This window comes from Vigna unguiculata, chromosome 11 (genome assembly GCF_004118075.2).
Source record: "Vigna unguiculata cultivar IT97K-499-35 chromosome 11, ASM411807v1, whole genome shotgun sequence".
In the NCBI taxonomy this organism is placed as follows: domain Eukaryota; kingdom Viridiplantae; phylum Streptophyta; class Magnoliopsida; order Fabales; family Fabaceae; genus Vigna; species Vigna unguiculata.
Genome location: NC_040289.1, coordinates 39,226,228 through 39,366,270, shown reverse-complemented (window position 1 = coordinate 39,366,270; position 140,043 = coordinate 39,226,228). Strand labels below are relative to the sequence as shown.

The 140,043-nt window shown below is 33.2% G+C and overlaps 20 protein-coding genes and 1 long non-coding RNA gene across 33 annotated transcripts; 9 read left to right on the top strand and 12 right to left on the bottom strand.

The window, feature by feature from the left end:
* Window positions 1-1,195: 1,195 nt before the first annotated feature.
* On the bottom strand, window positions 1,196-1,731 carry LOC114168372. The gene is made up of 2 exons (XR_003600665.1): window positions 1,622-1,731; window positions 1,196-1,436 (listed from the first exon to the last, which is right to left on the bottom strand). It is a non-coding gene; the product is annotated as an uncharacterized LOC114168372 (long non-coding RNA).
* A 10,524-nt stretch (window positions 1,732-12,255) lies between these two features.
* On the bottom strand, window positions 12,256-13,592 carry LOC114170426. Its single transcript, XM_028055902.1, has 2 exons — window positions 12,593-13,592; window positions 12,256-12,545 (listed from the first exon to the last, which is right to left on the bottom strand). The coding sequence occupies exons 1-2, from the start codon at window positions 13,590-13,592 to the stop codon at window positions 12,256-12,258; spliced, it is 1,290 nt and encodes a 429-aa protein (XP_027911703.1).
* Window positions 13,593-41,228: 27,636 nt separating this feature from the next.
* Window positions 41,229-42,665, bottom strand: LOC114170583 (isoflavone 4'-O-methyltransferase-like). The gene is made up of 2 exons (XM_028056092.1): window positions 41,827-42,665; window positions 41,229-41,608 (listed from the first exon to the last, which is right to left on the bottom strand). Exons 1-2 carry the CDS (start codon window positions 42,607-42,609, stop codon window positions 41,306-41,308), a joined length of 1,086 nt encoding a protein of 361 aa, XP_027911893.1. The 5' UTR covers window positions 42,610-42,665; the 3' UTR covers window positions 41,229-41,305.
* A 6,747-nt stretch (window positions 42,666-49,412) lies between these two features.
* On the top strand, window positions 49,413-52,471 carry LOC114169443 (cytochrome P450 86B1-like). The gene is made up of 2 exons (XM_028054597.1): window positions 49,413-50,977; window positions 51,674-52,471. The coding sequence occupies exons 1-2, from the start codon at window positions 49,700-49,702 to the stop codon at window positions 52,079-52,081; spliced, it is 1,686 nt and encodes a 561-aa protein (XP_027910398.1). The 5' UTR covers window positions 49,413-49,699; the 3' UTR covers window positions 52,082-52,471.
* A 106-nt stretch (window positions 52,472-52,577) lies between these two features.
* Window positions 52,578-55,032, bottom strand: LOC114169444 (uncharacterized protein YpgQ). The gene is made up of 6 exons (XM_028054598.1): window positions 54,785-55,032; window positions 54,640-54,689; window positions 54,308-54,405; window positions 53,608-53,706; window positions 53,101-53,273; window positions 52,578-52,936 (listed from the first exon to the last, which is right to left on the bottom strand). The coding sequence occupies exons 1-6, from the start codon at window positions 54,941-54,943 to the stop codon at window positions 52,850-52,852; spliced, it is 666 nt and encodes a 221-aa protein (XP_027910399.1). The 5' UTR covers window positions 54,944-55,032; the 3' UTR covers window positions 52,578-52,849.
* A 990-nt stretch (window positions 55,033-56,022) lies between these two features.
* Window positions 56,023-57,031, top strand: LOC114170709. Its single transcript, XM_028056248.1, has 2 exons — window positions 56,023-56,438; window positions 56,596-57,031. The coding sequence occupies exons 1-2, from the start codon at window positions 56,064-56,066 to the stop codon at window positions 56,884-56,886; spliced, it is 666 nt and encodes a 221-aa protein (XP_027912049.1). The 5' UTR covers window positions 56,023-56,063; the 3' UTR covers window positions 56,887-57,031.
* A 2,275-nt stretch (window positions 57,032-59,306) lies between these two features.
* Window positions 59,307-61,107, top strand: LOC114168598 (ATP-dependent Clp protease proteolytic subunit 2, mitochondrial-like). Its single transcript, XM_028053481.1, has 2 exons — window positions 59,307-59,726; window positions 60,415-61,107. Exons 1-2 carry the CDS (start codon window positions 59,417-59,419, stop codon window positions 60,831-60,833), a joined length of 729 nt encoding a protein of 242 aa, XP_027909282.1. The 5' UTR covers window positions 59,307-59,416; the 3' UTR covers window positions 60,834-61,107.
* Window positions 61,108-65,168: 4,061 nt separating this feature from the next.
* Window positions 65,169-83,785, top strand: LOC114169828 (ENHANCER OF AG-4 protein 2-like). 8 transcript variants are annotated; one of them, XR_003601014.1, is made up of 17 exons: window positions 65,169-65,622; window positions 66,308-66,384; window positions 68,413-70,353; window positions 70,437-70,896; window positions 71,508-71,616; window positions 71,765-71,877; window positions 72,321-72,508; window positions 72,965-73,625; window positions 73,710-74,202; window positions 74,897-74,989; window positions 75,194-75,294; window positions 76,201-76,398; window positions 79,837-79,942; window positions 81,914-82,160; window positions 82,824-82,983; window positions 83,109-83,388; window positions 83,488-83,785. XR_003601014.1 is itself a non-coding variant. In XM_028055151.1 (12 exons), the coding sequence occupies exons 1-11, from the start codon at window positions 65,512-65,514 to the stop codon at window positions 75,262-75,264; spliced, it is 4,317 nt and encodes a 1,438-aa protein (XP_027910952.1). In that variant the 5' UTR covers window positions 65,169-65,511; the 3' UTR covers window positions 75,265-75,294; window positions 76,201-76,483. The 8 variants fall into 8 exon arrangements, 1 of the variants encoding a protein (XP_027910952.1); XR_003601011.1 differs by having other exon boundaries at window positions 83,101-83,388; XR_003601012.1 differs by having other exon boundaries at window positions 81,923-82,160; window positions 82,824-83,388.
* LOC114169830 (lysM and putative peptidoglycan-binding domain-containing protein 1-like) lies at window positions 83,056-84,718 on the bottom strand. The gene is made up of 3 exons (XM_028055152.1): window positions 84,243-84,718; window positions 83,889-83,998; window positions 83,056-83,630 (listed from the first exon to the last, which is right to left on the bottom strand). The coding sequence occupies exons 1-3, from the start codon at window positions 84,411-84,413 to the stop codon at window positions 83,078-83,080; spliced, it is 834 nt and encodes a 277-aa protein (XP_027910953.1). The 5' UTR covers window positions 84,414-84,718; the 3' UTR covers window positions 83,056-83,077.
* Window positions 84,719-85,534: 816 nt separating this feature from the next.
* On the bottom strand, window positions 85,535-88,548 carry LOC114168366 (peter Pan-like protein). The gene is made up of 7 exons (XM_028053150.1): window positions 88,448-88,548; window positions 88,144-88,347; window positions 87,544-87,774; window positions 87,060-87,152; window positions 86,790-86,977; window positions 86,420-86,613; window positions 85,535-85,901 (listed from the first exon to the last, which is right to left on the bottom strand). The coding sequence occupies exons 1-7, from the start codon at window positions 88,448-88,450 to the stop codon at window positions 85,783-85,785; spliced, it is 1,032 nt and encodes a 343-aa protein (XP_027908951.1). The 5' UTR covers window positions 88,451-88,548; the 3' UTR covers window positions 85,535-85,782.
* Window positions 88,549-94,176: 5,628 nt separating this feature from the next.
* On the bottom strand, window positions 94,177-98,472 carry LOC114168524 (photosystem II stability/assembly factor HCF136, chloroplastic-like). The gene is made up of 9 exons (XM_028053377.1): window positions 98,068-98,472; window positions 97,737-97,972; window positions 97,511-97,641; window positions 97,106-97,238; window positions 96,374-96,496; window positions 95,674-95,748; window positions 95,392-95,507; window positions 94,794-94,877; window positions 94,177-94,449 (listed from the first exon to the last, which is right to left on the bottom strand). Exons 1-8 carry the CDS (start codon window positions 98,366-98,368, stop codon window positions 94,811-94,813), a joined length of 1,182 nt encoding a protein of 393 aa, XP_027909178.1. The 5' UTR covers window positions 98,369-98,472; the 3' UTR covers window positions 94,177-94,449; window positions 94,794-94,810.
* A 1,516-nt stretch (window positions 98,473-99,988) lies between these two features.
* Window positions 99,989-102,949, top strand: LOC114169248. Its single transcript, XM_028054304.1, has 6 exons — window positions 99,989-100,675; window positions 100,805-100,957; window positions 101,119-101,241; window positions 101,320-101,364; window positions 101,558-102,141; window positions 102,251-102,949. Exons 1-6 carry the CDS (start codon window positions 100,093-100,095, stop codon window positions 102,923-102,925), a joined length of 2,163 nt encoding a protein of 720 aa, XP_027910105.1. The 5' UTR covers window positions 99,989-100,092; the 3' UTR covers window positions 102,926-102,949.
* Window positions 102,950-103,824: 875 nt separating this feature from the next.
* Window positions 103,825-105,314, bottom strand: LOC114169252 (lignin-forming anionic peroxidase-like). The gene is made up of 4 exons (XM_028054309.1): window positions 104,983-105,314; window positions 104,679-104,870; window positions 104,428-104,593; window positions 103,825-104,345 (listed from the first exon to the last, which is right to left on the bottom strand). Exons 1-4 carry the CDS (start codon window positions 105,199-105,201, stop codon window positions 103,948-103,950), a joined length of 975 nt encoding a protein of 324 aa, XP_027910110.1. The 5' UTR covers window positions 105,202-105,314; the 3' UTR covers window positions 103,825-103,947.
* Window positions 105,315-110,551: 5,237 nt separating this feature from the next.
* On the bottom strand, window positions 110,552-112,811 carry LOC114169255 (DNA ligase 4-like). Of its 5 annotated transcripts, none has more exons than XR_003600870.1 (4): window positions 112,420-112,811; window positions 112,251-112,331; window positions 110,726-110,849; window positions 110,552-110,575 (listed from the first exon to the last, which is right to left on the bottom strand). XR_003600870.1 is itself a non-coding variant. In XM_028054313.1 (4 exons), the coding sequence occupies exons 1-3, from the start codon at window positions 112,698-112,700 to the stop codon at window positions 110,842-110,844; spliced, it is 357 nt and encodes a 118-aa protein (XP_027910114.1). In that variant the 5' UTR covers window positions 112,701-112,811; the 3' UTR covers window positions 110,552-110,575; window positions 110,726-110,841. The 5 variants fall into 5 exon arrangements, 3 of the variants coding, with proteins under 3 accessions (XP_027910114.1, XP_027910115.1, XP_027910113.1); XM_028054313.1 differs by having other exon boundaries at window positions 112,251-112,318; XR_003600871.1 differs by lacking the exon at window positions 112,251-112,331.
* A 152-nt stretch (window positions 112,812-112,963) lies between these two features.
* On the bottom strand, window positions 112,964-114,979 carry LOC114169250. The gene is made up of 3 exons (XM_028054306.1): window positions 114,794-114,979; window positions 113,867-114,661; window positions 112,964-113,791 (listed from the first exon to the last, which is right to left on the bottom strand). The coding sequence occupies exons 2-3, from the start codon at window positions 114,638-114,640 to the stop codon at window positions 112,979-112,981; spliced, it is 1,587 nt and encodes a 528-aa protein (XP_027910107.1). The 5' UTR covers window positions 114,641-114,661; window positions 114,794-114,979; the 3' UTR covers window positions 112,964-112,978.
* Window positions 114,980-115,447: 468 nt separating this feature from the next.
* On the top strand, window positions 115,448-117,186 carry LOC114169254. The gene is made up of 2 exons (XM_028054311.1): window positions 115,448-116,185; window positions 116,399-117,186. The coding sequence occupies exon 2, from the start codon at window positions 116,411-116,413 to the stop codon at window positions 117,155-117,157; it is 747 nt and encodes a 248-aa protein (XP_027910112.1). The 5' UTR covers window positions 115,448-116,185; window positions 116,399-116,410; the 3' UTR covers window positions 117,158-117,186.
* Window positions 117,187-117,339: 153 nt separating this feature from the next.
* On the bottom strand, window positions 117,340-118,871 carry LOC114169253 (lignin-forming anionic peroxidase-like). Its single transcript, XM_028054310.1, has 4 exons — window positions 118,506-118,871; window positions 118,202-118,393; window positions 117,949-118,114; window positions 117,340-117,865 (listed from the first exon to the last, which is right to left on the bottom strand). Exons 1-4 carry the CDS (start codon window positions 118,719-118,721, stop codon window positions 117,468-117,470), a joined length of 972 nt encoding a protein of 323 aa, XP_027910111.1. The 5' UTR covers window positions 118,722-118,871; the 3' UTR covers window positions 117,340-117,467.
* Window positions 118,872-120,585: 1,714 nt separating this feature from the next.
* Window positions 120,586-122,115, top strand: LOC114169251 (lignin-forming anionic peroxidase-like). The gene is made up of 4 exons (XM_028054308.1): window positions 120,586-120,945; window positions 121,058-121,249; window positions 121,335-121,500; window positions 121,583-122,115. Exons 1-4 carry the CDS (start codon window positions 120,727-120,729, stop codon window positions 121,978-121,980), a joined length of 975 nt encoding a protein of 324 aa, XP_027910109.1. The 5' UTR covers window positions 120,586-120,726; the 3' UTR covers window positions 121,981-122,115.
* Window positions 122,116-123,788: 1,673 nt separating this feature from the next.
* Window positions 123,789-127,394, top strand: LOC114169249. Its single transcript, XM_028054305.1, has 6 exons — window positions 123,789-124,576; window positions 124,799-124,951; window positions 125,111-125,230; window positions 125,381-125,425; window positions 125,609-126,192; window positions 126,617-127,394. The coding sequence occupies exons 1-6, from the start codon at window positions 124,030-124,032 to the stop codon at window positions 127,295-127,297; spliced, it is 2,130 nt and encodes a 709-aa protein (XP_027910106.1). The 5' UTR covers window positions 123,789-124,029; the 3' UTR covers window positions 127,298-127,394.
* Window positions 127,395-129,803: 2,409 nt separating this feature from the next.
* Window positions 129,804-134,249, top strand: LOC114169730 (endoglucanase 5). The gene is made up of 12 exons (XM_028054999.1): window positions 129,804-130,082; window positions 130,273-130,485; window positions 130,736-130,936; window positions 131,556-131,642; window positions 131,731-131,895; window positions 132,058-132,181; window positions 132,299-132,462; window positions 132,723-133,062; window positions 133,156-133,200; window positions 133,329-133,373; window positions 133,619-133,660; window positions 133,729-134,249. Exons 1-12 carry the CDS (start codon window positions 129,873-129,875, stop codon window positions 134,028-134,030), a joined length of 1,938 nt encoding a protein of 645 aa, XP_027910800.1. The 5' UTR covers window positions 129,804-129,872; the 3' UTR covers window positions 134,031-134,249.
* A 75-nt stretch (window positions 134,250-134,324) lies between these two features.
* Window positions 134,325-139,748, bottom strand: LOC114169731 (enoyl-[acyl-carrier-protein] reductase [NADH], chloroplastic). Of its 2 annotated transcripts, none has more exons than XM_028055001.1 (13): window positions 139,459-139,748; window positions 138,149-138,462; window positions 137,731-137,840; window positions 137,505-137,560; window positions 137,341-137,425; window positions 137,202-137,249; window positions 136,280-136,354; window positions 136,086-136,197; window positions 135,944-135,995; window positions 135,801-135,852; window positions 135,627-135,684; window positions 134,891-134,989; window positions 134,325-134,794 (listed from the first exon to the last, which is right to left on the bottom strand). In XM_028055001.1, the coding sequence occupies exons 2-13, from the start codon at window positions 138,423-138,425 to the stop codon at window positions 134,640-134,642; spliced, it is 1,179 nt and encodes a 392-aa protein (XP_027910802.1). In that variant the 5' UTR covers window positions 138,426-138,462; window positions 139,459-139,748; the 3' UTR covers window positions 134,325-134,639. The 2 variants fall into 2 exon arrangements, with proteins under 2 accessions (XP_027910802.1, XP_027910801.1); XM_028055000.1 differs by having other exon boundaries at window positions 138,149-138,482; window positions 139,459-139,642.
* Window positions 139,749-140,043: the final 295 nt, after the last annotated feature.

Below are 140,043 nucleotides of genomic sequence, written 5' to 3'. Positions count from 1 at the left end.
AAAATGTGTGATTATATAAAAGTTTCTTTTAGATTTAAAAGAAAATGGTTAACTAATAAACAATTTTACATAGGGTAATTTATTAAGTTTTTATATTGTTTTAGTTTTCATAATGTACACTTCTATTCTATATGAAACATTTTTTGTCTCCTTGTGACAAATATGATTTATGTTGTATGTTAGTGAAAGAAGTGAAAGAAGTACAAGAAAGTGAGTGGTTGATGGTGTCACTCTTTTATTATGAGTTACAATTGTGAGGGTGCATTGGACCCTTTCTTATCAAGTGTATAAAACTAGTCTTCCTTTATCTATAATCTTATATCTTATTTTTGTGTTTATTTTATTTATAATACAATATTCGAATAAATCAATAATCAATATACCCTTTCTATATAATGTTTCAAAAAGTTGGTGGAGGAGATGAGGTGGAAATAATGAAAAAGAAAGAGGTGCAAACAGTAAAAAGAGTATGCTAACACATGATGAGTGTATGCTTGAAGCAGTCTAGAGATGGTGGCTTTGGTTATGATTGCTCTCAGATGCAGCGTTTAGAATATAGAGTAATGGAGATAAACCGTGTTTCTTGGGTGGTTCGGGTTTTCTGAAACATAATTAAAGTTTAATATTTTTCATAATTATTTATTGTTTAAATTCTTATATATTTTTGTTATTATAATAAAATTGCTATATAAAGAATGTATTTCATCACTGATGGAGAATTCAGAAGCTGTAATTTCTAAAAAATGCTAAGATATTCATTCGTTTAAAAAATGGGAAACAATCGATCATCTTACAAAATATTAGACTTTGGACATTTCATAATTTTATTGAATGTATTAATTCGATGAAACTTAAACACACACGTATGTCATAATTAAAATTCAATTTATTTCATAATTATTTACTTTTTCAAACTTCTATACGTTATTTATAATTACTAGTATACACGCGTTGCATTTCTTAAATATGGATGATAGTATGATAATAAGTAATAATAGTGTAATGTTATTAAGTTAATATATAAAATAAATTTATATTTATTAAAAAAGATAGACAATTTTATAGAAAATAGGTAAAAGATAACCATTAATTTTAAAAAATTTAATAAATAATTATATTGTGAAGGGTAGAATTGACTTATGAAATGTGGACACAAAAGAGCAAATCTCTTTATATATTGTTATAGATAATAAAATTAATATTTAAAACATGCATTTTATTTAGTTTTCTCATTAAAATTGATACAATATTGTAACTCTATTGACATTGACAAACAAAAAATGCTCCTTTTGGAACACATTTGCCCTCTTTAGATCCTTGTCCATTGCAGCAAGTTGTACAAAATTCGGTTCCTAAACTGCATTTCAATCCATTGCAATTTGGTCCACCATCCACTCCTACCGATTCTGTAGGGAATAGTTTTGCAACCACGAGTTCTGTAAAAAAGATAATCATAGTGTTATAATAATTTTCTTTCTTTATTATTTTACTTTTTAATATCAAACAAATACAAACTATGAAGGTCATCTTTTGATACATAAAGAAGAGAAGATTATAAAACACAATAATATTTTCTTTCAAGAAACATAAAGATAAAAAATAAAATTAATCTACATATTACCTGATGGTAGAGCCAAAACCATAATTAGAATTCCCAAGAAAAGATGTTGATTGAAATGAAAAGCCATTCTATTATTCTAAATACACTTTATCAAAACAATCAAGTATAAGAATATGTTTGTATTTGTCTTATGTTATAAGTCATATTTATACTTGTTTTTCATATGAAATAAGTTTTATAATAATGAAATTTTAGATGAGAGTTAAGATAATAATGAAATTTGATTTTTTAGTATTGTATCTTTTGTGATTGGTGAGATGAGATTTAAAATATATAAATTACATAATATTTGTACGATACATTATTAATGACAATTAATATTAAGTTATAACGATACGATTTTAATGACAATTAATATTAAGTTATAATGATAGAGTAAAAAACGGAAACATATAAAGTTTCTTTAATAATAATAATAATTATTATTATTACATTTATTATTAGTATAACAAAAAAAATAAAAAGATTAAAAATTATTTTGCTTACTACACCCATAGATTATATGTTCACACCCCTTTCCTAATGAATCAATTTATAATTTTATAGTTTTCAATTTTGTAATTTGATAATGTTATAATTTTATTGATTTATAATTTTATACATTTATAAGTTCATAATTTTAATTTTATAATTTTATAACTTTATAGTCTTCTAATTCTCTAATTTATAATTTTGTAATGTTAAATATTAATATAAGATCAATAATTTGTATTTATTTATTTTAAGATTTGTTTCGACGTTTTAACATAAATAATTAAATATTAATTTTAATTAATACAACTAATGTTATTGATTTATTATTTCATCAATAAATTAATTAATTAATACTTAATATTAATACATTAAAGAAATTGTAAATATGGAATCAATAATTTCTATTTATTTATTTCAACATTTTAAGTTAAATTATTAAATTTTAATTTTAATTTTAATTAATAAAACTAATGTTATTGATATATTATTTCAATAATTAATTAATTATTTAATAATTAATATTAATACATTATTGGAATTGTAAATATATATTCAATGCTTTCTATTTATTTATTTTAAGGTTTGTTTCATCCTATGATGCACCCCCAATATTTTTTTTATTTATATCATCCTATGATACAATAATATACGTAGGACCGAAGTCAATAATTGTCAAGTTCACTTTCAAAAATCTAAAATATTTCAAAATTATTTTCTAAATAGTTTTTTTATCTAGAACTACGTGATCCCTGATTTTTCATTGTGAATGAAAATACATACAATCGAGGTTAATTATTGTCAGGCCTAAAAGTTAATTTTTGTTGTTGTTTCTTTATATACACTTTTAATTTATTTTTGGAGAAAATAAACATTTATAAAAGTCACATGTATTTTGCATATTTGATTAAACTTACTCTTTTAGGACGAACGTTTTAGGGTGCCAATACCTTCCCTACATGTAACTGATTCCCAAACTCAAAATCTAATTCAAAATCTGATTTTTCGCAGACACACTTATTTTATGATTTTTTCATAGTTTACCAGAATAAAACTATGGTGACGACTCCAAACTATGTTTTTCGACTATTTATCCCTTAAACACCGTCCTGTTGCGATTTATGTTGCATAATTAATGGTAGCAAAACTTAGTATCATCAAATCATACATCAATAAATACTATATTTTATGTGGCTAAATAAAAAATTGATATCCTTCCAATGGATTTTGATGTCCTCCTTCAATCAAATTCACCAAAACATTGCATCATATCATTCACACCACACGTCTTCCTACCAAATATTAAAACAAACGGGATTCCATAATTTCAAATTCTAAACAAGCATTGTGGACAACAACAACTTAATTGGTATGGTATTATCACATAATAAAAGATGTCTAAAATTTGGTCGTATTGAATTTAGAATCTTGTTTTTATTTTGGTTACCGTCACATTCATTTGATCAATCAACTACATTAACGAACAACCTAAATGTCTCTGTGAACCTTTTACGATCAAAGTTCCACAAACACTCCCAAGTCAACACAAAATCCCAACCTCAGGCTGAGATGAAACTCAATGATACTTCATCAAGATAAAACCCAAATCTTGGTGTAATGTGATGTGATAGTTGGAAAAAGGTATCGAAGAAGATAACAGATGGAAGGAGAAGTTGAATGATCCAAAATATAGAGTGAAAGGAAGCGTTGTCAGTGATAAAATATGATGTATCAGAAAGGAATCAAGTAGCTTGATAGGGTGGGTGATTTGATGGAAGAAGAGGGTTTTGTGTCCGATCTTCTTTTTACTTTGTATTGTGTACTAAGTTGAAAAAGGAAAATTTGATGAGTTTGAGAGAGAAAAAAAAAGTGGGACATGTTTATACACACATTTTATTTAAATATAAATAAAACTTAAATGTTTAATCATAAATTTTATTCATATAATAATATTATTTTACTACACATCACTAATCGATTATTATGTCAATTTTATAATTTAACATAAATAAAAAAGAATACTCAAATGCATAATTTCTCAACAAACAAAATCATACATATGTAACAATAATTAATTATCATAATGTCAATGTCTACATTAATGATAACAATTGCATCTATTTTTGTAAAAATTTTAATTTCAAATTCAAGTATTCATGTCACTATACATGTCTACATTAATGATAACAATTACATCTATTTTTGTGAAAATTTTAATTTCAAATTTGAGTATTCATGTCAGTATACACATAAGAGACTAATTATTATATTAATTTTATAATTTAAAAAAAATAAATTCATATCCAAATATTATTTTTTAATCTAATTTTAATTATTTGTATTATTATTGATGTTATTAGTTATATTCTTTTAATAATATATTATTTTAACATAATAAAATCAATATTAAAATAATTTAATTTCTTATATAAAAAACTCATAATTATTTTTTTTCATATAAATATTTTTTTAAAACTTTTATATTAAAAACTATATATAAATATAAAACTTAATTATATCATTAAATAAATTATTTACATAAATATAAGAATAATTATTTTAATTTTGAATACAAGTAAAAAATTAAAATATTAAATTCCTTTTTCGAATATAATAAAAATTAATTATTTTTCTTAATATAAAATTTTAAAAAAAAATTAAAGCGAAAATCCGTGCATTTGCATGTATGAAATACTAGTGTTAATAGAATTACAATATTATATCAATTTTGAGAGAACTAAATAAAATATATACTTTAAATATCAATTTTATTATAATTACAAATAACATATAAAAATTTGAAAAATAAATAATCATAAAGTAAATTGAATTTTAATTATGATCTACTTTTTTTTTTTTTTGAGTTTCATCGAATGAATGGATCCAATAAAACTGAAAAATGTCCTAAGTCCGATATTTTGTAAAATAATCACTTATTTCCTGATTAAACGAATGAATATCCTTTTAGTATATTTTAGAAATTACAACTCCTGAATTCTCCATCAGTAATTAAATACATTCTTTAAATAACAATTTTATTACAATAACAAATAATATATAAGATTTTAAACAATAAATAAATATGAAATATATTAAATTTTAATTATGGTTTTAAGTTATATCAAATTAATCTGGATCCAAAAATCATTCAAAGTATACAAAATTTGGAAAGTGGTGGTTTGACACCACTCTTATTTTAAAGTTCATTTGACACTAAATTTTAATACAATGAAAAATTACATTAAGTTAATAAAAATAAATAAAATAAAATATTATAATAAAATAATAATTTTTTAAAGTGTAAATTGGGAATAAGAGAAAATTACAGCACCAACCTACCACTGTCCAAAATGTTCTATAACTTCAATTACCCAGTTCCGTACATTCCTTTTATTCATCCTGATACATCAATTCCGCGGTTATAAAGTAAAAGGCCATAAAAACAATGTTACTTGTTTATTTTAATTGTAATTCTTTTATCATTTATAACCATAAATATTAGTGTTTTTTGCATATATTTCAAAGAAAATCTACTGACTTATTCATTTAATATTTTTTACAATATATATTACTTATAATTATAACTTTTTTTTTGGAAAATTTAATCTATAATAGTATAACTATCTCATTTCACAAGATATGTATTACAAATTTATATATGTCCATTAAAGTTCATTTAAAAAATATTGTGTATATATTTTTTTTTTCATGTGATGATACAATAAAAGTTTTTGTTACTAGTTTCACGGTAAACCAAAATAAAGTTGCATTATTTTTCTTTTTCTATTTTTATCCAAAATTTCAGTGAAAGAAGAGTCTACGCAATAAAAAAGCAAAATAATAGTGAGTGGAATCAAGTTGACCACAATACAAGTGCATAAATAATATTTAAATAGCGTATAAAACACATCTTATGAAAGGTAAAAAGAGCTTATGACAGGTATTTTGGTGTCATATTTGCAAGATTCATAAAAAGTGCGTTGTTTCTATAACACTATTATTTCATATGTTAATTTTTGAAAAAATTGACAACCAAAGTTAAAAAACAATTTTATTTATTCCATCCCGTATCGTTGAGTTATAATATATACAACAACTTAATTAATTAGCTTACTTATTTATAATTATTGTTAACCAAGCACTTCGTAACTTTTTCAAGAGAATTTGTTAACCTTAAGACGTTGTTAGTTATCTACTAGAATGGAATGGACTAGTTTTCTTGTAACGCTACAAAAGGACCTTAAGAAAAAGTTTTGATACACATAAAAAATAAAATAAAATGAAATGATTAATTAACTTAACTTATTATTTTGAAAATTTCTAATAAATTATATAAATAACCATTTAACTTCAAATATTTTTTACGCAAGAAACAATAGTATTTTTTTCTCTATCTCAAACTAAAGTTACTGATTTGTTTATTTTTCTTGTTTATTTAATATTTTTTTACAATAGATATTACTTATGATCGTAATTTTTGTTTATTTTAGAAAGTTTCATCAATAATGGAATTGTCCTTGAATTTAAATTGTTTTTTTGTTGTGGCTCTTTGTATGCAGTTTGACTATCTTATTTCATAAGATATCTATTAGTAATTTATATAAGTTTATTGAAGTTGGTGCAAAAAATATTGTCTATAGTTTTGCATGCAGCATGTGGTAATACAATCAAAATTTTTTGTTACTAGTTTTGCAGTAAATCAAATATAAAGTTGTATTATTTCATTTTTCCATTTCTATCTAAAGTTTCAATCAAGAAAGAGTGCACACAATAATGGCGGGTGAATTTGTGTTGCACCTTCAAAAATCATACCTTCGATGTGAAAAGATTTATTTTCTTAAAACCTTTCTCTATTTCCAGCACAGTGCAAGTGCATGAATGAATACTTCTGTTCTTTTTGTTTTCCTAAATTTGTTACAGTTGTGATGGAGAAAAAAATAATAATTTTACTATTCCATTTTTCTATTTTCATTTAAGGGATTATTCTTACAATAAATGATATAAAGATAAAGCAAATGAAATTAATCTTTCTATGTTTGGTCGGATACGTACGGATTCACTCATTTTGTTCACCCCTCTCTCTATTTATTCATATTCTTCCTAAGGAATTCATGTTTTTCTATTTTCTTTTTATTGACATTGCTACTATGTCCTTTCTATGTAATGTTTCAAAATCCTTTCTATATAATGTTTCAAAAAGTTGGTGAAGGAGATGAGGTGCAAATAATGAAAAAGAAGGAGGTGCAAACAGTAAAAAGAGGGTGCTAACTCGTAAAACGTTGGGGTGTGGCTACTGCAAGTAAAACAAGTAAACATGGAGTTAGCATATCTTTCTTCTTCAAACTCTAAGAAACGTGTTTCAGGTGTAGGGACCAAGTATCTACTAAGAATCACTTCAATTTTACTCATTTCTTCTCTAAGTCTCCTTTCTTCAGAACCCGCGATAACTTCCTCACCAAGAAATCTTCCTCCTCGCTCGATCGGTTGAACAGACGATCGGGGTACCTGTCTAAAAGGCTCTGATGCTTAAGTCAGTTGATGAACCGATCTGTGTATAGGTATAACTGTCGTAATAAATGCGAATTAAAGATCCTCACCAACCTACCTTTGGGCCCTATTTATACTTTCCGGTGTGGGCCTATGATTAGGGTTCTTAATCACGGCCCAATGATCCTCTAATCAAAATTACTGACTTGTTTAATGTTAATTAATCCAGCTGACTGGCCTCGTTTGGCCGAACGACCGATGACGCTTAACTAGGATGGTTATCTTCTGAGTTTAACAACCTTAAGTGAATAACTAATCTATATGGCCGATCGACTGATGGTCATACGTAAGGCACTACGCGAATCACTTATGAGACTGATCGACTGATGGATCTCCATGGGTTGATGCGTGATCGACCTGGGGACCGATCCACCGATGGTCTTTTACGAGCTAACGCATGATTCGTTTGTGGGACCGATCGACCGATGGTCCCTTACAAGGTAACGCGTGGTTCGTCTATGGGACCGATCGACCGATGGACCGGAGGATTGTGCGTTGTCGATGGCCCGATGGGACATACTGTACACAAGCCCCCCAGCCTTGAGCGATGGCGAAGGTGAAGCGAGAAGGTTTACAAAGACTGCTGTGCCGATGGGTCGAAAGGGTTCCCTGACAGTTACTTGGCTTCGTAGATCGTGCCTATCAGTTGGGATGCGAAGCGTTGCAAAGTTTGGGCCGTTGATCGTTTGGCCTAGGTGTTGCCACGTGTCCCCAGACCTTTCTATAAATAAGTGTGTGTGGTTGTCGTTATTTTCACGCTTCCTTCTCTCTTTCTACCCGAGTCACCGATCGTCCTTCTCTTTCTACAGGTAATAATGCTTCCAGTGTATCGAGTTCAGACGAATCGTCGATCTCCGCCCTGTTCAGCTCGTCAGATGTGGGGACATCGCTCGGGAGGTATCATCTTCAGCGGATTCTCCTGTCCCAAGTAACGATAGACGTCCAGTCGAGGAGTCGATCGACGCAACGGTGGAGCAAGCCAACGCTCCTGCAGAGAGTGGAGATGTGATCAGCATTGATGTCGCTGACGAGGGGGAACAGGCCAACCTGCCGGTGGTGCAGGGGTATGAGTGGGCACCCTACGAGCCGCGCACGCATGCAATGAGGTTCCGATGAGGGAATGACCTCGGGGACCTGGTCGAGCGGACAAAGGTCTTTAGCGACGAAGTGGAGGACGGGTTCCTCTAGGTGAAGGTCTGTGCGAGCAACGAAAGGGTGTGCCACGACAAGGAAGCAGTGAAGCTAGACTTTTTCTATGTCTATGCTTACTTGTTCCATGATTTGGGCCTGACCGTGCCGTTCACCGACTGGCAAATGGCGGTGCTAAGGGAGATCAAGTGTGCTCCGACCCAGATACACCCGAACGCCTGGGCGTCCATGCAGGCCTTTGAAGTTCTCTACCGAGCGGCTGATTTGACCGCAACGATGCCTCTATTCCTGCACTTCTACAAGACCCGACCCACCACATCTAAAGGTTGGGTTTCTTTTCATGGGGCGAACAAGAGCTTGTTCAGCCTTTACCTCGCTTCGTACAAGGGTTTTAAGACCAGTTTTTTCAAGGTCTCAATTCCCGATCGGGGCAGGAAGTACATCTTTGATGAGGAGGATCAGTCGAAGTTCCCCCTCTATTGGACGGCGTTGCCCCCGCCAGTCGATCCTTGGGCGGAGGACCGTTTGACCCCTGCTGAGCAGGCTGACCTTGCCGTCCTCAAGACCCTTCCTGGCAAGATCCCACCGAGGCCGCTGATCCAATGCCTCCGCTCTCCGGACTTGCCGAGGGCGGTTTATGGTTAGTTGTTCTAATCTTCCTGATCGTTGTAGAGGTCGATATTAACTTACGCAATTGTCTTGTTTGCAGATATCATGGCCCGGACGACGATCTCCAACACTGAGTTCATGGCCTGGGCAAAGACTCGGCGAAGGGAGGATGATCTAGCGGAAGAGGTTGCGCCCCTTCAGAGCGTCCAAGGTGGTCCCTCGACGACACCCTCTCCTACAGCCAATGCACCGACCGGTGCGTCGGGTGTCGTCACCAGGCCTCGGTTTGTCGTCATCCCCCCGTCACTACCGTTCCAACCGCTGCAGCAGATAAGGGGAAGAAGACGAAGAAGGACGATTCCCTTGCGGGCCGTTCGTCCAAAAGAAGTAAGAAGGTCGAGGCTTCGGGGTCATTGGCCACCGCCTTCCTTGGTAGCGAGGTTCGGCTTGACGAGGAAGTATCCTTCCACCTGGGTCCTCGCGTCAAAGACATGTTGAAGGATGTGTCTAAAGAAGAGGCCTTGTGGACGGTTGGGGAGCTAAGTTTGAGGTTCTCCGCGATTTGCACTAAGTTTCCCAGGGCCGATCGGAGCAGAATCGATGGCCTAGAGAAGGAGCTCGCGGCGGCCAAGGTGGATCTTCAAGAGGTAAAGGCCTCCGCTTCAGATTTGAAGATGCAGTTTGATCAACTGAACGTCATGAAGGCCGAACATGCCAAGTGTGCCGGCGTACTTAAAGTTGTCGACGATCGGGCGAAGGAAGAGCAGCTGAAGGCCAAGGAGGCGGTCGACGAGCTGCGTAAACTTCAAAGACGCTTCGATGACTTGTCATTGGAGCACCTGGCCGTTGTTGCATCGGCTGCGGATTGGCAGAAGAAGGCCAAAGAATATCAAGTCGAGCTTCGCATCGCCGATGAGCAGGTCTTTACTCAGTATGAGACAGGTTTCCAGAACGCCGTCGATCAAGCCGTCTACTTCTATCGCTGCTCCCCCGATCGGTTTGACGTTCACTTGGAGGTTGTTGATGGGAAGCTAGAGAGGGTTTTCGACCGGCTCGATGAAGCGATTGTTCCTGCTTCAACCTCCGCTCCTCCCACGGCTGATTCTTAGCTTACTTTAACTTGTTTTTTTGTATATTTTGATATAATCGATCGAGTTCAATCGGCCTTGTGGTCGATCGCGCTCGTTCGGTTATTAGGCCATTTTTTGACAAACAATTACATGTATATGGCAGGCATGTTTTCCTTTTGCTCCATCAGGTTTGTTCTTGTTTATTGTTGTTGATGGCGATCGGCCTTATTTATCTTTGTCCTCCTTACGTTGAATATTCAGGGCGGTCGGCCTTTATTACTTTTGTACTTCTTACGTTGAATACTTAGGGCAGTCGGCCTATTTTATCTTGGTTACACTCGCGTTGATGTGCAGGGCTATCGGCCCTTTCCTTTTTAGCTAACCTGTTGGAGCGGTCAGCTTGTCTTTTAATAGTTTCGCGTTTATACAACAAGGTGATAGATCGCTATTTCACGTTTACCTAAGTCGGGCGGTCGACCCGTGGTTACACCTTTAATCTTAGCTGTCTTTAACTATCGTTGGTTCGGCGTTGTGGACCTGGTTTAATTACTGCGCTTATGGCCTAAACGATCCGACTTTATTACGCGTTTATTTTTAACCAGTTTAGATCGTTGGCGTTATGCCTTGATCGTAGCCGACAGCTCGTGTCACTTTCTTTACCCGTAGGGTTAGTTAGATCGCTTGGATCGGTGCTGATCGAGCGGGGCTTCCTCATGGAAGCCCGCACCTTGACCGGTCAGGCTTTTGTTCGGGTCTCGTAGGGAGCCCAGTCGGTTAGTTGGAGTTGCATGAAACGCTCGTTTTATTTATAGTGGTGTCAACTGTAATACATTTTTAAATGCGAAGCGTTCCATGTATTTGGTATTTCCTTGCCGCTCAGGTATTCTAGCCGATAGGCTCCGTTCTGTACGCTTTCGGTCACGCGAAACGGTCCTTCCCAGTTCGATGCCAGCTTCCCTTGTGCCGATTTTTTGCGCGCCTCATTGGTCTTCCTCCACAGCAGGTCTCCTCGGATGAAGCTCGTCGGTTTCACCTTTGCATTGTACCTTCTTGCCACCATTCTCTTGCACGCTTCAGCTCGCACGACCTCTCTTTCTCTCCGCTCGATCGTCCAGTCCAACTCTTCTCGCATGCGCCCGCAATTCACGTCGAGGTTTTGCATCTCCCGCTGGAGCGTCGGTTCTCCTACTTCAACTAGCAACATAGCATCCGTTCTGTACGTCAGATTAAAGGGGGATTCTCTGGTCGTCCCGTCCGGAGTGCACTGATAGACCCAAAGGATCTGCAGTAGTTAGTCCACCCATGCTCCCTTAGCCTCTCCCAATCTTTTCTTCAACTCTGCCACTATGACCTTGTTCATGGCTTCGGCTTGACCATTGGTTTGGGGATGTTCGACCGAGCTGGTTAGGTGGCGTATCCCTACTTGCTTATAGAAATCCCTTAACTTCTTGTCGATGAACTGCCGGCCGTTGTCGATGATGATGGTATGGGGCAGGCCAAAACGGCAGACAATGTTCCGCCAGACGAACGAGTGGACTTGCCGAACGGTGATGTTGGCCAGGGCCTCTACTTCGACCCACTTGGTGAAGTAATCTACGACGACTAGTATTAACTTCTTCTGTGCTCTGCCAATAGGAAATGGGCCGACGATGTCCATACCCCACTGTGCGAACGGCCGTGGGGCCATTAGGCTGTGCAGCTCGATCGGAGCTCTCTTGACATCGTTTCCGTGGGCCTGGCAACCTTCACATTTTGTATCATCGCCTCACAATCCTGTTCCATGGTCGGCTAGTAATACCCCGCCCGGAGTATTCGTGCCTTCATTGCTCTTCGGCCGATATGCATCCCGCAAACGCTATTGTGGACCTCGTTCATGACGTAGCCTACTTCTTCCTCCGAAAGGCATTTCAGGAGCGGTGCGGTGAACCCTCGTTTGTACAAGTCCTCTTCGATTATGATAAATCGGAGCGTCCGGCACCGCTCGATTGGTTTCATATCTTCCCCAGCGTCGCTTCTTCTCAGGAGTTTCCGAACCTCACTTCTCCAGTCCGCTGGCCGGTCGACGGCTGCACATTCTCCTGTCAAGGGCTTCATTAGGGTTTGCCTAATATGGTCTTCAGCTGACCTTTCTCTTTTCCTTCCGCCAGCTTGGATAGCCTATCGGCTCTGGCATTCTCCGCCCGGGGTATATGATGGACGGTCACCTCTTCAAATTCTTTCATGGCTTCGACCACTTTGTAATAATACTGCAGCAGCAGATCATCTTTGACTTGATATTCCCCCTGCACTTGCTCGACCACAAGTCGTGAATCGGTGTTACACTTAAGCTTTTGGGCTCCCAGGTTCTTTGCTAGCCTCAGGCCCGCGATCAGTGCTTCATATTCTGTCTGGTTATTCGTCGCCTTGAACTTGAATTGCAGTGAATGGTCGACCGTGAAGCCGCCCGGTCCTTCGATGATGATCCCTGCTCCTGTGTTGCGATTATCTGATGAGCCATCGACGAAAAACACCCACGTTTGTTCCGACTGGGAGGTCGGCCCGTGGAGTTCTACTGCGAAATCTGCCAAGTGTTGCCCCTTGACCGATCCTCTCGGCTCGTACTTGAGACCAAACTCTGACAACTCAACCGACCAAGAAATCATCCTTTCGGCCAGGTCGGGCTTCCTGAGTATCTTGGCTATGGGATGATCTGTGCGGACGATCACCTGGTGGCTTTGGAAGTATTGGCGCAATCGACGCGCGGCTGTCAATAGCGCTAGGGCTATTTTTTCTACCAGCTGGTATCTGGTTTCTGTGCTCTGCAATACCCGGCTGATAAAGTATATCGGTCGCTGCTCCGGATTTTCTTGCACCAGGGTCGTGCTGATCGTGTCGTCCGAGACCGATAGGTATAACTGCAGAGGCAGTTCCTCTACCGGTCGGCTCATTATCGGGGGTCTGTTGATCATCACCTTTATCTGCTGAAACGCCTCCTCGCATCGATCGTCCCATTTGTCTGCGCTCTGCTTCTTCATGATCTTGAGGATCGGCTTGATCTTCTCTGTTAACTTGGGTAGGAAGCGCACAAGAGACGTTAGACGCCCGACCAACCGTTGGATCTCCTTAAGGTTCTTTGCACTCCTCATCTCAGTGTTGGCGGTGCACTTGTCAAGGTTGCCTTCGATCCCTCAGGCGGTCAGCATGAACCCCAGGAATTTGCCGGTCGGCACTCCGAACACACACTTCTCCGGGTTAAAACACATGTTGTACTTGCAAACTTGGTGGAAGACCTCCTTGAGGTCACGAACGTGGTCCTCAACCGTCTGTGATTTTACAACCATGTCGTCTACATATACCACTATGGTTCGACCGATCTGCCCTCTGAAGACCCGATCCATTAGCCTTTGGTAGGTCGCCCCAGCATTCTTCAGGCCGAACGGCATGACTTCGTAGCAAAAGTTGGCTTGATCGGTGATGAACGTTGTCTTAGATCTGTCTGGACCATACATAGGGATCTGATTGTACCCTGAGTATGCGTCCAGAAAGCTCAGGAAATTGTGCCCCGAAGCTCCATCTACCAGCCGATCGATGCTGGACAAAAGGTATGCGTCCTTCGGGCATGTCTTGTTGAGATCTGTGAAGTCCATGCACATCCTCCACTTCCCGTTCGCTTTTTCCACCATTACCACGTTCGCCAGCCACGTGGTGTACTTGATCTCCTTTATGAAACAAGTCCCCTCCAGCTTCTTCACCTCCTCTTCGACCGCTCGTCTGCGTTCTTCCCCTATCTTCCTCTTCTTCTGGGCGACCGACCGTGCTTCTTTGAAAATTGCTAGCTTATGGGACATAACATCAGGATGGATTCCCGGCATGTCGGTTGATGACCATGCAAAGAGGTCTCGGTTCTCCAGGATGACCGCTCCCAAGAGTTCTTCTTCATCCGGTTTCAGAGCTCCCCCTATCTTAGTGACATGGCCTGGCTGGGCGCCGATCAAGATCTCCTTGGTAACTCCACCAGGTTGGATCTGATCCTCGGTGTTCGTTCGGGGGTCCAGATCAATCATGGCGACTTCTGATCGGTGCTGTTTTCTGGGACGATTGTATGGGGTGATCCTTAACCCAGCGGCATAGCACTGCCTCGCGATCTGTTGATCCGCGTGTATGGTGCATATCGTTCCTCTATCCAACGGGAACTTCATGGCCATGTGCAGGGTGGAGACGATCTCTTCGAAGGCATTCAGGCAAGGTCTTCCTAGCAAGACATTGTAGGAAGTGTTAGCTTCAACCAAAAGGAATCTAACCCTTACCTCCCGACCGTCCTTCCGCGAGCCGATCCTGGTGCAGAGATCCAGGTAGCCCCTCGTGTCTACTCGCTCGCCCAAGAAACTGACGACCTGTTCATTGTAGGGTACGATCAGGTCTGCGGACAAGTTCAACCTCTGGAATGTTTTCCAGTACAGAATGTTGACCGAGCTCCCCTGATCCGCCAGAACCTTCCCGATTCCATACTCTGCTATCTCGATGGAGATGACCATAGGATCATCATGATCGAGATTGGGAGCCTTGAAGTCCTCATCAGTGAAGGTGATAGGGGGCATCGATCGCACCTTCTTCTCCACTCGATGGACTGACTTGAGCGCCCGAACGTGCCTCTTCCAAGCAGATGAGCTCGATCCTCCTCCGACGAATCCTCCTAAAATGGTATTGATGTAACCCCTTAAGGGTTTATCCCTGCTCTGACTGCGACTCCTCCTCGGGCTTCGGTGGGCTCTGGACGACTCCCTCCTTCGCCTATCGGGCTCCCGCTCTCGCCGCTTCTCCCACCTGGCTGGGGCCTGTCTCTGTGTCGGGCTTCTGTTCCTGACCAGGCTTCGTTGGGGGTGGTCCTACTGAATGTACTTCTTCAGGTGCCGTTGGCGAATCAGCTCCTCAATCTTGTCGCGGAGCGTATGGCACTCCTCCGTGGTATGGTTGATCGTCCGATGGTACTGGCAATGCTTGCTGCCATCAGCGTCGGGAGGTGGAGGCTTCTTTCTAGACGCTGGAAGTGAGTTGACACTGAAGGCCTCCTGCAAGATCTTTGTCCGGGGAACGGGCAAGGGGGTATACGTGGTAAACTTGGGCGTTTTCTTCTGGTTGGGACGAGCAAGGGGTTTGCCCGGTCGGGGGGCGTTTTTCTGTGATGCTGCATCTTCCTTCTCCCTCTTCTTCACCCTAAACTCCTGCATGTCTTTCATCTGGATGAATTTAGCCGCTCGCTCCCTCATCTCCTCTATCATCTTTGGCTTATTGCGGCTTATCTTATCTGCGAACACGCCCGGCTGCAGTCCGTACGAAAAGTGATGCCGAGCGATTTCGTCGCTGAGGTCTTTTATCTTGACCGACATACAATTGTACTAATCGAGGTAACTCCTCAACGACTCCCCGTCCTCCTGGCAGATGTTGACCAAATTATCCACCGTTAGGATAGCCGGTCTTAGGGGGGAAAACTGCGTGCTGAACCTATCCTTCAGAGTGGCGAAGGAGTCGATACTATTGGCCAGCAGCTCGAAGAACCACTCCAACGCCTCTTCCGTCAGGGAGGTCGAGAAAACGGGACACCAGATCGGGTCGCTTACAGCATGGAACATCATCTGGTGGGTGAACACCCGCACGTGATTATCGAGGTTGGTAGTTCCGTCGTACTTGTCGAATGTCGGCATCTTCCATCTCTCGGGCAGGCGACTTTCCACCTGCTCGGAGCGGGTCAGGCATGGTGGGGGTAGAAGGGATGGCCTCCTCCTTCCGCCGAAGGGCTGCATTTTCTTCTCGCAGAACCTGTATCTGCACTTCATAGTTCCTCTGCATCTCATCCATCCTCTGTTGCATCGCCCAGATCATCTCTCTCGTGTCTGCCTGATCATCAGCCATCCTTCCTCCGTTAACGTTGCTTGTTCGATTTCATGTGGTCACCATAAGGGTTTAAGGTCTAAGTCTCCTCTCTTTAGAACCCGCGATAACTTCCTCACCAAGAAATCTTCCTCCTCGCTCGATCGGTTCAACAGACGATCGGGGTACCTGTCTAAAAGGCTCTGATGCTTAAGTCAATTGATGGACCGATCGGTGTATAAGTATAACTGCTGTAATAAATGCGAATTAAAGATTCTCACCAACCTACCTTTGGGCCCTATTTATAGTTTCCGGTGTGGGCCTATGATTAGGGTTCCTTAATCACGGTCCAATGATCCTCTAATCAAAATTACTGACTTGTTTAATGTTAATTAATCCAGCTGACTGGCCTCGTTTGGCCGATCGACCGATTGCCGCTTGACTAGGATGGTTATCTTCTGAGTTTAACAACCTTAAGTGAATAACTAATCTATATGGCCGATCGATTGATGGTCATACGTAAGGCACTACGCGAATCACTTATGAGACTGATCGACCGATGGATCTCCATGGGTTGATGCGTGATCGACCTGGGGATCGATCCACCGATGGTCTTTTACGAGCTAACGCATGATTCGTCTGTGGGACCGATCGACCAATGGTCCCTTACAAGGTAACACGTGGTTCGTCTGTGGGACCGATCGATTGATGGTCCTTTACGAGGTAACGAGTGATTTATCTGTGAGACCGATCGACCGATGGTCCTTTACGAGGTAACAAGTTATTCGTCTGTGGGACCGATCGACCGATGATCCCTTGTGAGGTACCATGCTATTCGTCTGTGGGACCGATCAACTGATGGTCTCTTTTGGGGTAGCGCGTGATTTATTTGTGGGGCTGATCGACCGATGGTACTTTATAGTTCATCTGTGGGGTCGTTCGACTGATGGTCCTGTTTTACAAGCAAGTCCTCCCAGCCTTGTTCGATGGACCGGAGGACTGTGCGTTGCTGATGGCCCGATGAGACATACAGTACATATATCATATTTAATATAATTTTTGAAATTGTGAAAATAAGTTTCTCTAAATGAGTTTTAACATCTCATTTCATCTTAGATTCTATCAATTATGACGTATTATCTCTATTTTCGTTTGGTAGAAACAAAACGGAAATTTTGTAAAGAGGTGATTATCCTACTAAGTTGCTTTACCTTTATCCAGCGACAAAACTTAAAAAAAATATTTAGGAGTGTAAGGTGCATGTACAATTTCTTTTTCAAATTTTTAGTGAGAGAAGATAGAAAAGAAAGTGATTGTTGAGATAAAAAACAAAAGTTTGATGGCAACACTAATAAAAGTGAAGGCAAAAGTAATTGCATAACTTTATTTCTATATACTTTATTGAATTGGAAGTCTTGTTGTTTATTTACCAAAAATGAGCCAAGAAATGAACAACCAGGTACCCGTAATCAAATAATAGAGATTAAAAAACTAATTTATCATGTATTACCAATTAAGGTTGCTCTTTTAATTATTATTATTATTATTATTAATTGTATTAACTTAAAAGTGAATTAATATAAATAAAGCAAAGTACATGGTGTGATTCACATACCTCCAATAAACCAAATTAGAAAAAGTTTACTTAATGAAATACGTTGAGATTCGAAGATCCAATAAAACAATGTTTTTCTTTTGTTCCATTATAATCGTAACCACAAGGTGTGATCCACATACCTCCAATAAACCAAATTAGAAAAAGTTTACTTAATGGAATACGTTGAAATTCAAAGATGCAATAAAACAAGGCTTTTTTTTTATTCCATTATAATTTTACGTAACCACATGGTGTGATTCACATACCTCCAATAAACCAAATTAGAAAAAGTTTACTTAATAGAATACGTTGAGATTCGAAGATCCAATAAAACAATGTTTTTTTTTTGTTTCATTACAATTTTACGTAACCACATGGTGTGATCCTCATACCTCCAATAAACCAAATTAGAAAAAGTTTACTTAATGAAATACGTTGAGATTCGAAGATCCAATAAAATAATGCTTTTTTTGTTCCATTATCATTTTATGTAACCACATGGTGTGATTCAACTACCTTCAATAAACCAAATTAGAAAAAGTTTACTTAATGGAATACGTTGGGATACGAAGATCCAATAAAACAATGCTTCTCTTTGGTTCCATTATAATTTTACGTAACCACATGGTGTGATCCATATACCTCAAATAAATCAAATTAGAAAAAGTTTACTTAATAGAATACGTTAAGATTCGAAGATCCAATAAAACAATGCTTTTTTTTGTTCCATTATAATTTTACGTAACCACATGGTGTGATCCACATACCTCCAATAAACCAAATTAGAAAAAGTTTACTTAATGGAATACGATGAGATTCCAAAGTCCAATAAAATATTGTTTTTTTTTTCGTTCCATTATAATTTTACGTAACCACATGGTGTGATCCACATACCTCCAATAAACCAAATTAGGAAAAGTTTACTTAATGGAATACGTTGAGATTCGAAGATCCAATAAAACAATTTTTTTTGTTCCATTATAATTTTACGTAACCACATGGTGTGATCCACATACCTCCAATAAACCAAATTAGAAAAAGTTTACTTAATGGAATACGTTGGGATACGAAGATCCAATAAAACAATGCTTCTCTGTGGTTCCATTATAATTTTACGTAACCACATGGTGTGATCCACATACCTCCAATAAACCAAATTAGAAAAAGTTTACTTAATGGAATACGTTGAGATTCGAAGATCCAATAAAACAATGTTTTTTTTTGTTCCATTATAATTTTACGTAACCACATGGTGTGATCCACATACCTCCAATAAACCAAATTAGAAAAAGTTTACTTAATGGAATACGTTGAGATTCGAAGATCCAATAAAATAATGTTTTTTTTTTGTTCCATTATAATTTTATGTAACCACATGGTGTGATCCACATACCTCCAATAAACCAAATTAGAAAAAGTTTACTTAATGGGATACGTTGAGATTCGAAGATCCAATAAAACAATACTTTTTTTTGTTCCATTATAATTTTATGTAACCACATGGTGTGATCCACATACCTCCAATAAACCAAATTAGAAAAAGTTTACTTAATGGAATACGTTGAGATTCGAAGATCCAATAAAACAATGTTTTTTTTTTTGTTCCATTATAATTTTACGTAACCACATGACGTGATCCACATACCTCCAATAAACCAAATTAGAAAAAGTTTACTTAATGGACTACGTTGAGATTCGAAGATCCAATAAAATAATGCTTCTTTTTTGTTCCATTATAATTTTACGTAACCACATGGTGTGATTCGCATACCTCCAATAAACCAAATTAGAAAAAGTTAACTTAAGTGAGTTAATCAAGTAACCCACCAACTTGTGGTGGACAGGTCGAATTACAAAATTTCTAGTTCACCAAAAAATAAGTCTGGTTAAACTGTCTCTTTTTTAACTCAATCCATGATGAGTCAACTCACATAAACTGCGTTGGCTCATTTTAACACCCCTCTCGTCACCACCAAAACATTATTCTCTAACATCAATGCTCACGTAGGAGAAAAAGAAAATGGTTCGAAAAGGTTATAAAACTAAGAGTTTTTCGAGTTTGGAAAAGTAGAAATTTACTGTAGAAGAAGAAGTTCCAAGTGTTTACTAATGTAATAACTCTCATCACATAAAATAAAAAATTGAGATCAAATGATTAGTTTTATATTTAATAAGTATTTAAAATGAACTTTCATGTATAAATATGTTTCAAATAACTATTCAAATTCATAATGAATTAAAAGAGGCTCATGTTCATGGAATAAGAAAAGACTGAATAATGTACCCTTGTAATGACAAATATGCACACATTTTTCTTTCGTTTTACTATGTCTGAAAATGGAAGAACAATTTTTCATATAGAGAAGAAAAAGCTTATATTTGACAAATTTGGTTGATAATTTGCTTTTAAAATAAAGTAAAAGTAGAAAATTCAGAATAGAATAAATGATATTTTTTTGGTTCTAGAAAGGAAGTAATTGCAGAGAACTTTCAATTGTATCTTGGTGTTCCCAATCCAAAGAAAAAGGTGAGGCCATTGCATGAATAAAGTTTGATTTTTGTGACATGTGTGTAAAATTATCACTTTTACTTTTGTTTGTCGGTATCACTTTTAATTTACATATTACTTAACATGTAACATGTGTATTTTAGTTGTGTCTCATTTAAGATGGTATTATCTCGTTGTCTTCCACCAATCTTTCCACTTCTTTTTAAAGAGTTGACATACATAATATGTTAATGAAGGAGTGCACCTGTTATAAGATATCTTAATACTAAAAGAATAATAAGGTAACATAATATCACATCATTATAAGCAGTGGCGGATCATGACTAAAAGTGTCGGAGGGGTCAAAATAATATAATTTTGCGATCATTAGATTCGATCATTAGTATAATGCTTCAAAAGATGACTTCTCTAACTGAACTTTTTTTATCATTAGTATAATATTTCAAAATATATGATGACGTAGAATCTATCTTGTTTTAGTCAATAATTTCTTTTTCATCACTCTTAAACGATTAATTTATTCTTCCATTCTTTATCAATATGCCTTTTTTTGGAAATAATACTAAAAATAATTGATCATAATCTAATAAAAAATTAAGACAAGTAATTATTAAAAGAAAAATATATTCATTATTATTAATACATAATACATTCTTTTTTTTCTACATTCATAAAAAAATGAATATACAAAAAGCTCTTGAGATAAAAAAACATATATTTTCACTATCAAGTAAGATAAGAGACAGAAAAAGAAGAGGATAAATGAGAAATATAATGAGTTTATGTCTAACTTTTTTTTCTTTAAAAACAAAAAGAAGACAGATGAGAGTGAGAAATTATTACAATTTGTGAAAAACTAAAAAGGCAATGAAAAGGAAAATAAAAATTATGTTAATAAATATTTGGTTTAATTACTTTTTTGATTCATGCTTTCCTTTAAAATTTTAAGTTGGTCCTTCATTTTTTTTAATCTCAATTTGGTCTCGATTTTTTTAAAAACTGATATAATTCGATCTTTTACGATAAATTTCGTTAAATTCTTTGAAACAGATCAATGATCTTTTTATTCAAATTGAGACTTTTAATATAAATGATTTGCTTTGTTGGTGTAATTAACCTAATTCTAGTGTCAATTTTAAATGAAAATAGGAACCAAAAGAAAAATTAAATTTGAATATTTTTTTTATATTTAATTTTATATTTTATTATGTATTTACATTAAATATTATGTTTAAATAAAATAAATAAAAAAATTAATTTTTATTCATTTCTAATATATATTACATACAATTTAAAAAATTTAATAAATTTTAAATAAATAAATAAATATATATATATATATATATAACAAAAAAAAAATCAATTTTGAGAACCAGGACCCCTCCCTGCCCCAAAGAAATCTGCCACTGATTACAAGAAAATCTTCAAAAACCATTTTAAAAATGGTTCTACTAGTCGAAAATCTGGACTTTTGCTTTCTTTAAAAAAAATGTATTTACATGCAAACATAATATTATTTAGATATAAAAGAAAAGTTGGTAACAATTTTCTTTAATGATTTGTAACCTTTATACCATTTTTATTTAAGATTACGGAACGTCTTTATTTAGGAGAACATGTGTGTGTGTAAAAAAAATGACATAAAAGGGTATTTATTGTTGTGTTTATGATAATATGATTTGTAAGAATAACCAATTAGTTTTTGTAAGTGTTAAGTAATTGTACTTCACTAATATTAATAAAAGTATAAATAGATGTGTTCAATATTAAGCATGTCATTTTGAATATTGATAATTAAATAATAATTTGTATTATATTAGAGGTTTTGATGAAAAAAAAATTATGAATTTTTTGTCATGAATTTTTTTTATGGCCCATGACATGGTCTATTTTTCTAAATAAAGGCTATGATTACTTATTTGTGTAATTTTCCTAAATAGGTTTACTTAGGTAAACAAAATTCAATTATTGTAATATACATCAAATTTAATACACTCACTCACATCACATCCGATAATCACACCTGTGTTCTTATTAGAAGGGGTAAACAAGTTGGTTGTTTTGAATTTTAATTTGGAGGCCATTTCTTCCTGTACCCCTATTTTGCTTCCTGCAACCCATTAAATATTTTAGTACCATTTCACCACTAAATAAAATATATTAAAAACCTTAAACTTCTTCCTACCTTCTTCAACGGACTTTCTTCTTGACTTCAAGCTCTCATCCCCATCATCTTTCTCGTCCATCACCAATGTCATCTTTATCATCTTCACACAACTTTTAAGATAGTGAATTTCGGATTAATCAATTTGAAATAAACTTAAAATTAAATAAGTGTATGTTTTGTTTCACTTCAGAAACACCTAAAATCAATTCCTAAAATCAATTTATATTTAATAAATTGTTTAGAAACACCTAAAATCAAATTATATGTTAATAAATTGTTTAGAGACACCTGAAATCAATTTCTAAAATCAATTATAGATAAAAAATTCACATCAAAGAGAAGCAACTCTTTCTAGCTTCTCCATCAACCAAAATTAATTCTCCTACATCAAATAGAATCAATTTTCTCATAGTGTTTCCAAACACATCCTAAGTATGCTAAAAAATCTATTTTTAAATAGATTAAAAAAAGAGTTTTAATTTACTTTTAATTAAAAAAGCTTAATTTCTTTTATAATAAAAATTAGTTAAAAAAGTAATTTTAACTTAATTACAAAAAATGCTTTGATTTAAAAAAAATAAAACAGAAAAGAAAACCAGACCTTTAAATTAACCGTTTGGAGTAAAAGGAAAAAAAACTTAATTTATATTGTGCAAACAAACAATATACAAATTTAAATATTCACATAATTATAAAAAAAAAACATTCTAGTTTGAATCTTAATGTGTCAATACAATTAATATATATATATATATATATATATATATATATATATATATATATGAATTAGTGTATAAGATATTTATTTAATAAAAAATTATAAATAAAATCCCATAAATATAATTAAATTAATTAAAAGAGATAAAGATGAAAGTTGGAAAGGATTATAATAAAATGTCTCATTAACAATCAATTTTGGTGATCAAAAGTTATAATAACAAATTTAGATACCAATTTACAAAATAAAAAATTATTGATTATTAAAATAATCACTATTATATAAAAAATTATAATTAGTCGCTAAATTAGTTAGTAATTGATCAAAAGACTAATTTAGTAATCAATCCCTTTAGTAGCAAAAACTTTAATAGTTAATATTTAGTGAACAATTTTCTTTGGTAGTGATAAGTGTTGAGAATAAATAAATTTTCCATTTGAAATTGACACTTATCATGTATCAAATGGTTCTATGTATGTACAAAACAAACCTCCTTAGCTTAAGATACAAAATGAGATATTGAGATATAAAGTTTTATGAATTATAATGATATTTTCCTGTTTTGCAGTGAAAATAAAAAAAAAAATATAAGTATGCAGCTGAGCCACAATACTGGAGCTGAGCCATGAAAATAGAAAAGACAGGACAACATATTTGGACTTTCTAACTGAGCACAAGAAATGCAGCTGAGCCTCATTAGAAAACCCTATTTGCTTGGAAACCTGGAGCCCAAATCTATGAGGCTCAACAGCCAAGAAAATCCTTCCAAGAAGGAAAGGTCACGTGCTAAGCACTAGGGCAAGGGGCTGAGCTGAGGAGGAAACCCACTTATAAAGTAACCCCTGTGGCTGAGCACCAAAAGTTGGGCTGAGCACCGTCCAAAAATTCCTATAAATAAAGACCTGGGGTCTTCATTCTAAGCATTGAGTGGAGGATCCACAATGTAGTACTAGGACAGAATAGGGTCTGTGAGGCACGAGGGAGGTACTCTTAGTGTAGATCTTATGTGTAGATGTTGTTGGAATTGTATTGTAATATTTTATGAGTAGTTGAACTCCGTCATGTCCAAGATATAATGAATTCTGATTTTGTTCACTTCTATTTCTTGAGTATTTATATCTTTACTTTCATTCAGTTGTTTGTGGTTTGATTTATGCTTAATGATTACTTGATTAGTCATCTATTTAACTGGTTTGGATTTTGAGTTGAGAAACCAGTCCAAACGTTGGTCCAATCAAATCATAAACATGTATTGGATGCTTCATGGCATACCAGAGTGGATGCTGGAGGAGAGAGTCTTGCACATTAATGCAAGGACTCATTCTACCAAGAGTAGAGAGCTCACACTGGGGTTTGGAGTCCTTAGGTTCTAGTGCATTCAGATATGAAACTAGATCTATATGAAAAGAGTATTCTCAAGACATTGAATGATTTGCAAAGTAAACAAGATGGTAATGGTATAGTAGAAGAAGATGATATGAAATCAACTCATAGTCCCTAATCCATTCAATTTATCTAATAACTACTATTTTTATTTACTTGCACTTTCTATAAACCAAAAACACAAAAATCAAACAACTAATATACTTGCTAAATCCATGTGGATACAACACTTGTTGATATTACTACGTACTAGCAGTACACTTGCTAGGAAATAGTTGTTGAAAAAATAGTAATCAGGTAGCTAAATTTTAGAAACCAATTTAAAGAGCAATTATAATTTTTTATTCAAAATAACGTCTATTTTTGTAATCAATAATTTTTTATTTTGTAAATTGGTATATGAATTATTAACTATAGTGGCTAACAACTTTTAGTCACTAACACTAAAATTAGTTGTTAATGAGATATTTTCTTATAGTGTACTTGATTTATCACAAAATAGGAATAAGAACTATGTCACTTCACTTCATTACAATATGGAGTTGACTGATCTTCCATTGTTATTGGTCAAAAAAAAAAAACTTTCTGCAATCGATGTCGTATAAAAAATGAAGTTCACAACTTTTATATTTCAATTATTTTAATTTCAACATAAAATATACGTGATATTATCAACTAGTTCATATTGATTTATTTTTCAACTAATGTATATACAAAAATTGTTGAGACTTTTTAGTGTTTTTGAAAATATGAAAGGTATGAAATATATGAGAGATAATATATATATATATATATATATATATATATATATATATATATATATATATTGTATAAAAGAACTTGTTCTTGTATTTTATTAATGTATCATGTGATGCATGAATACGATATGTGTATTGGATACGACACGTATCCAATACGTCAATACATTTATTTTGAAAATTAAGAAAATAATAGAATACGATACGTAATAGATACGTGATATATAAATATTAAAAAATATACAATGATTATTAAAAACATAATACTTAATAAATCTATGATTGTTAGTGTGTGAATCCAAATTAAAACTTTAGTATCTAATGTTAGTGACCAATTTATAAACCAAATTATAATATTAGTTACCAATTTATAGATCAATTATAATTTTTTTAACTATTTATGTTTTTTTGTTGCCAATAATGTTTAGTTTATAAATTGGTACCTAAATTGGTCACTATAGTGACTAATTATTGTTTGTCACAAAAATTGATTTTTTTTTTTTGTAGTTTACTACGACTTCATAAATTAGATACTTTATTCTTAAAGTATTAGTCTCCTAAAGTATCGGACATAGACGTGAATACATGCAATGACGGATCTTCAACCAATATTTTGGGGGTGCTAAAATTTTGGTTGAATTACTTTTGTGGTTCATTTTTTCGTCAAAAAATGTTATATTGGTTCTCTAGTTTTTTCAGTCTTAAATTGGTTCCGATCTTTTAAAAATTGATGCAATTTTATCCTTTTTGTTAAATTTCTTGAAGCGAAACAAGGATTTTTCATCAAAATTGACACTAGGATTATATCAATTACATTAATAAAGAAAATCATTATTCACAACTATAACTTTTATGGAAAACCATTGATTCAATCCAAGAAATTCAACAAAAAAAAAATCAAATTGCTTCATTCTTTCAGAAATCGGAACCAAAATGAAACTAAAAAAAAAGATAGAGGACTAACTTAATATTTCTGAATTAAAATAAAAATCAAAAGAGTAATCCCAAACATTTTATATAAACTAGTAAAAATATTATATTTATTTTTGTATGATATTAAAAAATAATAAAATTAAAATTATTTTTATTGTTATTGTTATTGTTATAATTATAATTATAATTATAAAATTAAATATAAATAATTTTTATAAATTTATTATAATTAATTTTCATTTAAAGTGATTAAATTTTAAAAAATAATTAAATAAAAAGATGGTTAAACTAAATAAATGATCATTTAAAAAGTAATATTAACAAAATAATTATTTTTATTTAAAAAATATTTAAAAGGTCAAATTGAAAAATAAACGTCGACAATCAAAAAATATTTTCTTATGTATTGATATATAAAAAATTTTAATATATAATAAATAGTATAAATAAATAAAAAATTGGCGGGGAGGGGGTTGTCATGGTCCTCTATGTCACAATGTAGATCTATCGTTGAATACATAACGATCCATATTAAAGTACCGGTGCATCATAGGATGAAATAAATCTTAAAATAAATAAATAGAAAGTATTGAATATATATTTACAATTTCAATAATGTATCAATATTAATTATTAATTAATTAATTTATTTATGAAATAATAGATCAATAACATTAGTTGTATTAATTAAAATTAAAATTTAATAATTTAACTTAAAACGTTGAAATAAATCTTAAAATAAATAAATAGAAATTATTGATTCCATATTTACAATTTCATTAATGTATTAATATTAAGTATTAATTAATTAATTGATGAAATAATAAATCAATAACATTAGTTGTATTAATTAAAATTAATATTTAATTATTTATCTTAAAACGTCAAAACAAATCTTAAAATAAATAAATACAAATTATTGGTATTATATTAATATTTAACATTAGAAAATTAGAATACTATAAAGTTATAAAATTATAATTATAAACTTATAAATGTATAAAATTATAAATTAATAAAATTATAACATTATCAAATTACAAATTGAAAACTAAAAAATTATAAATTGATTCATTAGGAAAGGAGTGTGAACATATAATCTATGAGTGTAGTATATAATCTATGAGTGTAGTAAGCAAAATAATTTTTTATATTTTTTTTTGTTTATACTAATAATAAATATAATAATTATTATTATTAAAGAAATTTTATATGTTTCCATTTTTTTAGTTTATTATTATAACTTAATATTAATTGTCATTAAAATCGTATCGTATAAATATTATGTAATTAATATATTTTAAATCTCATCTCACCAGTTACAAAAGATATAATAAGAAAAGATCAAATTTCATTGTTATCTTAAATGTATTTCATCTAAAATTTCATTATTATCTTAAGCTTAAAACAAGTATAAATATGACCTATAACCCACAACAAATACAAACATATTCTTATATCTGATTGTTTTGATTCAAAATATTAGAAAAGAATTTCATTCCTTATAATTTTCTTCTCGTGACTTTTCATTTCAATCAACCTCTTTTGTTGGAATTTCTAATTATAGTTTTGGTTCTACCATCAGGTAATTTATAAATTAATTTTATTTTTTATTTTATGTCCCTTGAAAGAAAATATTATTGTGTTTTACTATCTTCTTTCTTTGATGTATCAAAAGATGACACTCATAGTTTAATATTTGTTTAATATTAAAAAGTAAATAAATAAAGAAAGAAAATTATTGTAAGACTATGATTATCTTTTTGGAAGGACTAGTTGCTGCAGATCCACCACCAGATTACAATGGATTGAAATGTAGTTTAGAAACTCGATTTTGTACAATTTGTTACAATCGACAAAGGATCTAAACAGGACACATGTGTTCCAAAAGAACATTTTATGTTTGTAAATGTCAATAGAATTAGAATATTGTACCAAATCTCATGAGAGAAATAAATAAAATGTATGCTTTAAATATTAATTTTGTTATAATTATAAATAACATATTGAAGTTTGAAAAATAAATAATTATGAAATAAATTGAATTTTAATTATGATATACGTGTGTTTTTAAGTTTCATCGAATTAAAGCATTCAATAAAATTACCAAATGTCCAAAGTCTAATATTTTGTAAGATAATCAATTCTTTCCCATTTTATAAACGAATGAATATCTTAGCATTTTTTAGAAATTACAGCTTCTGAATTCTCCATCAGTGATGAAATACATTCTTTAAATAGCAATTTTATTACAATAACAAAAAATATATAATAATTTAAACAATAAATAATTATGAAATATATTAAACTTTAAATATGTTTTTAACTTCATCAAATTAATCTGGATCCAAAAACCTGCAACCATGTGGTTTTTTTATAAGATTAACCACCTTGTTTTTTTCTTGCACGCAATCTTATGTTTAATAGAATGGTTTTTGAAATGTTAAACTCACTAAAAACAATTGAGTTTAAAAGCGTTTCATTATTGATTGTGTATCAAAACCGATAGAAAATATTTTAACTTTTAAGGGTTTTATTAATGGTCATAAATTTATTAACGTTTTATTTTTATTTGTAGGTTACGATTTTTAAATTATTAAAATTTTAAACCACAATTTTTAAATGATTACACCTTCAAATTTAATAAACTAACCATTTTAAAATATTTTGACTTTTTTGATTGAAACTTTAGATAAAAATGGAAAAATGGAATAATACAACTTTATATTTGGTCTACTGCAAAATTGGTAACAAAAAACTTTGGTTATATTACCAAAATTCGGTTTCTTAGAGTTTGAAGAAGAAAGATATGCTAACTCCACGTATACCTGTTTTGCTTTTAGTAGCCACACCCCAACGTTTTACCAGTTGCACGATCATGTGTTAGCACACTCTTTTTACTGTTTGCACCTCCTTCTTTTTCATTATTCTCACCTCATCTCCTTCACCTTAAGTATCTCTCATATATTTACCAACTTTTTATTAATTTTTTTTATCAGCACCAACTTTTTATTAAATATAAAAATTAAATATGTTTTAAAGTAATTGTGAATGATTTTAAGACAACTAAATTACAAACATTGAAACGCGAGTGTATTTATTACTAAAAAACTTCTACCAGATCTTACTGTTATAAAACTAGTAATTCAAACATTTATATTTTATTTATATTTTATCATAATCATGGATACAACAAATCAAACCCTAATCTTACATTGACAGACATAAGAAGTGCTTGAGAGAACACACATACCATCTTTATATCCCCTGACCATTGCAGCAAATTATACAAAACTCAACTCCTAAACTACATTTTAACCCTTTACAATCGGGTGCTGGTGTTCCGGCGGTGATATTGATAAAGAAGCAGGAAACGAGTAGAACAAGAATAACTCCAAACATCATGTTTGCAGACCTTGGTGACATAGAAACAGACATATTCAGAAGTGACAGAGAAGAAAAAAAAATTGTGTAAGTTACAAAGAAGAGAATTGTGTAAGTTACAAAGAAGAGAAAATGAGCCCTTGATTGAGATTGGTGCTCTTCTAAGGCTAATCAATCCACCTTCTGTAGAGGTGAATTGAAGCTTTCAGGCTGAATAATAAATTTGGTAAAATTAAGCTTTAATGGTTTCTTTCATCCATCTCCCTGTACAATTATTCCAACCAAAGTTTTAGTGCCCGTGATGATACCCAAGATGAAAAGGGTTACCCAAAAGAAAATAAACACAAAATAGGATTATAGATAGGGATGTCAACGGGGCGGGTAGGGTACGGGTATTAGCTCCCCCGTACCCTACCCGCTGGATAAATATTTACCCCGTACCCGTACCCATATCCGTCAGGTTTCCGTTATGCGGGTACCCGTCTATTTTTTTCATATTCACGGGTATCCGCGGGTATTTACAAAAATATTTTAAAAAATAAATATTTAACCATAATTAGTGCTTAGATCAACAAGTCCCCTTTCTCCGATTGATTATTGAAAAACAAACAAATAAAAAATCACTACCAATTTATATTGTAGTTTATTTTTGAATAAAATATTAAAGAAATTACTAACCTCATCAATGTCCACCTCTTGCAACATTGTATAAAGTTTCATGTTGTCCAATTTTAATCTAGAAGAGCCTTAAAACATAAGAAGTTCAGTAAAAATTTCTAACAATCACTTAATTAAAATATCTAAGTCTTAGAGACACATCAATACCTCCACAGTATATGGAAGTAATTTACTCATTTGTGGGGTAAGAATCTGACCACCATTATTGGATGAAGACTCATAATGTTGTTTACTAATATATATATATATATATATATATATATATATATATATATATATATATATAAGGTAAAGTTTAGCGGGTACGGGTATCCACGGGTACGGATACTATGATACCTGTACCCACCCCGTTAATATGCGGGTATCAAAAATACCCATACTCGCGGGTAGCGGGTATCCATTTTTAATATTCATTTTCTACCTTTTATCCACGGATACCCGCAGGTACGAATTTATTTTTTTGACATCCCTAATTATAGATAAAGAAGGCTAGTTTTATAAGGAAAGGGTCCAATACACTCTCACAATTGCATTATTGACCAAACTCTCTAAAATAAAGAAAAATTACAATCATAAGTAATATATATTGTAATTTGTAACAAATATTAAATAAACAAGAGAAATAAATAAATCAGTATCTTTAGTTTGAGATATAAGAAAAAAAATACTATTGTTTCTTGCGTAAAATATACTTGTTAAATGGTTATTTATATAACTTATTAAAAAATTTCAAAATAATAAGTTAAGTTAATTAATCATTCCATTTTATTTTATTTTTATCTGTGTCAAAACTTTTTCTTTATCAATGTCTTTTTGTACGTCACAAGAAAACTGTTCCACTCACTATTATTTTGCATTTTTGTTGTGTGGACTCTTTTTTCACTGAAATTTTGGATAAAAATAGAAAAAGTAAAATGATGTAACTTTATTTTGGTTTATCGTGAAACTAGTAACAAGAACTTTTATTGTATCATCACACGAAGAAAAGAAAACTATAGACAATATTTTTTAAACCAACTTCGATGGACATATATAAATTTGTAATACATATGTTATGAAATGAGATAGTTATACTATTATAGATTAAATTTTCTAAACAAAGAAAAATTATAATTATAAGTAATATATATTGTAACAAATATTAAATAAATAAGTCAGTAGATTTTGTTGGAAATATATGCAAAGTACTAATATTTATGGTGATAAATGATAAAATAATTACGATTAAAATAAACAAGTAACATTTACCACATTTACTCAAAATATTTTCATTGTTATAAATTTATATATACTTGGTTTACCGTGTAAAATTGGTATAAAAACATCGAAACTTTTCTTCACTGGTTTTTTATTTCATCATGCATACTCGTTTTTTATTTCGATAGCATTTATAATGTGCAACTGATATGATTCAATTATTTCCTTCTACTTTTTTTAAAAGCTAAATATATTCTTTTAACTTATTAAAATATATATTTTTCCTTAATTTAAATTAATTGACAACCAATGTTAAATATCACTTTTATTTATTCCATCCTGTATTGATGAGTTATAATACAACAACTTGATTAATTAACTCACTTCTTTACAATTCTTGTAATAGATATCTTATGAAATGAGACAGTCATACTATTATAGATTAAATTTTTTAAATAAATAAAAATTATAATTATAAGTAATATATGTTGTAAAAAAATATTAAATAAATAAATCAGTAGCTTTTATTTGAAATATAAGCAAAAAGTACTAATATTTGTTGTTATAAATGATAAAAATAAATAAATTATAATAAACAATTAACATTTACCACACTTACTCAAACTATGTTCATTGTTATATTTATACTTGGTTTACCGTAAAACTAATATAGAAAGAAACTTTTTTTTACTGGTTTTATTTCATCGTGAGTGCTCGTTTCAAGGTGTGGCAGCTTTTTTTATTACTATAGTGGTTTTCCACTTTTTTTTCATGGTCTTTTACTGTATAACCGCGGAATTGATGTATCAGAATAATATTGACGCTGCAATTTTCTTTTATTCCCACTTTATACTTTAAAAAAAAAATTACTATAATAATTTTTTTTCATTAAGTTAATTTAATGTTTTATTATATTAAAATTTAGTGTCAAATGAACTTTAAAATAGGAGTGGTCTCAAACCACCACTTTAAATAAATAACAACACACAATAACAATGACAATAGTAATAATAATAATATTAAAAAAATATATATTAATATTGAAACTAACCCTCCAATGAGAAAATAATAAAGTGTAATAAATTAAAATTGAATTTACTTCATAAAACTTAAAAAAAAACGTAGATCATAATTAAAATTCAATTTACTTCATAATTCTTTTTCAAATTTTTATATGTTATTTGTAATTATAATAAAATTGATATTTAAAGCATGCATTTTATTTATTTCTCTCATGAGAATTGGTACAATATTCTAATTTTATTGGCATTGACAAACATAAAATGTTCCTTTTGGAACACATATGCCCTGCTTAGATCCTTGTCCATTGCAGCAAATTGTACAAAATCGAGTTCCTAAACTGCATTTCAATCCATTGCAATCTGGTGGTGGATCTTCAGCAACTAATCCTGCAAAAAAAGAAAATCATAATGTTGTAACAATTTTCTTTCATTTATTCTTTTGTTTTTCAACATTAAACCAAATTCAAAACTATGAGTGTCATTTGTTAAAACATAAAAGAAAGAAGATTATAAAACACGATAATCTTTACTTTCATGGGACATAAAGATAAAAAATAAATAAATTAATCTATGAATTACCTGAAGGTAGAACCAAAACTATAATTAGAATTCCCATTAAAAGATGTCGATTGAATTGAGAAGCCATAGGAAGGAGTTAGATGATATGAAAAGTTTAGTTTACCACAATAATCAAATAGAAGAAAATGTTCATGGTTGTCTTGAGTTAAGAAATCATATTTATACTTGTTTTCAAGATGAAATATCCTCAAGATAATAATGAAATTTTAATTTTTTTATTATGTCCTGAAATTATATCTTTGTAACGATGATATGAGATCTAAAATATTTTAATTATAGGATATTTGTATGATATGATTTTAATGATAATTAATATTAAGTTTTAACGGTAGACTAAAAAAGAAAACAGTTAATTCTTTAATTATTATTATTATTATTATTATTATTATTATTATTATATTGATTATCAATAAAACAAACAAACTAGAGAAGATAAAAAATTATTTTACTTACTACACCAATAGATTATATGTTCACACGCTTCTTCCTAATGGATCAACAGCCCAACATATTATCAACATATTTTCTCTCGACTTCCCCATTTGTCTATTTTCACCTCCCCATTATAATAATAAACAGTTAATATTTACACCCCTGTACATTTCTTTACACAGTCACTTGACTCCTCTTTGATACGTCATCTCTTTTATCACTAACAACACTTTTTCTCATTCCATATTTTGGATCATTCTGCTTCTTCTCCCATATGCTATCTTTTTCAACACCTTTTTCCAACTACCACGTCAAAAAGATTTAGATTTTATCTTGATGAAGTATCATTGACATGGAAAGGAGCAAACCGTCTAATGGGAAGTATTCTCGGATTATTGAAAGTCATTAATATTTTTAGAGATAATGATTTTTTTTTTACAATTTAAAGTGATATTTTTCAAGTGATTTTAGAATATAAAAAATAAAAAACAAAAAATTACTTAAAAAATGTTATATCAGATTAAAAAAATAATTTATCAAAATTTAATTGTTAAAAAATTATTTTTTTATTTTTAATGACAAGTTAACATGAGAGGTACCGAAAAGTATAATATTAGTAGTGACTTAAAGAATAATATTATGAGAAAAAAAAAACTTTTGAGTTGTTAAGAATAGTATTAATACACAAAAAGTATGAAGACGTGTTATAATGTTTTTGAAACTCTTGCTTTATTAGAAGATGTATAATATTAACTTTCCTTGATTTTTTCCGACTAATAGTTTACTAATTATTAATTACTAAATTATTTCATAATTTACTGCAATATTTATTCAAATTATTAATTACTAATTAACTATCAACATTAATACTATTATTGTTATTGTATTTTTGAACTTATTATTCAATTGTATTTAAAAGTGAAAGTTTTCTTCAAATTAATAATTTATGAACTGTTATTATCTATTTGAATATAACATGCACTCATACCTTTTTAATTACTATGCATGCATAAATTATAATATAAATTGTGCTACAAAATTTCTCATCAATTATATTTATTTGTACTCGTAGGATATCTGTTTAAAGAAAAGGTCAATTCAATTTAACCACACAGACATTATATAGAACCTTAAAAAAAAAAATTCAGATATGCTAACTTCACGTTGGGGGCTTCTCCCTGCATCTCCGATACTTCTTCTGTACCCCAAAAAAGACTCTTATACCCTTATTTATCAAAGTGGGTGAAAGTCTTTAGGGACGCAGTAAATTTCATTTACTGCGTCACCAACCTCCTACACCCCCAACTATTTTTTGTGCTCGCATTTCGTTTCTTCTTCAGTGCTTTCTTTTAAAATCTTGCCCTCATTCTCTTCTATGTGTTCCGTGGTCCCTCAGATTTTCTTTCCTTCATTCACTCTTTCATTGTCTCTAGTGGTGGTCCCTCTGGTTTGTATCACTTTTTTTTAAGGAATGTTGTTTATTCTGTCGTTGTCTTTACTTTGCATTTATGTTTATTGTGATTGAAGGTTATTTCATTGGTTCTTTGAAAGAAGGTCGTTGTGAGTAATTGTGTTTTCTTTTCCCATCCAGGTTAGCCTTCTTAGCAGCTTCTGACGAGTTAAAGTTTTTTTCTGTTTGCTTGTGAAGTGAAATTTTCCGTTTCATAAACTATATAAACGCGTTTCAAACTTTTACAAAAGCCGTTTCAGGAAAAAAATCAAAATTTATGGGAAACGGATTACAGAATCCGTTTCATACACTGTGAAACGGATTCTGTAATCCGTTTGATAAAAAAATTTGCAAATTTTTTTATGATGGGAAGATGGAGAAGTGACCATACGTTATCTAAAGTTATCGTCATCTCCCCAATGGGTAGATGAAAAGTATTAGTCTCGGGATGCCATCTCTCCACGAAACCCAATACTAACCCAAGATCGATATATTCATATAAAATATCGCACAGAGGCGATAATCCAGAAGCTAACACAAAAGGTGTAACAGAAGGGTGAGGACGTCCTAATTTCTTCACTTTTTTAATATGGGACACTACTTTAACAACTCGATCCTAACAAAAGAAACAAAAAATAAATAAAAGTACTTAACAACAACAAAATTAAACATAGATAATAACTTCTTACTGACCTGACCATCCCATATCATGCGTGCAACATGATCCTCGTACCGAGTCAATAAAGATGTATCATATGGACCACCAGGAAATCCTCCACCATCGTTATCAATCCCCTGCTCATCCTCCTGAGGAACGTCGGAGACCTCATTCTCAACAATATCATCCTCAACAACATTAGCCTCATGTTAACCCCTTCTACGAGCCGAGGTTGTCGGTCTCTTGCGTGCACCACCTTGTGTGGAACTCTCGGGTACATCATTTGAACCACGTATAGATAAATTTTCTCGTGTCCTAACCATAGCTATAATAAAATAAAATAAAAATTAATAAATAAGAAATACTCGCCCTCATCTTTCGTTTTTTTTGTACTCGTAAAAACAATAACAAAACAATAACTGTAAGTGTAGGTTGAATTTCACAAATTGAAGACTAATTTAAATAAAAATTAAAGAAGTAAATCAAATGATAAAACGGATTTCACATTTCACTCGAAAACCAAAAAACACAGCCAAAACGGATTCCAGGTTCCGTTTCAACAGTGTGGGAAACGGCTTGACCTAAAATAAAAAAAAGGAATTCGTTTCCTAAAAAAAAAACAAAACAAAACGGATTCCACAATTCGTTTTTGAAAAAAAAAGGAAACGGATTACATAATCCGTTTCCAAAAAAAAAAAAAAACCAAACGGATTTCACAATCCGTTTTTGAAAAAAAAAATAAAAAAAAAAGGAAACGGATTACACAATCCGTTTCCAAAAAAAAAAAACAAACGGATTTCACAATCCGTTTTTGAAAAAAAAAAAAGGAAACGGATTACACAATCCGAAAAAACCAAACGGATTTCACAATCCGTTTTTGAAAAAAATAAATAAAAAGGAAACGAATTCCACAATCTGTTTCCTAAAAAAAAAACCCAAACGGATTCCATAATCCGTTTTGTAAAAAAAAAAAAAGAGGGGAAACGGCTTCCACAATCCGTTTCCCAAAAACAAAGAAAAAAAAACCAAACGGATTTCACAATCCGTTTTTGAAAAAATAAATAAAAAGGAAACGGATTCCACAATCCGTTTCCTAAAAAAAAAAAACCCAAACGGATTCCACAATTCGTTTTGTAAAAAAAAAAAAAGAGGGGAAACGGCTTCCACAATCCGTTTCCTAAAACAAAGAAAAAAAAAACTCGAAAACCCTCTCTCAAATACACAGATATCAACACAACACACCTTCCAAACTATTTCCGAAGCAGGTTTAAGACAAAACAGCGAAGATGTACACATTCAAACCTACAACTAAAATCAATTAAAATCAAAATACACACGTAATGTGAAAAATGGAGAACGGATTCCACAATCCGTTTCCTAAAACAAAGAAAAAAAAACTCGAAAACCCTCTCTCAAATACACAAACATCAACACAACACACCTTCCAAACTATTTCCGAAGAAGGTTTAAGACAAAACAACGAAGATGTACACATTCAAACCTACAACTAAAATCAATTAAAATCAAAATACACATGTATTGTGAAAAATGGAGAAGCGACAGGAAGAGATGAAACGCGGTTGCCGACGCTAGGGAGAAGAATGGTGTGTGGAGAAGAGAAAAGGATGGCGTGGGTGCTGTTGTGTGGGAGAAGAGGGAGAAGGTGGGTGCTGTTGTGTGGGAGAAGAGGGAGAAGAGGGAGAAGGGGGATAGTGTGTGGAGGATGGAGGCCCTGCACCTTAAAAAAACTAAGGTAAAAAAAACTTAGGTCAAAGATTCCAAGTGCAGGGGGTGCAGAGCGTGCAGGGAATATGCTTTTGGGGGTGCAGTGCGGTGAGGCACGAGTATTTGGGGGTGCACTACGGTAAAAAAACAGTAATTCATTTTTTAACCATGGGCAAAGATGGAATTAAAGTAAGTTTTGGGGGTACAGGAGAAATCATTGGAGGTGCAGGGAGAAGCCCCGTTTCACGTTTACCTGTTTTGCTTGCAGTAGCCACACCCCAACGTTTTACGAGTTAGCACACTCTTTTTACTGTTTGCACCTCCTTCTTTTTCATTATTCCCACCTCATCTCCTTCACCTTAAGTATCTAATTTTCTTCACCAACTTTTAGAGACCATTGTTAAGATAACTCCTGTATATGTTATATCTTATAATAAAATGTCATTAAAAGAAATTTATGCTAAAGTAAAAATTATTATCGAATCACCCATTAATATTACTTCAATGTTAGAGGTGTTAGAAGTCTCACATCTACTAAAGATAACACCAATATGTAAACCTAACTTTACAATTTTGTGAAGTTAAGTCAGGTTTAAAGTTCACTCCATACAAAAACTAAAATATATTATAAAATTTTAATCAAACTAAATTATATATATATATATATATATATATATATATATTATTTTTTTACTCATTTTTTTCTTATTTTCCTAGTATTTTAGTATGTTGTTAATCCTTTTAAACTTTTTAGAAATTAGTTCTACCATATTTTTTCAGTATTTTTCAATTAACAGATACGTTGTTAGTAGACATGTCAAAGTGAGCCAACCCGGCTCACACGGGTTGGCTCACCACGAGCCGGGTTCAAAATGAGTGAACCCAACCCGGCTCACTTTCTGGTGAGCCAGAAATTTTGTAACTCGGCTCAACCCACCACGGGTTGGTGGGTTAAGTGGGTTGGCTCACCAACCCACCTAAAAAAATTATTTATTTATTTTTTTTATTATTCAAATATTTAAATAAATTTTTAAGTAACTCATGAGATGAGAATCATAGTAAAATCAAGAACCAATGTTTTGATCATGCTCACCACCAATATATGAAGAATTATTTCCAAGAAAGTATCCATTAGTCTAAGAAAGCATGACTAATATTACAAATTTTCTGTCATGCTATTCAACAAAATATAAATAGAAAAAACTATACATTTTTTTCATGCTAATTTAGAAAAAATTTTTATAAGACGGTTACTTGAGTAATTTACTATAAAGATTATAGTTAAAAATTAAAGTATCAACATATATATAACTTGACAATCAAATTAATTAAACATTCAAATAATTCAAATATAATTAAGCAACATTCTAGCATTTAAAAATATGAAATTGTGAACAAATATAATTGGAGTAATAAATAATTTAAAAAAAAATTTAAAAGAAAATTTAAAAATAAAAATTTAAAAATAAAAAAAAATTGTAAAAAAATGTTGGTGGGTTAAGTGGGCCAACCCACCTTCAACCCGGCTCGAACCCGTGGGTTAAGTGAGCCGGATTGAGTTCAACCCACTTTTGAAAAGGTTGAATTTTTTTCAACCCAACCCGGCTCGAACCCGTGGTGAGCCGAGTTGACTCACGGGTTGAAACCCATTTTGACATCTCTAGTTGTTAGCAATCTACTTTTAGTAAGAACATAAGTCTTCAGATTTATTACGATCGACTGTCGACTAATAAAGAGATCAATACCACAATTCTTTTATTATTGATTTTGCTATTACTCTAAATGTTAACATTGTTTTCCAGAATTCCACACCCTTTCCTGCTGTAAATAAATAAAAATGATTTTTAAGAAGAATAAGGGATGTCTCAATTAAAAGTAAATTAAAATATATTTTTGTAAATCTAATATTTTTATATTGCATATTAAAATTCACTCCATTTTGTCAATTAGAATTATTTTACACTATTATTTTTTATTTATTTGTCTTCAATAAAGATTTAGATATATTTTTTCTTTCAAGATGCAGCTCTTGCTCAGGACAAGCTATAGCAAGAAATCCCGATTCAACATCCTCAGTCTCGAGGAAAAAAAAAAAACCTTCTCATAATTCAGTGCAAAGTTAGTAAATTAAATTTAATTTGTTGTTAAAGATAAATAAAAAAAAATGATGTGTAAAATAATTTCGAATGATAACCGGTAAATGAAGACAATTAAGAAGGATTTTGAAACATTATATAGAAAGGACATAGTAGCAGTGTCAATAAAAAGAAAATAGAAAAACATGAATTCCTTAGGAAGAATATGAATAAATAGAGAAAGGGGTGAACAAAATGTGTGGATCCGTACGCATCCGACCAAACATAGGGAAAAAATAAATAATTAGTCCGTTTTGCATAAATATAGATAAAATTAGATAAATTAAAATGGATAAAACAGGTTTAAATAGTCAAATACAAATCCCAAAAAATAAATTCTTTAAACAAACAAACCCTAGTCACCTTTGTCCACTTTTTCATTATTTTTTCATATTTAATATTGATTTATTAACTTATTAGTAACCTAGTTATTATAATCTTTTTTATTATTGATTATTTATTTAGTTTCATTGATTATTGATTTATTAAAAATGATTTACTAACTTATTTAGAATGCGGGAATATTTTTTATTGATTATTGATTTATATTTATTGACTATTGATTTATTCGAATATTGTATGTTAACCATGTAATAACTTAACTTTTTGTGTATCTTTTATATTTTTAATTAGTAATTATAGTTGTAATTTTTTAATTATTAAGAAATTAATTTATTTCATGTGTTACATTCATCAATTTGTTAGTTTCATTAATGGAATGAGAATGTTAATACATGAAAAAATAGAGTTCAACTATATAGTACAGGTAATTTAATAAATAAAATAAAATTCAAAACAGAGTATACAAAATTCATAAATTTGTAAAATTAGTTTGTAATGCATATGTTAGTTAATAACAAAGGCATTAAATGATAAAAAATATATTTATTTAATATAACTTTTCTATTTTCCGGTATACTATTTACATCATTCTTTATAGTTTTATATAGTTTACTTTTTGCATTTTTTAATATTGTCTAACCTTTGTATTTTATGAAATTTATTCAACATTTTATGCATTGTCCATTTTTTCTATTATTTTTATAATTTTTTTATTATCTAACTAATATTTCAATTAAAATTAAATTTAAATTATTAATTTTAGGTAACTCAATCATAAAATACCATTTAAAATAACTATATAAAACGTATTTTATTAAAAAATATATATATAAATAACTCAAATACCTTCTTATTAAAATAATAAAAATATATTATTTAATTTTATAAAATAAAATATATATATTAATTTATAATTATATTTTTCTAAATTTAAATTGATAAAAAATATATATATTATAATTTTAAGATTTAATTAATAATTTGATTTCTCTATTTATAATATTAATTTGTTTTAATCTTTGTATTTCTTTTTGAATTTTTGGAAGATGGGAGATGGCAAAACCCTTTGGGAGGACCACACTCTCCAAGTGTTTGCAAAGAAAATTCCATAATCACGTCAATCCCATTTGTTTTCACTCTCACAAACAAATTAGTAAAAGATAAATAAAAATTGACGACTACTTCAAAAAAAAAAATGGAAACAAAATGGAAAATTTCCATGGAATGATTGTCATAAAGAAATTTATTCTTATTAATATGCCTGAAGCAGAAACTTATTATTGAAATGGTAGCCCACATTAATTAAAACAGTTTAAAACAAATATCAAGGATAAACTTCTATGATAGATTTGAAGCCAAACGCTGGACTAAACTTGCAGCTGGTGAAGCCAGCACGGTGTATAAGTTTCTCCCATTCTTTCTTTTCTCTTTCTTTTCCATTCAAGAGAGTCAACATCGCCAAGTCAAAGTTCAGTTTCAACTCAGTCACATCTCGATCATCACCTGCTTCATCAATCACCACGTCTATGATTATCACCTTTCCCTCCTTCCCTTTCCCAGAAATCGCTTCTTTGCACTTCTTCAATATCTTTATAGAATGCTCATCATCCCAATTATGCAGAACCCACTGCAAAATAATTCACACAAATTTCAGCTATATACGATCAACATCAGGAAAATTCGTTACATAGACTCTATATTGATTTTAATATCATGTTAAATGTGGAGTTTAAACTTAACTCAATTCTACAAAATCTGCTTGTGAGATAAGATTTGCACCTCACTTATATATATATGGTATGAAATTGTTTTATCTCTGATCGATAAGGAACTTTAAACATATACCTTGAGTAAAACTGCATCAGCGGAAGGAATTGATTGAAACATATCACCACCAACAAAACTGAGATTTTGGGTTGTTTCCAAATTAGCCACAACTTGTGGTTGGTCAAGGACTGTGCATTTCAAGTGAGGAAAGGCTTCGAGTATGACCCTGGAGACAGCACCAGTGCCACCTCCCACATCGATAAGAGAATCCAATCCTTCAAACACGTGCTTGCATTGTTGCAGACCCAGTTTGATCATTTCAGAATCAGCGGCCACAGCCTTCTGAAATACGTTCAGAAACTGAGAATCATTGTTGATGAAGTTAAAGTAAGTCTCTCCGGTCACGCTCTGGAACAACGGAACCTGAGTATCCTCTGTAAGCACTTCCTTGTTGGAGGAGTTCCACATGTTGAACAAACTGGGATGATACGCCACTTCCGCATTAGGTGCTAAGCAGAAGGAGTTGCTTCTGACCAGAAACTTTGATGCAAGAGTCAGAGAATATGTTTCTTCTTCTTCTTCAGAGTTCTGTGAAGGTGTTTTGGTGAAGAAGCCATTGTGTGACAGAAGGCGCATGAAGCGATGGAGAACACCAACTTTTGAAGGGGGAAGATTCAGCGCTGCGGCCAAGTCGGAGAGAGTGATAGGTTTTCCGTGGCGGTGGATTGCGTCGGCGATGCCTAGCTCCGTCGCATACTTCACCGCCATGCAGCTTTGGAAGCCGAGGAGATATTTGTTCACGTGCATTTGAGCTTTGTATATTTCACTTGTGTTTGCACTGTCATTGTCTGTGAAAACCATTTTTTTTTCTTCTTTTTTTTTGGAAGATCTTGGTTTGATGTGATGTGCTTTGTGTGTGTGATACATGCTTATTTATAGGTGCTTCCATGGATGTATACGTAAATTTGTAAAAAAATATATAAATTTTTATTTTAAGTTAATGTTACTTCATTTATTGTTTGTCTAAATTTAAATCAATCTTGAAACGTATCAGATTACTTTAATGAATTAATTAATATTAATTGAGACTTTAATGAATTAATTATTAACATTAATTGACATTTTAATAAATTAATTATTAATATTAATTGACAGATTAATGAATTAATCATTATTCATCCGGTAATTAGTCTAGAATGTTAACAGCTATGATGCACTGATACTTCAAATTTTGGGTCACGTAATTGTGTCCGACACGTGTTCGTGTTCCATACTTTATGATACTTTATCGATACTTAGTGAAGAAGTGAAATATCTAATATATAAAGTCATGGTACAATACGAGAAAATTTTAAAATAATGACACATTTTAGTGACAAAAAATAATTAATCATTATATAGTGACAAATTTAAGTACCAATTTAAAAACTAAAAATTATTTGCAACTAAAATAGTTCAAAAAAAATTATAATTGGTGTCTAAATTCATAATTAAAATAGTTTTTATTATGCATTGGTTTATAAATTGATCCCTAACATTAGTTACTAAGATTTTGACTTTGACTATTAAAATAATTAGTCTTAATAACAATCATATATTTATTATGTTTGTAAGAATTGTTATACATTTCAATATTCATATATCGTGCATCATAGGTCGACAATCATCTATGATTTAAACATGTTTTAAGAAGAAATTTCAGAAAATGATTATTTTTTTATTTGTCAATTATTTTTGTTGGGCTATATTTCATCATATGGTTATAGTTATATATACTCATTGAGAGATTGAGGTTTCTATATGGTTATATGACATTAGTCTTACACATATAAGACCTTTAACACCACTTTTACACAAAAATCTTAAGGTAATGATGTTATGGGTCATTAACTTTGTCTATTATATCCAATGTGAAACTTTGACTCACACTTTGACTATTCCCAACAATTTTTATTCCATACTAATTTCCTTGAGTCTTAGACATCATTGTTTGCATCTCTCTACGTATATACAATTTAGCTAATTTAACTCTCAATTATAAAAAACAATTAGGTGATTTAAATTTTTACCTTCATGAATTTATTTAAATATTTTTTCATAATAGGAATAGTTTGTTAATGTCTCATGACATGAATTTATTTAGAGTTAATTATTAATATTAATTAACTTAACATACATATTTAATTAAGATAAAATCAAACCAACATCACATATAATTAAGTTAGATGTAAAATGTTAAATCATCTAATAAAATAAATTAATAATTAATTTAATGAAAAAATATCTTTGTGCTTCTCATTCCCCTTATATATATATATATATATATAACACGATGCACATATGTATATATCCATCTCTATTCCTGCATTGATATGAATATGGAAGATAATCGACTTTATTAACTGAGTATGTAGATGTGAATAGAGATGGAGATATACATATGTGCATCGTGTTTTATATATATATATATATATACTACATATTTTTTATTTTTTATTTTTTGTAATTGTTTATCTTATCATGAAATTCATCCATATTTTTAATGTATTTTTATTCTTATCACAACTTTTATGCAATTTGAAATTATATTCAAATGATGTATGTCAATTAAATAATTTTATATCACAAATTTAGATATTTTTACTTTTTTTAATATTTTTATTAATGTATGTATTTTTTTTACATGTACATTTTTAACACCTTAATTTAAGTGTTCAATAAAATATATCTCAGCTCTAATATTGATTTGATGAGTAATAAAATCTCTTAATACTAAAAGAATAATAAGATAACATTTTTTTTCTTTTCGATAAAAAAAATAACATTAATATATTTAAACCAGTTAGGTGGTTTAATGAATTAATTATTAATCATGTGCTAATTGATTTAAGGGGAATGTGAATATTTAAATTTGTATATTTTTTATTTGTACAATATAAATTAAATATTTTGTTTTCTTTTACACCAAACGGTTAATTTAAAGGTAAGGTTTTCTTTTCTGTTTTAATTTGTTTAAAATTAAAAAAAAATCAAAGAATTTTTTATAATTACGTTAAAATTATTTTTTTTATTAAAAGTAAATTAAAATTCTTTTTCTAATCTATTTAAAAATATATTTGTTAGCATACTTGCTCAATATTAAGTGTATTTTAAATTGACCTAACTGTGTTGATAATTGTGTAAAGATGATGAAGATGAGATTAGTGATGTGTGAGGAAGTTGATAAATATGGAAGCTTAAAGTCAAGAAGAAAGTCCAAATTTGAAGAAGGAAGAAAAAAGTTTAAGGTTTTTAACATATTTTATTTAAGGATTAAATGGTGATGAAACATTTAATGGGTGCAGGAAGAAAATTAAGGGTGCGGGAAGAAATGGGCTCCAAACTAAAATAAAAACAGCTACCCATTCTAATAAAAAACAATAGTGTGATTATATGATGTGAGTGCATTAAATTTGATGTATATTACAATAACGTTTTACCTAAGTAAACCTATTTAGGAAAATACACAAATAAGTAATTATAACCTTTATTTAGATAAATAGACTTTGTCATGGCCATAAAAAATAATGCATGAGAAATTTATACTGATCACTGTTTACCTAAGTTTGATGTATATTACAATAACGTTTTACCTAAGTAAACCTATTTAGGAAAATACACAAATAAGTAATTATAACCTTCATTTAGATAAATAAACTTTGTCATGGCCATAAAAAATAATGCATGAGATATTTATACTGATCACTGTTTATAAGTTAAGATGCAAGTAAATAAGTTTATTTTTATAAAGTTTATACAAAGTATATTATAATAAATATCGAGAATGATAAAAGTATACTTTAATACCACATGTGATTCTTATTTATAATAATATATAATCTCTCTTTTATTTTCACATTTCAAAATATCAATTTTACTCTTTAAAATATAATTATTTATTAAGTTTTTAAAAATTGACCGTTAATTTTATAAACTTTTTTTATAAAATCGTCTATCTTTTTTTTTCTTTTTTATTATTTATCAACAATTATTTTTTCATATTTTCTTATATACTTCACTTTATTTTTAATAAATATAATTTTATTTTATATATTAACTTAATAACATTACATTATCATCACCTACCAATATAATATCATGTATATTAAAAATAATGTATATACATAGACACGACGTGTGAACGCTGGTATTTATAATAATTATTTAATTTTTTTAATTTAATATAGTTTTTTTTTTTAAATATGTAATGTAGTTACTGTTCGCATTGCCAACCTCTATGCTGAGACATCTAAAATATATGTATTCATATTTATTGTGACGTCTTGGATTTTTGTTGTAAAAAACAAAATTATTATATCATAAACTTAGTTTTTAATAACTCAACCGTTGGTGACATGCCCTTTCTTTTATCACCTAAGCAACAATATTAATGACTATTTTTTTTTTCCAAAAACTAATCATCCAATATTTTTCAAGTTATTTATAGAAAAAAAAATGTACTTTTTCGATGATTAACTTATGACAGAAGATAAAAGCTAAAGAAATAGGTGTATTAAATTGGAGAACGTAAAATATATTTAAATTTATAATAAGAGGCACTAGAATAAAAACAGAGTTTATTAAAGAAATTAAATTCAAACTAAATATACTTAGAGGAAGTAAAACATCTGAATTACACAATAAAAAAAACTGAGTCTTATTTCTATAAAAATTGCTTTTTATTTCTTAAATATTGCATTTTATTTTGGTCTTCGTTGTTATAATCATTTATCAAAGAATCAAATTGTGCGTAATGAATTAAAGACCATATGATACCAGCAAAAATGTCTATAACGAAATTACGTGGTTTAGTGGCATCATTGTGTCTGTTTGAATTTCTTAATGAATATGAAATTTAGTTAATTTAACTTTCATTTATAAAACAATTAAGTAATTTAATGTTTTATCTTGATAAATTTATTTAATTTTTTTATAATAAAAATAGTTTATCTATATTTCATAAAATATAAATTTTATCATAAATTTAATTTGGTTTTTCCATAATTTGTATTTTTTATTTACTTTTTAATTAATTTTTACAATGTCATAGTAATGTAACATGACTTTATTTAAAATTAATTATTAATATTAATTGACTTAATAATACATATTTAATTGACATAAAATCAAACATAAATCACCATAGATAAATAATTAAATGTAAAGTGTCAAATCATATAATAAAATTAATTGATAATTAATTTAATAGATTTTTTTTTATATTTTCCTTATATTTAATAATTATATGAATAACATTGAAGGTATTTAATACTTTTATTCTTCTGAATCAAAATATCTTTAAATTAATGAAATAAATATATTTTCCATTTTCAAATAAACTCATACCAGGTATATTGTCATTACATAATATATATTTATTTATTCATTTACTTTTTATTTAATATATATAAATACACTTATATATTTAAAAAGACAATAGTAATTAAATTTAAATTTCTAATAATATATCTCGGTGTTGATTTGATGAGTAATAAATCTCCTAAGGTAACATTTTTTTCTTTTTTATCACTAAAAAGTTAAATTAATAAAAAATATTTGGGATGTTTTAACACTTTTAGATAAAACACAAAAAAACAAAATTGGAATATAACTGTTTTGAGTTTTGCTTAGTCTAATTCCTAAATTTGACCATATTTTTTAGTTTATTTGTTTACCATCACATGTTTTCATAAAATTTAATACAATTAAATTTTATTTAGTTTAGTCTAACACAAAATAAAAACATAACATTCAGTTATATATCTATGGATAAGTAATTTTTTTTCTTTAAAATCGTATCTTGGCCTAAATATTTTATTTGAATCACGTCTGTTTTTATAGAAACTGATGAAAAATAAATTTTATTTAATACAAGGATATTTAACATTTTAAAAAAAATGGGTATAAATACCACTACTTACATCAATATTATACACTAACTTCTTACATTATTAACTTATATTTGCTTGTTAGAAATGAATTATCGTTCTAGTAACCTTTTTATTTTTGGAATGTTATTTATAACTTTGGTTCTACTTTAGCAGGTAACTAGCAGAATAATTTCACTTTTTTCATTTAGTTTATTTGTAACATACAAGTTCGATGAATAAAATATCTCTTTTGCATTATTATTATAATATAAATGAATATGAAATAAGTTGATAAATAGTATCATATTTTGTGTGGAAATTAAAATAATTGAAATATAAATGTTTTGAAGTTTGATTTTACACAGTAATGACAAAAATAGTATCTGCAGAAATAACAATAGTCGTGGAAGATGATCCAGGATCAGACCGTAATGGATTGAAGTGCAGATTAACCACTGCATTTTAAGATAGAATAATTAAAGCTTTTTAAATAAGACTTAAATACTCTTTTAGAATAAAAATGTGCGTAATGAATTAAAGACCAAATTATACCAGCAAAAATCTCTATAACCCAAAAAAAAATTGTTTACCGTAATTAGGTTTTTGTTTTGGGAACGGTTGCGTTATGCGTGTGCATTAGGTGTGTATTAGTTGAGCAACAGCATCATCTCCACTTCATCTATTTTTTCTCTTCTTCTCAATTTTGTCACATCTCACTTTCACAACTACAATTCGATTTCAAATTTTAGTCAAACCTTTTTTGACTAAACATCAACCACTGCTTCAATGCTAATAAAATAACAAATGCTACCTTGTTCTTTTTTTCACCTTCTTTTTTACTTGTCAATGGTTATTATGTACTTCTGCATTCTTAACTGCAAAGACAATAGTTTAAATTCTTACCTCATTTTCTTCTGTATTAAGCAACATTGTACCCACAATGCTGCCATGTAAACTTCTCTGATTAAACGTTCCAACCAAATTCAGAAACAGCCTTCAAATTCCTTCTCATCATCCTTCAACCACAGACATCTAAGCACAATAATCAATGCTCACAAATACAATTTATTATAATTTACGTAGTACTGATAGTTATATAATGTTCATGACAGTAAGATTATGCTGCAATTTTATCTACTGCTGTTGATTCTTGAGAGGAATCGTTTTTATTTTCAACCTACACAATAAAATATTAATTAAGTATTTGGTGTATTGTTAGTCACTAAATTTAATTATACTTATTCAAAATTTTGATACATTTTAATCTTAAAACTTAAAAAACGAATGAATATAATTTTTTAAATCAAACAAGATTAACTATTTTTAACGTATTAAATAATATTCTAGGCTGATAGAGTTAAAACATGTCAAATGGTGTAACTAACTAAAAAATAAACCTAAAACATCTTTTAACACGTCAACAAAAATCAAAATTGGGTTAAAAGAATTATATATGTTGATTTTCAAAATTTGACGACTAAACTGTATTACTAGAATCATATTTAATTCTATAAAATAATTACAGTTACGCCAAACCAATTTCCTTGCTGGTTGAATTGATTGAGTGTGTCAAAATGTGGAAGTTTGCCAAGTGTTGACACATAAAGCATTAAGAAGATGAAGTTGCCGAGTGCTACCAAAAAGGCAACCCCACAAGTTTTCGCACAAATAGTGGACCCACAAGAAAACTAGACTCATATTCAATGCAATACAATATAAGATAAAATCAAACAACTAGGTAGTTATTGATGAAGTTCGTAAACAGAAAGTAACGTGTGACATTAAACCTGTACAAACAGTTCTGACTTAGGTGATCAGCTACATCCACTTTCCATCCTCCTAGTCATACAACAAAACGAGGTATTTTGACACTCAAACTTTCAGTGTTCAAATTCCCATTCCTGGAACAATTTCAACCAAGAAAACACACCCAAAGCCAACACAATTGCAAACATTTCAGCTCACCAAATCAATCTGATTATGCAAAACTAAGCACGCCAAGAAAACACAAGGCATGCTGTGCACCACTTCATATAACATACATGACCAACACCACCCCGCAATATTACACTTCAAAACATACCAATACCATGCATTCCCACATTCCTTTTCATTACAACGCCATGACCAAACCAAGAACCCTCAACCTCACCTTCTTCATGCAAGACATCCAAATTTTGGAGATTTTCCTTGCGCTTCTTGTCTTCGTTCTCATTCATTCTCTTAGACAAAAGAGGTACCATGGCCTAGTCGTTTGGCCTGTCCTTGGAATGGTTCCATCTTTGGTCACAGCACTCAGAACCAACTTATATGAATGGATCACAGAAGTGCTCAAAAGGCAAAACGGGACCTTCAGATTCAAAGGGCCTTGGTTCAGCAACCTCAACTGCATTGTCACTGCTGATCCTCGCAACCTGGAGCACCTTCTCAAAACCAAGTTCCCTCTTTTCCCTAAGGGAGGATACTTCAGGAACACGGTTAGAGACCTTCTAGGAGATGGAATATTCAATGCAGACGATGATACCTGGCAGAAGCAAAGGAAAATAGCAAGCATTGAGTTTCATTCAACCAAGTTCAGACAATTAACAACGGAATCTTTGTTCGAGCTTGTCCACTACAGGCTCTTGCCTGTGTTAGAGGCATCGGTTAAGAAATCAGTTGCAATAGACCTGCAAGACATTCTCTTGAGGCTAACTTTTGACAATGTTTGCATGATAGCCTTTGGTGTTGATCCAGGTTGTTTGCGCTTGGGTTTACCTGAGATACCGTTTGCCAAAGCCTTTGAGGATGCAACAGAAGCCACAGTGTTTCGTTTTGTTACGCCAACGTGCGTTTGGAAGGCCATGAGGCTTCTCAACCTGGGGGTGGAAAGGAAGCTGAAGAAGTCCATAAAAGGGGTTGATGAGTTTGCTGAGAATGTCATTCGGACTAGAAAGAAGGAACTCTCTTTGCAATGTGAAGACACGAAGAATAGGTCAGATTTGTTAACTGTGTTCATGAGGCTGAAGGATGAGAATGGAAGACCCTACTCGGATAAGTTTTTGAGGGATATATGTGTGAACTTTATACTGGCAGGGAGGGACACCTCTTCGGTTGCTTTGAGTTGGTTTTTCTGGTTGCTTGAACAGAATCCTGAAGTGGAGGAGAATATTCTAGCAGAGATATGCAGGTTGGTGAGTCAAAGGATCGACATAAAAAGAGAAGAGTTTGATAATTCTTTGAGATTTAGGCCAGAGGAGATCAAGAAGATGGATTATCTGCATGCTGCTTTATCAGAAGCTCTCAGGTTATACCCTTCTGTGCCTGTGGATCACAAGGAGGTATTTATTCAATTTTCTTTCATACTCACTCATTTTCCATTCCAATTGCTATAAGCTTTTGAATAATTCCATTTTGGTTATTAATATCTGTTTTGAGATGTAAAATTCATCTTAGCACTACATGTTCCTTGTCTAGTAAAGCCAGGACAGTCTGTTTTCAGAGTTGTTGTTCAATTAGACCTGAAACTTTGTTTAGATAATTTAAATAATAATTTTTTTACATCAAAAGTCAACATAGATTATAAGACATAATTAATTCTCGGTAGGAAATAGGACCACACCACACACATAAAAAAATAGTACTGTACTCCTATGTTTTGTTCTGATATATGTTGAATCTGTTCCTTCAAAGCGGCCATGAGTTATTAAATTCTCCGAGCTGATCCAGTGCTACTGGGTATTACTAGGTCTATCTAACTAGCACAACTCTTTGGCAGCCCCCTAGACAAATTAGGCACGGGTCACAGAAATGATAACATATTCATAAAAAAGTGCGAAATCCTAGGAATAGTTTAATGTCTTGAGAGTCAAATTTGTTTTTAAGGTCTGTCAAATTTTACTGACAAAACATGAATCTGACAAGTCGATCAAAAACACACATGCGTAGTAAATACTGTAGTGAGAGAAAACACACAATTCAAAGTGATATTGAATGCAGCTAGAAGTGATGCTAGTGTGCAATTATGAAATTTTCAGGTTGTTAAAGATGACACATTCCCAGATGGAACGGTACTAAAGAAAGGCACAAAAGTGATCTATGCAATCTATGCAATGGGAAGAATGGAGAGCATATGGGGGAACGACTGGAAGGAGTTCAAGCCAGAAAGGTGGCTACGAGATGGGAGGTTCATGAGTGAGTCTGCTTACAAATTCACTGCATTCAATGGTGGTCCTCGTTTGTGCTTAGGCAAAGATTTTGCATACTACCAGATGAAATATGCTGCGGCCAGCATCATATTCCGATACCGTGTGAAGGTGGTGGAGAACCACCCTGTAGAACCAAAACTTGCCTTAACTATGTACATGAAGCATGGCTTAAAAGTTAACCTATACCGCAGGGATGTTGCACAAATTCACAGACACTTGGAAGAAGGGTTCAAATAAACTAATTCATGATCATGCAGTAGTAATATAGTTTTCAGTTTGTTTCTTATTTGGAAAGTTTGTAAGTACAAAAATGATAAAGAAACTGGATTGGATAGATATGGAGCTGGAAAACGCTAAATAATGGAGTTCATATTCTGTTGATGGGATATTGCAGAACTGTATTTCCTAATGAATATTTCTGATCCGTGTGGATTAGATAGACAGTACTTTTACAAACATTTGCTTTGTTATCTTTAATGAATAAATGCTTCACAACTCCCTGTCACTTCTTATTGCACGATTCATAGGAATTTCTCCAAAAAAATTAAACACGTCAATATAATCTGTCTAGTATTCAGCAATATATATCCTATAAACAGGAACAGCAATTTTTTTTTTCTTCAACGAATTGGTTTTCCACATCAAGATCAGTTGGTTTTTTGGATTACGTCCAAAGAGGATTTATAGTTTCATAAATTTTATTCTCTTATCTCTATTCTTAATCCTTACTTCTTACAAGAGACTTATTCATTTTCTAGGATCAAACACCTTATGCTGGGGCTATACAATAAACAAGTTCTATCTTTCTAAACATACTTGAAATCCACCACAAAGTTTGTAACCAACAAACAAGCTCACTATATAGTCTAACATGCTGAGAATGAAACGCATATGTCATGGACTGTTAATAACAATATTTGAACATTTCCCAGCATCTCGCTTGAGCTTCATTTTTAAGAAGCTCTGACCCTATACTTCAAGGAAAGAAAATATGAAAAATGTTTATCAGTTTAAGCCATTCCATTCATCATAGAACTCTTTCACAAACTCCTCCATGAACTTATGCCTTCTTTCAGCCCTCCTTTTCCCAGCCTGAAATAAGTAGTTGACATTCAATTTCCTCTACAGACTTTAATACATATGCATGTATTTCTACACAGACTTAATACATTAGCATTTTCTTGACAGACTTTACAAAATAACGTGGTGCTTTTGCAAAATTTGGTGTGTTCGGCAAAGTAGTTATATAGCCATACCTTGGTTTTCATCATATCTTTGAGCTTGAGAAGCTTCTCATGAAAATGATTGATAGTAGTCTGTTCCTCTTTGTTCATGTATTGCTCCTTGGACAAATCAGAACGTGGCAGAATGGCGGGATCATGCAGCAACCTCTTCTTACTCCCTCCAAAGGTGAAGCAACGTGCAATTCCTGATATTGAGGTAAAAGACTCAAACTAAGAGATTTTCCATTTATACTTTTCATAACTCATTTTTAACACCCACTTCAAATCCCTCTCTTTCTCCCACTACTTCTCTCATTACATCACTTATATTAGCTATTAATTTTTCCCTGTCTTCCTATGTCTCTCTATAAGGGTGTAGACAACCCAGTAAGGTGTCAAAAAATCATTTCGCTATGCTTTAATATCCCAATTACTGCTCCAGCTTTTGGATTTTTAGGCTTTGGACACTAATATCTAATTTAAGTACCTTTGGGGCACCCCCTACATGAAAGCTGAAACACAGCTAATTTAACAAAATACCTATAGCACCAATAGCATCAAGTCGATCAGCATCTTGCACAACTCCAAATTCTGGAAACCAATCATTACTTCCATTTCCAGTCACCTCTTCCTTGAAACCTAGATATTGGAAGCAGCATCTTATCTGAGTATTTTATAGCGATAGAAATGTAATTGAAAAGTAGTAGAAGCAAAATATTGTTAAGAGCACACATACAAAATGTAGAAATTTACCAACAGTTGTTAGAAAAAATACATAAGAGGTACTAAGAAGTGTAACAAGTACGTACACTCATCCCAGGGAAAATGCACAATTTCTTCCTAACATCTAGCACCCGTGAAAGATAGTTATAAAATGTCCAAAAGCCTCGAAGCAGAGTTTCTTACTTTTGGGGATATAGATAATCAACGGAAGCGATATATCTTTATGTGTTCTAAATATTTCCCCATCCCAGTACCCATCAGAAAGCACCAACTAAAAAATTTTTCCAAAGAAAGCTGTCATAAGCACATCATCATCAGAGCATAAAAATAAAAGAATATACAAAAAATTAAAAAATAACATCAAGAGTAAAGAATATATCCGATTGATCACTCATAAGCTAAAACATTTTACACATTACAGCTTGAAATAGAACATCAATTCCAATAAAAAAAAAAAAAAGGTAACAAATAACAATGTTGTGGAGACAACAAATTTATAATTTCCCTCAAAACTCACCCATTTCTCTGATGATCTTCAAAATTTTTAATTTCTTCTCCTCCTCAACTCCCTCTTGGTCAAGAAAATTCTCAACAATTTTTTCCTCAGATGGGTCCCTGGATGACAAAGCAGTTTCCCAAAAAAAAACAAAGGAACAGAATTGTGAACAGGAAGAAAAGGAGTAAAAATGAACAACAAGCAGACCCTTTTGCCACATGGTGGGATTTATAACAGGAATGAATGGAAACAACAGCACTTTGTTGTATTGTATGAAAGGAACAAGATAAAAGCATCATGCTTGAACTGAATAGGTCATACATCACAAACAGAAGATAGGTAAATTTTCTAACCTAAGGTATTTGTAGTCAGCTATGTCATGGAGCAGTGCAGCAAGTTCAACCTAGGAATAAGAATAAGATACAAAGCTGAAAAATAGAACAAGAGAAAGAAGAGAAGAAGGGTGTGAATGGGGAAAGCAGTGATGAGAAAAATCACGATTTGCATGGAGTGAGGATCGGAAGAGAGGCCTTCCTCTTCAGCAAGTGAGAGAGCAAGATCACGAACTCTCCAAACATGAGCTGCGTCATGAGAAGCATCGTTCCCTTTCATCATCTTCTCCACAAGAGCCTCTGCATTTCTTCTTACACTCTCCATCTCTGCATCTCCCTTCAACCCATCATGATTAGGGGGGTCTTATCCGAACCAGATTAGCCTAACTCAACACTTACTTTTTGACTTTTCTTTATCACATTTTGCAATGAAGGGATATTTAAAAAAAAACAACTTTTTAAATAATATTAAACTTTAAAAGTAAAAAACATTATTCTACTCATTCAAATAATGAATTTTATCATGTGCAATAATCAAACATAAATTGAAAAACATATAAAATAAGAATCACTACTAGTTATAGTTTTTAATATATATATATATATATATATATATATATATATATATATATATCCTCAATTAAAATTTAGAATAATGCTTTAATTAAAATAGCATAATTACCTTTTTAAGTCGTAAAAATTTGAATTATGAGACAGAACATACAGAAATATGACTCTTGTAAAATATCATCGTAGAATTTACGAAAAGAAAAACTAAAGGACTTAAAAATATTGTTAGCGTCGTAAGATTTGCTTAAACTAAAAGATTTACATGATAAAGTTTGATAATGTGTAAGAGATAGTTTTATTAAATTAACACATATATTTTTAACATTCAAAGTAATTCATGTAAAATATTTGTTCCATCTTACCATACAACTGTTAAGTCATGACATTACATGGTATGTTAACACATGGCCTATAAAGATATAAATATAATATATATAAAATTTCAAATGGAAATTATTTTATGAAGTGTCATTTTTTGAAATGTTTTGATTCTGATCCAAATTTATCCGGTAATAATCATCAGAAATAATCATTGTATTTCTAATATGTTGTTTGTTTTAGAATGTTTAAGTTTCATCACGATTTTGTCTTTAAAAATCATTTTGAAAGATGTTAAACTTCATTTGATCTCAATTTCTAAATTATTTGTGACTTATTGAATATACTAAACCAGGAAAAAAAATTCATTAATAGTTAATGAATATGAAATGAGCTTAGGTGACCTAAAAGTTGAAGGGATGAGCCAGAAAGACTAGGTCAAAGTCTTGGGTGTAAGATATAGAAACACTACATGGAGTGTGAGTACCTTAAATAGTAAGGGGCTCTCACCATTTTCATCATTCAAAAACCTCCATTACTCCTTCTTTTTCATAGCCATGGCCAAAACCAAAACTAAAGGCTTACGATATCCAAAACCCAAAGCCTCTCTTTATCTGTGTTGCTTTGGATCAGTTCAGAACAAAACGCCAAAAGATCACTCCACCATCATCACTCAACATAACCCACCAAAAAACATTGCCTGCACCTGCTTTCAATGCCAAGTTGCAGTGAAGAAATCAATGGCCAAAACGATGCCGCTTCATGAAGGGTTAGAGTTCGCTGACATGAAGAGTTATACTACCAAAATGCATTCATCAAGCTGGAAGTGGAGGTCAAAGTCAAAGTCAATGTCAATGTCAAAGTCAAAGTCTCTCAGTAACACTCAAATCAATTCCACCCTAAACCAACCACTCTCACAATCACACTCAATGGTATGGTTATTTGCATATTTCATCAAAATGATTTTTTTATAATTTTATTGCTAATTTTTTTCATATATTTTACCGTTAATAATTAAAAAAATTAGAAAATTTGCGAGATTAATGAAATTAATCTCTCTTCTACTGTTACTCGATTAATTAATTTCAGCCCAATCAACGAAACAAATCAGAGTACGACACGCGTCAACATGCGGTTTCTCTCGCGAGTTCAAAACGGCAGCATGTGGTGCATGAAACGGCGGGGAAAGACTGGAAGCAGAAGCGGAAGCAGAAGCAGAAGCAGAAGCATCAACAGGATCACGTGATTGGCGCGTGTATGGTTATACTAAGTTTGGTGTCGATGATAGTGTTGGGTCGTTTAGGTTCGATCGTTTGTACCACCTCTTTCGTCTATCTCATCCCTGCCTTCGTCAAAACGACACGACAATTCCGTCGTTGATGCTTCAAACGACAACAAAGTCATCCAAAGATGTCGCGGCTTCGCAGTAGATACTGATAATAACTCTCGAGAAAATTGTGTACAATATGCGTGTATTTCTATTTTGTATTTTGTATAATAAAAACTCCTCAAATCAATCACATTATTATCGCGTTTTACATGTTGTAGTAGTTTTCTAGTAATTATCGGTATTTTTTACATTGCATTATCTTTTTTCAATTTATAAAGTATTACACGTATACGTATTTCTTATATTTCTTAAGTCTTAAATATATTATATACATGATTAAATATATTTTTAGTGTCTTAATTTTTAATAAAAATTAAAATTAATTCATTTTTGAAATTTTAATTTAATTTAATTCATTAACTTTTGAAAATATATAAATTTAGTCATTCTAATCATAGCTTGTTAAGTATATTTGACATCTTATATATATTTCAGTATAATATTTAAGTTATTTATATCATTTAACATATTTCTGCTTTAATATTAAATAAAAAATACATTTAAAACATTAAATAAATTTAATAAAATTTAGTTCAAATAACTAAATTCATATATTTTTTAAAATTTAGATCGGATTAAAGTTAAAAAAAATACTAATTCTAATTTTAAATAAAAGTTAAAGGATAAAGTTATATATATATATATATATATATATATATATATATATATATTTACGATTTGAGGGTGATTAAATATTACAAAAGTAATTTTTGTTATGTCACTCTATTGCTCCCAAGAATCGTGGCATGATTGCCTAAAATGTGAGAAACACGTATAAACAAGTGTGAAAATATTTTAATATATAAGATAAGATCAATAACCCAATGTTGGAGTGGTTGGAATTTACACAATTGTTGCTTTTCTTATGTTATGGACTATTGAAAATTTAAATGGTTGCATCATCGAATGTTACGCTGGATATTTGCTACCATTAATCACAAGACATGTAAATTCTTGCATACCCAACCTTTACTTTTGCTCTTTTGTTTAGCAAGTCAATAAAATATGAAACTAACTAAAATTAGTAATTAATATAAACTAAACTTCTTGGAAAAAATCTCATTTCTAACTACTCCTGTTAAAACTTTTGCATTGATCACGTAAGCACAAACAAGAAAAATTAGGAAATTTGTTAGATTCTAATTACACTACGTGGCATGGAGTAGCATTAAATAAATTATTAATGTGGAGGATTCAAACAAACAAAGATCAAAGTTTGTACATATACATGTTTGGTTGTGAAGGAACTTTAATCAAATATGGATAAGAACCACAGAAAAGGTTAAGTGTTTTGGTTTTAAGCCATGAACAATTTTATAAGGTTGTAAGTTTAAGCAGAAAACGATATGTGTGAAAATGCAGATAAGAACTTAGGAAGAGGTTGAATGTTTGGTTGGGAACTTTTATCTTTTGACAATTTTTTTGGGTTTAGAAGAAAATATTTTTAGAGTAAAATATTATGATTACATTTATATGTTGTGTCATTGAATAATTATGTTTTTAAAAATAATTAATATGTTATTTAAAACATCAAAAAGTAACTAGTAGTTAAAAGTTTATTAATTGAAAATTAGATGCTATGGTATTCATGTATTGAATTGCAAATAATAAATTTACCCATGTAAAAGAAAAGAATAATCTTGCATTTTAAGATGTTCTCAATTATTTATTTTAAAATAGTTATTACACTTAACAAAATTATATGTCCTATAAATTAGTTTTAACATGTTCATTTTTTATTTAAATATATTCTAAATAATAAAATAAACCTTACTTTCATTAGAAGAAAACAAGAAGAAAAGTAAAAAAAATAAATTATTATGTGTAATGATGATTAGTTAATAGCAATTCCGTTGAAGAATGTAAAATTTCCTATTTTCCTCCACATCTTTTTAATTTTCGGGGCATTCAAAATTAAAGGAAGAAAATATTTTAATTCTTTCTTCACCTTCCAAACAAAGATAAATTCATGCTTAAAAATATGCATAAAATAACTTCCCTAGCAAGCATTAATATATATATATATATATATATATATATATATATATATATATATATATATATATATATATATATATACTTTCATTTTAAGCATTCAAAATGTTTTATTGTAATTTTTTCTAAATTTTGTATTCTTTAATTAAATTGAATAATTTTACGAAGTTAGTTCGCAATGCAAAACATTCTTTAAGATATAGGTATATATAATTATTTAAATTCAAAATAACATATTCAATCGAAAAGAAAATTAAGACATAGGATAGATAAATCTCAAATATATCCAATATTCAAAAACATCTGTTAATGTTTTTTTAAAAAGGAGTATAATTTACACACATGTAATTTTAATTACAATACATTTTATAAATTGAGATATTTATCATAAGTTGTCAAAATAAAATGACTTTTTTGAAGTTAAAAAGATGAACTGAAACGAGAGCATAAACAAAACCAAAACGGAGAAGCCCTAATCAAAGAAAGCAAATCGAAAAACCCCAATTTTGGATCGTGTTGGGAGCCATGAGAGGTTTTGCCAGAAGCTCGAACTCGTTGGCGAGGAAGTTGTTGTTCCATGGAAGGAACGCTCAATCCCAATGCAGTAGTCGTTCGTACAGTCTCATCCCAATGGTGATTGAGCACTCTTCCCGAGGGGAGAGAGCTTACGACATCTTCTCGCGCCTCCTCAAAGAGCGCATTATCTGCATCAATGGACCCATCTCCGACGACACTGCTCACGTCGTCGTTGCGCAGCTTCTCTTCCTCGAATCCGAAAACCCTTCCAAACCCATCCACATGTACGTCAACTCCCCCGGTGGTGCCGTCACTGCAGGTACCCTTTTCATTTCATCGTCCCTTGTCTCTCTCTAATTGCGTTTGCTTCTTCAAAATCGCATTTTTCGATGAACCCATCTTGCAACATCCCTAATTGTTAAAAAATAAAATGAAACGCACCTGTGATGTGTAAAACGTGTGGTTTTTTTGTTCTTTAATCTATAATCGATGGTAATTGCTCAATGGGTCAAGTAAATTATCTTCTAATAGGTAAACCGTTTAGTTGGTTCTTGTAATAGAATGTTCTGGTGTTTTACTTGGGATTCGATTTTGAGTTTCCTACATGAAAAAAAAAAAAAATGTAATCAGAGAAGAGAGATTTCAGTTGACTTGGTTACTAGATTCTTTTTATCCGTAAGAATTGAATAGATGTTAAAGAGCTTCCAGCAACTAACACACTCTGCTTAACCAACTGAGATAGACTTTCTTCATGTCAGTGGATTTCCTTGTAGAGATTAGTTATAAATTGCAACAAAGAATGGTACAGGGAACAAAGGGACTGCAACTTAAAATGGAGACAACTATAGAAATCATTAAATTTTTTTAACTTTGGATTGTTATAAATTAATTGCTCACATTCTCTATGAAGTGCTGACTATAGGCACATTGGTTTGTGTTTTTTTTTCTAGTGTGTATAATTTATGCTCTGTTCTGAGACCTGCCATTGTCGTCACTGTTATGTGTAGGGCTAGCTATCTATGATACGATGCAGTATATTAGGTCTCCGGTCAATACAGTGTGCATGGGCCAAGCTGCATCCATGGGTTCTCTCCTATTGGCTGCGGGTGCCAGGGGCGAGAGGCGAGCTCTTCCAAATGCAACAATCATGATTCACCAACCTTCTGGTGGTTTTAGTGGCCAGGCAAAGAATATTGCGGTTCATGCCAAGCAGATTGTTAGAGTTTGGGATTCTTTGAATGAGTTGTATGCCAGGCATACGGGCAAGTCGGTTGAGGTCATTCAGGCAAATATGGACGCAGATAACTTCATGACTCCACAAGAGGCCAAAGAGTTTGGGATCATTGACGAGGTCATTGATCAGAGACCTATCACTTTGGTTTCTGATGCTGTTGGTAATGAAGGGAAAGACAAAGGTTCCAATTAGATCCAGATGGAGGGTAAGATTTCTTTTGGGAATCCTTGCTGTATTTAAATGCTTTGCCTGTCACCTTAGGTATAAGTTGCAGCTGATATAGTTTTTTATCAACCGAACATAATCTGTCAGTTTTGAGTTAGATTTGATCATTAAACTTCAGTATTGTGCTCAATTCGGTTTCATAATTTCATTGGCATATTTTTTGTCACACAAATTTGGAACATTAAGCACCTTTATCTTAAATTGCTAATTATATCCACAATAATACCAGATGATTGTTTCAGTGGGGGTATCTAATTCTACTTTTAATTACTAACTTGTGTGTGAAAACGAAAATTTTGATATCTATTGAGTTTTACTACTTGAGGCTACCTTAGCTCTTAAATACTGATAAGAGGTTTGATAATCAAATATGTCCATCCTAAATTGCCATGCTCTTGGATTTATCTTGTTTATGTGTTTATTGCATATATATTCTACAAGGCAAAAGGAGATCCTTAAATGATAGTCATTGTATGTATTAAAATGTATTCCTGTCATGATAATTTGGTAGTGATATGTGTAACTTACTACTATGGTAATTTTTTGGTTATTTAATTAGATATTCATATAAAATATGTGGAGATTTTGATTAACTTTTTGCTGTTGGTAAATGCCATTTTGTGTATGTGTGTGGAGTATATGAAGTAGAAATGATTAATTGTTGAAGCGTAGTAATCAATTTCAAATAGCGTTATAACAAAACAGCCAATAGTATGATCACCAATATTTTGAACCCTAAACAAAAATTTACACTACAATTATCTGTGCTGGAAAACAATGGTATATTCACAGTTATTGACCAGAAGTTCTTATTTAAGAACTAAGCACGCATCTCTATAACAACAAAATGAAGGAATCGAACAAGTTTAAGTCTTCAAGGTTTTAGAGCTAAGTATTTAAATTCCAACATAGGTTTTTTTAATATATCTCATCATCATCATCTCCTTCTTCTAGGCCTGTCATCTCTTCCTCAGTTGTTCTTTCACTACTCTTGTAAAACTCTTTCTCTTCTTGAGTTTCTTCATACCTTCATTCATCTTCTTGTATTTCATTTCTTTTACCCTTAGAGCTTGAAGGCTTAGAGTTAGAACTAGAGTAAGTTATGATCTTCAATATTGTTGTTACCTAGTGAATTTTAAGGTACACTAGCCTCACATTGCATTAGCAAAAGTTCTACCATGTCAAGGTATTGTTATCAAACACCAATTGATCTTCATAATTTTCTTCACCATCTCCACCTATTTCTCCCATCAACCATTCATGATTATAAACTTTAGAAGCTGTTACATTCAATAAAAAAACAATTTTTGTAACTTTTGCTGCTTAACTATGCATTTCTTAACTATTCTATTTTTATAACTTAAAAAAATATTAATCTCACTATTATTACAAAACTCTTACATGAAGCTATTTGACAGTGACATTTATTTTCTACAATAAATATATTGATCTAGTTTGAATTATTTTTGTCTTTAAATTCTAGCTATGACATTTTTTTGGCATTTACAATAATATACCAAATTTAAATATGCTTTTAGGTTTTATAGAATAAGTTTTTTTTTAGTTATTATATATATATATATATATATATATATATACATCATTAAAAGTCTACACTAATTGTTTTCCCCCGTATTCTAATGTGTTTAATTGAAGTGAAATGGCTACATCGAGGTGGTAATTGTTCCTTATATTGTATATTGTATTAACATATAATATTTATATTTTAAATAGTGATATCAGATATTGGAGAACAGCTATTAAAGATGAATAATTACTTGATTTTTAAAGATAGAAAATAATTATTTTTCACTTTTAGAGGAATGAAAAGTAAGAAAATCAAAAATTGATTTATTTTGCAAGGGTTTAAAATATCGATGTCTAATTTGTAATGTTTTTAAGATGAGTTTTTCAAAAAGTATTCTAACCCCTAGTTAATTAAAAACCAAACATATATGATGCATCGACATATTTGTAATCTAGACCAATGAATATACTAAAGTAGTTTATTTACATGATTAAGTGAGTCCAGTATATATAAATTACTGTGACGAGTTTATGAATTGTTTACTTTATTTGTTACTAACTTATGTTCTCATGAATATAATAATGCAATTTTTTAAAGTGTATTTTCAACATCCATCTTAAACATTAAATATAATGTTTTCATGAATATTATTTTTTAAGGAAAATTAAAAACTATTTTAGACCTAAATGAAAATATTTAATGTTGTTTTCGGTTAATGGGTATTGTAAATAAGAAATATGAAAATACATGTATGAAGGTTGAGATTCTCTGTGGAGTTAAATATATGAAAACTAATGTAGTGCATCTGGGTATATTATAAATTACTAAAATATTAAGTAAACAAGATATAATACATTATAAAATCTAAATCATTATCTCTGTGATCATATGAATTTACAGAAATATGCACAAATGTGAATTTCCATTTTAAACACATATACATATATCAAAGTCTAACACATAACTACTTTACATTATTTCAACAATTATGTGGAAAGGTTATATAGACAAACTCCACATGTATAATATTTTAACAAAAATGTCTATTTACGTAACTAAAAACAATTATTCAATTGATTACATATTATAATGAATTTTTCAAGCTAAGTGGTAGGGTAACTCTTAATAGAGTTTTCTCACCAACCTTTAGTAATCCAAAATATCAATACTTAAACAAACACCACCTTCTCTTCTTTACATATATAAGAAAGGAAGAAAAGGGTTTTGAATAGAGATTTAACCAATTATTTGACCTTATAATTTAATTGTTTTTCTTATTACTTCATTGAGAATATAATTTGCTAAAATAATGATATTCAACTTATCTTCTAATTTTAATCTTAAAGAGAATTTAAACAGATCAAAATTTTAATAAAAAAAAATAACCCATGACCTTTTTGTAAACTTTCTATTTTTTATCCATTTAGAACTTATCTATGTTAAAAAATAGCATTTGCACAATTTAAATATAAATACAAACTATTTTTTTAAACTAATAATTTCACGTAATAGACAGCCGAACAATAACCTTTATTAACAAAAAATAAGTGTATAATAATTATTGTAAACCACTTTTAAAATAGCTTGATATCTATATAATAATATATAAAATATTAACAATACAGTTCACATATATTTGTAATTTAGTAAGCTAACTCAATATTTTATAGACTGCATAACTATTTTTGATAAAATTTTGAAAAATAAATTCATGAGTAATACTTTATGAATTATTTAAGAAAAACATTTGTTTATAACTTATTAATATAATTGTTTTGAATTGATTTTTTAATTACTCGGATTGAATTTTAAAATAATTCATTATTATTCCACAGCTATTGTTCCTAATTTCCGTCCTTAATTTGATAATCACTTCCAATTTTTGTTGGGTATAATTATTTATAACCTGCATGGAAAGTAAACATTTTCCTGAAACAAGTGTTGGTTGTGCATAAGATTTAGGATTTGACATTAATGAACACGAGAAAAAGAAAATAAAAACAAATTTAAATAGTTTTTTATTTTTATACCAAAACAATCTACTTAATAATATAAATAACTTCAGAAACAGAATTGTAACCAGACTCTTTAAGCACACAGTAAATTTGAGAACATAATATATTATTAAATTTTTAGTATACACTTTTTAAATGTATAATTTTTGTTACTTAGGATGATTCTAATATGTATAAAAAATCACCAATGACTATAGATGATAAGTTTGTTAGTTTTTATTTGTATTAAGACTATTTTTTAGTATATTATTATACCAGAATGTCATTGGACTTAAACTTTTCATTAAAAATATAGTTTAGGAATAATTAGCATAACATTGTTGAGATCTAAACAATATTTAGATTTAATTTGTTGTGTTGATAAGGAGCTATAAATACCCACTTAAATTAAATATTTAAAATAAAATATAAACTTTGACCATTTTAGTAAATGTTAAGAACAAAACACACAATTTGATAATTTTAATAAATTTCCATAAAGTTGATTAATCATTCTAATGTACTCAGGTTTGATAAGATTAATCTATCTAATGAGTTAAAAGCAACATTAGCACAATAATTTTTTTTGTCACATATGATTCATCAATATGTTTAAATAATATCTTAATTAAAGATTATATATAGTGAAAAAAAATATAAATAGTTTTTGTAGAAGAAAAAAAATTGGATTTTGAAGTGATGTATGCTATGATCTAAACAAGAAGCAAAACATTGTGGGCAGTAGCAAAACCAAAAAAGAAAAAGATCAGAAAATTCCCATTAGGTCCCATACTCATTGTGCCGAAAGCCATTCTTACAAAAACAAAAACAAAAACAACAACAAAATCTACTATTCTCTCTCTTCCTCTTCCTTCTCCCTGCGACCGCCTCGAATCGCAATTCCTGCAACTCCTTCACTCTCAGATTCTCCTCCATCCTCTCCCGATTCTTCTCTGCGCTCCGCCGTGTGCCGCCTCTCCCTCCGCCGTCGCTGAAACCCGTGCAAGATCCCCGCGGCGCTTCCGCGGGACTTCTCTAGGGTTTTCTGATCTTTCGTTCCTATCCTTCTTCCAGGACGTCGTTTTTCAATTGCGCTCACTCTGTGTAGCGTCCACGAGCCGTCATGGCTCCCGGGCGTCGACGCGGAGCGAACAAAGCCAAGGCAAATGGCCACTTGAGTCTGGGCGATCTTGTGCTTGCTAAGGTCAAGGGCTTCCCCGCGTGGCCTGCTAAGGTCTCACTCTCTTCCGTCAACTATTTTTCTTTCTTCAAAATTATTATCGTTATTTCTTTTGTTTTGCTCTGCATAGCTCATATGTGTCTATTTGGCTGCTGATTTTCAGTGACGGCACTCTTAGGTTATTTTGCTAAGGTTTTCAATGGTTCAGCATGACTTTCAAGACCTTTTTTCTTTTAAGTTTGTGGAATTGCACTGATGAAGAATTTTGCTTTGTTAATGTGATGTGTTAGCGATCCTACTTAGGGATACAGGGATAAAGTAAGTAGGAGTAAGCTTCATTGATAAGCTAGTGTTTAGGATTGAGTTAGGTCTGAATCCAAATTCTTAAATGGTATCGGAGAGATATGGTTGTTGTCGAGCCTATTGCACAAGCTAATCTGTTATCGGACGTGCAAGCGGATGTGTTGGAGAATTCACCCCGACTAGTAATAGTATGACTAAAATGGTGCTTAAGGACCCTTTTTAGAGTGAGTTAGGTAGAAATCCAAATTCTAAGATATGACCTACTTTGCTTTTAGTGAACAAATTATTTTAGCTGAATGCTGTAAGTTGTTTTGGTAAATTTGATCTGCCCTCCCGATTTTAAGAAGTTCCTTTCTGCTTGTTATAAGGTTTTCAGCTTATGGTTATTATTAGCATAGCACCGAGGATGATGCTAATTTTGTTGTATTTTTTTCAGATAAGCAGGCCTGAGGATTGGGAGAAAATCCCTGATCCAAAGAAATATTTTGTTCAATTCTTTGGTACAAAAGAAATGTAAGCCTCTTTCACTTGATTTCTTGTAACTTACATGCAGTTAAAAGATGTGAATGCACAGGTTGCCAAGTGGTCTGATAAATGGTGTTAAGTTCTGCCGCAATGGCTTTAATAACTTTGCTATTAAAAGAGGAACTATTATGTGAATTAGTAAAGAGGAAGACCCTTAATTTGTCAAGATTGTAGTGTAGTTTGGATGAGAAAAAGTGATAGAGGCGACATGCAGAATTATGGAAAAAACACCCTTTCACTTGCTGTCACACTATATGTTAGTATTTTGAGCTTTAAGAGCTTGTTTGGTGGTCAAGATATGATAGGATAGGATACACGGCTAAGATAGGAACATGATTGGATAAAAGTAAGATAAACACACTACCTGGTGTTTGGTGCACACCATGATAAGGATCAGATAGTGGTAGGTTGTGGTAGTGGTGGTGGCAACAATGGTGATGATGATGGTAGTGACAATGATGGTGATACTGACGTCAACAATAATTACAAGGTGGTAACAACAGGCAGATGACAACTGTTGTAGTGGTGGTGATGACAATGGTAATAACGAGATGATGGTGACAATGACAAAGAAGCGATTTTGCTAATAATGGTGATACTAATGTAGTGGTAGTTGTGCAATAGAGATGAAGTGGTGATAACAATGATAGCAATAATGATTATGGTAACAATGGTGACAAAAGTTTTGGCCACAACAGTGGAAGTGGTGGTTGTTAGCATAACAATTATGGTGGTTTCATTATGAGATTGATGATGTCTGGTGTCTAATTGGTAATGTAAATAACTATTCTCATTAATTACTTTTAGTGTATAATTGTCTTTGCTATCAATGGAGGACTAACATATCTAAAATATTAAGCTATTAGGTTAAGCCCAAAGAAAGGTTTACATCTTTAATGCATCCTCCTTGACAAGATTCTTTTTGCTTAAAGAATGGACCATGCATATCATTTACTATGTGTTGAAAAAACTCAACTGAAAAAATGGGAGTGGTGAGAATGTGCTATGTTATTCCTAATTATTTAGTCTTGGACTAGAGGCTATAATTTGGTAAAAGCTTAAGCTATTAGGTGGAGGCATAGGGATGACTTTAATTTTTTATATCTGTAACATATATTTCTAAGATTACTTGCCTTAAGAGAAAGACTGCAACTTCTGATGTGATTGAAGATGACGTTGTATAAAAGTGTTCCTTTTCTTTAAATGTAAGGATATTCTGTCATAATTCATGCAGTTAGGGTTGCAGAGATGATTTGACTGTTACAGAAATGATTTAACAGTTCATTTGACAAAGTTTGAGATTTTGGTTGTGTAAATTACTTAAACCATCTTTGTCTTTTAAGGGATAGAGGGGTTCGATCCTGTCTAGACTCTGTATAATACCATGGTCCTTGAATGTATCCAAAGAGAAAAGTAGAGAGGAGGAGTCATATACCCAACTAATTAGATGGTCAGTTTTTAAGAGATGAGAGAATGAAATTTGGGGATTTAGTATGATTTATAGTGGAACATGCTGCTTGAATTTTCAATCCTCTTCCTGAAAAGCTTGATTTTGTGGTTATAGCTATGAACTTTTAACTTCTACGTAGTTTTTTAGACCTTTAAAGATCAATGAAAATATTAATTCTATATCAGCAATAGCCTTATAGAAAACTTGTCGATGATGGACAAGTGGCTTGAGAAACTTTTTAGTGTTTGATGAATCTTTTGAGATTGTATCCTTCATGGTAAAGGGCTTAAACAACTCTTTTAAGCTCATGTATATTGTCTTGATGTTCTTTTATCCTCTATGGTAGTGTCTTGACTAATTTATATTTGAAGTAGATGGTAACAAGATTTTGAAGATTAATGTTGCACTATAATTTCACCATTTTCTTCCATTTAGCCCCCAAATTAGTAAAGTAAAACTTGTGTTTTTGCTCCTTCATGTTAATTCTTTTTATTATATTAAATGTTGAATATTCTGCGTTTTAGTTTCTTACAGTTGTACTTATGCTATGTTATTTTCCTTTGCAGTGCCTTTGTTGCACCAGCAGATATTCAGGCATTTACCAGTGAGGCTAAAAATAAGCTGTCAGCTCGTCTTCAAGGCAAGACTAAGTACTTTGCCCAAGCTGTGAAGGAAATATGTGCAGCATTTGATGAGATGCAGAAACAGAAGGCTAGTGGTTTGACAGATGACACTGATGATTCTCGTATTGGTTCAGAGGCTCCTTCTAATGATGGGGTAGTAGTTAACCTTAAGGATGCAATTGACACTGTGTTATCAAATGCAGAACAAGATAACATTGATATGGAGAATATTGATTCTAATCTAGAGCACTGTACACCGAGAGTAGGGGAAAATGACAGCCAAGATGAAAAACACTCTGTATCTGACCATCCAAACGAAAGTTCTTCTGTTTCATCGCCAGTGATCAAAAGCAAATTATCCATGGGTTCAGAGCCAAAGAAGAATGCTAACAAATCAAGTCTTAAAGTTGCTAGTAATGTTAATGATTTTGGGCAAGATGATAACAGACATAGTGGTTTAGCAAATGGGACCAAGCCAAGAAAGCTTGTCAATGGTTTGCGAAAGAGAAGTGAAGCTGCAAGTGATAGAGATAGAAATGGTGGATCATCTACTGGAATTTTTAAGGAGGAAAATTGTACTGGTCGTGGTGACCTATCTAGGTCCAGAGAAACAATGAAAGCTGGGAAGAAAAGGAAAAATGCATTTGACGTTAAATTGGATTCTCCAGATACTCTTAAATCAGACAATAATGATAATACTGGGGAAAAAGATAGCAATATGATAAAAGTCAAAACAAGTCTTGAGGTAAAAAATGAGTTGCCTGAGTTCTCGGTTGATTCCAAGGATGGCGATGGTAAAAGTTCTAGTATGCGGAAGAAGATGCAACTTCATGCAACCTATACGTTAGGGGCAAATGAATCTTTACATGCTACCAAGAAGTTGAAACGCACGGATACCAAAGATGATTCAACTTTGGGATATCCTTCAAAAGTTCTGAAAAAAACTTCACCTGGTTCTACAGTTATTGAAGAGAGACCATTTAAGAAGTCAGAATTGAAGAAGTCTACACCAAATTTGAAAACAGAAAAAAGCTTGTCATCAAGGGGTAAAATAAGTGGTGCAGTTTCAGATGATTCTGTCCATGAGCTGCTATCAGCGACTAGACATCATATTCAGGTTCAAAAAGTTACGCCTGATTCTTCAGTCATTGCATCTGAGGAAAAGAAAGAAAGGAATTATCTCAGACTGAAAGGTGATACAAGTAATGTTATGGTAAAACAAGTAGAGAGGAAACGTAGAGCTGTTTGTCTTTTTGATGATGATGACGATGAACCTAAAACTCCTGTTCATGGAGCAGCTGGAAAAAATGTTAAATCATCTTCTGTTTCAGATGCCAAGAGGAGCAACAATGCACACTCAGAGAAGTCTGATGTTCCGCTGGCTCAAGGAAGTTCTAGTGAGCGTGAGGATAGCCATTTGAAAGAGCCATCATCTCAATTATATAACGAAAGTTTGTCAATCAAGCAGCCTCTAAAAGAGAAAGATAGAGAGAAAGATGATGAAGTCATTCCTGTGCATATTCCTCATAGTCCTGAAAATTTAGATTTGAAGCAGCTTCCCTCCAATGCAGCAAAATTGAGCTCTATCTCTCCCCTGAAATCACCTCAATTGGTACCTGCAAATAAGTCAAGTGCTGAGCGGAATAAAGCTTCAAAGCTGTCACTTAAAGTTTCCGGTAATGCTACTCAAAAGAGGGTTGATCATGCGCCTTCAAAGTATTCACATAACCTGAGCTCTTCTCAGAATCAAGTTGCTACACATAAAAAGAAGCCTGCATCATTGGCGGAAATTTCTAAAACTACACCTGAGACATTGCCTCAGGCAGTTGAAGTTCCTGTTTCAACAATTGGTTTTAAGGATACTGATGCTCTACATGTTGATAGGTAAACATACTTTGTTTTCTTTTTTTGTTTCTTTTTTACTATTGACTGATCCTTCTCCCTCTTGTTTCTATATTTTATTAAAGATTGGAGGTAAGCACAGAAGAGAAAAGTACTATGAAGCATCTTATTGCTGCTGCCCTGGCGAAAAGGAAACAGGCTCATTCACAGTTTCTTCCATCTGGCTTTCCCAATGTTCAGGGGGAAACTCCTAGCCCGTCTACAGTTCAGCCATTTCTGTCTGTCTCGAGCAATTTTCTGCATGCAGACATGCAAGGAGTTTATGAGCACACATCATTGGCTTCTCCACCCGCTAAAGAACATCATTCTGCTTCTCATAATCAACTTGATGCTGATGAAATTGAGGATAGAAGAGTTGATTCAGGGCAAAGGGGTCTAGGTGGCTCACTGAGTGGTGGTACTGAGGCTGCTGTTGCTCGGGATGCATTTGAAGGAATGATTGAAACATTGTCAAGGACCAAGGAAAGTATTGGCCGTGCAACCCGTCTTGCCATTGACTGTGCCAAGTATGGTATTGCCAACGAGGTACACTTCATCGTATTATTTATGGTTTAAGAGTTGTGAATTAGACAGTGGCTTTCATCCAAATTGTTTCCTAGCTTTATGAACCATTACAGAAAATGGAATTGGCAGAAAAGTGTCTTAATATTTAGCTTAATGAGAATACTTTGATTCGGTTGTTGGCAAGTTTTAATTTTGAATTATGTTGGAAATATGAAGTTTGGTATCCCTAATACATTGTCAGTTTGATTGCAAGGAAAGCACAGCCTGTGGATAAGTGTGAGGCTAAGCAATAATTTCATTGATTATAAAGGCCTTGGAAAATTATTTATTCGTCTGTTTGCTATTAATATGGTCTAAATTTTAGTTTAAGTACTATTAGTTTACTTTTTGCTTTTTATTTAGTTTTCTTGCTTATATGATTGTGATAATTAATTTTTGTCATAGAAAATCTTTAGTAAGAACATCAAGGATCCATCAAAGATAAGAATTGTATCTTTTTTGTTTCATTTATATTTAGTTGATCATTGATTGGAATGTGAATGCTTTTCCTAAATGTCATTCTTTGGCTACTGATTCTGGCAGTTCTGTTAATGTAACTGTTGTGGACTTACTTCGTAGTCCTTTTTGTTCAGGTTGTTGAACTTCTCATACGAAAGCTGGAAAATGAACCTAGTTTTCATCGCAAAGTGGATTTGTTTTTTCTTGTTGATTCTATCACCCAGTGCTCACATAATCAAAAAGGTGGGTGATTACTGAAGATATTAGAATAGAATACTATTAACAATTGTTATCACTGTTTTCCTCCCTGCGCTCTCATACCAAAAAATGTTAGTTTCAGTAGTATTCTTTTCATGGCATTGATTTCCCTAATTGTATAGGAAATTTTTAGGCATTGCAGGAGCATCCTACATTCCCACTGTTCAGGCAGCATTGCCACGTCTTCTTGGTGCTGCTGCTCCCCCTGGAGCTAGTGCCCGTGAAAATCGTCGTCAGTGTCTCAAGGTCAGCTCCTTCTCCCATAGTTAATATTTAATTACAGAAGGAATTGCATCAAGAGGAAAGCAAAAACAGTAGAACTAGGGGGATGTTAAGATATTATCCAATAACGGAATCAACAAATTGAGATAGTGGTTCTCGTTTCATTCATGACTCAAGAAGATATCATGGATGACTTTCCACTGCAAATAGTAGAGGCAATTCAAATTCAACCTCTCTGCCTAACATCGCCATCTTCAGCAATTCTGTTGTATTAATGATGTTATCAAGTTACACTTATTCAATCACAAGCTTTCTCAAAATGCAGCTTGAAGTTACTTGACTCTGGCTGCAGCCTATGTTTAATGAAATTGGATTTGTCTAAATTGGATTAAGTTTTACTTTTCAAGGGGATGGAAGTTTGGTGGATATCAGCTTTGTCTTTATTTTTATTTTGGGGTGGATTGCAGGTTTTGAGGTTGTGGCTTGAGAGGAAAATTTTTCCTGAATCAGTTCTTCGCGGTTACATGGATGATATTGGAGTCTCAAATGATGATATTACAGTTAGTTTTGCTCTTAGACGTCCATCTCGGGCAGAACGAGCTGTGGATGACCCTATTAGAGAAATGGAAGGCATGCTTGTTGATGAGTATGGAAGGTATGTAACTTGTTCTGTCAATTTTTTAGGCTGACTGCTTATATTAGATTTGTGTTCATCATGTATATTGTACAATTATTTCCTTCTTCCTTACTAGAATCAAGGATAGAGCATAAAGTCAGAAGAATAATTAAATAAGGCAGCATAAACAACCACGGAGGTTACTTTTATAATTACTGAATCCCGAATGTGCTTGATGGTAGGTGCAATGATGAACAAGATAGGTTGTATTAAGAGTTAGTAAACTGAATAATACCGAAAATGCAAAAAAAGAACTGTGTCAATTTTTTTAGTTAAAGTAATGCATTGTTTGATCAGAGTTTTGCACATTTAAGTTCTGGTTAAGAAACTTGCGATTTAATAGGACAGAGTGAAAGAAAAATTAAAACTATTCTGTTTGCTTTAAATATTAATTCTATTTCTGATTCATGTTATATTCCTGTAATTGTGTATCAGTAATGCAACATTTCAGCTGCCTGGCTTTTTATCTTCACATGCATTTGAAGAAGATGAAGACGAATATGAAGATGATATACCAATCAAATTGTGTAAGGAGACATTTGATGCATCTCCAGCAGATCCCACCCATACCCTTGGAGAATCAGAAACTTCTACTGTTACCCCAAATGACAAGCGCCACTGTATCTTAAAGGATGTGGATCGTGAGCTGGAAATGGAAGATGTTTCAGGTCATCCCAAGGATGAAAGGCCAATAATTTTTAACAGTTCTGATGAAATTGATTTGCAACTTCAGGTGTCAGATAGAAATTTGGATCTGACTCCAAGCATTTCAAAAGAAATGTCAGCTACTCCTGAGGGTTCTCCTCCTTTGCCCCTTGATTCACCTCCTCCACCCCCACCTTTGCCTTCATCACCACCGCCCCCTCCTCCTCCATTATCACCATCTCCTCCCCCACCCCCACCACCCCCAATGCTACAACCCCCACCTCCTCCTTTACCACCATCAGCCCCTCCAGTGTCCTTGGTTCCTCAATCGTCTGTACCAGCTCGGCCACTTCTGTCCCAACCATTAATGCCATCTCAGTCATCACATCAGTCATCCCCACAGTTGGGGTATCAGCAGAGTGTACCTCATGACTTTAGTGGCACTAATAATGTAAGACTGTTTTTCTTTTGGTGTCACTTGGTTGTCATGAATTTTTTGAATTGTTGATTTTGATAAATGCTGTCATGTGTGCAGGGTAACCAAATAGTTCCAATGGCTGGGAATTCTTTTCCTGGAAGTCACAATAATGCAGCTGCCAAAAATGAAATATTTCCACAGCCTCCTTCTTATGCTCCAACAGCAGGTTGTAGCTCCCAGGAACCTTCTGGTTTTAACCCTTCAAGGCAATTAGAGTACGGACAGAATGATATGTATCTAAATGCTCAAGTTCCTCAACCTAACCATCAATTTCAGCAGGGTAATCCCCCATATGCACAAAGACACACACACCCTGGCCCACCCCAAAATCCACCAAATCCGTATCCATATTCAAATCCTACAGTTCAGCAACATCTTCCACATTCATTCCATCCTCCCTTCCCTTTACCATCTCTTCCTGATGGCAGGAGACAATTTGTTACTGATGAGCAATGGCGAATGCCATCTAGTGAATATAAAACAAACAATCAACATAGTGTATGGAGAGGGAGAAATCCATCATGTCCTGGTCCACCTTATGGGCAAGAAGGTATGATCTACTTGGCTCACTCTAAATGTCTTAAATGCAAATATTGTTTATTGTAGGCGTTTTCATATGTGTATATAATTCAAGTTTGTTCACAGCTTATAGAGGTTGATATGTTTTTGCATACTTTTTTATTGTTCATACAAGTGAAAGTGATAGGCCCATAACTAAGGTGTATAAGAGGAGAAGGGCAGCCATAAGCCCAATGATTTTGATTGATGAAGGTCTCGTAGTGTATGTAAAAAAGGGAGGGCACCAACACTAGAGATGGACAATTCTGGTGAGAAAAGAGACAGAAGGAACAGAAGGAGGATAGGTGTCATTGAAAGATTGGGGGAGAGAGATATGGTAACATTTGGAGAATAATGGAGTTGGTTGTAAATAGGGTGGTGGGAGATGGGGAAGGGAGCAAAAAATATTAGGAAAACATTGGGCAAGCCTGCTGGTTTGAGGGAGTTGTTCGTATCATTTCCTGTTCTGCATTTTCCTTTATAATTATTCTGTTTGTTTTTTTGTTGCTAATCAGTATCAACTTGCATAGACTGCTTCGGTAATACATATTTCCCACCTATCAATCAAATTGTTTGGTTCCTAGCACAACATTTTAGTTCAACTATTGTTATTTGTATTTCTGTGTTGTTTGTACAAGCAATCTAAATGTCGTTTGTAAAAGTTGTTTTTGATTATGGTGATGAAGGTCATTTTCAGCCACCATTTGAAAGGACACCAGTAACCACTGTAGGTTTTCAGCGACCAATTTCAAGCAACCTACCTGTTGCTCCAATCTCAGGTATATTTAATATCTATCTATATTGTTAGATGTGAGATGTTAATTTTCATCATACAGTCTTGGGTGGATGATTACGATTATTTTAGTTAAACCAAATCTTAAACATCTATTTTAATTCCATGGTTGAGATTGACTCCTCTAATGCACTTCTTTTGAGTTTAATACTTATTAAACTAAATTTAAAATACATTTTGCCCTTTTCAGGACACGTTGTGCCTCAGATGATGCCCTGTAGGCCGGACATTCCTTCTGTTAATTGTTGGAGACCCACTTGAAGTTGAATGGAGTCTTCTTTTTAGTTTTAGGTAAACTTTTTTGTGTTTGGGAGGATTTCTTTCTGCAATAATGGTTTAACAGTGTGGTTGAACCAAAAGTTGCAATAGGTGATTGTTCAATGAACTTTGGCTTCCGTGTCTCATTGAAATGTGTGGATGTACCCAAATATTGAAAAAAAAAAGAAATGTTGAATAAAAATGGAAATACAATAGTTTCTTTATGTGATACTTAGGAAGGTTAAATTATCTATTGTTAAATGAAGTCCCGTGCCTCTTGAAGTGCCACTTGACGTTCTGATGTTGGGTAGTCTTGGTTGTTGGAAAAATTGGCCCTCTGCTAAATATATTTTCTAGTTTTATTATCTTAGGTAAATTCTTCTGAGTGTTTCTGTATTTGAACAGTTTGAAATTTGTGTGTATGTTACTGGAGGAAAATGAGAACATTTTTGAGTTAGTTTATTCTCCTTGTTTTTCTTTTATTTCTCCCTCCTTTTAGTAATTTCTTCAATGAAGAGGTAATGACCTCTAGTTATTTCCCTTCTATTGTGGCGGACAATGACATGATTGAAACATCAGGGATAATTCCCCATGAACAATTTATTTTCTGAAAAAAAAAATTATGAACTTCTTCTGTAGTTTGACATGTAAATAATTGATTTCATAATTATAAGTTTCCCTTCCCCTTCATTTGCAAAATTGGTGAATAGTGACTGAGTTCATTATTATCAGGAAACTCTTTCACGGAACTTTTGTAAACCCAAACTTATGTTAATTCTTTACGTTACGAGAGTGAACTTTTACTATTTAACCTCCTTGTGTGTATGGAATGGATTTCTTTTAGGAAAAAGTTTAATGTTATTCTATTTCTGTTTTTATTCAAGAAAGTAATGTATCTCAATATTGCCTTGTTGATTATTACTGCTCTTTATCTTTCAGTGGTGTTGCTGGTGGATCAACATGAAAGGTTAAATTGTGCCACAAAGTTAGATTCGCCTGTGTAGTACATACAACTTACCCATGAAGAAATTTTGAAAACTCGAGGAGGCCTTTGACAGGATTGTGTATATTGTAATTTTTCCTGACAATGTATCCCAGGAACATTTGCTTACAAGTTTAGCCCATGTTTTTCACTTGGTTAGTTTATCTGTTTCTCATCCCTTGTAATTATTACATTATATCTATATAGAAATCTGTTTCAAGTACTCAATTTTAACTGCAATAAATGAATGTTATCTTTATTTTCAATATTTAAAAGGCTTGTTTTTTCTTACTTCAATTTCTTTTCCCATAGTCCATTGCACTTTCTTGATAAGTAAAATATCATATTTCATGACTAAATGCCTATTAGTCATTATAGTATGTAAGTGGGTGCAAACTTCACTTTGAAAGTCAATTTTATGAGGTTGAGTGAGACTTAAAATATGCTTTTAAGATGGTATCATATCCTATCATGACCTGATTTGTTGGTTCTATCATGTCACCTATTATCGGAGGATCATCCATAACTATTTATCTTAGGCACAAAGATATCTAGTTCTGAGCGCGTGGGTATGTTAGATACTTCACAAAACTATAGTATATAAGTGATTGTAAATTTAGTCTTACAAGATGATTTTCTAAAGTTGATTTAGGTTTAAAGTTCACTTTATATGTTAAGTCTATTTGGGATCTCCACTACCCTCGATTATATTTATTAGGGATGGTGTTTAGTGTTAAATATAACGGTATTTTTTTAAAAAAGTAGCATAAATAGGGTTAAGGTGATTTAAATTAGTTTATATTTAAGTCCACCAAACATGACCATTTTTTGTTTATATTCAAATTCAGGGGAAGTACCAGCTAGTATCTAACCTTTTGTCAATATTTAGAAACTTGTGTTCAGAAAATATTGAGCAAGCTTTATTTTCCCTTTGATTGTGGATTTCTGTGAAATAAATGTATGTGCTGGGTTCTTATGAGAAGAAATGCCGAGGAGATTCGGCACAAATAAGTCATGAGCAAATCATATATGATACTGAAACATCACCTTCAACTCAAAACTTTAAGACAATGAGTTTGTGGGTCTTCTTTTTTACATATTTTTCATCTTATTTATTCTTGTTCAATGTGAGACTCAAATTCACATTTGAAATCTTAATGGTGTGTATATTTGAATCTGAATAATCAGTCTTTTTACTTTTAAATTGTGGCCTTTTATTTTTTATACCTATTAGTTTTATGAATTGAATAGTAATCTTTTTACAGATTTATTATGTTTATAATTATGTTCGGGGTGAGAATTGTTAAATTTCTGTGTTTCTCCTACAGTTGAAGACCATTTTCATGAGATGCAATTAGGGTTAAATGAATTTTTGGTGTCTTTAAAGTTGGTTCTGACAGTAATTTTATTACCCTTGAATTAATGGGATTGACATGCAATAATAGTAGTTAGATATTTGCATATACATTGGTATTTGATAATGTAAAAATTAGCAAGTTAACAGCTGTTAATTCAAAACTTACATAGTAACTGTTTGAATTAAATTAACATATTTATTAAATGTGGATATAGAAGACGTGTTAATTTTAAAGATACTAAAAATTTATTTAACCCGTGAAATCATATCTAGCTGTACAGATGAATTTATACTTTCAAAGTCTGTGTGTGACAGATTTTATGTTTGTTTTCTATTCATGTTACATTAATAAAATTTATGCTACTTCTTTTAGCTGCATTCATTTTCTCAGGCAAACCACTTATGATGGCAGTTTTCCTCTTTGTTTCAAGGACTGTTTATGTAAATTTTGTATGATTTATTCATTTATTCTCTTCCCTAATTCTGTATCGAGTTTACATCTAAGAATAAATAGTATAACGTGAGATGTTGTCTATTGATTTTGATAGTTGTTATCCTTCTATTTGTATAACGTGACGTGAGATGTTTTAGTTTTTATTTTATTTTATTTTTGTTTTGTAGCTTCCTAAATGGGGAGGCTACCCCATTTCAAAGATACCAGGGCATTCCACAAGTTTCATTTAGATCTTTCACTGATGCTGATAGATTAGATTGCTTACTACCAACTGCCATTGCCAATTTGAATAAAAAATGCTTCAGGCTCTGGCATAAACGGGCATCTTTATATGCAATATTTTCAACAATGTTTTTTGATTGAAGAGTTAAGTTGCGATCAATTTTGAAACTCTTTCAATTAAGTGATCATGTTCGAATTTTGAACATTTATTTTGATCAAACTGCAAGTTGGAATTCTCTTAAACTCCATTTTTATGACAATTTTCTTTCTCTTATTATTTTTGGATATACTATCTTTGCGCAATTTGTTTATTAATCCTTTTGGCCTACTTTAACCTTAATATTATCTAATTTGTTATTCTGTATTACTAAGTTATTTAATGTGTTATAGTTAAAATACAACAATGTTATTCTGTATTATCCAGACGTGCAAATATAATTTTTATTCTGTCTTGATTCACCAATCAAAATAATTTTATTATATTCTTTCTTTCTTCTCTGTGTTGGAATTTTCACTTATTCAGGAGTTTAATGATAGGGAAAGAGACCAGTTCTTTATATAAGGCCTTCGGTCTTTGTCTGATTGTACTCATATGTCTTCCATAGTGAATGTAATTTATATCATTGGTATTCATATGCAAGTTTTGTTAGGAGTTTTTCACTCATTCTCCTAAATGTGAAGCCTTCCTTCTTGACCAGTCCTTTTAAAAATTTGAAACACCGCATATGAGTCTTCTGTCTAACAAGTTCACGTAGTTAATACCAACGGCATGTTGCAGTTTTATAGAAAATATAGTTGAACTTGAGGTATTTCTGATATGAGTATTTTGCGTGGTTGTGTAATGAGTAGATGAGTTAGCCGATTGGCTAGCTTTTGAATATGTACTTTTTAAAATGCTTCTGTGAGAAAGGGCGACAAATAAGTGATGTCCATTGCATTTACCCTTGATTTTTTTAAACTGGGTTTTGAAGGAAGAAAAAGACAGGTAACACTAAAAGTATATTTGAGGATAAGCTATTTATGCATTTATATTTACATGAGAGAATGCACAAACATTTTTTTTCAAATTTTGAATTAAATAGTGGTGGATTCTTTCTTTGTATAATTTCTATAATTACTTTTACTGTTCTTTAGAAGCTCGAGCACTTAACTCTGTCTTGATATTATGGTGTTCTTATTATTGTTAGCATAAGTCAACTTGAATATGTGTTCAGCTTGCTTGTTTGTTGTTAATATCTCTCATTTTCATATTCTAATACTTGTTTCCCTCATTTTTGTTGTAAATTTGGACACGATGGATCAATGTATAAAATTTGAAGTTATGGAAATCAATTATCCTCCCCTTGTTTTAAGATGCATTTTTTTCCACGCAGTTCTTTTCAGTTGGATTCATCAAGTCATTCCCAGTGTTAGCATTGCATTGAGTGTTACCTTATTTCAATGATGATGGCTTGTGATGTAGCTTTTATTTAATGCATATTATGGTATATGATGTGTTCTGTCAAGTGGTAACCTTTTGATATTGCTGAAAAGGAATTCTGAATATCTCGGCGATTTCAGGTTTTGTTAATACCAAAGAAGATGGTGATCATTTTTTCATGTTTTGAATGTGATAACTGAACAAAGATTACAGTGCAACTTCTCATAAAGACTGCTGATTATTGAGGTAATACTGTCATGGAATTTAAGAACTGACCACGCTTTAGTTATTTCTTTACTTCAATTACTGTGCTAGGGATCCATAGTTGTAAACATAGTTCTTATGGATGTTTTATAAGAACTCTATTCTTTTATGACGAGTTTGCGTATATTATACATCACAATGTCTTGGTTGTTTTCCTGTTATGTGTAATGCATGCATGTCTCCATGCAATTCTGATCAATTTTTCTGAATTCTTACAGTAGGAAGTTGAAATGATTAAGTTTGGTCATTAGGATCGTATTTTTATCTGATTAATGGATGGATTGAATTTCCATCTTCCTATTTTCACCATATGATTATATATACAATTATTTACCTTGAAACGTAGGGGTTTAATTTGTTGTCATAGATATCTTGTCGTGTGCTATACATTTGCTTGATGTTTGTCTCTGTTTTTCCAATGCATGGTTGGAAGAGATGTTCAATATGTTCTAAGAAACAATTCTTCAACTTCACTCAGAATTGCTTGAGGATTGGAAAGTAACACATTGTATATGGAATGATTTGATTCTGATAGGCTAAGAGAGATAACATAGATGACAGCCTTAGACGGCCAACATAGTCCTAAATTCCTGAAACCTTCGTGTCTTCAAGAGTTTATTTGAGTTTTTTCTTTTCCAAGATTGTCTTACATTTGAAACATGATTATTTATGTGGCTCACACTAATTATGAATAAAACGCCCTCTGGTTTGTTCTTTCTGATTGTTAAGTTGTGAGTAGTTCTATCCTTTAGTTTGTTATACTTCCTGGGAAGAAAAAGAATTTGGTTATCGAATTAGATAGTAAACCAGTCAGTAATTTTGGGAAACTTGAGGTACTTCAATTAAATTCTGTCACTCGAAGAAGCTATACTTGATTTATGACATTGGACTTGATTTTTGCTTCTTAAATGAGAATTCTTGTGAAACAATTTGCATTTTATATGCGACCATCGCTGCTCTCTAATTTTGAACACTACTTTTATACTAGGCATTTTGTTTCATTATGTTATCAAGTGTATTTTCTTTACACGTTTTAGGCTTCTCGAGCTGTTCCTACGACAAATCCTATTATCGAGTTGATACTTTTAGGGCCATTTTATTTGTGTTTCTGGTTTTTTATATCATTCTTCAACTTGCTCTTTTATTCCTCAAATATCATCTTAGCTTTGTTCGCCAATTTATTTATTTTACTTGATTACAATCGATTCTTTAGCTTCACGATTGCTCATGCTGAGTACATTTTTTTTTTTTTTCATTTGCCTTGTTACTTTATGTAAAACTGAAATACTGTATAGGTAACTAATTCGTCTTATTTGAATTTTTGTTTAATTGTGTAAGCATAATATTCTTATCATTAGCGGAATTGATAGTGCTAATTGAATTCAATTCCAATTAATGTGGTACTCTTAACGTTGAATTTTTGTATATATTTCTTAAAACTGTTTCTTTGGGTATTTGTATAAATAATTTTTTTTACTTAATATATTTAAATAGCTACTCGTCGTTATTGAAATTTAACATTAGGTATGTAGAAGTAGTAGCAAATTGTGCACTTCTGGTTTGTTGAAATTGAAAACAAGTTTATGCAATGTTGTACACCTTCGGAGATCATTTAAGAAAAACCACTGATGAAAAGAAACAATCTCATTATTTCGGAGGAAATATATAGATACGCATTAAAATTACACTTCATTCTAGAGATCTATGTTCCAAGTTTATACAGAGTGTAGTTCGAAAGTTGACTGATGAAGGCAATAGTACGTACTTTTTTGTAAGAGATAATAAAGATGTTTATAAAGGTGGGAGTAATTTTATAATACAAGTTATTGGTGTAATTTTCATAATTAAGATAGTAGTTAGTTTAATATTTTTTCATATCTTATTTTGGGGATGAAGATACGAAATTCGTAGGTAAGCTTTCGTGTAAGGTTAATATGTGGTAATTATTTAAAGTGTGTACAGAAAGTTGCAAGTCCAAGGGGACGGTCTCAAATTCGCTGTACAGAAAAGAGGTGTTTTGGACTCATAAACATTCTTGAGAGGGTGTTTAGGCATGTTTCATAGCCGCTATATTTTAAAAGATTCAAGCAACCTAAATTTGAGGGCAAAACCTGTATTTGGGAGCTAAGAAGCCATTACAAGAAGAATTGTGGACCTTCAACAAAAAGTTTACGGTAAAAATATCTACATTTAAACTATGGTAAGATGCAATTTTTTTATTTAATTTTACTCACTCTGCTAATGACTTGTCATATCTATTTAACTTCATATTTTAGAAATGATTTACTCATTTTAGAAAGTTTAATATTGCTGTCAATATAATTTAATGCTTACCAAATACTGTTTAATCGCGTATACTAATTTTAATTTTTAGTTTTAACGCTGACACAGTAGAAACTGATGAACATGAAGAATTTTTATATTTAATCGTTTATTGTTTGGTAAATTTAACGTTTTAACAAAGCTAAAGAAAAAAAAGTTAAGAAGCATCAAATAAAAATCCAAAAATTAACCCTTGCGGATTTGGTCATTTATTTATATCCTGCTTCGGAACGATTTTCGTAAGATTATTGCACCTATGTAATCTTCTGCCCGTAGAACAAGCAAAACAAATCGGGTAGAAAATTTCCTGAACTTATCTGCTTACCCATTTCTAAGATAACATTATTTGTGCCATGCTAGAGCATTTTAAAGGAAGTTTCTTATTAATAAAGCATTATTTTAATTTGAATCTTGCATACACGATATTTTAGAATTGAAGAGCCCTGTTTGTGATTTTTTTTTTTTTTCAGTTTTACGAAGCTCGTATTTGTAGAACCTAGAATAAAATAACGTTTTCATTGATAAAAAACTTCCATTGCAGATTTTTACCTCAACCCATTGGTGTGAAAGCCAAAGGTCCGAGAACCTTAGAAAGGGCAACAGAACTGGTTTGATCACTAACTACATATACAAATCAAATGCAGTTGTAATCCTTTTGCAAGCCATCACAGATAAGTTTCGCAATGGCTGCAGCTGAAATGGTATGCAAAATTGGTTTTAAACTGCACCTTGAAGTTGGCTCAACCCATGATTTTGACATGAATTTGCTTCCATTATACTAAATTAGCACTCTGCTTAAACCACTTGTTTGGAATAAGGTGTGAAGGCTAATCGGCTAGAAGATTTCTGCCTCTGAGCTAGGCCTAGACCATTTGCTGATCTTGTAGAAAACCCACCATTGCTACTACTATCCTGCTTCAAGAGCAACTCTGGAATATGCTGAAGGTTAACTTCAGATTTATGATTCCTCCTGATAAGTGTAGCCTTCCTTTTATCAAGGTTACTTTTCCTGTCTGCTATACCTTCCATAACATCAGACCTCACCTCACTACCAGTGGCCAGACTAAAAGCATTTCGGTAGTGACTGAGAGTTTTGCGGGACAAAGGTGAGTTTGGGTTGGACGAACCATTTTCTGAATACTTAAGAGACCTTTTTTCGTACTCTACCATGCTAAAGATTTCAGATGCACATTTCTTCATTTTAGGTTTAGCTCCGTAATGACCCTGCAAAGAGCGCATCACTGGGGAGAGCTTCGGCTCCGAGGACTTCCTTCTCAGCGGCTGGAATGATTCAAACAGTTCACAGCTTGTACTATCAGCTGGACTGTTGTTCTCTGTCTCATCTTGTCTGAAGGAATAACAATTTTTATGCTCATCACTGAATTAAATGCTCATTACAAGTAATCATATTCAAGGAGATTCTATATTTTATTTAATCCAAATAGAAAACTTGTATATTTGTAACCTGTAACCATAGTTAAAATAACATAGCCCCTTTGCATACTTCTCATAACTTTAAAATCAATCAGTACCCGCTAAAAGGGTTTAGATTAACTTGTGGTGGTATTTACTGATATTCGTCAATGAATAAATAAACTGAACTTACCCTGGAGAACTTGGCTGAGGGTGCTTTCCATTAAGTGGAATGTGAAGGGTCTTGAGAGCAAACATGTGCATATCAGTCACAAGTCCATTCACCTTCCTTATGTCTGCCACCTACAATTTCCCAAACATCAGAATTTCATCCATAACTTACCCAGAGAAAAATATATACATGCAACAAAAAAGTTCAAAACCATTTCATATAATTAAATCTTGTACAAGATAAAACTTTTCCATGCTTTTGTTTCATCCAAAGTCAATAGAAATATGCATCAGCCTTTTTTCCACGTTCGATACAGAATTTGTGACTCAGTTTCCTTATGAAATTCCTGAAACCTTTAATCAGAAAGAAGAATACCTCAACACCATACTTGATTGCAATGCCAGCTAGAGTATCAAATTTGGAAATAGGATGTTGAATGTAAACTGGTGTTGGAGGAGATGTTGATGCAAAAGATGACACCATCATCATTTGCCTATTCGGTAGGTTTTCATCGTATTCATACTTAGGTCGTGTTTGGATCTGCATTGCGATTCTCTTTAAAAATCAATTGCAAATATCCTAAATTTAAGTCCTCTGCCAACTCAACCAAACAGGTCGATAAACCGATTCTGATTTTCGATCGTTATGCTCTTTCCACTTAGACATTGGAATCACCGATGCAAGCTCATCACAACTGCGTCAAATCAGAACGGTAATACAAATGCAGGTGAAGAACTGAACAATGTTAACTGTGGATCGCAGGTTGTTATTTCACAGAAAAGAAAAAACGAGGATTTCTTTCACCCTTTTGCGATGAAGATTACTCGAGCCTTGACTAATTTTATTTTTTTATAAATATCCGTCAAAGCTAAAAATGAATTACTAATGATTAGAGCTATAAATACGTACCAGCTAGATTGCGTTGAAAAAACACTTAAAAATAGACATTTTCCAAATGCATTTTTGGCATTTCTTAATATGAAAAGGAGATCTTGGTGGTTTGTATTTTATGTATAGCTGTTGATATTCATCCCTACCAATAAAAAACAACCCACTCTATTTAAGGCTTCTCAAACTTCACACCATCTTCATAATTGCTTAACATTCAGTGGCTATAGGAATATCTTTCTTAACAGCATTTCATTACTCTAAATTTATGTTTTTTTAACAAAAGCAATTTAATTAACAAAAAGCAATTACGTTTTTTTTAACATAACATTAATTTTCAGGGTCATTTTTCATTTCTCCAGTTGAGTGGATCTTCTACACAACCTCAATACTATTGTGTTTGATCCCACTGTGATATATGTTATTCGCCACTAATAACTTTTGGAATTTGTATTACAGACGAATGTTCTATAAATAAACCAAAACAATTACCTTCATAAACAAATAAAATTACTTCTGTAAATTGATTTATAGAAACCCTTACACAGTTTCTATAGAAAATGAAGTTTCATTTTTAAGCTGTGAATTAGTTTACTTACAAAATTTATATATTTTTTCAATTGAAAGTGTTCAAGAAATAATTAATCTAAGCAGATTAGATTCCATATATTACGGATTAGGAGGTTTCAGTTGATTAAAATGTCAGTCATTATAAAACATCAGAAGAGAATAATCATGTGAACACATTATAAATTCTGGTTAAGAGCAATGTAAACACATTTTAAAAGCAAAAAATGAAACCTCAAAGGAAGCAAGTGGTGAAAGTAAAGTTACAAATAAAATGATAGTAAAAACGAACGAACATCGTTTGATTACTCTAAATTTATGGATTTTGACAGAAATATATGAATTGTATTGCACAACCACCAGAATACTCGATGTGAAAATTTTCCAGTGGCATCTATTGGAGTGTTAAAGATCTACAACACAAGTTCAATGTTACACCACCATCTGATACCACATGCGACTAATCAAGTTCTTCATCTTCATCTTCACTATCCTCTGCATGTTCTCCTTCTTTGTCGCCTTCTGCATCTTCTTCACCCTCCATCTCTTTATCACCTTTTCCTTTGCCTCCAGTATTTCCTGATAAGGAAGAGTAAGCACAGTAGTTAGAAAAGACCGAGAAGGGTTATGTGGGAAGCATGTGCAAAGAACAAGTTCGTAGACAAATGATGCAGGCAATTGAAGACTTCAAAATTAGAAGAAAAATGACTAGGGGGCTAAAAGCAATGATCAAGGGAGAAGAGGAAAAGAAAAAAATTAACTTATGAGAGTTGCTCAAGAAGCAAAGACTTCTCTACAGGACATAATCAATTGATTTCAGAAGGATCACCATGTCTATTATACCAGAAAGTAATAAAAATGACAACTTTAATGACAATGTCATCTATCAGCATCAAGGGAATATGTCTAATGAACTGCTATTCACCACGCTTTTAGTAAAAGTACTTCTGGATTTGGTACTTTCAAATCAAGATATGAAGAACTGCTATTCACCACACTCTTGGTGAATATTAGACAGCTAATATAATTGGTGTTTCGATAGAATTTTTAGTAATAACAAAAGAATCTACTTGAGGTCGAAGTGTAGGATCAGATACCATATTCACTGAAGAGAATTTCACCCGAACACAGTCCCTTCTCAATTTTAACTAGTTGAAGAGTCATCCTGGGTCCAATCTCTTGCAATTTGACAGCACTTTTTGTAGAAGCACGATTAACTCTACCAAGATCACTAGACAAAGTAATTGTTGCTGCTTCCTCATCAGCTTCACTTTCGGATCCATAGCCAGCCCTTAAAAATCAAAAAGTTAAAGAATTAGGAGGAAACAGCCTGGCTAATTATTTTGTACAGATAGCAGAATGCAAAGGTCAATTGGATCATATCATACAAGTTTTCTTCCAGATCATCATTCAAAATCAAAAAGTAAAAAAAAAATGAAAACTTGATTAATTAAGCAAGTATCGTACTTTGTGACAAAATCACTAACGTCTTGAAGATTCCTTAGATCAGGAACCTGATGGGTCTGTACAAGTTTTCTTAATCTGCGTGAAACACCTACAGGTTGTAATCTAATGGAATAATGCCGAAAATCAATGAGCTTAGTGTCTTTGTTATAATTAAGCAACAGGATTCTTTGGCAAGTGGAGAGCTTAACCTGAAATAAAAAGTCGTCACAGTAAGAGATGAAGGACTTGGGTGTGAAGTAAGTCAGATGTGATGTGTGCATATAAACTCACAGTTTTGACATCAATTGTTGGAAAAATATTCTGAAACATGTTAGTTGTAAGCTGTAGAGGTAACTCTCCTCTCACAAATCCTGAAAGCACAATCTGACAAGAAAACAGAGACATAAATGTTAGACAAACAACAAATATATACAACTTAAACTATCAATAGTTACTAAGTAACTGGTTACATCTTTTAAAACCAAAGTTTCAACCCGTTGCAAAAAGTTTCATCTAGCTCAAACAGTTAAGAATGTATAAGAAAAAAATAAAGTTTCATACAAACTAAGAGTTCTTGACCATCTTATCAGTCTTCAACTTGATAAGGATTAAAAGTAAAACATAATAAATCATCTCTTCGTATCACATCACTAGTGATAACAACATGGTGAATTGCATTTGAGGAATAAATATTATCACAAAAAATTATCAATTATGCCTTACTTTCAAGAATCTGTAACCCTTCAGTAGAAAGTGAGTACAAAGAATACTTTACCAAAGCAGAATTTTTGAAAAGATCCTTAGGGCATCTAGGATGCAATTGAGATCGCGCAATGTCAGCAGCCAATGAATATTCTTGTATCTTAAACGTAAGAGTAGGCCCTTGAGGGGTTGTTGCAACCCTCAAGTAGGGTGAACTTGCAGTTTTTGACAATATAAAGAAATGCGTGACACCCATTGGTCCAGCAACATTCAGAAAGTCTCTCAAATTATTCCGTTTCTTTTCCTGCAACATAGAAGACAAAAATTTATACATTTAACTTTAAGACACACAAAACAATTTCGCTAAAACCTTGTAAGACCACTATGAAAGACAAAATTCTCCCTTTCAAATATTGAAATTGACTCCAACTCAACACTACTTGTAAAGTGAAATTAACCCTATGCCAATTAATCCCCATGTCTGGGGATATAATCACAGAAAAATTTGTTTTACCCTTTCACAAATTATAATTTTTACTACATTTCTAGTTGCAGGAACACAAAACAAGAATCAATTTTGAATCCAGCCCTGAAAAGATTACATCAATCTCTACACAGTTAAGTCAAAGATGAACAACGAAAGTTAAGAAGAATAAGGGAATATTGAATTAACCCTAAGGCTGAGAGCAGTATATGGGAGCATCAACTTTCTGAGGTCCATCTGAAGCTGTTTGAGAGAGGCCGGTATCTTTCCTCGTGAAAAGACGAAACTTTTGGGGATTTTCTTTCCCGTAATAGGATCCACGGTGGGTTGCTCTTCCGGTTGCTTCAGCTTTTTCATCACAAAGGGTTTCCTAAACCCATGTTTATTCTTCCTCTGTTCCATTCAAACAGAGAATACTATGAGTTACGATAACGGAAAACCATAATCGAAATGAGAAAAGAGAAACGCAGAAAAAGAGAGACAGAAACATTACCATTGTTTAAGGTTGTGTGCCGCCGAAAGGGTTTAGGCCTGAAGGAGCTGCACAAAGGTTTAGAGTATATAACTAAATGGGAGACAGTGACGAAGGTGAAATATATCTTAAAATTGATAAAAAATAAATAAATAGTTTGAATAGGTATTAGGTTCTTAATTTAAAATGTATTTTTTTAGTATTTAATAAATTTAAATTTCAAAAAATATTTATATTGTATTTGTTACTTTCTTTTTAATTTATCTTTAAAATATTTTTAGCCTAACTATCAAAGTATTATTTTTTTTATCATTTGATATTCTATATATTTTCATCATAGAATCGGGTGTACTGTTAAAACAGTTAACAAAAATAATTTATTATGTATAAGTTTTTAATATTCTAGATCTTGTTATTCATATTTTAACTTAAATAATAGTAAGTGAATAGTAAAATTGATGTAAATAAGTTAAAAACTTATTTTATAACAAATCATTAGACATTAAAAATAAAATATAATAGCGTATTAAAGACTGAAACTTTAATATTTCTTAAAGAAAATTGATTCTATTTAAAAATTGAGGACCATTTCTTAAATATCCTATCCACAAAATTAAAATTTAAGGCCTTACTCAAGGGTCTTGAGTCCACTACCATTAAGATACACAACATTAATAATTTTCAAATTATTTCAAACATTATCTTTTAACAAAATATTTCTACAATTTCTTTTTACCAAAGTTTGGTCTTGTTTGATCCAATTTTTTACTTATAAGAATATGTTTAAGTAAACACACTTTTAAAAAAATACCTTATACTTTTGTGCAGGAAAAAAAGTTTGAAAAATTAACTCAATAAATTTAATTATAACTTAAGTGTAATTTCTTTCTAAAAACCTTTCTCATCAATTTCTTCCTCGTGCAAGATTTCTTCTTTTTTATTGATTACAATTATTGTAACAAACGTGTCCATATTTATTTTAAAATTTGGACCGAATCAGACCGAAATGAACTAGATCATATCGAATCGAATTGCACCGAACAAAACCAAACCAAATCGGACTAGACCAGACCAAACTAAACCGGATTGAACAGCACATGACTCAACTGAATCAGACTGAATCAAACCAAACTGAACCTCACGGAATCGAACCGAACCAAACTGAAACAAACTGAACCAGACCGAACCAAACCAGACCAGACTGAACCGAATCGAACCAGAATGAACCGAATTGGACCAAACCGAACTGGACTGAACCGAACCGGACTGAACCAAACTGGATCGAACTGAACTGGACCAAACCGAACCAGATCGAATCGAAATGGACCGAACCAAGCCGGACCAAACCGAACTGGACTGAACCAAACCGGACCAGACCGAACCGGATCGGACCAGACCGAACTAAATCAGACTGAACCAAACCAAACTGAATCGGACTGAACTGAACTGGACTAAATCGGAAAGGACCAGACCGGACTGAACCAAACCGAACCGAATCGAACCGCATTAAACCGAATCAGACAAAACTAAACCAGATTGAGCCCAACTGAACCGGACCAGACTGGACCAAATCGAAATGGACCGAACTGAACTGGATCAGATCGAACCAAACTGCACCAGACTGAACCAAACCAAACAAGACCAGATCGAACTGAATAGAATTCGACAAAATTGAATCGCACTGAATCGAACCAGACTGAATCGAACTGAGCTGAACTACACCAAACCGGACCGAACCCAACCAGACCGAACCCAACTGAACCAAACCATACCGGACAAGAATAAACGGAATTGGATCGAATCGAACTGAGACGAACCAGATCGAAACGAATCGGACCGAACCGAAGTAGACCGAACCAAACCGGACCGAATCAGATCAGATCGGATTGAATCGAATCAAACAGAATCAGAACAAACCAAACCAGCCCAAATCAGATCAGACCGGACTGAACCGAACCAAACTGAATTAGAACAAACCAAACCTGACCGAATCAGATCAGACCGAATTGAACTGAACCGAACTGAATCAGACCAAACCAACCCCTACCAGACTGATCAAAACCGAACCGAATAATTTTGATCTGAATCAAATCGAACTGGACTGAACTGAACCGGACTAAATTGAATCGTATTGGATCGAACCGGAACAAACAAAACCGAACGAAATCAAACCAAAGAAACTAGATTGAACTGAACCAGACCGAACCGAACCGAACTACATTGAATCAGATCAGATCAGACCGAACTTGATCGGACTGAATCGAATCAGAGCAGACTGAACCAAACCCCATTGAACCGAACCGAAGCCGAAAAAACTGAACTGGATCATATCGAACCGAACTGCACCAGACCAAAGCGAACCAAACTCCACCGGACTGAAATGAATCAGACTGGAACAAACTGAACCAGACTGAATTGAACCAGACTAAATCGAAGTAAGCTGAACTGCACTAAATCGGACTAAACCAAACTGGACCAAACCAGACCGGATCAGACCAAACCAGACCGGACAAGACTAAATAAAATCGAACCGAACTAAACCAAACCGGACTGAACCGAACAAAAATGAACTGAACCGAACCAGCCGAACCGAATCGGACGGAACTGAATCGGACCAAACCGAACCGAACCAAACCAGACCGAATCAAACCGAACCGGACCAGATCGAATCAAACCAAACCGAACCTACCCGAACCGAACCGGATCGAGGTGAACCAAACAAAACCGGACAAAACCAGACTGGACCAGACCAAACCGGACCGAACCAAAATGAACCAAACCAAATCAAACCGGACCATAACGGACCAGACCAGGCCGAATCGGAACGGACCAGACCAAACCAAACCGAACTGAATCGAACCGAACCGAACCAAATTAGACCGGACCGAACCGAACCGGATCAAATCAAACCGAACCGGACCGAATCGAACCGAACCGACCCAAACTTGACCGAACCGAACTGAACCGAACCGGATCGAACCAAAGCAAATCGGACCGGACCGAACCAAATCGGACTGGACCAGACCAAACCGGACCGAACCAAAATGAACCAAACCAAATCGGACCGGACCGCAACGGACCGAACCAGGCCGAACCGGAACAGACCAGACCAAACCAAACCAAACCGAATTAGACCGGACCAAACCGAACCAGATCGGATCAAACCGAACCGGACCAAATTGAACCGACCTGAACTGGACCGAACCGAACTGAACCGAACCGGACCAGACCAAACTGAATCGAACCAAACCAAACCCAACCCAACCAAACCAGACCGGACCGCACCAGACCAAATCGGACCAGACCAGACCAAGCCGGACCGAACCAAAACGAACCAAACCAAACCAGACAGGACCTGACCGGACCGGACCAAACCAGACTGGACCGGACCAAACGAACCGGAACGGACCAAACTAAATCGGACCGAACCAAACCGAAACGAACCAAACCGATCGAATTGGACCAAACCGAATCGAATTGGACCGAACAGAACCAGTCCGAAACGGACCGAATCGGACCAAACCGAATCAGACCAGATTGAATTGTACCGGACTGAACCGAACCAGACCGAATTGAACCGGACCAAATCGAACGGGACCGAACTGAACTGAACCGGATTGGACCGGACCAAACCGGATTGGACTGAACCGGACCTGACCAAACTGAATCGAACCGAACTGGACCGAACCGAACCAGACTGAACCAAACCGGACCAAACTAAACCAGACCGAACCGGACCGAGTCGAACCGAACTGAATTCTACCGAACCAAACCGAACCGAACCAAATCGAATTGGACCAAACCGAATCGAATTGGACCGAGCCAGACCAAACCGAACCGAATTGGACCAAACCGAATCGGGCTAAACCGAACCAAACTGAACTAGACCGAACCGAACTGGACCGTACTAAATTGGACCGGACTGAACTTAACCGACATAGGAAAGTTGTTTTTTAATTGCGTAAAAATGTCACACCCAATCTTTTCAGCAACAATACTATAATCGTAAGCTCCCTCTTCAACAAATCAGACATAATGTTATTCACTGAATTAAATATAATAAGTCTATAAACAATAACATAAACAATCTATATACTTTCAATTAAAAAAATTAAGCATAATGTTATTCTCTAAATTAAATATAACAAGTGTATAAATAATAACATAAACAAATTGTGTATTTTCAACAAAAAAAATCCAAAGGACAAACTTAAATTGGTGTGTATTAACCTTTGACAAAAATAATTATGTTGTCAAAATGGAGAACGAGTTTCAAAAATAATAAAAGCGTAAATATTGAAGATAAGTTTTTAAAAAGAGAAAAAAAAGTGAAATGATTGTGATTAAACATTGAGTATAAAAAGATGAGAATAATGTAAAAGACAAATAAGAGAATGATAAAATGTTAGGGTTAGGGTTCAAAAAAAGACATACAATTGGTGGAGTGGGAGGTGTTAGAATTGTGCTGAAGGTGGTAAGGTGTGAAGGCGAGAGCAAAGGGGAAGGAGTGGCATGACCATCAACGATAAGGATGGTGATGAGAAACTCTTGATCATTGTCTCAATAGTAGTAGTTGAATTAAAAATAGAGTGTACACAATGTTTAGGATACAAGGCCATGAAAGAGTAAAAGGAATACTGTGAATATAACCCTAACGTACCATCTTGAAAAACATATAAGATTAACTTCAACTCTAAAATCTTGGTCTCCAATTATGAGGTGTTATTCGTTAGAGTATGATGATATGATTATGATATGCACCATTTATTTTGATCACATTTTTTTTTTTGAAGATCTTTGATTCAAGAAATTAATCCACACTAATTTAGTCAAGTCCATGGATAGGATGAATCAAGATTTTTAACTACTTTACTACGACGATTAATCCGTTTCAACATGATAAAATGAATTGTGTCATTATTTTGTTGTTTTCAACAACAGAACTATACTTTCTTTTGAGATCTGTTAAGAACGTTTAAATTAAACTTTCTTTTTATCATTTGATCTTGATTTGTTTTAGTAATATCCTACTATACAAATGTTAAATTTCTAAAATAATTGCATATATCCACCTCTCCTCCTTTGACAAATCATTTAATCATTCAAATTAAGTATTTATGCAGTAAATTAATTATAAATAAAACTAAACAATAAATCAGTGGGGAAAATTTTCCAGACACTAATAGCTAGTCACACGAAACTAATTTAAAGACAACATTTTAACATTGCATGTTACTAATTTAAGGAACAATAAATGTGTAGTTGCATGCACAATGTTTCTGCTCATGGACGCTTTTTAAGATCATAGTTCAGTAATACATAATATCATATCAAAAACAACTTTTTGAAAAGACAATGACAAATACTTTACACTCTATTTTGAAAGAAAACTATAAAAATAATTTTCTTAAGAAATTCATTCTAAACAAATTTCGTTAACCGGCTTTGAACAAATTTTTAATCAATTCATTCACTTACTTAGAACTTTACTAGCATTTTTAATAAAAATAAGAAATGACTTCTAAAGTAGATTTGATAAAGTCATTGAAATATTTTTTTTTTCTCAATGTAAAGTTGTGTCTTCAAGCACGAATTACTGTAGGGATAATTTTTTTTTAAATCTACTAATTTCAAAAAAAGAAATTAAGCCTGTTTGATAAATTTGTCGGTTTTCAGAGTATGCATCTGAATCCAAATATGCTTATTGAAATAACAGCTAATGATACAATCTATCGTGTGATGATCTCTGATGCCGAAGAAGTGCTTTTGCAATACTTTACTTTTGCCGTACAACATATATGCATTATAAAATTTAATTTTAATGTGATAATAACATGCCATTACAATTTTACATTGACATAACATAACTCTCTTTACAGTAATATAGTTTGTTCCTATACTTCCTCACATTTTTTGTTTAGCACAACAGCAAGAGTCGATTTGATCCCATAGCTCTCTCCAGAGTAATGAATGTTAATCATGGATATGTAATCTGCTACAAAATTGCAATCGAGGCAACAAACCTACAAAATTACTTAATTCAATCATAAAGTCACGCAATTCAGATAACCTAGCAAAATTAATGTAGCCAAGGACGATCAACTTAAAATCATCTAACCAGCTTTCAGATAATAAGTTCCTGACTGTTGAAGGTAGTTTCAGATTTACTTCATAATTTGTCTTGTCTAGTTAATAGTCAATATTTTTCTCCCCTCTATTTTTTCTTTCCTTCTACAACTTCTATCTTATTGTAAACCAGAAAGACAGGGAGATACTCTTCTGGCATTTTCAGCTTCTAAAAACTACAGGTGATGTTCAAAGATATGCTGCTAATGTCATCCAGAATCAGGAGTAAAACATTACTTACCATGTTGAATTATAACTCTATCCAAGGTAGCGAAGCAAGACTCCGTCATTCCCCAATACAAATCCTTTTTTGTCATCAATGAACCTGCAACAAGTAGACCATATACAATAAGATTTTACTTCAGAAGTTTTATAACCTTCAAAATAGCATTAACCAATTCCCAAAACTCCTGTATACTCTTTCCGGGAAAATTTGTCATTCCGTTATTTTTAAAACATAAAAGATAACATTCTATTTCTAGTCAACTGCATCCATCATAAAATTGGAAAGTATCATAAAGACAAATAAAAAATACAAAGAGTACATTGGAATCCCTTAATATTTTTTAAGATTTCGCATAATATATTTGTTTTCTTTACGTTTACAACAACCCCTTTATAAGGGTACACAACACTTTTCAAACAATTAGGAGAAATTAGTGAAGAAAGATAGGGGAAATGAGTGTGATTTACTCAAATATAAATATAAAAAAAAAAGGCAACATGTGGAGCCTGGTGTGGTTAGACAGGGAACTTGCCCAATTAAACTTTAGTTTTTAAAGGGTAGAAAATAAATCGCTATAATTATAAATTTGAGGCTCAGTAATAGTTAGACTGACTTCACTGAGTATAAATTTGCAGCAATGTTGTCAGCAGCTTTGTCACGGATCCATGACTGGCCACCATTAGTAGTTCTCAAAAGAATACCACTTCCTCCTGCTGCCCAAGCCTCATCCTGTATACATAATTTAGCAAATTACATATACAAAAGAATGGCTTCCTCATTGCTCTCTGGTTTAAAAATTAAAAAGAATATTGCAATACTTGTTACACGCAAGATTGTTTACACGCAAGAATTGCTTACTTAATAAAGCAATTATTTGAATGAAGGAACACTTTACCGTTGAACGATATCCAACATCAAGAATGCCAAAACCTCGGCTTTGAACAGGAACCTCCTCAAATTCTTCAGTTAACTGAAACAATAATATATATTAGCTCATATTTGAAAAGAAATGAAGCAGACATCTACAGCAAGCAAAAAGTGCAACAGAGCCAATTATCTCTTATCAATAGATTTTAACTCATCAGTTTAGAAATCTATCCTATTTTGTACAAAAACAACAGAAACAAAAAAGTTTCAAGCACTTGAGTGCTTTGTTAGAAAGAGCTTTCATTCCTATAACCCTCTTCAACTTCTCCCTAGTTTAACAAGATGCAACTCAAACATTTTGGGCTAGTTGAATTGGGAACACAGATAAGTTTGATAAAACATGTACCGGGCAATCATTATTTTCCAAAATCAATCCATTTCCAAACATGCACTTAGTGTCACACGACAACAACAAAAGGAAATTGAATGCAAGAAAGATCTTTGATCAAAAACAGAAGTTTCCTGTTAATAAATGAGAGAAGGGAGAAAAAACCAGTCTATGAATGTATAACATAAAGATGGAAATGTCCGAGTGAGGAAGGGTAACAAAATTAAAAGTAATTTAAGACTTAGGAAAATATTTAAAAGATTATCCACAATTAAGGACTGAAATGGAAGACTTTTATCTCACATTCATACCATGGAATGAAATTCTCAGAACTACTTACCCCTGTGCCCTTGCTGAGATAAAGACCACCTCCACGAACAAGAAGCCAAAGACCACCATCAGCTCTCCATCCCATGTTCTGTATTCTTCTGGCCACTGCTCTATTATGTGGCTGCCAGAACGGCTGAAAATAAAATAAAATAAAAGAGTTATTGCCTACTACGCAGAAGACAAATCACCAGTCAATGTGATACCTCATGGTTAAATAGAAAAGAAATCATCTATACAATCCACTATCTGAGATATATATATCCTAAGGAAGAGCTAATGCACCACCATAGAATTTAGAATCATTAAGCATTGAAAAAGGAAGAAAGTTTTTACAGTAAAAAAGCTGGTGAAGAAGAAACAGAGAAAATCCTCTGATTTTGTCTGTTGTTAAATAACTATTTTTCCACGGAGGTATATTCTATCTATGGAATCAACTGGATGAAAACAAAGAAAAGAAATTCTAGGACAAATCCAAAAGGAAAGTTTTGTACATCACTTTAGCTTACTTTTTGGGCCTTACAACCAAGAAGACCCAACATCAGAGAAAAATATTTTCATTACTTCAGTAACTGATGTAATCTGTTTCACCTGACCAGCTTATGGCTGCTACTTCAGAATTTTCATATTGACAATTTCATTTCAGGCGAACATTTTCTCATAACTCAAATTCTAGGAAAGGCATAGCACAATTACCACACACAACAAAGGCAAAAAAAAGGTCATCCTGAAGTAAAATCCTCACCTGACCAGGCTCCCAGGTTAAGTAGAAGTTGCCCCGACTTGAGACTGCAACATACCTTCCATCTGGAGAGCGATTGACAGTATTGAAAGTCCCAGTGTAATAGCTTGCACCACTAATACCACTAGAAACTGTTCTGAAGAAGCAACACAGATAGATAAATGCCTTGACATATAAAATTGAAAACGTTCAACATTCACATAACAATGAGTTTTTGAAGCACAAAGCCGAATAAGACAAACTTCTTCAACAAACAAACCCATCAACACTCACCCTACAGCCAAACTCAAACATTTCAATTTTGTTAACACTCCACTTACTATTTTGAAAGAGTAGCATTAGGACACTACACCATATCCGTGACAGTTCAATGCATACATAGACACTTGTGCATTATTGGAAACTCACCTGTTAAGAGTAGCCGACACAGTTTCCTGAACAGCAGCTCTCCAGTTGTAACCCCTGTTAGCAGTAACGTATATTGCACCTTCGTCAGTGACCATCTCTGCACTCTTCTCACCAGTCGCTTTTATGTACACCTGCAATACACCCCATTACATTTCAGCACAATTTTCACAAACACAGAAATAAACACAAATATTATTATTAGAATGAATAACAAAGCATAAACAACCATATCCCCAGGAAGTTCAGCACTGAGAGGTATCCTCTCCCAGCTTTCTCCAGCATCAGCAGTGTACAACAGAATCGCAGGTTTTCCAACTATCCACCCTTCCTTCCCCTTGAAACTGATAGAATTAAAGCGATAGTTGAAATCTTCATCTTCGGCAGAGGGAATCGAACGCGCAGCCCAAGTGTTTCCTCCGTCCTTCGTCTCCAGAATTGTTTGCCTCGTCCCGAGAAGAAAACCTAAAATACGAACACCGTTCATTCATTCAACTCCAATTCAAACCAAAACAACAGCATCCAAGTCGACACGAGAGAATACTACAAATTTACAATACCGTGGTTGGGGTCGTCGGGGACAAAAGCGATGTCGAGAAGCACGACGCCGGGGTCGATAGGGAGGTACACTCTCTCCCACTCCGAAAGCGTGTCTTCGGCCCTCGCCGGAAAGTGAGGAAGCGAAACCGATATTGCGGCGGTTTCGGCGAGGAAGCGTCTCCTGCTCCGGGAAATGTCGTCGGAAGAAGAAGAAGAGGCTTTGACAACGAGGCTTCGATTCCGAGGGAAGGTTCGCGAAGAATGTAGAGAAGGCCTGAACAAGGAGGTTGAGTCGGTGAAGGTGAATTGCAGAGTGGCCATTTTCGTGTTCTCTGTGTTTTCTCTCTCTGCCTTATCCTAACGGGCTTCGCGGGTGATTTCAACCACTTCACCTTCACTCAGTGGATCATATGCTTCCAATTTCCAAATCTTTCTTTTTTTCTTTTATATTTATTCTATCCACCACTTCTACATCAGAACTAATTTTTCTACCACATTTTTTTTTCCTCTTAAAACGATAAATAAAATAAGTGTTAGGAATCTCAAGTATAGACTAGAAATAAAAAATATAGAATTGTACAAAAATAAAGATTCATTATCTTAAAATTTTAGGTTAAAAATAATATTAATATTTTATATAATTAAATTCAGATCTATTGATATTATATTTTCTCGTAAAACTCCCTCGATCTAACAAATATATTAGTAGAAATTTAGTAGAAATTTTTGAGTAATATTCTTACACGGGCTCATTTGTACGTAACTAATACTTTTTACATTCTTTTCTATTCACCGCATCAGAATAGAAAAACAAAAAGTAAACAAAATAGATACCATATTGCATGCTACAACATATAATTTTGTTACCTTATAATCTTTTGGTTGTTTTCCAATATCCATTTCTGAATTATGAAACCTGAGATTGATTATTTAATATTACTACTTCAATTACTAAGGTTACAAAATTTGACCTGTTATGAATGAGAAATTTTGTTAATTTGTAGAAGGAATTGAAAGATAACTTATACTCTGACAACAAATTATTTGGGTTATTTTCTAATTAATAATCATTGGAAATATATATTGTGATTGGGAATGACGAAAATAATGAGGTTAAAAGTGATATAAAGGACCTTAGTTTTTTTTTTTTTTTCTCTTTATAGAGACTAAAAGGAGTAGAACAAAGATCCTTGTGCTAAAAACAGGGACCATAAATAACCCATTTATGTAACTTTTTGTTAACTAGATTCCAAATTTAAAATTACTAAAATATTATGCAGGGATTAAGACATTAAGACACATTAAAATTCTAAAGTTTCCCCTAATTTTAAAATGATGCAGGGATTAGTAAAAAGTTTAAAGCAGAAAGACATTAAGACATTGATTCTCAATCACAAACAGCCACTACGTGGAGAGGAAAAATAGATTCCAGACATTCGTAAAGTTGCCCGTGTTATCATTTTCAATCAAATAAACTCTCTTTTCATATCTGAAACAAATTTAATCTCTACTTGAATTTTCTGCGTTCAAATATAAGAGAAAACAATAAAACTGATATACAACACAGAATAAAAAAATTACTGAATATATATATCTTTTAGTCAATGATCCTATGACTCTATTTTTTACTTCTATCTTCTATTTCTTTTACATGGTTTAATGTAAGTTATTAATTAATATATTACTATCTTTTTATTTTAAAAAATCAATGATATAAAGTAAACCACGTCAAAAAAATAAATGATGGGAGTAAAAAATGATAGTAAAAATACAATTTTCCATCTTTTATTCATGTAAGCAAAGAATGATGATGACAACACTTTAGAATAATATATATACAAAAGAGAGAAAGAGTGCAGGAAACTTTCCTTGTGGAAGTAATCAAGAATCGCACAAACATGTATAAATAATGATAAACCCTCTTAATTACATCATTTCAAAACTAAATCAAAATGCACGCATTCAACTATCTAACTAGAGTTTGCATTAGCAAGTACATACATATATAACGAGTGCTTGAGTTGAAGGCATTGTTGCATGGAACAATGGAGAAAGAGAAAGAAATAATGGCAGAAGGAGAAGTGTTGAAGTTTGATGAGACAACGATAAGCGCTCAAAGAGCTGCAAGGAGTGGAAACTGGAGAATGTTCAAGAAAATCTTGGAGAAAGACACAAAGCGTTTGGTGGAGCCTTTTGACTTGTTTGGGAACACTGCGATTCACATTGCAACACGTTCCAACAATCCAGGGCTTCTCCGTGAGTTGTTGGAAATGCTGAGTGAGAAGGAGAGGTGGCATGCATTGAGGAAGGGGAATTGTGTGAATAACACCCTTCTCCATGAGATCATCTTCTGTACTACGATGGAGATGGCTGGTGTTGTGTTGAAGTTTCAGAATGAGGCTGCACCAGAAGAGATATCAGAAGAAATACCAGAAGAAAAGAGAAGGGTGCCATTGCTAGAGATCGTAAATGACTCAGGTGAAACCCCTCTCTTTAGAGCTGCTAAACTTGGCAGGCTTAAGATGCTCAAGTATATGGCCAAACATGCTGAGGGTGACATAAGAAGGCTTTTTGTTAGATTTGACAAATATTCCATTCTTCATGCAAGCATTCTTGGACAGTTTTTTGGTACCTACATCTCTCACTTTGTGTTCTATGTCTCTATCTACTACTCACTATTAACCATGAAAAGAATAAAGAAGAATACTTTTTTCATAAGACAGTGACTAGGGTGTTGATTCTCTCTTTCTGGTACAGATGTTGCTATCTGGTTGTTAAAAATGGATGAAAAACTAGCTCAACACAAGGATATGAATGGAATGACATGTCTTCAACTTCTATCCAATATGCCACTTGTGTTTAGGAGCCAAGCCCCTACCATGGGAACACTGAAGAACCTTATATATAGCAGTACATCTCTCTGTCTCAATATTCCATTTTCCTAATTCCACATATATTATGTTACAATCAATTTTTTCAAAGGTCACACTTCACTTTTGAATACAATGGGTATATAGAGACACACACACAACATGAATTGGTTCTCATGGATTGAAATTTGGCTGACACAGTGCTTCCGGAGGAAGGATATGAAATCCATGATGATGATGATGAAAATGGCAGTGCTGACTACACACGTCAAAGGAACGATATAGAAAGTGGCCAACAAGAGAAGAACAATTTTCCTAGTTCAGGTACTCCTGGTCAAGAAAATTGTTTCTTAAGGTCAAGAATATAAATCACAAGTGTGACAAAAATTCACAAATTTGCAGTTCTTTCGAGGATCAACTATGCTGTTTGGAGAACTCTGGCTAAAGGTTACAAGTTACAGCTAGCTTTAATTATTAACAGATGTTATATTTTATTTTGTTGTCATGCGATCTGATTTAACATAGGTAAGACTGTCTCATCCTCAAACATCTGTCAACTACTGACAAAACAAACCAGATTAACTGTGTCTTATAGTTAGTTTCTGTTTGATCAGTTTTCTGCATGATCATGCATGTGCAGAATTCGATGGGATTGGACGCATATGGCAACTAAAGAAGCAGCATAAATTAGTAGAGCATCTGTCTGAGTTGTTAGTGGAGAAGGACTTTTCATGGCAGATTTCGTTTCACGAAAACTTTCAACCCTTGATTGTATTGCCGGTTCTTTCCTCCAAATCAGACAGGATAAAACACCTTCACTACACGAAGGAGATGCACAAGACCAACAGTGAAATGTCTCGTTCTAGAAGTTACAGACCTATAACCACCGCAACAAGTCTTCCCCATTCTCAGAACTACACGCCACTTCTCATGGCAGCTGGCTCAGGAATCGTGGAAATCGTTGGGAAAATCATTGACAGGTTTCCGGAGGCCATTTGTCACGTTAGCCAGGACGAACACAACGTTCTGCACATGGCTGTGAAGCACCGTCAGCTGAAAATCTTCAACATGCTAAGGAAACATTCCGCATTCAAATCATTGATATTCCGGATAACTGCAGAAGGTCGAACTCTCTTGCACCAAATATCGAGAATGGAGTTTTACGTAGAGCAGCACCTACCCGGTGTTGCATTCCAACTCCAAGACGAGTTGCGCTGGTACGAAGTAAGTTCCTATATTAATGCATTACACCCTTTTCCGTTTATCCTTTAATGCATGCAATGAAATAGTGAATGAATTAGTACTTGAATCTGTGGTGTGTATGAGTGTGCAGCGAGTGAAAGACATTGTTCCAACATACTACCTGATGCACTGTGACAAAGACGGGCTAACGGCGGAGGATGTGTTGGAAATGGAGCATCGAGAGATGCACAAAGAAGCAAAAGGGTGGATTAAGGAAACGGCACAGTCATGCTCGACCGTGGCTGTTCTTGTTGCCACGGTGGTTTTTGCGGCGGCGTACACCATCCCAGGTGGCACTAATCAGAACAATGGCACGCCTTTGTTTCTTGGTTCTCGAGTGTTTCTGTTCTACACTGTGACGGATGTTGTGGCACTTGTGAGTTCACTGGCATCGGTGGTGATGTTTCTGTCAATCCTAACATCCCCGTTTGAGCTTTGGGATTTCCGAAGGTCTCTGCCGCAGAAACTGAGCTTAGGGTTTGCCTCTCTCTTCTTCTCGTTGGTGTGCACGATGCTCACATTCAGTGCAACAGTTTTGCTGACCATTCGGTTGGAGAATCACCAGAAATGGGCTTCTGTTTTGTTTTGCTGTGCTGTGTTCTTTCCTGTGGCATTTTTTTGGAGAATGCAGTTTCCACTTTACAAGATGATTCGACATCTCGCTAAGCGACTGTTCAAGACGCTTAGACAAGTAGTGCCAACTACGTTTGTCAAATATTCTCGGAAAAGGGCTCAGACAAGAAATTATAACGTTATCAATGACTAGCTGGCTAGTTCTGAGAAACCAATAATTCATGTCATCTTAAACTTCTAAAATGATATATATATATATATATATATATATATATATATATATATATATATATATAAAGACGTGTGTGTGGCCCTACATAATACTGAAAATGTGCCATGAGTTCCTTCATTCATATATTTGTCTTCCTAATTCCTGATTCACGAGACACCAAAAATCATATTTTATTATTGAGATAATTAAAAGCATACATCCTTCCGATGTGCTAGCTTGAAATTTCCGATAGCATTTTTCATGCCAGACTAGAAATTGAATGCATACAAAAAAAGGTTTAGGAAATAAATTCGGACTTCTACATAGGGATTTATTGAAATGAATAATTTAAATTCTGATGCAGCACAGAATAAAAAGAATGTATATCTTTTATTAATGCAAGCAAAGAATGATAGCAGCCCTTTTTAGAATAATATATGTACAAAAGAGGAAAAAAAATGCAGGAATCTATGTCATGCTCAAAGAAGCAAATGGGTGGATTAAGGAAACTTCTCTGCTTCTTCTTTTTCTGGCTTTTTCTTAAGTAAGTTCCTTATCTAAGATTTGGCATATGTTATCTGCTTAGCTACATTTCAGTTTCTTTATTATTTATTACTTTAGTGAAATAATTAACATAGCTGTAGATTTCACCAGTAATCAACTTTCTTTTTCATGATTTTTGTTGTCATGACATTTTAGATCATGTTAAAATAGTTGATTGATGTCATATATAATTGTTTTAAGGGAAGTAGAGAAATTAAAGGAATAGTGCTAGATCCCCTGTAGTAAAACTGTTTCCTTGATCATATAATGCATTTATGAAACTCAAGATTAGAATGCTAATTGTTTGGAACACTCATTTGATTGCGGCAATAATATCTGTGAAATAACTTAAGATTGCTTGAATGGATTAAATACAATTGATGAATGAAATAGGAACAATAAACAATTGAATAATGAATTATTAAGAGCATAAAAAATAGGGGGAAATGCAAAAACTTGACTTAATTGACAGAGCTGCAAATCTTTCTGATAATTCCAGCTGAACCGGTTAAAGGCTGAATATCTCCCATTTTGATCATAGCAGCTGCAAAGTCAGACTTAAATGTTGTTGGATTTTCGCTGTATTCGGACACAATAGAATCTGTAGAGCCTCCACTGAATAGCACTTGATCAGAGTGAAGAAGACCCTTCTTCTGAATCAAATTCTTGAAGTAGTTGTTGTCAAATGAATTAGGTGTCACCAAATCTAGTGCTGCCAATTTCTTGTCATTTTCGTTGTTATTAAGGGAAGGACAACCCCGTCGACGAGTGCTAGCAAATCCAGCATCAATGTCACTTGCATTGTTGTATATCCTTCCACGGAATGTGAAACATTGAGCTTGTCCAATTGTGTGAGCACCTGCACTCATTAGAACATATATAAAGAACTATACTCTGAAACCGGTGAAAGAAAAATATAAGCAATTTGATTCATCAATTACCAGATAGAGTAACCATGTCTCTGGCAGTGAGTCCCTTCTTTTGGAATCTAGAAATAAGAGTGTCAAGATCGTCTGTGAAAAGTGGAAGGTCACTAGTAGCTTCACTTTTGCTTGCTGTGGTAGAATCTCTTCTTCCAAGATTCACTGTCCATGATGGACCACCCACCTGATCAAGAATTCAAAAAATGAATGATTAATTGCTATATGAGTTAAAACCATCAAACATTTGTGAAGCTAAGTTTGTAACTCACAGCAAATGATGCATCACGAGCAGCTACTGCTACAATGTCTGCACATGATACAACTCCTGGACAAACTTTCTCCACCTCAGTTTTTGCTTGATCGATGACGTTATATCCCCTTACTGAGTTAACATTCTGAAGTGCAGTCTTTTCGCTCTCAATGGAGGAGCTGTCATCAAGCAAAATTGATGCATCACAACCCTGCAACGCATATCAAAACATTCCCAGTTATTGTTCATGAATCTATATGTTCCAAATTAAGCTTATATATGGTGTTATTAACAGATAAAGATAAACTAATGGGTTTGTATACCTGAACAAAACAATCGTGAAAATGAAGGCGAATGAGAGAGGCAGCCATGCGGCGTTCTTTAGAAACTGCAGTACGAATCACAGTTCTGATGGTGGAAAGTGCATTGGGACATGTACTGTCATAAAACTTTGAAGACAATTGTGCATCACATACTGTGGCTAACAACACCAACGTAGTGACAACAAAACCTATAGTGATACTTGGATTTCTATGTGCCATGAATTTGTGTGGTTTTTTGGAAGGCTAAATAAGAATCGAATATGTATAAGTGTAACCTAACACTCAAAAGAAGAAAGGAAGTGAATGATGCTTAAGAAGAAAGAAAATGATTGAAGATGATGAAAAAAAGGGTTGAATGGTGGTGAATTTATAGGGCATGATTTGGTTGTGTGAGAAATTGGCATAGTGAAATGAATGTAATGTGCAAAAGCTGGCTAGGTCACTATTATCTGCTGCAACGTGTTTTTGTGAGTTGATGGCGCGGTAGGAGTTGACCAACTCTATAACTATGGCTATACTATAACCCAAAATCGGAGTTTCGATTACTTCAATTTTGCTTTGCCAAGTTATTATTTGATCCATTAATTGCAATTTATTTGTCAACAGAGGGTTTCTTGCTCTCTATTTCACGTGCTTTCGTGTTGCATGCATTTTTCTATTAATCTTATTGAAAGACACCTTGTCGGCTTCTCCTTGTCTTTTTGTTTTTCACATGACATTTAATTAACAGATTAGTTTGACCAAAACAAAGTTGCAAAGTGACTCGATTTTTCCCACATCATAATTTTGATTCATCCATTTATACAAACAGAATAATAGATAGAATTGACGTCGATTATATACAAAATTTACTGAATATTACCCGTTCGATGACTTTATATATAATCTAAATTAATTAACTATCTTGATGCCATATTTTATATAAAAAATTACCAATATGATAGCAATGAAACAATTACATCTGTATATATTTTAAGTAGGATATATTAAGAAATATTAAATTTATTTTCAAAAAAAAAATTAGAAAACCTATTTGATTACTTTTAGTGAAAATATTTCATGTTTTTTTCTAAAACGAACTATTTTAGATAAGGTACAATGAAAATAATGAATTGTTTTATTTTGATAAGAGTTTTCTAGTCACTCTAAAGAAATGTACTGATACGCGCTGGAGTCAAATTAAGGAAAATAATTTTATTTTTTTTCAAAAGAAAATAAATTTGTGGATGGGAACTTTCTCCTATTTGAAGGTTGACAAACTATCAACATCAAGAATATGGATGTCAACGGGGCGGGTAGGGTACGGATAGTAGCTCCCCCGTACCCTACCCGCTGGATAAATATTCGTCCCGTACCCGTACCCATATCTGTCGGGTATCCGTCATGCGGGTACCCGTCTATTTTTTTCAAATCCACGGGTACCCGTGGATATCCACGGAGATATCTACAGGTATTTACAAAATTATTTAAAAAATAAATATGTAATTATAAATTAAAATAAAATACATCACTGTCATAATTTTAAATAAAGTTCAAACAAACTCATGTTCATACAAGTCCAAATAATTATAAAAATAGATATAAAATGACATTCAACACGATGAAAATTCTTTAATTAGTGTTTTGATCAACAAGTCCACTTTCTCCGATTGATTTCTGAAAAATAATCAAATAATAAATCCCAACTGCCACGTGCCAAGTATTCTTATTTTTATTCCATTATTTGACAACAAGCATACTATAAACGTCACTGTCTATATAGGATTTGATGTATATGCCCAATTTCAAAGAAGAGAAAGAGAAGAATGTCAAGAGGTGTACTTAAAAGAAGACAACGTACCAATATTTGAAGCGGGAAGAATGAAGACAGAAGAAGATAAGATGTGCAGCTTAGAAAATATTAGATCATAATATTTTTTTACTAATATATATATATATATATATATATATATATATATATATAAGGATATTTTTGTGAATTAAAATTTAACGGGTACGGATATCCACGGGTACGGATACTATGATACCCGTACCCGCCTCGTTAAAATGCGGGTATCAAAAATACCCATACCCGCGGGTAGCGGATATCCATTTTTAATATCCATTTTCTATCCATTGCGGGTTTTATCCGCGGATACCCGTGAATACGGACATTTTTGACATCCCTAATCAAGAATCACAACTAAAAAAGAATCAAATTCATAATAGATAATTGTTATAATGAAAAAGTCAACTACAATTGTTAGTAAAGTATGTATACAAAAGTCAAACTGACTAATCGTACCATTACCGTTAGCAAAAGTATATATAAAAAAATCAAATTGATTAATTGTTAGATGCTAAACAGTACAATATTTATGCCTAAGAGAGAGGTAATAAGAATTTTAGTAGAGAAACCCTGGTCAAATAAAATATTTATTTATTTATTTTCTTAATTGTACGTTCCATCTATTTTATTCCACGCACTTTTCCTTCCTTCTTATTTTACAAACAAATTATACAATGAATAATAATGTTTTAACTTATTTTTTTAATTTATTTTTAATTTACCACTCTCATATCCTTAAATCACTACATCACATCATTATAAAAAATTAAAATACATAATTTAAGAATGATGAGTGTAGTGAGTTAAAAATAATAAAAAAATGAGTTAAAAAATTATTTTCCTTATTCAATATATTTGATCATTTAAAAGTTTCCAATACTAATAACTAATGCTGACACACTATTTCAAAATGATAATTCAATTTGTAGCAGGTATCTGTTATCATGCACGATACAAACAAATAAACCTGTTCGTAGAAGTTTGTTCTGGCATTTTCTTGGAAACTAGCCACCGTTCATGATATACGAGGAAGAACATGTCATACAAGAATACTTTTTTTCATGCAAAGTTTTGTTATACTAAGATTTATTCAAAACAGGAAATGTCAAAATAATTAACATGCCACGAGCAGGAATTAGCACATAACATCAAAGGATAATGAATGCAAGAATTGGTCATAAATCACAGTGTCAAATAAAAAAGCTTTTATACAATCTATATCGCAAGCCGCCTTCAGCACACTCCGCGTTGTAGCAGATTTTAGTGACTCCCAATGATTCTAACGCAACCAAAACCTCCTCTAAATTCCCCCCATTCCACCCTCTTCATATTCATTATCTTTCTTTATTTTTCATTATTGTCCGCTACATCAAATATTTTAATAAATAGAAGTAAAACGCACTTTAAATATTTTATGGTTCTTTTATTATCTGAAATATTTTCCTTTTAGGAAAATGATGTAATGACTATCAAAATTTGACTACTTTGTTATTTTCTGACGTGGCTTTTTAATTTTTAATTTTTTTTTTCTTTTAGAATAATCTAAACTCAGCTTGTTATTCAGTTTCTTCATAAGGATACAATGAAGCAAGTCGGTAGTGAAAACGCGCTCCAACCTTCGAAAGTTCCTCGACGCCTTTTGACCGTAACTTCTTCTCAATCGTTCATCTCATTCTCCCCAACCTGCAAGCTTGGAAAGGAGAGAACAGCGTTGGTTCAAATGTAGCATAGATTTCTTTTTTCTTCTTCTTGGTGTCTCTGTGCTTCTTTTTGGTTTAACCAGCTCCTGCTATTCATTTTTCAGTGACAATGGGCACTCCCAGCTTTGCCTTTCGAGCATAAACGAGCTATTCAACAAGTCTTGCCAAATTTACGAAATATAATGCTGGCCTGTGCTTTAAAATGCCAAGTTCCAGTGGTTCAATAATTTTGTAAGTAAATCAAGTGTTTTTAATGGTCAAATGTCAAATCAGTACTTGGAATGCATATTTGCAAAGCCAAGTATTTATGGTTGGAATCTTTAGTTATTTGTAAAATGAAAATGGGATGTTCTTTCTATAACAATTTTCAGTTTTTTCTTTTTCAGGGAGGATAGTGTTACCAAAAAAAATTTCCTAAACGTTGGTTCTCTTGAATTTATTACTCGTTGAAGCTTAGTGGTAATTAATTGACTTAAATGGTCTCCAAAACAAATAACATAAAATCTGTCAAACACATATGGTGATCCAAGTACAAATAAGTGAGGAGCTATGAAAGACTCTTTGTACAAGTCTAACAAAACTTGCAAAATTAATCTTTTTTGTATATATCAAGTTACATGTACTTGTTATAGATCAACAATGTAATTACAAATTACAATTAGCTACTTATGAATCCAAACTAATTAACTGACCTGACTGGTCTCCAAATAAAATGACACAAAACCTGTCAAAACATATATGGTGACCCAAGTGCAAATAAATGACGAGCTAAAAAAAACTTTTTGTAGAAGTCTACCAAAATTTGTAAAATTAATTGTTTCTTTAACACCGACTTACATGTATTTCTTATGGACCACCAATGTAATTACAATTAAATAGTTATGAACTCAAACTAATTAACTGGCTTCACTGATATCCAATAAAAATGACACAAAACATATCAAACATATATGGTGACCCAAGTGCAAATAGGTGAGAAGCTAAAAATGACTTTTTGTACAAGTCTACCAAAATTTGTAAACTTAATCTTTTTTGTACACACCAGCTTACATGTACTTGTTATAGACAATCAATGTAATTACAATAAATTTTTTATGAACCCAAACTAATTAATTAGTTTGTCTTGTCTCCTAAAAAATGACACAAGATCTGTCAAACATATCTAGTTACCCAAGTACAAATAAGTGAGGAGTTGAAAAGAACTTTTTACACAAGTCTACCAAAACTTGTAAAATTAATTTTTTCTGTACACAACTCACATGTACTTGTTATGGTCCACAAATGTTATTACATTTAACTGGTTATAAACCCAAATAATTAATTGGCTTCATTGGTCTCCAAAAAACATGACACAATACCTGTCAAACATATTTGGTGATCCAAGTGCAAATAAACATATCTGATGACCCAAGTGCAAATAAGTGAAGAGTTGAAAATGACATTTTGTACAAGTTTACCAAAACTTGAAAAATTAATATTTTTTGTACACACCAACTTACATGTACTTGTTATAAACCACCCATGTAATTACACTTAACAATTCAAACTAATTAACTAACTTGACTGGTTTTCAAAAAAATGACACAAAACTTGTCAAATATATTTGACGACTTAGAACAAATAAGTGAGGAATTGAAGAAGACTTTTTGTACAAGTCTACCTAAGCTGACACATGGATTTTTTTCATGATTATCCAATTACGTGTTAATTTATATATAAAATTTATTAACTTTTACTAAAAGAAATCCATGTTTAATTGATAAAATACATTATTTTCTATTTCCACAAAAACATATTAACTAAAAAAATGTTAATAAAGTGTATTTTGTTTCTATTCTTGTATGTGTTTGATGAGATAACACAATACATTAATAATACTAATAATACATACAAAAGTCATGGAAAATTAGATATTCTTGAAATTGTGGCAAATTTAGATTTAGCTATTCTTCTTCTCTTTTTGCTCTCAAAGGTCTTCATCATGTTGCCGCTATTGGAGGTTCGTCTTCTCTCAAGCTTAAAAGAACTCCAAAACTATATATGTCATTCCTTGTCCTTAGGTCACCTTCACAATATACACAATTGAAAAAATATCAGTGGTTATAACACAACTGAAAAAATGTTAATGGTTATAATATAAAGGATATTTTTTCCTTAAACTGTTTATGAAATAATTTTTCAAACAACACACACCCATTTTTGAAAAGCTTAATACCTGTGGCAATATAATCAAGAGCAACGTAGCCAAAGGTGCCCATCACCCTTGTACAAACATGACTCTTGTCACCTTCTGGTCCATTTTTTGTCAACCCATTATCAGAGAGTTTTGGATTATAACTCTGTCATTCACAAAAACAAATTTTAGAAACCCAAGACTAACAGAAATTTTGAGGTCCTGAATACTACATCTACTTCATTAGTGAAGAAATGTATGAATACTACATCTATTTCATTAGTGAAGAAATGTAAGGCCCTTGACAGCATGAGCAATATTCACAATAAATATCTAAACAGAAATGTGAATGCTGAATTTAAATTTGTCTAACAGAAATTAAATGACAGTAACTATATAATGTGACATGATTTGCTTATTGTAGAAAATTGGTTCATGCAAATCAGAGAAAGAGAAGATATCTTCTCTATTACATCCTTTGACATCACTTCCTTTAATAGATTATGAGAAATCAATTTTTCATGCAACCATTTAAGTATGAGAAATCACATAACATTGTAGCCAACTTTAAAGAAGAACAAAAAGAGGCTTAGTACATAATTTTACTTCTATCTATTTAAGAAAGGATGAAATCTAAAATATGACCTATGAACCTAAGAGACTAGCTAAAACCAGTAAAAACAGAACTTAAAACTACATAGACTTAAAACAACTATGACAAACTATTTACTAATTCATGCAAACTTAAAAATAGCAAAAGATTAATGGAAATAAAAATAACTACTAAAAATTATGCAAATATTTAAAATTTTCCTTTGCACCACTTGATAAACTACTCTAGAAGACTACTAAAATGAGTATTTAAAACTAAAACAGGATTAATACCATTAGAATTAACTAGAAACAGTAATTACAAAATATCAATTTCAACTGCTAAAAAACTATTGCAGGTATTTATAAAATTAAAATTGTAATAAAAAAATTCATTGTATGCTTAGAGTGTACTTCTTTAATCATCCGCTCCACCTCCTCATCACTTAATTTCTCACCAAGAATTATCATAACATGTATCAAGTACATTTAAAGCCCCAAGTTCAAAGAATAATGAAGACACTAATTACATCATTGAAGACTATACAAATTTCAAACTATTTTTTTAAATCACAACTAACATGCCGCTTATGCTGATGATTCCAATCCCTTAGCTTTTCACAAACTAATTTTAAGTCACAAGTAACATTAAACAAGTCTTCTGCATCAGGATGGAACTCATGAAAAATATTTTTTCACTAATTCCCAACTTTATATATCTGCAACAAATTTTAATTACAGGCTCAAAGCTAATTTTAGGATATTAAATCAATTTATTTACTGGTATAAATGAGAAACTCCTTTCAGGATTATCATGATAATCCACTTCATTTCTTGTGCATTTGTCTCGAAATTCATTCAATTTTTTTCTCAAAATTTTCCCACTATCAGAACTTATACAACCTCGCATAGCACCTACAACAATCACATGCGAAACTTCAATGTAAACAACAACAACAAACAAATCTGTTTTCACCGGAAGCCAATCGGTAAAGCAATTCATTCAACTCCCTTATCGTCAACCCTCCTGAAGCGGTCCCTTGCCTGTTGTGCAGCACTTGGATCAAAACCAACAACATTTCACTTTTCACCTCATCACAACATAACAGAACCCTAAAACAGACAAAACGACGTCGTGCACTAACCTCAATGGCGACGAGGACGAAATTTCCAACTGTAGCGTTGGTGGCGGCGCCACTTTTACGCCAATTGATGAGTCGGAGGGCATCGAGGGAGTAACGGGAGATGCCAAGGGCGTCGATGAGGGAGGTGGCGAGGACGAATTCCTTGAGTCCGTAAGAGTCGCGCTCGCGAGGTTGGGGAGTATGAGGCGAATGGCTGGGAAGAAGTTACGGTCAATGAAGAAGGCGTCGAGGAACTTTCGGAACTTGGAACCCTTCTTCACTGCCGACTTGCTCCACTGCATCACGTGAAGAGGCTGGACAAGAGTTTGGATTGTTTCAAAAGGAAAAGAAATCAGAAATTAAAAAGCCACGTCAGGGAGTAACAAAGTAGTCAAATTTTAGTAGTCATTTTATCATTTTCCATAATTTTAAAGATAAATCTTGATGGAGTTCTGCGTTACAAAGAGGACAATATCTCTGAATATCTCTGAAATACGGTGGTTGATCCTAACGATCCTGTCGGACTAGCATTCGCAATGCACTTTCCACCATCAGAACTGTGATTCGCAGAGAAGTTTCCTTAAAATTGACAGCAACATTGCAAAGTAAAGGGTTCTGTGTGAGTGTTGCTAGGTTGATGAAAATGTTTATCAAGTTCTGCGGTTGCCAGCATATCCAACAGTGAATCCACCTCCTCATTTTTCTCATCCTCAATGTTCATTCCTGATCCACCTTCCTCCTCTCTTAAGGCCATCACCCTTCTCGATGCTTTTTCCAAATCTCGGCTACTTCCATCTTTAAAAGACCCGTGTTTTCGAGATCCAGTCCTCCATATACGAAACTCCCTATGCATTTCTGGTAGATTCAAACTTATTTTCTTGCTTGCTATTTTATGCATATCACTGATTATCTGGTCGTCACTCCACACCAAAGAGGAACCAGGATCTTCACTCGTGAACTTGATATCCTCCATGTTAGTCTCCGTTTTGTACACATACACTCCCCATGAACACAGACTCAAGTTTGTTTCACAGAAAACTTGTATGCTCTTCCAATCCTTTCCAACTCCAAAACCTAAATCCCCCCTCTCTTCCAAATTGAACAAAACTCGTAGGTCACACAACAACACATGATTCTCGGCCACACTGAAATTATGGTACCGTCTGCGTTCACCTTCAATGAATAAGTGCATTCCAACAGTTCTCCACCGACCTTCCATTATTTCTCTGTCGGGTTTGGCATCCACTTCACCGAACACTAAAGCTAGAGCAACAGCCGAGAGCTTTTTACGGGCATTGAAAAATGGAATCCCTCCCTCATTAACATGGTCGAACCATTCTGGAATCTTCTTTTTCGGCATGGCCACTTCTAATCTTTTCATCTCTTTACAAACCTGTCACCAGAAAAAAAAAAAGTTATATTTGTCCTTTGATCAAATCCATTGAAAACTACATAGGTTTGTGTTAACCTGAGACCACATGATGTTTGATGACTTCGATGTTAAGGAATAACAGTATTTTGCATCTACTTTCTGAACGCTTGACGGCAGTGCTGGAATTTCTTGAAGGCGATGACAATACCTCAGGTGAAGACTTGTCAAATTTGTGGATTCTTTAATGCATGCTGGGAGATGCACAACTGGGTTGCACGATATATTTAACTCTTTCAAGTTAGGAAAATGGTACATAATCATACGAACTTCTTCGTCTGATAGATAAGCATTGTCGAAATGTAATGTCTCGAGTTTTGGGTGAACTGAATCACTTCCTTTGATCCTTGTAAATGACTCTCGAAGTCGACGACATCCTCCAACTTTTAATGTGACAAAATTTGGTAACGTAAATAAAGTACTTGGTATATGTTGAAGTTCCTTGCAATCTGTCATCTCAAGAGAGTTAAGCCCAGTAAGTTTCTCAATGGATTCTGGAAGCTTCTTAATTGCTGTATCCAACATATTAATCTTTAATTTGCTGTTCATCGTTCCGCTGATCTCTGGGAAGAATGCTAGTTTTGTGCAGAGGTTTAAGGAAAGGTATTCGAGAGAAGGCAAATACATTGTTGGCACAAACTTTGTGAGTAGGTTGCATTCTGAAGCGCTTAGAAAAACAAGGTTACCCAGAAGTCCAACTGATTCATGAATAGTAGCCAGTTTCTCGCATCCATCGAGTCTCAATTCTCTTAAATTTTTGGCCTCAGACACATCAGGAAATTCAGTAACCATATTACAGTAAGATATATTCATATAAGTCAGATGCTGAAATCTCTGCAAAACATAAGTAAATCACTTAATCAACAACAATTCATCCGCATCATGTCATTTGTTTTAGAAGATGATTGAAAGAACAAATGTTTATATACAGTAAGATCAAGAAATCTAAAAAAGAAGCACTAGTACCTTAAATGGCTTTTCCAGTTTGAGTAGAGGACTTCTACTTAAATTGAATGCCCCAATTTTCCTGGGGTTAAATTCTGAAGGGAAAGATTGTGAAGGGTAATTCTTCCAATCAAGTAGCCTCAAGTTATTTGGGAGACAACTAGGCTCATGTGAAAAGCTCGTATTACGAACAATGAGAATTCTAAGGTTCTTCATCTTCTCAAATACAGTGTCAGTACATTTAATTTCTTCTCTTTGAGGGGGATCAAGCATTAGTCCTTGAATCTTCCCACTTCCCTTTAAAACAATCACAAGTGAAATCAATTATGTTCTCGCATTTTTAAGCTAAGATGTTTGAAAATGATAAAAATCAAGAAACAAAGTTGGCCACTGTCACTTACCAGATTACCATCAAGCACTTGCAGAACATCTTCGTGAAACCATAATCTGCTGCGTTCACCAATTTCATTCCATGCTTCCTCTTTGACAATCTCTTTACCCATGTCTTGTATCAGGTCATGCATCTCCAAACATTTACTTTGGCTGTCAACAGTTAATAAAGATTTATTAACTAATGTATCAATGCCATCTCCTGAGTTGAAGTCACACGCATCCAATACTCTTTCTACATATTCTGATCTTTGCCCTTTGAAGAAGCATGCAATGTCCAGAAAAATATTTTTCTCATTCAAGGGCAAGCTATCATAGCTGATTCTGAGAACTTTCTGAACATCTCGATGTGGACTCTTTTCATATCTCTCTAATGCTTTCAACCATGCACCAAAATCCTTTCCTTTTATATGAGAGCCCAGAACTCTTAAGGCCAGTGGGAGGCCTTTGCAACAGCTTATTGCACGATTTGACAGATCTTCATATTTTGTTTCAGGAAAACTGTTTCCAAAGGCTCTTTGACAGAAGAGTTCCAGAGACTCTTGGTTGTTTAGCACTTTCACTTCATATCTGTTTTTGATTTCACCAACATCAAGTAAATGTTTATCTCTAGTTGTAACAATGATTCTGCTCCCATCACCATACCAAAATCTTTTCCCTGCCAAATTTCTCTTTCAAAGAAGCTTTCGAATGATAATTTTAATAGAAAAAAAATGAAAAAATGCATGCAATTAAAGCACGTGAAATAGAGCAAACAAGTGCTTTGTTCAACCTATAATTTTATACATACTATTGTTATATTTGATAATTATACACTTGACTGCAATTAATTTGTTGAACAAGTCTACACCTGAGGTATTGTTATCAGCATGCATTAAAGAATCTACAAAGTTGACAAGTCTTCACCTGAGGTATTGTTATCAGCTTCAAGAAATTCCCGCACTGCCGTCAAGTGTTCAGAAAGTAGATGCAAAATACTGCAGTTCCTTAACATCGGAGTCATCAAACATCTTGTGGTCTCAGGTTAAGTAGCACTACTTTTACTGATATATATATTTACATAGCCAACAACTTAGTATTTTGGTCTTTAAGGGATCTTTTTGGACCTAGTTCCACAAGTTCATTTGCATATTATTTCATTCGTATAACAAAAGAAAATAACAAAGTATATAATATATGAGAGTGGAAAACACAAAAGTAAGTTTTTTTTTTTCTGATGTGTGGAATGTTTCACAGGTTCGTAAAGAGATGACAAGATTAGAGTTGGTAATGCCGACAAGGGAGATTCCAGAATGGTTCGACCATGTTAATGAGGGAGGGATTCCAATTTTCAATGCCCGTATAAAGTTCCCAGCTGTTGCTCTAGCTTTAGTGTTCGGTGAGGAGGATGCTAAAACCAAGAGAAAAAAAATGCCAGGTCGGTGGAGAACTGTTGGAATGCACTTATTCATTGAAGGTGAACGCAGACGGTACCATAATTTCAGTGTGGCCAAGAATCATGTGTTGTTGTGTGACCTACGAGTTTTGTTCAATTTGGAAGAGTGGGATGATTTAGGTTTTGGAGTAGGTAAGGATTGGAAGAACGTACGAGTTTTATGTGAAACAAACTTGAGTCTACGTTCATGGGGAGTTTATGTGTACAAAACTGAGACGAACATGGAGGATATCAAGTTCGTGAGTCAAGATCCCAGTTCCTCTTTTGCGTTGAGTCGTCGCCAGATGATAAGTGATCGGTTCAAAAAACAAATCAAGAAAAAAAGTTTGAATCTGCCAGAAATGCATAGGGAGTTTCGTATATGGAGAACTGGATCTAGAAAAGGCTTGTCTTTTGAAGGTGAAAGTAGCCGAGATTTGGAAAAAGCATGGAGAAGGGTGATGGCCTTAAGAGAGGAGGAAGGTGGATCAGGAATGAACATTGAGGATGAGAAAAACAAGGAGGTGGATTCACTGTTGGATATGCTGGCAACTGCAGAACTTGATAAACATTTTGATTAACCTTAACACTCACACTGATGAACCCTTCACTTCGCAATGTTGCTGTCAATTTTAAGCAAACTTCTCTGCTTCTTTTCTCTGTGAATTTTCTTACCTAAGTTCCTTCTCTAAGATTTGGCATATGTACTGTCTGCCTAGCTACATTTCAGTATCTAAGAATGAATGTTATGGGACCTAAATAGAATTTCAGTTTCATAAATTCAAAAAGAATGCATACATTTAGAATTAAATACAATTGATGAATGAAATAGAAACAACAAAGCATTGAATAACGAATTCTTAAGAGCTTAATGAAAGGCAAAATCTTGATTTAGTTGACAGAGCTGCAAATCTTTCTGATGATTCCAGCTGATCCGGTTAAAGGTTGAATATCTCCCATTTTGATCATAGCAGCTGCAAAGTCAGACTTAAAGGTTGTTGGATTGTTGCTGTATTCAGACACAATAGAATCTGTAGAGCCTCCACTAAATAGCACTTGATCAGAGTGAAGAAGACCCTTCTTCTGAATCAAATTCTTGAAGTAGTTGTTGTCAAATGAATTAGGTGTCACCAAATCTAGTGCTGCCAATTTCTTATCATTTTCGTTGTTATTAAGGGAAGGACAACCTCGTCGACGAGTGCTAGCAAATCCAGCATCAATGTCACTTGCATTGCTGTATATCCTTCCACGGAATGTGAAACATTGAGCTTGTCCAATTGTGTGAGCACCTGCACTCATTAGAACATATATAAAAAAACTGTACTCTGAAACCGGTGAAAGAAAAATATAAGCAATTTGATTCATCAATTACCAGAAAGAGTAACCATGTCTCTGGCAGTGAGTCCCTTCTTTTGGAATCTAGAAATAAGAGTGTCAAGATCGTCTGTGAAAAGTGGAAGGTCACCAGTAGCTTCACTTTTGCTTGCTGTGGTAGAATCTCTTCTTCCAAGATTCACAGTCCATGATGGACCACCCACCTGATCAAGAATTAAAAAAATGAATGATTAATTGCTATATAAGTTAAAAAACCATCAAACATTTGTGAAGCTAAATTTGTTACTCACAGCAAATGATGCATCACGAGCAGCTACTGCCACAATGTCTGCACATGATACAACTCCTGGACACACTTTCTCAACCTCAGTTTTTGCTTGATCGATGACGTTATATCCCCTTACTGAGTCAACATTCTGAAGTGCAGTCTTTTCGCTCTCGATGGAGGAGCTGTCATCAAGCAAAATTGATGCATCACAACCCTACAACGCAGATCAAAACATTCCCAGTTATTGTTCATGAATCTATATGTTCCGACTTAAGCTGATATATGGTGTTATTAAGAGATAAAGATGAACTGATGTGTATGTATACCTGAACAAAACAATCGTGAAAATGAAGGCGAATGAGAGATGCAGCCATGCGGCGTTCCTTAGAAACTGCGCTACGAATCACAGTTCTGATGGTGGAAAGTGCATTGGGACATGTACTGTCGTAAAACTTAGAAGACAATTGTGCATCACATACTGTGGCTAACAACACCAACGTAGTGACAACAAAACTTGCTGTGCTTGAGGTTCTGCGCGCCATCTATGAATGTCACGTTCTAATATGAATTACAATGAACTGAATCTGTTATTTAACTCAACACTGAAGAGAAGTTAAGAACTAATTGGTATTGAAGAATAAAGAGAGGGAATGAATATGAAGATGATGGAAAAAGATGGTGGAATGGTGGTGAATTTATAGGAGGTTTTAGTTTGTGTTAGAATCATTCGCAGTCATTAAAATCTGCTCAACGCGGTGTTGTGCTAAAGGTGGTAGCTTGCGATATGCATTGTATAAAACTTTTTGATTTGACATTGTGATTTATGACCAATTCTTGCGTTCATTAATCTTTTTGTCGCTAATTCCAGCTGGTGGCATGTTAATTATTTTGACATTTTCTGTTTTGAATATATCTTAGTATATGACAAGTCGTTCATCGTATAAGTTCATGAACGGTGGCTAGTTTCCAAGAAAATGCCATGACAAACTTGTACGAACATGTTTGTTTGTTTGTGTTGTGCCATAATCACACACACGTGCTACAAATATTAATTGAACTATCATTTTGAAATACATGTACTTAGTTATTAGTATTGGAAACTTTTAAAATCATGGATCAAATTTGTTTGTAAATTAACAAGGGAGGAAAAGTACGTGGAATAAAATAGATGTAACGTATAAATATTGTACTGTTTAGCATCTAACCATTGTTACCATGCTATATTTAGTTGCTTTGTCACTCTAATGATTAATTTATTAATTTTTTTGACCAAGGCTTCTCTAATCATTAATCACTTATTTTATATACAATTTTGCTAACGGTAATTGTATGATTAGTCAGTTTGACTTTTTATCATACTTTGCTAACGTAATTGTAGTTGACTTTCTGATTATAACAATTATCTATTCTGAATTTGATTCTTTATATAGTTGCCATTCTTGATGTTGACAGTTTGTCAACCTTCAAAAAAGAGAAAGTTCCCACCCACAAATTTATTTTCTTTTGAAAAAAAATAAATACTTTTATTTTCCTTAATTTGACTTCAGCGCGTATCAGTACATTTCTTTAGAGTGACTAGTAAACTCTTATCGAAATAAAGCAATTCATTCTGTTCATCGTACACCTTATCTAAAATAGTTCGTTTTGAAAAAAAAAAAAAACTGATTGAAATATTTTCACTAAAAGTAATCAAATAGGTTTTCTAATTTTTTTGTCGAAAATAAATTTAATATTTCTTAATATATCCTTCTAAAAATATATACAGATGTAATTATTTAATTGCTATCATATTGGTAATTTTTTTATATAAAACACGGCATCAAGATAGTTAATTAATTTAGATTATATATAAAGTCATCGAACGGGTAATATTCAGTAAATTTTGTATATAATCGACGTCAATTCTATCTATTATTCTGTTTGTATAAATGGATGAATCAAAATTATGATGTGGGATACTGTTTCAATCACAAAAATCAAGTCACTTTGCAACTTTGTTTTGGTCAAACTAATCTGTTAATTAAACAATATCATGTGAAAAAACATAAAGACAAGGAGAAGCCGACAAGGTGTCTTTCAAGGAAGCTTTGTAATGGTAAGATAAGATTAATAGAAAAATGCATGCAACACGAAAGCACGTGAAATAGAGAGCAACAAATCCTCTGTTAAACAAATAAATTGCAATTAATGGATCAAATAACTTGGCAAAGCAAAATTGAAGTAATCCAAATTCCCATTTTGGGTTATAGTATAGGCATAGTTATAGAGTTGGTCAACTCCTACCGCGCCATCAACTCACAAAAACACGTTGCAGCAGATAATAGTGACCCAGCCAGCTTTTGCACATTACATTCATTTCACTATGCCAATTTCTCACACAACCAAATCATGCCCTATAAATTCACCACCATTCCACCCTTTTTTTCATCATCTTCAATCATTTTCTTTCTTCTTAAGCATCATTCACTTCCTTTCTTCTTTTGAGTGTTAGGTTACACTTATACATATTCGATTCTTATTTAGCCTTCCAAAAAACCACACAAATTCATGGCACATAGAAATCCAAGTATCACTATAGGTTTTGTTGTCACTACGTTGGTGTTGTTAGCCACAGTATGTGATGCACAATTGTCTTCAAAGTTTTATGACAGTACATGTCCCAATGCACTTTCCACCATCAGAACTGTGATTCGTACTGCAGTTTCTAAAGAACGCCGCATGGCTGCCTCTCTCATTCGCCTTCATTTTCACGATTGTTTTGTTCAGGTATACAAACCCATTAGTTTATCTTTATCTGTTAATAACACCATATATAAGCTTAATTTGGAACATATAGATTCATGAACAATAACTGGGAATGTTTTGATATGCGTTGCAGGGTTGTGATGCATCAATTTTGCTTGATGACAGCTCCTCCATTGAGAGCGAAAAGACTGCACTTCAGAATGTTAACTCAGTAAGGGGATATAACGTCATCGATCAAGCAAAAACTGAGGTGGAGAAAGTTTGTCCAGGAGTTGTATCATGTGCAGACATTGTGGCAGTAGCTGCTCGTGATGCATCATTTGCTGTGAGTTACAAACTTAGCTTCACAAATGTTTGATGGTTTTAACTCATATAGCAATTAATCATTCATTTTTTGAATTCTTGATCAGGTGGGTGGTCCATCATGGACAGTGAATCTTGGAAGAAGAGATTCTACCACAGCAAGCAAAAGTGAAGCTACTAGTGACCTTCCACTTTTCACAGACGATCTTGACACTCTTATTTCTAGATTCCAAAAGAAGGGACTCACTGCCAGAGACATGGTTACTCTATCTGGTAATTGATGAATCAAATTGCTTATATTTTTCTTTCACCGGTTTCAGAGTATAGTTTTTTATATGTGTTCCAATGAGTGCAGGTGCTCACACAATTGGACAAGCTCAATGTTTCACATTCCGTGGAAGGATATACAACAATGCAAGTGACATTGATGCTGGATTTGCTAGCACTCGTCGACGAGGTTGTCCTTCCCTTAATAACAACGAAAATGACAAGAAATTGGCAGCACTAGATTTGGTGACACCTAATTCATTTGACAACAACTACTTCAAGAATTTGATTCAGAAGAAGGGTCTTCTTCACTCTGATCAAGTGTTATTCAGTGGAGGCTCTACAGATTCTATTGTGTCCGAATACAGCGAAAATCCAACAACCTTTAAGTCTGACTTTGCAGCTGCTATGATCAAAATGGGAGATATTCAGCCTTTAACTGGTTCAGCTGGAATTATCAGAAAGATTTGTACCTCTATCAACTAAGTTCATGGACATATCAGTTCTTACTGTGTTTCCTTTCATAAATTATTTCATTTTCACCGAAACAAGTGTTATTCATTTAATTGTATGTAATCCTTTCGTTTTCAATGATCAATAAAGTATAAGTTTCATTGGTTCTCTTTATTTATTTGTTTTTGTGAAGTTTCAATTCACTTCCAGAATTTACTCGTTTTTTATTATTATTTTAGTCCTTGGAAAAAAAATTTAAAAATAGTTTCTAAATATTTTAAACTAGGCTTAATTTCTAGCCATCTCAATCCGAAAGGCCAAAATTGAGTCAGTCGTAGATGATACAAGTTGTTGACCAAGGTTAACACTCTTCAAATGTCAATTTTCGTTTATATTTATTTTGGTTTAAAATAAATTTAATTTTTTGTTACACTAAAATACATAATATATTTTTAAAAGGAAACTTTTTTTCATTGCACTGTACTTTAATTTTTTTTTTTTTTTCAAAGCTCTATTTATGTGTCTGTATATTATGAAATGTTGTTTTTGCACAAAAGAAATCTAAGGTGATTTTATGACTATATTTAACGATATAGTTCAAAACCATGTTTTAAACATAAAAAATTATATTTTTGACTACTAAATTTTGACAACTTTCTTTTATAATTTTATGTGTTATTTTTTAAGTGATTCTCCATCTTTGTATTTTCTCATTCTCAATATTTCAAAATCACTTAAAAAATATCCTCATATTCTAAGAGAAAATTGTCAAAATTTAATAGTCAAGATATCATTATCTTTTAACCATCTCTGATGCCAATAGAAATTCGTTGAAAGGTGCTAATTAACTTGCTTTTTCACAGAAAGAAATAGTTTGTATATTTTGCTCACAATATACTTTTAAAAGGATCTGAATGCTAATCTAAACACCAACTTAGAATTATAAAAGTCAACTACGCGTTAAAAAAAACAAAAAATATACCAAAGAATGGTGTATGCAGTATGATAAAAAAATATATATTCTTTCTTACTATATAAACAACTTGATAGATCGAAAAACAAAATTAATATATATATATATATATATATATATATATATATATATATATGATATTGAATAAAATAGACAATTTAGTATTATAAATAAAAATATATATTCCTAATTCGGCTTTGCAAATTGTCTACTTTGATAGAAAATTGTCTAAAAAATTACTTTTGATAGAAGGGCTACCGTTCGGGGTCATAAAAACTTTAAAAGCAGGCCAATATTACTTAACAATTTTTTTTTTCTTTTAGATAGTTTACTTTATAATTTTTGTATCATTCATTTTTAGTTTAAAAAAAATTACTATTCACACTTTTCTACGTTGTTTATTTAATATAATATTTCATTTAAAATTAAGTTTACTTTATTAATTTTGATTAACTCAATCTTAATATTTATTTCATATAATTATATACAATATACTTTGTTAGAAATATATATATAAATAATTTAAATACATTTTGATCATAAAAATTATTAAAAGACTATAAATTTAATTATACTTTTATAATTTTAAATTAATTTGATAAATATATTATATTTTTTTATAATGATATTTCAACAATATTTTTTTATAATTTGAAGTGAGATATTTTAAGTAATTTTAAAACATAAAAAAATAAGAAAATGAAAAAATATACGTCAAATAAAGTTATGAAAATATAATTGTTAAAAAATAATTTTCTTTTTCTCTACCCTCTCTCATGTTCTTCGGATCGATCATCTTCAGATTGGTCAAAGTCTTTCTTTCATCAGGCTCCAAAACGCGTTTTATGCATCAGTTTCTCCAATTTAAGTTGTCACCACTTTGTTTTAACGATTAAAGAAGTGTGGACTTTTTTGTTGTGTTTTACTGTACTGTTACTTTGCTCTGCGCGAAGGTTTGGGTTTCTCATTGTTATAGTTTGGTTCTGTTCCTGTTATGGGTTTGTTTGTTGTTTGGTGTGAGTAGTGCGTGTGGGTGAGTGAGAGAGAGAGAGAGAGAGAAAGGAAGAGGGCTTGCGTGTATAGTTGCAATAATCGATAAAGAGAAAGAAATGGTGGCAGAGGAAGAAGTAGTGTCTATGTTTGATGAGACAACGATAAAAGCTCAAAGGGCTGCAAGGAGTGAAAACTGGAGATTGTTCAAGAAAATCTTTGAGGAAGACAAGAAGCGTTTGGTGGAGCCTTTTGACTTGTTCGGGAACACTGCAATTCACATTGCAACACGTTCGAACAATCCAAGGCTTCTCCACGAGTTGTTGGAAATGCTGAGTGAGAAGGAGCGGTGGCATGCATTGAGGAAGGGGAATTGTGTGAATAACACCCTTCTCCATGAGATCGTCCTTGGTACTGCGGTTGAGATGGTTGGTGTTGTGTTGAAGTTTGAGAAAGAGGCAGCACCAGAAGAAGAAAAGAGAAGGGTGGCATTGCTAGAGATCCAAAATGACTCAGGTGAGACACCTCTCTTTGTTGCTGCTAAGCTTGGCAGGCTTGAGATGCTCAAATATATGGCCAGACATGTTGAGGGTGACATAACAAGTCATTTTGTTAGATTTGACAAATATTCGGCTCTTCATGCTAGCATTCTTGGACAGTTTTTTGGTACGTAAATGTCTCACTTTGTGTTTTCTGTCTCTATCTACTCAGTATTATTAACCATGAAAAGAATAAGGGTTTGTAGTGATACCAAATCGATCTATAATACTTAAAGCAAAAGTATACTCTTTTTTAATATGTAAAGAGAAGTGTAGAATTAAGAAAAGATTTCATGATGGTGTATAAGAAGACAGTGACTAGGGTGTTGATTCTCTCTTTCTGGTACAGATGTTGCTGTCTGGTTGATAAAAATGGATGAGAAACTAGCTCAACACAAGGATATGAATGGAATGACATGTCTTCAACTTCTATCCAATATGCCACTTGTATTTAGGAGCCAAGCCCCTGCCATGGGAACAGTGAAGAATCTTATATATAAAAGTACATCTCTCTGTCTCAATATTCCATTTTCCTAAATCTACATATATTATGTTACAATCAATTTTTTCAAAAGTCACACTTCACTTTTGAATACAATGGGTATATAGAGACACACACAACATGAATTGGTTCTCATTGATTGAAATTTGGCTGACACAGTGCTTCCGGAGGAAGGATATGAAATCCATGATGATGATGAAAATGAAAGCGCTGACTACACACATCAAAGGAAAGATATAGAAAGTGGCCAACAAGACGAGGCCAAGTTTCCTAGTTCAGGTACTCTTGTCATTAAAATTGTTTGTTAATGTGCAGGCATAATCACCACATTCTTCACACACAAGAATTAAGAAAATGAAATTCCTAGTGGAAAGTGTAAACCACAAGTGTAAGTCAATGCTCACGCGACAAAAATTCACAAATTTGCAGATCGGTGGAGGATCAACTATGCTATTTGGAGAACGCTGGCTAAAGGTTACGAGTTACAGATAGCTTTAATCATTAACAGATGTTATATCTTATTATTTTGTCATGCGATTTGATTTAACATGAGTAAGATTATCTCATCCGTCAACTACTGACAAAACAAACCAGATTAATTGTGTCTTATAGTTAGTTTCTGTTTGATCAGTTCTCTGCATGATCATGCATGTGCAGAGTTCGATGGGATTGGACGTATATGGAAACTAAAGAAACAGCATAAGTTAGCAGAGCATCTTTCTGAGTTGTTAGTGCAGAAGGACTTTTCATGGCAGATTTCATTTCACGAAAACTTGCACCCCCTTATTATGTCCCCGGTTCTTTCCAAATCAGACAGGATAAAACACACTCACCACATGAAGGAGATGCACAAGACCAATAGTGAAATGTCCCGTTCTACAAGTTACAGACCTATAACCACAGAAAAACTTAGCATTCCCCATTATAAGAACTACACGCCACTTCTCTTGGCAGCTGGCTCAGGAATCGTGGAAATCGTTGGGAAAATCATTGACAGGTTTCCGGAGGCCATTTGTCACGTTAGCCAGGACGAACACAACGTTCTGCACATGGCTGTGAAGCACCGTCAGCTGAAAATCTTCAACTTGCTAAAGAAACATTCGGCGTTCAAATCATTGATATTCCGGATAACTGCAGAAGGTCGAACTCTCTTGCACCAAATTTCGAGAATGGAGTTTTACGTAGAGCAGCACCTACCTGGTGTTGCATTCCAACTCCAGGACGAGTTGCGCTGGTACGAAGTAAGGTCCTATTCATCTCATCCTTTACAAGAAGAAATCATTACACCCTTTTCCGTTTATTCTTTAATGCATTCAACAAAATAGTGAATTAATTAGTACTTGATGTTAGGTTTATGGAGAGAGTTTTACTGGGGAGACACAACATCGTCTGAACCGATTTTATCCATCGATTATGATATCACTGCTAGGCTTATAGGAGGAGTTTCACCGAGGGACATAACACAATGAAATCTGAACTTAATCACACAAGAGATTAACATCATTCTCAACCTATAACCTTAAAACAATAGGTTTATGGATCTTTATTCTATTTAGTGCTCTATTTTCTGATTTATATCAAATGTGGACTTAGATTCACACTTGTATTCCTAATACTTGAATTTGTGACACTTGTATTCCTAATACTTGAATTTGTGGTGTGCAGCGAGTGAAACACATTGTTCCAACATACTACCTGATGCACTGTGACAAAGACGGGCTAACGGCGGAGGATGTGTTGGAAATGGAGCATCGAGAGATGCACAAAGAAGCAAAAGGGTGGATTAAGGAAACGGCGCAGTCATGCTCAACCGTGGCTGTCCTTGTTGCCACGGTGGTTTTTGCGGCGGCGTACACCATCCCAGGTGGCACTAATCAGAACAATGGCTTCCCAATGTTTCTTGGTTCTCGAGTGTTTCTGTTCTACACTGTGACGGACGTTGTGGCACTTGTGAGCTCACTGGCATCAGTGCTGATGTTTCTGTCAATACTAACCTCCCCTTATGAGCTGTGGGATTTCCGGAGTTATCTGCCGCGAAAACTGAGCTTAGGGTTTGCCTTTCTCTTCTTCTCGTTGGTGTGCACGATGCTCACACTCAGTGCAACAGTTTTGCTGACCATTCGGTTGGGGAATCACCAGAAATGGGCTTACGTTTTGTTTGGCTGTGCTGTGTTCTTCCCTGTCGTCATTTTTTGGCGAATGCAATTTCCACTGTACAACATGTTCCAACGTCTCGCCCAGCGGCTATTTAAGAAGCTTACGCGAGCAGTACCAAACTACCTTGTCAAATATTCCGGGAAAAGGTCTCAGACAAGAAATTATCACGGGATATCAATGACTAGCTAGCTAGTTATGAGAAAATAATAATCGATTCATGTCATCTTAAACTTTGAAAAAGATATACCATACAAAAATAAATGCTTAAATATTTTTTTCGTCCTTATTTTCGTTTGTTACGAATGATCCTCATCTTTACCAAATGTTTAAAATGGTCATCATTCTCGCAATTCATGTTTAATTTAATCATTTTCTGTGACACCGTTTAAATCAGTAACGAAGCACTGTACAAGCGGCACTTACGTGTATTACGTTGAATTTTGGATGTGGATTATTAATGTTAAAATTTCAATTTGGGGCAAAATGTGCAATTAGGTATTGTCACTGCAATTAGGGATTGTCGTGGGTGGGAGACGATTTCTGCATCTCTGATTTGCAGAAGAAGCAATTGGACATGGTGATTTCTTCATTCGACTTCAATTTTCCATATAATCATCATCAACGAGGTAAGTGTTTTGCTCGTGGGTTTAGGGTTTTTGGGATTGTGATAAATTTTGCACATTTCAATCAGTTGGGGTTAGGGTTTTCGTGATTATGTTTTGGGATTTGTTTGTGGTTCAAGTGTTACAACACAGTGTTGCCTCCAACGATTACAACCATAGGTAAAGGAAGAAGATTGGGACCATGACATACCTATATAATGGGATTGTAAGAAGAAGATTGCGGCAAGACACCCAAACGAATTGGGAATGGAGGAAGAAAACTACAGGATGGCACCAACTACCCAACAATTCATTTTCAAAACCCTAGCTCACCTATTTATCCCCTATCTTTACTACACATGTACTGTACACACGTAATACACCACAATTCAATATAATACAAACAGTGTCACATGTACCGTGCTTCATTACTGATTTAAACGGCGTCACAGAAAATGACTAAATTAAATACGAATTGCAAAGATATTAAATACGAATTGCAAAGATGATGATCATTTTAAACATGTGGTAGAAATGAGGACCATTCGTAACAAACACTACAAATGAGGACGAACAAAGTATTTAAGTCAATAATAAATCTCATTACACAAAACTAACATGGCTTTCAATGGATTGTTTTTTGTTAGGAAATTATTTTTAAGATTATAACATTGCTTTTAAGACGATGGTACTTTGATACCAAAATTGTTTTTACTTTCATTGACACTATTTTATTTACTTACTTATAATTCAAAAAATTCTAAAAAAAATTCTAGCGTATTCTACGTTAAATTGAAATTTTTTCATGTTTTTACATTTTACATTTGTCATACATGTATTCAATATTTAGGATTTAGGTTCATCATCTCTAAAATTATTATGACAGGGTACAACAAAAAATAAATTAAATATATCAAAAAAATTATCGAAATAAAATATATCACACATTAAATAAAAAGGGCAATTTAGTATTATAAATAAAATATATATTCTTAATTCGGCTTTGCAAATTGTCGAAAATTTGCATTTTGTAAAACTTTTGATAGAAGGGCCATCGTTCACAACTGCAGCCATAAAAACTTTAAAAGCAGGTCAGGCCCAGGCCTGCCAGTAACTACGTGGGCCATAAATTCATCATGATAGTCCACCATATTTTAATGTGTGTAGGTAAAAATACGATAAAAAAAAAACAAAGGAGTTAACTCTCATTAAAAATACTTTTCTGGCAAATTAATAACTTACATATACACCACCCACGTGCTTATGAATAGGGGCACGAGATCTCTCATTTTAAAATCAGTAAACATAATTTAAAATATAAATATTGATTTATTTTTTAGTTTAATAATGGTCCCAAATTTTATCGAAATCATCAACGTTGTCTCTCAATTTTTTTTTTTCTCAATGCAATTTTTATATTTATTTTAAAAAGTTAAGGTGGTTCTTTCAGTTGACATCATTTATTAGATGAATATCTGACAATGTAGATGACACAGTAAAATATTGATATTGATATCACATTAAAGAATTCAACCATGATGGATAATGACACATGTCATTATACTATCACATTAAAAATATGGAGACTAGATTAAGTAAAAAAAAATTGAGAACCTTCAACAAATTGGGATCAAGAATGGTATTAAACCATATTTTTATTTTAAATTTCTTTATTTATATAAAAAAAGTTATACAAATTTATATTTAGTTTTATATCATATCTAACGATTTTATTTGTACTAAAAGATTCTCGTTTCCATATTTTTCGAAAATGAAAGGGATTCGAGATAGTTCTTCAATAAGATAAACAAAACATTCAGGAAGGCCCACGTCTCAGATTGGTGCAGTGTATCTTCAACCTCATAGAGGTGCAGCAGGGTATCACCACCCATTAAGTATGAATATAGTTTACACATTGGCACGTCCAAACGTGAGAACCTCTTCGTACTTCCGAATGTTTCATTTGTACAATGTCAACCCGAACGTGATGGCTACCACCTATTCACCAAACCGGTTTTTCTTCTTCTTCTTCTTCTTCTTTTTCTTATATATACAAGAATTAGGAATGCAATGCAATGCATGCATAAGGAAAGTTTATAGTTCTATATATATTATATGGTCACTTTTTCTGATTTCCCTGAGGCTGCAAATTAACCATCGTCATGAACATGAAGAACCTGAACATCTCTTTGTGCGTGCTTCTCATAGCTCTTGTGCGCTTAGGGGGAAGTGCACCATCAAGCTTCAACTATGGTGATGCCCTTGACAAGAGTTTGATGTTCTTTGAAGCACAGAGATCTGGGAAGCTACCACTGCAGCAGCGAGTCAAGTGGCGTGGTGATTCTGGCCTCCAAGATGGTTTTCAGCAAGGAGTGAGTCATCATCATCGTCGTAACTCAATTTTATAGGGTTGAGTTAAGTTTAAAGTTCACATTTTTAACGATGGTGTTCAGAGAAGCTAAGATTTTGGAGAAGTTATATGAAAAACTTCTATGTAGTTAAGTGCACTGTGTGATTTCTTTTGGGGTTTGTTTTCATTTTTGTTGTTGCGTGATGATGCAGGTAGACCTGGTGGGAGGGTACTATGATGCAGGAGATCATGTGAAGTTTGGGTTGCCAATGGCGTACAGTGTGACAATGCTTGCATGGGGAGCCATTGAATTCAGCAAGGAAATTACGAACTTGAACCAAATGGGACATGCATTATGGGCCATTAAATGGGGAACTGATTACTTTGTCAAAGCACACACTCAACCCAATGTTCTTTGGGGACAGGTACTGTGTTCTTTCGTTCGTTCACCAATTTTCATCTGCCTGAATTAATGATCATAGTATGACACAAAATTTTAGTTTCCTGATTAAGACCACATTAACATCATTACCACTTCGAATCTATATATGATTTAGTTTAACAAACTACTTTCTTGTGAGAAAGTCATAACACTAATTTTTACATTAGTTTCTTCATGTGACTTCTTCAAAAGTTTAAGTATATAAGATGTTGCTTTGTCGGGACAAATTTCAGGTGGGAGATGGAGTTTCTGATCATTACTGCTGGGAGCGTGCTGAAGACATGACTACATCAAGAGGTGCTTACAAAATTGATGAACAACACCCTGGTTCTGATCTGGCAGGTGAAACTGCAGCTGCATTGGCTGCAGCAGCTTTAGCTTTCAGGCCCTACAATTCATCTTACTCTGGTCTTCTGCTGGTTCATGCAAAACAGGTGAGGATTTACAACTACTGGTTAAAAATCACTTACAGCACTTAAAAGCAACACATGACATTGAAAGGACAATGAGTTTTGGTGTAATATTTAAAAGGGATAAATGTTAGTCCCTAAAATTCTTTGATATTCGAAATTTTGATACATTTTAGTTTCCAAATTTTAAAAGTGAATAGATATAATCTTGTTAACTAAATGACATCAATTTTTTTTATGTACAAACGGTGTTCCAAACTGACATTTGAGTTAAAATGTGTCAGTCCCATCTTTTACAAACTGCATAAACAACTTAAACGTCAGTCCAAAATGTCGCTCGACACTTCAAAAATATTTAACACAATTGGATTAAAAAGATTATATTCATTCATTTTTAACGTTTGATGATCAAATTGTATTGTATCAAAGTTTAAGATAAGGACAAATTTCAATTATGTTAAAGTTTAGGAACTAAAAATATATTTAATTCTATTTAAAAATAAGGACAGCAAATCTCAAAACACATGGTATTCCATTCCCTTAATGATTAAGGCTAAGTACGGTATATTTACAGAAAACCTCTTAATAGCTTAAAGTTAATGGATTTGTTAACTTGTTATTGATAATGTTGAATCTGCTGCAGCTGTTCACATTCGCAGACAGGTTCAGAGGTCTCTATGATGACTCTATTTCAAGTGCTCAGCAATTCTACACTTCTTCCGGTTACTCAGTGAGTTAACATTTCTCTATTCTGCTTTTACTTTCATCAGTATCCATTATCAAATAAAAAGCCTGACTCTGCTGCTGCTGCTGTATAGGATGAATTATTATGGGCTGCCACGTGGCTACACCTGGCAACTGGAGATGAATACTACCTAAAGTATGTGGTGGACAATGGTGTGTACATGGGTGGAACTGGCTGGGCAATGAAAGAGTTCTCTTGGGACAACAAATATGCTGGTGTGCAGATCCTCCTAACAAAGGTAAATTATTTGTGACCAAAACATAATCCCTGCTTCCTAGCCACTTAATTTAAATCAATTTCATGTTCTGAAAGTATAATGGCTATATTTGAAGATAATTTATTATAAGATGATCTTTACAGAACTATGTAGTATCATTTCACCAACTTACCTAATTTGCAGATATTACTGGAAGGGAAAGCTGGTCCTTATGCTGATACACTAAAGCAATACCAGGCCAAGGCAGATTATTTTTCATGTGCCTGCTTGCAAAAGAATGATGGTTACAATGTCCAGAAAACACCAGGTTAGATGCAAATGTAGAAAACTAATTCAAAAGCCTCTTAAACTCCTTTTCTCAAATGGATTCAAAAGAACATTCATGGAAAACTACAATCATTTCATTTTATTTCTTGCTTATCAGGTGGCTTACTATACGTGCGTGAATGGAACAACATGCAGTATGTTTCTTCTGCTACATTCCTTTTAGCTGTTTACTCTAATTACCTCTCAGCAACAAAAGCAAATCTCAACTGTCCAGATGGACAAACTCAGCCTCAGGAGCTCCTCAACTTTGTTAAGTCTCAGGTATCTTTTGTAAATTGTAATCTGCCCTGCATAAAAATCTTTAGTTTGATGTTATCTAACAAAAATTCTGCTGAGTCTCCGAATTCTGCATAATAAAGGTTTGTATAAAAGATTACTACTAGTCACTCCAGTGAAACTCCAATTTTAATTGAGTAGCACCGAAGACACCTAAGAAAATGCATCTAATAAAAGTTTTTCTCATCATGATTTAATGCGTGGTTTAATTAATAAACTGAAACTGTGAATTTTGATTGACACAGGCTGATTATATCCTTGGTAATAACCCTGCGGATACGAGCTACTTGGTTGGATATGGAGCAAAATATCCTCTTCATGTTCACCACAGGGGCGCTTCCATTGCTTCAATCTTTTCTCTTCACAGTGAGGTTGGCTGCACTCAAGGATTTGAGCTGTGGTATAACCGTGCTGAGTCAAATCCTAATGTCATCTGTGGTGCCCTCGTGGGTGGTCCTGATAAAAATGATGGCTTCTCCGATGACAGATCCAATTATGAACAAACTGAGCCTACACTTTCAGGTTCTGCTCCTCTTGTGGGCATCTTTGCTAAACTGCAGAGTTTGTATGGTAATATAGGTGAAGGTGAGAAATAATCTTCATCCCTCACACACTAATCTGCCCTGTTGTTTTTTTCTCTTCCGGTATGAATCCTCAATCACTTTTCTCTTGTCACAGGTTACAACCATAATGAATCACCAGTAACCCAACAAAAAACACAAAGTGAGTATCATAGAACTTGTTTAGTTCCACGTCCAGATGTGAGGGATAATCGCTATTCTAAACTTCTATGCTCTGTTGTCTTTCTCGTACACTATGAATCATCATCACTTTTCTCTTATATGTCACAGGTTACAACCAAGATGAATCACAAGTGCCTCAGCAAAAAACACCGAGTGAGTACTATAGTATATAGAACTTGTTTGGTTCCACGTTCATTTGGTGATTTTTCATGTTTACTCAGAAGCTAATAGTTTTAGCTTTTACATTATGTAACATTATTTCTGACTTTGGTTTCCCAACATGCATACAGTAAACTAAACTAGTAAAGTTGAAAAAAGAGTCTTAACCTTGTTTTAATTTAGAAAACTTCTGCTCTGGCTGTCATTGCACCGTTAACTAACATCTGTTGGCTTGATAGGCACATATGCAGGAAAAGAAACAGCATCTAAAACATCAGAAGGTATCTAAATCTAATGATCGCTGCTTTCCAAATTTTATTTTTGCTATCACTGGCTAATGAATGATAAGGTTGTGTTGCAGGTTGCCCCGTGCAATTTCTTCACTCAATAAGTAGCTCATGGACTGTTGGAGGTGCAACCTACTACCGTCACAGGGTCATAATCAAGAATACTTCTTCGAAGCCAATCTCAGATCTTAAGTTGGTGGTTAAGGACCTCACAGGCTCTTTATGGGGTCTCTCTTCAACAGAAGAAAAGGACACCTATGAACTTCCCCAATGGCAGAAGGTCTTGAATCCTGGCTCTGAGTGTATATTTGTATATGTTCAAGGCGGACCCCAAGCTAAAGTTTCCATTAAAAGCTTCCAATGATCATTTTTAGAGACCACCTCACAAAGGGAACACTTCTTCCACAAATTTGACAGTTAAACTTGTCTCTCCACGATTGTAATTTTGTATTATCAATTTATCAACCCAGTTCATACCTTACTGTCCACACTTAATTGTAATATCAGTTTATGAAACCTCCCTATTTGATCCTACAAACAATCAATGTATGAAAAGTTACCAACGAGTCCAAAAAATTATATACGAGCTTGTATTATGGTATTAAGGTGCATGCAAACTTTTCATGTCATGCCAATCATTGTCATGTGCAAGAGCAAATGTTAGCTAAGGTACTCTCTGTAATGTCACAACTCGCAAGAGTACATTTTTGTTGCAAGTTTATATTTTAATTCTGATGAGCATAGACCACATAATGATTCTTACATTAATATTCATATGACCTGCATTTTTTAGCATAGTGCCAAAAGAAAGGTTTAAAAGCCGTAAGGGAAAAACTCCAAAAACAAGCCTACAAATTGCAAAGCAAATGCTCAACCCTGAATCCTACTGTTTGATTGCAAAAAAGAAAAAAGAAAAAATCGCCAATGCCTATGCTTATTCCGGTGATACTAGCTTTTGTGGGGTTTCTGCCACTTAATGCTGGTCTTTGGGAATGTCAAGATCTTTAAATATTGGACTGTCAACTCCAACACCCATAGCATTCAGACCATTGTCAACATACAGAACAGTACCAGTGATAGCAGATGCCAAAGGTGATGCTAAGAAGGCAGCTGCGTTGCCCACCTCCTCTGTAAGAACACAAAATTCAACTCAGTTGAGCATATGATCACAGATTGAAACTGGAAGTTTTACATTACAAGGAATCATTCTGAAGAAAGTGTTACCTGCCGATAGTTCTTTCTGTAGAGGTGCATTGGCTAATGAATAATCAATCATCATATCAATGAATCCAATAGCCTTTGCAGCCCGACTTCTCAGTGGACCTAGGGAAAAAAAATACAGTGTCAACATGTTAATCACAAAAACTAAATTCAGTGAACATATAAACAGACAGTGAAGGAAATTTGTTAACTTCAGAGATGGAATTATACGCAAGTAGGTGAGAGAACCATGAAATAGCAAAAAAACACGTAATCTAAATGGAACTACAAGGTTATTCTATTGTGGGTAAGACTTAATTTGTGTTAATTATATAGAAAGTGTTGACATAATAGAATAAAGTGCCACTCAACTATTTGGCATCATTTTGGTGGCAGTCAAGGACACAGTTGACTAGAGCCAGCATTAAATATAACAGAGCGTAAAATCTTGGTGTGGAAATTCAAACCAAGTCCAAACATAGGTGCCCAGATGAACAGCTCATTTTTAATTACCAATACATAACAAAAGAGATGGTCTGGCATTTGTTTAACAAATATAAGATACCCAACCAATGTAATTGGTAGATTCTTGCATCCGCATGGTATAAAAGAACAAAATTTTAGGACTATGCTATGCCCACTTGTGAAAAATGTCACAGACCAAGCACGGCACACATGGGTCCCCACCAAGTCTTCCCCATTATGAAATCTTTAGCAAGACAGAATGAACATTCCCGAAATTGGAAAAGAGAGAGTTTACCAGCAGATATAGTATTGACTCTAATTCTGCGCTTTCTTCCTGCTTCAAAAGCAAGAACCTGAAAAGATATGAAATATGATGTAAATAGAGAGAGAGGAGGAGAAGAAGAATAAGAAGCATCGAAGCACAACTGAGTCAGTCCACGAAATGGAGAATTGGGGGGAGGAAACTTACTCGGGTATCACTCTCCAGCGCAGCTTTTGCAGAACTCATACCACCACCATATCTGTACCGGTATATAGATAGTGAATATTGCGGGTCTAAAATTATGAATCCAAGAACGATAAGTACTTTCTATAACATGATCAACAACATACCCAGGAATGATCCTTTCAGAAGCAATGTATGTCAGAGAGATTGAAGAGCCACCTAAAACAAAATCATAAAAGTAAAAGATAAAATGATATAGGTGAAAGTAGGAAGTAATACAATGCAAGCCATGTAAGATAGGAGACATACCTGTGTTCAGAATTGGAAGAAAATGCTTTAGTAAAGAGACATAGGAGTAGCTAGATGCAGATATTGCAGCAAGATATCCATTCCGAGATGTCTCCAACAATGGTTTTGTCACCTATATCAAAGTTAACATCTTACTAAAGCTAGATGCCAGATGCAAAAAGGAACTTTGAAGCTTATTAACGTATCTATTGTACCTCTGGTCCGTTGGCAAGTGAGTGCACAAGGATATCTATGCTGCCAAAGTCTTCTTTAACAGATTCAGCAACTTCCTGAAAAGTATAGCAATAAACAACCGATGTATCAAAGGTCACAAATTCTGTCAAACAGGAATCAGGAGGACAATTCGAGGCACAGTTCATAATATTATCCAAAAATACCACTTGGCTTAAATATTTCATTGAATGCCAGGGTCGTTCAACTCCCCAGGACAAAAGTATCATAAGCTTAACTAGCCAAATGAAAAGACATCGGTAAAGAATCATTTCCTTCATGTAGAATATAAAAGTGATGCGGCTTTAGCTTAAGACATTTTGTAATACAAAGCATACGATGTAAGAATAGTAGTTGAATGGCCTATGCAAAATTCGTACTCAAAAATAAAGGGAAACATGGTCGCCATAACTGTTATTTGTTCATAAAGTCAAACAAGGCATGAAACATATTGGTTAAAACTTAATAATCTTATATCAAACATGTCAAGCTCTAGTTTTGAAATACTATTTAAGATGTATAAGAAAATCATGTGTTCACATTTACAAGAAAGGAAAGAAGAAAAACAACCAAAATGTGCAAGAGTAAGGGTAAATTAAAATACATTCTTAATTTAGCCTTTTTTGTCATAGAGATGAAAACAAAGAAAAAATGTTTCTAAGCTTCTATTTGGTGGGGGAGAGGGGTGTTCTTCTTGACTAAAGATGTCATACACGCTACAGCATGTGACAACAGATTAGTAAAGGCTACAAAAGTCTACTGAAATGAATTTTAAGCATAAAAATAAGCAATCATAATTTTCAGCCCTAAATTCCAGTTTTTTTTTTCCAAAAGTATATCATTCAACAACTTTATCCAAGATGGCAACCATAAGACCATTTTAACCATGTAAAATTTAGTGTATACCTGAACAGTCCATTTAGTGGATCCTGCGTACCGCTTGTTTGTTTTTATCTGTAAAAATTTCCAAAAAAAAACAAAGAAAGCATGAGGATATAAATTCTGACGTGAAAAACAAGAAAAAACCTAGGCTTTTCTTTTTTACATCTTCTGGCACTTCATCGAGATTGTCAAAAACTGCATCCAATGGATAAACTTTGGTAATCTCCATCATTGATCCGTCTGGTAATCTGGAAAAAAATAGTTTTGTATTAGCAGAGCATTGCATAGTCTAACAGACAAAATCAGTAACAGTATTGAAAGCCATACACGCGTGACTCGTCAAACTTTCCACGCCGTAGGCTGGACTCAAAAATATTCAGAGCCTGTAGAAATTATTTACAGTTAGTAAATGATTCAACATAATTGGACTGGTGGAAAACATATGCATTAGAGGGGAGGAGGTGTTGTTCCAAAAGTCAGCAGACAGAACCTAGTGAATTTGTATAACAACTAATAAGTAACCACTTTTTTATCCCAAAAACAAATAACTTACAGGAACCCATGTGCCGACAAGAATTTCAGCTCCTGCTGCAGCAAGAGATTTTGCAATTGCCCATCCGTATCCATTGTCATCAGCAACACCAGCAATGAAAGCCCTTTTACCTATGCATATATTGCCATTTTCAGTAAAGCTATAATAACTTTCATACACCATGATAGAAAAACCCATATATATAAAAAAGATAATCACTCAAATTACAAAATTCTAAAGTAGCTTCGAGGAAACAGGTTATGTTGACTTGTATATTAATCAGAGGCTCAGTATACCTTGAAATAATTGTAGTAAACATAGAATGAGCAGGTTAAATAGTTAGAAATTTAACATGTTGCCTAAACTCTAGTTAAACATCATTGAGACATGTAAATAAAAATTAATATTAACAAAGAGCATCAGAGCAAGTGAACGATACCTTTCAGATTAATTGGCAATCCTGAGACAGCACTTTCTGCACTAGACTCAGATGTAGCCTTTGTGACACTTTTGACAGATTTCATGGACGATGAAGTGAAGCCCCGCTGGAGAGGTTGCACTGAGGCAACATTACATGCACTTGCAAGTTTATTCCATGATTCAATCTTGGACTTGCCACCAAGAACCAAAGCACTTGCATCTGCAATCTTCTGTGATGATGGAATGCATGATCTTGACATTGCAAATTGCAAACCAGAAAATGGTGTTGTCGCCATCTTCAATGTGTGCAGTATGGCAGAAGGGGCCCCAAATCTACAAAAGAAAACAGGCATCTATAGCTTAAAAGTCACTAGAGATTAGACATAACTGATTTCTTATTCTTCGGATCTTATATTTAAATGTGACATAGAAAAACAGTGGGTTCTAGTCATCAACAGATTGATTACAGAATAAAGTTTAGACGATTGACAAAGTCCACATGATTATTATTATTGTGTTAAAGTCGTAATAAAGTCCAAAACTTTCATGTTTGAACAGAAATTATCATATAAAGAGTAGGTATCACTTCAGATTACATTAATCTCAAAGTATGAAAGTAGTCAAGAATAAATATACAAAATAATATTCATTGGACCTCCATAACTCCTCTGAATTCTTCGTAGCTGAAAAATACCCTTCATATATTTTAACAAGCACAAAAACACAAATCCAACAAATTAACGTCATCTCCAACAAGAGAACAAAACATTCTAATTCAAATGAAACCAGCGGCTTCAAAAGGGACGTGGACATTAAATTAAAAGACTTAGCAAATACTTACGAGTCCAAAAGGAATAAATACTAGAAAATTATTCAACCAACCTATAAAAAATATTTTCAAAACATGACTTACGACTGCTAAATCCCTTTACAAGGACACTCCCATAAAACCAGCAATCTGACATCCTCGAACAATTATGCATTTAAAAAAGGAAAACCACAGGAGAAATACACAAATCCTGAGGTGTTTACCAATCTATCAGTCATTTAGTCAAATCACATCTAAAATCTCCAGTTTTCACAAAATAGTTACTGACCAGTGAGCACAAAAGGCTAGGTCCAGCACACAATGCAGCAAAATGCACCCAGAATCCACAAAAAGAACAAAACTTTAGCTCATATTTTGCCGATCAAGAAAAACCCAGCAACATTCTTAAGCATAGTAACTAAATCTGCACTTCTCACTAAAACCCCACAAACATTTTACCACGAAAGTCGAGTGCTTTAACAAACATGGCATAAAGGCCTGAAGGGGAAGGTGGGGGTTACCTGATATGTGATAAAAGGGCCAATGTGAGGAATGGAAATGAGCAGAGACAATGTTATAGAGAGAACAGAGTTTGAGGTTTGGAGGATGAGAAAACTTGTGTTGTGTATAGCGGCTGCAGGCCACTGAGAGTTTAACTTGTGACTTTGGAATTGTCGAGGGACTTTGTAATTGTCGAAAAGCACATCACAATGTGGCGAGTTTCTCTCTCTCTCATCTACTATTATTGCTAGTTATCTGGTGTAATTTTTTTTGGTAAAAATATTCTTACTGGTATTTGTCTCAAATTTTTTTTACTCCCTCGGAATTTTTGAAAGTAAAATTCCTCAAATTCAACTAATGTAATGAGTTTAGGAATAGAAGGGACATTATAAATATAAATATTTGTTTGATATTTTATTGTTACTTTAAAAACTGAGCTCTTTATACTCTTAGAGATAAAATAATGATGTGTCCTATGTTGATGATGCCATGTATTATGTGGGTATTATTTTTAAAAAAATAGCTTTATATTCATTATAAATGTCAAATATTACTTTTTACTTTATAAAAAATCCTTTCAGCCAATGTTAATTTTATATTTACAT

Excerpts from the sequence above, each read along its gene's own strand:
- LOC114170426 (XM_028055902.1), bottom strand. The coding sequence starts at position 13,592 with ATGAGGAGTGCAAAGAACCTTAAGGAGATCCAACGGTTGGTCGGGCGT. Across the intron at positions 12,546-12,592 it reads GGCGGAAGGAAAAGAGAAAG|GAGAATGTGCAGCCGTCGAC; the intron begins GTCAGCTGAAGA and ends AGCCCTTGACAG.
- LOC114170583 (XM_028056092.1), bottom strand. The coding sequence starts at position 42,609 with ATGGTTTTCACAGACAATGACAGTGCAAACACAAGTGAAATATACAAA. Across the intron at positions 41,609-41,826 it reads CTGATGCAGTTTTACTCAAG|TGGGTTCTGCATAATTGGGA; the intron begins GTATATGTTTAA and ends ATTATTTTGCAG.
- LOC114169443 (XM_028054597.1), top strand. The coding sequence starts at position 49,700 with ATGACCAACACCACCCCGCAATATTACACTTCAAAACATACCAATACC. Across the intron at positions 50,978-51,673 it reads TGCCTGTGGATCACAAGGAG|GTTGTTAAAGATGACACATT; the intron begins GTATTTATTCAA and ends TGAAATTTTCAG.
- LOC114169444 (XM_028054598.1), bottom strand. The coding sequence starts at position 54,943 with ATGGAGAGTGTAAGAAGAAATGCAGAGGCTCTTGTGGAGAAGATGATG. Across the intron at positions 54,690-54,784 it reads ATCCTCACTCCATGCAAATC|GTTGAACTTGCTGCACTGCT; the intron begins GTGATTTTTCTC and ends TCTTATTCCTAG. Across the intron at positions 54,406-54,639 it reads GCTGACTACAAATACCTTAG|GGACCCATCTGAGGAAAAAA; the intron begins GTTAGAAAATTT and ends TTTGTCATCCAG.
- LOC114170709 (XM_028056248.1), top strand. The coding sequence starts at position 56,064 with ATGGCCAAAACCAAAACTAAAGGCTTACGATATCCAAAACCCAAAGCC. Across the intron at positions 56,439-56,595 it reads TCTCACAATCACACTCAATG|CCCAATCAACGAAACAAATC; the intron begins GTATGGTTATTT and ends AATTAATTTCAG.
- LOC114168598 (XM_028053481.1), top strand. The coding sequence starts at position 59,417 with ATGAGAGGTTTTGCCAGAAGCTCGAACTCGTTGGCGAGGAAGTTGTTG. Across the intron at positions 59,727-60,414 it reads CGGTGGTGCCGTCACTGCAG|GGCTAGCTATCTATGATACG; the intron begins GTACCCTTTTCA and ends TGTTATGTGTAG.
- LOC114169828 (XM_028055151.1), top strand. The coding sequence starts at position 65,512 with ATGGCTCCCGGGCGTCGACGCGGAGCGAACAAAGCCAAGGCAAATGGC. Across the intron at positions 71,617-71,764 it reads GTGCTCACATAATCAAAAAG|GCATTGCAGGAGCATCCTAC; the intron begins GTGGGTGATTAC and ends GGAAATTTTTAG. Across the intron at positions 74,990-75,193 it reads ACCTGTTGCTCCAATCTCAG|GACACGTTGTGCCTCAGATG; the intron begins GTATATTTAATA and ends TGCCCTTTTCAG.
- LOC114169830 (XM_028055152.1), bottom strand. The coding sequence starts at position 84,413 with ATGCAGATCCAAACACGACCTAAGTATGAATACGATGAAAACCTACCG. Across the intron at positions 83,999-84,242 it reads CAATCAAGTATGGTGTTGAG|GTGGCAGACATAAGGAAGGT; the intron begins GTATTCTTCTTT and ends GGGAAATTGTAG. Across the intron at positions 83,631-83,888 it reads CCTCAGCCAAGTTCTCCAGG|ACAAGATGAGACAGAGAACA; the intron begins GTAAGTTCAGTT and ends TTATTCCTTCAG.
- LOC114168366 (XM_028053150.1), bottom strand. Across the intron at positions 87,153-87,543 it reads TTTTCAAAAATTCTGCTTTG|ATTGTGCTTTCAGGATTTGT; the intron begins GTAAAGTATTCT and ends TTTTCTTGTCAG. Across the intron at positions 85,902-86,419 it reads AATTCTCTTCAGTGAATATG|GAAATACTGGAGGCAAAGGA; the intron begins GTATCTGATCCT and ends CTTCCTTATCAG.
- LOC114168524 (XM_028053377.1), bottom strand. The coding sequence starts at position 98,368 with ATGGCCACTCTGCAATTCACCTTCACCGACTCAACCTCCTTGTTCAGG. Across the intron at positions 97,973-98,067 it reads CCCCGACGACCCCAACCACG|GTTTTCTTCTCGGGACGAGG; the intron begins GTATTGTAAATT and ends TTCGTATTTTAG. Across the intron at positions 94,878-95,391 it reads GCAAATTTATACTCAGTGAA|GTTCATTGATGACAAAAAAG; the intron begins GTCAGTCTAACT and ends TACTTGTTGCAG.
- LOC114169248 (XM_028054304.1), top strand. The coding sequence starts at position 100,093 with ATGGAGAAAGAGAAAGAAATAATGGCAGAAGGAGAAGTGTTGAAGTTT. Across the intron at positions 100,676-100,804 it reads CATTCTTGGACAGTTTTTTG|ATGTTGCTATCTGGTTGTTA; the intron begins GTACCTACATCT and ends TTTCTGGTACAG. Across the intron at positions 101,365-101,557 it reads TTGGAGAACTCTGGCTAAAG|AATTCGATGGGATTGGACGC; the intron begins GTTACAAGTTAC and ends ATGCATGTGCAG.
- LOC114169252 (XM_028054309.1), bottom strand. The coding sequence starts at position 105,201 with ATGGCACATAGAAATCCAAGTATCACTATAGGTTTTGTTGTCACTACG. Across the intron at positions 104,871-104,982 it reads TTCACGATTGTTTTGTTCAG|GGTTGTGATGCATCAATTTT; the intron begins GTATACAAACCC and ends TATGCGTTGCAG. Across the intron at positions 104,594-104,678 it reads CTCGTGATGCATCATTTGCT|GTGGGTGGTCCATCATGGAC; the intron begins GTGAGTTACAAA and ends ATTCTTGATCAG.
- LOC114169255 (XM_028054312.1), bottom strand. The coding sequence starts at position 112,700 with ATGCAGTGGAGCAAGTCGGCAGTGAAGAAGGGTTCCAAGTTCCGAAAG. Across the intron at positions 112,319-112,419 it reads TCGTCCTCGTCGCCATTGAG|GCAAGGGACCGCTTCAGGAG; the intron begins GTTAGTGCACGA and ends GCTGCACAACAG.
- LOC114169250 (XM_028054306.1), bottom strand. The coding sequence starts at position 114,640 with ATGAATATATCTTACTGTAATATGGTTACTGAATTTCCTGATGTGTCT. Across the intron at positions 113,792-113,866 it reads CAAACATCATGTGGTCTCAG|GTTTGTAAAGAGATGAAAAG; the intron begins GTTAACACAAAC and ends TTCTGGTGACAG.
- LOC114169254 (XM_028054311.1), top strand. The coding sequence starts at position 116,411 with ATGACAAGATTAGAGTTGGTAATGCCGACAAGGGAGATTCCAGAATGG.
- LOC114169253 (XM_028054310.1), bottom strand. The coding sequence starts at position 118,721 with ATGGCGCGCAGAACCTCAAGCACAGCAAGTTTTGTTGTCACTACGTTG. Across the intron at positions 118,394-118,505 it reads TTCACGATTGTTTTGTTCAG|GGTTGTGATGCATCAATTTT; the intron begins GTATACATACAC and ends TCTGCGTTGTAG. Across the intron at positions 117,866-117,948 it reads AGACATGGTTACTCTTTCTG|GTGCTCACACAATTGGACAA; the intron begins GTAATTGATGAA and ends TAATGAGTGCAG.
- LOC114169251 (XM_028054308.1), top strand. The coding sequence starts at position 120,727 with ATGGCACATAGAAATCCAAGTATCACTATAGGTTTTGTTGTCACTACG. Across the intron at positions 120,946-121,057 it reads TTCACGATTGTTTTGTTCAG|GGTTGTGATGCATCAATTTT; the intron begins GTATACAAACCC and ends TATGCGTTGCAG. Across the intron at positions 121,501-121,582 it reads AGACATGGTTACTCTATCTG|GTGCTCACACAATTGGACAA; the intron begins GTAATTGATGAA and ends CAATGAGTGCAG.
- LOC114169249 (XM_028054305.1), top strand. The coding sequence starts at position 124,030 with ATGGTGGCAGAGGAAGAAGTAGTGTCTATGTTTGATGAGACAACGATA. Across the intron at positions 124,952-125,110 it reads GAAGAATCTTATATATAAAA|TGCTTCCGGAGGAAGGATAT; the intron begins GTACATCTCTCT and ends TGGCTGACACAG. Across the intron at positions 125,231-125,380 it reads GGCCAAGTTTCCTAGTTCAG|ATCGGTGGAGGATCAACTAT; the intron begins GTACTCTTGTCA and ends ACAAATTTGCAG.
- LOC114169730 (XM_028054999.1), top strand. The coding sequence starts at position 129,873 with ATGAACATGAAGAACCTGAACATCTCTTTGTGCGTGCTTCTCATAGCT. Across the intron at positions 132,182-132,298 it reads CAATGTCCAGAAAACACCAG|GTGGCTTACTATACGTGCGT; the intron begins GTTAGATGCAAA and ends CTTGCTTATCAG. Across the intron at positions 132,463-132,722 it reads TCAACTTTGTTAAGTCTCAG|GCTGATTATATCCTTGGTAA; the intron begins GTATCTTTTGTA and ends TGATTGACACAG.
- LOC114169731 (XM_028055000.1), bottom strand. The coding sequence starts at position 138,482 with ATGCCTGTTTTCTTTTGTAGATTTGGGGCCCCTTCTGCCATACTGCAC. Across the intron at positions 136,198-136,279 it reads CACTTGCCAACGGACCAGAG|GTGACAAAACCATTGTTGGA; the intron begins GTACAATAGATA and ends ACTTTGATATAG. Across the intron at positions 134,990-135,626 it reads AGTCAATACTATATCTGCTG|GTCCACTGAGAAGTCGGGCT; the intron begins GTAAACTCTCTC and ends TTTTTTCCCTAG.